This window comes from Rhamphochromis sp. 'chilingali' (genome assembly GCF_963969265.1).
Source record: "Rhamphochromis sp. 'chilingali' genome assembly, chromosome: 1".
NCBI classification, from domain to species: Eukaryota; Metazoa; Chordata; class Actinopteri; order Cichliformes; family Cichlidae; genus Rhamphochromis; species Rhamphochromis sp. 'chilingali'.
The window spans coordinates 52484629-52628807 of record NC_137929.1 but is presented as its reverse complement, the minus strand read 5'-3'; the positions used below and the strand labels follow the sequence as shown (position 1 = coordinate 52628807).

The following is a 144179-nucleotide window of genomic DNA, read 5'->3' as shown; positions in this document are numbered from 1 at the left end:
GAAAAACACACACTCACGAAACAAAATAAAAACAGACTGCTCAAAGTGAAAGCAGAGCTCTCACAGCTGGTAGTACAAAACACAGTGACAATGTGCGTATTAGATACCCTCAGTGCCAAAAGCATAAATATGAAAAATGTAATCTCCAAGAATATCCTAAACATGGCATAGAGGGAGGTGTTACAGTGAAAACAAAGCAGTGAAATTTTCATCTGAAAATGTTGAATTTTAGTAAAAACAATGCTTTGTAGTTTCATACTGTTGTTACAGACAAAGCAGATGTTTAAAGCCTTTGGACGCGCATTTGAAATGGCGTAAGTCTCCTTATCAGCTGGAAATATTAAAGCCATAAAATGACTTTTGAGAGTGGATAAAAACTATTGAACAACAGCAATGTTAGTCTGTTCCAAAATTTGAATGTACGTGTGTTGAAGGTGCGGCTCTCATTGAATTATTAAACATATTTCCCTTTAATTTCTGAGCCACAAAAACAACAACTTTTTATTTTCTTCTGCTTATGTATCGGCCTCGGGTAGCTCTACTTATCATTGCTGATTCAGTTGTCTGTTTGTGCTACTTTTTCAAGGAGCAGTCGATTATTGGTAAGGGTGACTTTATGTGTTTAGTTACTTAAGTGGAAGGACTGTGGAAAGTTTTACCTTACATACATACATCTGACAGTACAGCTTCTGAGGTAACTGTTTACAAGATGTTGTATCCTATTCAAAAGTTCTTTGCAATTTTACATTGATAAACATTATCCTTAACATATTTGACCCCCATAAAGTGCTATGGCCATCACACTGTCATTTAGAATTGTTTTAATAACTCGTGTCTTAAGTGAAAATAAAAAAGCTGTGTGGTTCGTTTTTACATCACAAAATGTTAGAAATAAAAGCCGTTCATAACAACCTGTAAGGCTGGAAGTTTAAAATGCAAACCAATGGAAGCAGAAGTGGAAGACTATAATGTCACAGAGCACACGGTGTCTATTATTGTGTAGACATTTATAAATAAGAGCTTAATAAAGGCGCTTCATTTCTTAAGAAATATGCAGGTGGAGTGGTCTTTATCAAAAGTAGAAGTTACCTCTGTTGCTAAACCACTGTGCACCACAACTTTAAAAATCTATAGTGTGTGAGGCTGTGCAAATAAAAAAGGACTTGCCCTTCTTGAACCTGCTGTTGTGCTGCTTTTTGAGTGTTTGAACCGAGCGTGTGACAAACCATCTGTTGGGGGTTGTGGATTTGACACCTTACCATTGTGAAAGTGGGGAAACATGCTTCTGGCTGAGCATAAGATTTCTGCTTACAGCTTAGAATCTCAGCTCTAAATGAAGTTCAGATGTTTTTTTAAGCATGGCTAATGTATACTTTGACTTCTAAGGCACACACACACACACACGCGTAGAGAGAGAGAGAGATCATTAATACAAAAGATTGCAGCAGGTTTTGGATTTTCACTCTTTGTTGGATTTAATATGAACAGTCACATAAAATTAATTCCAATTTTTTTGCCACCCATCTGCTCCTCATCTGGGCTCGTCGGGGGAATTATTTAGATGAGCGATGGAGCTTCCACCGACGCTGGATTATTGCGTTTGACTTCACGTCAGTCTTCTAGCACATTCATAAAGTGTGAGTGTATGCCTGCTGGGATAAAGTGTGTAATGGCTGCCTCTATTGTTTTCCCTCAGGAGGAATGTGGGACGAGAAGGAGCAGTGAGCACGGGGAGTGCAGGGACACTGGAAAAAAAAAAAAAAAAGTAAAATTAGGTTTGATTAAATTAAACTCTTTTGAGCAGCAATGAATTGCTGATGTGTTCCAAACAAAAAATGCTTTCTACATGGCCAAATTGTGTGCTAACTACCTCACACCGCCTTGTCTAGGGTCCGAAAAACGTTAAAACGATATGCCCTGCAGCAGTTGTGAAGTGACGAGGAAAATACTGTGTGTCTGATGGTGTGTTTTTATATAGGTGGACTTTGTTTCAGTTGACCTCTGACATGCAGAGATAAAGAGCAGGTTGTAAAGAAAAGTGGAAACTATGTGAACATTAGGGTGTGTGTCCTCGGATGCTCTTGTTAAGGAAACAACCTGTGTTGTTTTTTATGACTTGTTTTGCTGACTGTTGGGCGGCCACTTGTAACCCCCTATGTTTAATCATCAAGTCTTACTGTTGCAGTACGACTGCCACAGCTATATTACTACTACTGGAATATATACTTAGTTCTCCAAAGTTAAGGTTGTATGGCGTGTCTATGTAGCACGAGTTTGGGCTAGGAGGTTGAAGTTGGTGGGGATATACTGCGGTCACCTTAGTTCAGAAATGGGACCAAGTAGATGGGGTGGGTGGAAACTATGGCCCACAAATGTGGTTGTTACACCTTGTGTTATTGTTCCTGTGTTTGTTTGCTTTGCTTTTATGTGGGCTTTTGGGGGGCTTTTTGTTTTTTTCTCTTCTTCTTCTACTTCTTTTTTCTCTTTTTGTTGTTTTGTTTGCGTTTTTTTTCTCCCCTCCTAGTTACGGTCATCTTGTCATAGACCAGTTTTCATTAAAACATATATATGGCTGGTTATAGCACTAACAATAGTACTGTTAGATTTTTGTCTTGGAATGTGAAAGGCTTGAATGGTCCAGTAAAGAGATTTCGGGTTCTCAGTCACTTAAAACATCTCAACGCAGATGTAGCTTTTCTCCAGGAGACTGATACTAGAGCCAGATAAGTGGCAATCTTAATTAGCAATAAAATACATTTTTCTCTCTCTACATTGATTGCTGACCAAAATGGAGGATATGTAATTGTTGTAGGGACCCTCATGAATAACCCAGTTGTTTTAGTGAATGTCTATGCCCCAAATTTTCACAACGCTCTGTTTGCTAATAATCTTTTGAGGATGACTCCTGATCTTCGGAGGTGATTTAAACTGTGTTATTGACCCAGCTATTGAGAAATCTGTCACTGGCTCTAGAGCATCATCTGCTATGTCCAGGGCTTTCTCATACTTTGGCTACGTCCACACGTACCCGGGTATTTTTAAAAACGCAGATTTTTCTATGCGTTTGCACCTTTTGTCCACGCGTAAACGGTGTTTTTGGTCACTGAAAACGGAGATTTTTAAAAACTCCGGCCAGGGTGGATATTTTTGAAAACTCCGTTTTTGCATTTACGTGTGGACGAGAAAAACGGAGAAAACTCAGAAAACGCAGCATCAAAGGTGTGCGCCTTTTTTGACGTCACACTGTGTGCCACTGTTCGGTGAAATGAATTTCTACAATACTGTTACTGTTAATTGTACTCTCTGCAGTGTTTAAATGCTTACATATACACACACAGTTACTGTCCCTCCACACATATGACTCGGTTCTGCTTCTATGCCCCATCCTTGTTTACTATTTCCCACCGAGGCTTCTAGACTTCTGATTGGCCAACATTTCTACACAGTTAAGAATATATCGCCACCTGTTGCTTTGGCATGTTCATAGCAGCGTTTTCCTTCATTTCTGCGTTTACGTGTTGATTATTTTTTAAAACGAAAACGGAAATTCTCCGTTTTCAAAAATACCCGTGTACGTGTGGACGTAGCCTTTATGACCCGAAATGGATACATTGATCCTTGGGGGGGGGGAGTTTATCCCCAAGCCAGAAAATATTAATTTTTTTCAAATATTCATATATTCTTACATCCATTAGTTTTTTTTATAAATGGCTCCATGGCTTCTAAAGTTTGCAACTCTGAATATCTTCCAATTGTTATATCTGATCACGCTCCATTAGTCCTGGATATGGCTTTGTCCCCTGGCTATAAACCTCAGCATCCATAGATGTTGAATTCTCTACTCTTGTCTGATTCAGCTTTCTGTTACTATATCTCGTCTGCAATTGATAATTTTTTTTAACTACAAATGACCGGAGGATGTTTCAAATTCTCTACTTTGAGAGACACTTAAAGCTTACCTTAGAGGCCAAATTATTTCCTATTCATCTCACCTATCTAAATCAAAGAAAGCTAAGCAAAATGAACTCTGCCAAAATTCAAGTTTTTGCAGATTCATTGAAACAAGGCTCTCTCCCTCAGACACTAAAACACACTTCTATCTCATTACTGCATAAAGATCAAAAGGACCCCACCTGTTGTAGCTCCTATCGATCAATAAGTCTTCTTAATGTAGACTTTAAAATCTTATTCAAACTGCTAGCAACCCGTTTGGAAAGAGTTCTCCCATCTATTATATCAGACGAACAGACAGGCTTTATTAAAGTAAAACACTCCTTTTTTTATATATACGGTACCTTCTTAATATAATATATTCCAAAAATAATAGCACCCTTCCTGAGGTGGTAATCTCATTGGATGCCGATAAAGCATTTGATCGAGTGGAATGGGGGTATTTTTTTGCAGTCTTGAGGAAATTTGGTTTTGGTAACAATTTTACTCTATACACGTCAAGCTTTCCCACTCTCACCTTTACTTTTCACTTTAGCAATAGAACTTCTCTCTGTGACTCTCAGAACCTCACCTCTGTTTCAAGGGGTTATTTGTGGTGGTATAGAACATAGGTGTACTTCTATAATGAAAATACTTTAAAATATATTGGCTCTTTCTCTGGGTACAAGATTAATATAAAAAAAAAGTGGATTTTTTCCTATAAACCCAGCTGCACAGGAGCTTAGGCAAACCAATTTTGACTTTCACCTAGTTTCTTCAGGCTTTAGATATCTAGGAGTGCATCTTAGCAGTTCATTTAAAGCTTTGCAAACTAAATTTTAACCCTTTGCTGACCTATGTAAGGTTGGCTTTTCAAAGGTGGGCAAACCTTCCTGTATCACTTCTTGGCAAAATTAATATTAAAAAAATAAATATTATAAAAATGAATATTGTACTAATTTCACTATCCTTTTCAGTGTATGCCACTGTTTTTACCTATTTCACTGGTTTATATCTGACCCAGATTTCATCATTTATATGGTCAAATAAGACCCCCAGTATTAGTATGACCTCACTACAACAGGGTAAGCTCAATGGGGGTCTCGCTCTGCCCAACTTGATGTTTTACTATTGGGCAGCCAACATTCAAAAGAATACATATTGGCTGAATGATCCTCAAGCAACTTGGTGCCTTGGTTTCATCCCTTCCTGTTTCCCTGTTACAATTTACAGATAACATTGTTGTAATTGCCTCTCTAAAAATATGGTATCAATTCCAGTGTCACTTCAATTCAATCTCTGCTTCTGCTCTGACCCCAATCTGCAACAACCACCTCTTCCCCCCATCTCTGTTGGACTCCTCCTTCTGTATATGGGCAAGAAAAGGTATCAAATGTTTTTATGAGCTTTAGTGACCACATACAAGGACTTCAGTCTTTTCTTCATTAAGTTGGAGGAAGTTGTCAGCCATCCAACCTTTGATGGTTTCTAAGCACACATTTAGAATCTGCAGCTTAGAAACATCTTCAGGTTTAAAAGATATATATAGCTGGATGTCGTCTGCGTAGCAGTGGTAGCGAATGTCCTCAAAGGGGCTCAAAATATGCTGGAGAGGAAGTAGATATATTAAAAACAATAAGGGCCCCAATACAGAACCTTGTGGCACACCATAGGACAGGGACGTGGAAGATGACCTGTACTTAGAGACCGCCACAGAAAAGTATAGTTCATAGAGCTATGAGGAGAACCACTCTAAGGCAGACCCAGATACACCAACCCAGTATTTCAGCCTTTTAAGCAAAATGTAACGGTCAACGGTGTCAAAGGCTGACGTGAGGTCCAACATCAGGAGTACAGAACACTTTTCTGCATCATTTTGCATCAGAATGTCATTGGAAACTCTAAGATGGGCTGTTTCAGTAGAATGAGCTCTACAAAAGCCAGACTGAAAAAAACAAAGACATTATGTTTGTCTAAAACTGCTGTAAGCTGCTTAGCAACAACCTTCTCTAATATCTTAGCAATTAACGGTATTTTTGAGATTGGTCTGTAATTGCTAGTGAGAGATGGGTCCAGCATAGGCTTTTTTAACATGGGGTGTATAACAGCAGTTTTAAAATAAGCAGGGACTTTACCAGATGTTAACTATGGTGAGCACACAGGGACCAATAAAGTGGAAGACATTTTTGAATAACGATGTGGGTAAAATGTCAAGTGAACAGGAGGATGCTTTTGTTGCATTAACTATTTTTTCCATCTCTGATAGTGAGACGGGTAAAAAGCTTTCTAAAATGACAGGCCGAGCTGGCGCAGGAACTGACGATGCAGATGCTGGTGGGGACAATTTTTTCCTTACATTATTATTTTTTTCTAGAAAGAACGAAAGAAATGTTTCACAGTCTTCATTAGAAGAAATAATGGCAGCAGGTGGAGCAGAAGTAATAATATCAGTAATAGTGTCAAATAATACCTTAGGATTACCTCTGCACTTTGCAACCAGATGAGAAAAATAAGCAGCCTTCGCATCTCTAATTGCATTGTTAAAAGAGGCTAAAAGATCCTTTAATTAAAGGAGATAAATTCTTGGAACAGAGTTTAATACACTGAATCATATGAACAGCAGGAAAAATACATACAGACATTTAGCAAGATAGTTACATAGCAGAAAGCAAGAAAAGCAAAACCCCGGGGTGTACAGCCTTAAGCACAGAGAGTAGAGCAACACAGAGACGGACAGAGAGTAGCAGCAGAGGGGAAAAAGTGCTGGGGGTAACTTTCCCACACGCCCAAACAGAGCTGCAGGGGTCAGGTACAGGCCAGGGTACGGGCAGGGCTCTGGCTGAGGGCCCTGCCCAAAGGGACACCCTCAGGTTAGCCCTTTGCTTTGCCCTCTGACAATAGGTCACAACATGGTCAAAGGTCACACATTAATCCTAATTATTATAATCTTATAACTACATAGGTTCTTAAAACACTTCAGTGTAGTTCAAAGTATGCGCGCGGGTGTGTGTGTGTGATTATATCGTATCTCTGTTACAATGTTACTGCTTTAGTTGTGCTGCAAGACGTTGAGTGTGTATTAGGGAAGGTTAGTTACCGGAGCTGGAGAGTGACTTATTCAGGCAAACTCTCAACAGCTCAACAACTGCCCTGTTACTGTAAAACCTTAATAAACCATGGTGAAGCAAAATGTCTTGTGCTTAAGACGCTACATGAAAGTTAAAATATATATGTTCAGTGCACATAGATATATAGTGTATATAGTTACATAGTGATACATATCACACAAAAATCCACCACACTGTATGGGATTAGAACGATGCCACGTTATCCCATAGTCTAGCAAAAAATGCGATTCACATTCATGTATGCGCAGCTAATCAACGTCGTTGACCGGCTATGACAGCGTCTTTATGTGCTGATGTTTTAGCTAGCAAAGCAGCGTGGCCGATGTGGAGTGAAGCCACGTTAATGACAACGTGTACAACCGTTGGAGATGTGAGCAGGACAGACGAAACAATTGACGGAAAAAGTGTGGACTTTATACCAGTTTTTAAATTGTGTTGATAGGCCACGAAAAACCAAAACTTAAAAACAGCGTTTTGTAAGGAATGCGCTTGAAACTACTCTCCCCCTCTGAGCAACCCCCATTTCCTATTGGTGGAAAAATGTATAATTTCGACCAATCAAAAAATTATATGACAAAATGGCATTTAATTGTTTAGGAAGGGGGGACGTTTTGGGAGTGACGGCGGTGTTTTGAGATGTGAGAAATCTCTGACATTTAGCGCAAATCTTGTGTAGTTACTGTGTAGTCTAGTCAATAGTTTTTTGTGTGTCAGAACAATGAGGCGACTGCTGAATGTTACAGGAATGATTCATCTCCTGTTGTCAGGCCTGCTGTTGTTCTCCTTTATCCCATAGTGGACAGAAATTATTTTTTGGAGTGGCATCAAATTTGATGCAAACACCTGATTGTTCTGTAAATAGTTTGAAATGTGTATTTAAAAACCGCCTTGGCTGCATTTTCAGGTTAACAGCTGCAAAAAACTTTGTTGTTTGCCAAAACTCAGTAACTTTTTTGAATAATTAATTGCCCAACAATGGTCATTATATACTATATTTTGCAGACAGAGACACCAGGACTCTCTCCCAGACCACAGACTCAGACTCATAATACAAGTCAGAGCTTTATAAAAAAGAAAGTTGAGTTCAAATTATTTTTCCTTCCAATAGTGTTAACATACTACACAGGTCATGAACAAGATTTTTTTTGTTGTTGTAATTTTCATTGTAAGTGGGCTTAAGCACTTAATTAAAAGTAGTCTAACATAAACGTAAATGTTGTAATTTGATTATTTAATAAACCATGTAACTTGGATGGATTTGATGCTGGCGTGACCACAGTGCACACGTCTGATGTTGCTCACAGTGGTCCAAGGGATCGCTCAGGGAGTTTGTGTGTTCGCTCAGACACGTGAAAAATTAGAGGGAACATTGGTTGTGCATGTTTCTTCTTCTTCCTCCCAAATTGTTATTTGACTTATTTTGGAAAATTTGGTCAAGATCATTGAGCCTTTGCCTCAGATTTGATAACTGAAGACTCCACCCTTAAACTGATGTTGTTAGGTGACGGCTGTGTGCAAACAGGAATAGGACCCAAGATGCAGACTCCAGAGACAAACTTAAACCGAAACAGCTTTAATATTGAACTCAAACATAACATAACTGGAAAAAAGTCAAAATAAACTAACACCGGCGGACTGACAAAACACACAGCAAAATAAACGGTAGATCGCGACACGGACACAGAGAAACACAGGGCTTAAATACACAGAGGGAGCAATCAGGGAATGAGTAACAGGAGGGAAACACAGCTGGGACAAATCAGAACTGATGAGACCAAAGAAGCGTAAACTGAACACACTGAGATAAGACAGAGACCTTCAAAGTAAAACAGGAAACGCATAACACAGACTGAACAAAGACACAGACTCACATGCAGGCACTACAACAGAGGGAACGGAGACGTGGGACCAGGGCAGACACAGACACTGACTGGACACGGGGATATAGCAACTAAGGATACACAGAGACGCGAACTAGACAAGGGGATACAGCTGACAGGGGAGACAGAACAACTAGAGAAGACAGACATAAACCATAAGACAGAACTCAAAGAAACCAAAGACTAGAAAGTATAAATAATATAATAAACTCAAAACCCCTGGGTCAACGACCCAGGCATCCTAACAGATGTATTATTATTATTTATTTATTTATTTTTGGCCTGTCCCATTTGGATTTTTAGCCATCAGAATTGTTGTCTGAAGACCAACAAGGATACCCAATGGATTTATTTTGCCAAATGGATCATAATGGCCTTGCCGTATTGGTCCATTTGATCGACCTTTGTTGTTATTATTAATTTTATTTTAATTTCAGTTGTTACAGATGGGACAGACATGACTGGGGGATAGGAAAGGGAGAAAGAAAGAGAGGAAGGAAAAGAAAAACAGAAGGGAAGAGGGACAGTGAGAAAGGGCACTTAAAAAGAGAAAGAAAAAAATCTCCTGGATCACCTGTTGAGAGAAAAAGAAGAGAAAACAATGAAAAAAAAACAAAGCAATAAACTAAACACAACACCATCGCATTAATCTAGCTAAGTGTAAACAGCAGTAAATACTAAATACTGAATGTTGTTGTGCAGGACGCAGGACCGACAGCGCACAATGTGCTTTGAAGTAGCAGCCAATAAAGGTGTAGTTTATGTCTATGAACAGTGAACACCCGTGTGCACACCTGTGTGGATCAGCGCGCTTGTATTCAAAAGGTTTCCCCATGTAATGGTCTGCTAGAGGGTGTAGGGAGCCATAGCCCCGTCCCCCAGGGCATGAAGCAGGCATGGAGGAGATCCAGTCCCCAGACATCCAGAGGCCCCAGAGTGCGAGAGCCCAAGGAGGACCACTGGAGGGGCATCCGTGCCACCCTCCTGGGAAGGGCTGAGGAGATCCCCAGACGAGAGGTCACCCAGTAGCCACGGAGCAGAAGCCAGAGGGGGCTGCACCGGCGTGCCCGCCAGCTCTGCCGGCAGCCAGCTGTGCCAGAGTGAACCGAGCCGCAGGCCCAGAGGCCGGAGGGTCCCCCGCACCCCGGAAGAGGTCTGACAGAGCAATGGGCGCCAGACCCCGCCAAGTAGCCACCGGGAGTGAGCCGATACATACCTGAGTGCCCAGCCCCGGACACCAAGAACCACCAATGCACCGACCCCTGAGGGCATCAGTCACCAGCAGGGAGTGTGGTGAGGTGAGATAGGCCTTGGAGGGCCTGGGAGTTCCCAGAGAGGTGGAGTCTAAGACCCGACCTGACATATAAACACAGAAAACAGGCACACACAGACACAAACATGCATTCCCACCCTCATGCACACATATACAAACACTCAGCACTCACCCAACGTAAGGATAGACATAAATGGACATGTACACACAATCACACTCCCCAAATATACTCTATACCCTGGGTCCAGGTACCCTCGCCCCCAGAGGGGGAAACAGAACCCAGACCCTGATGTATTATATTAAAATCTGTGATTCTGAATTACACTTAGACACTGCAATAGGTCATTCAAATATTTAAGTTGCTTTTGAAGGTTACATAGTACATACCCAACTGAAATGAGGTTTACAAATAGGAAAAGAGTTCACTACAAGTAGCATATTTGTTTAATATCATTGGAGGGAACTGTATGCAAGACAGGTTTAAAACAAGCATAATACACGACACATATAAGTTATGCTATGTTTAAACAAACCTGTTAAGCCTGATTAATTACATAATGATGTGGAGGCAGGGAACTCACAGCACAAGCATACTCCTAACCTATTATAAGATTGTTTTGTATATTATTATATATAATGTATGTTGTTTTAATATCTAATGACAAAAAAATAAACAAAATAAGATCACAGCGAGGCACATGTGGCAATATTTATTCATCAAAATAATATTATTAATTAAATAAACACAACATGTATTTTTTCACCCCCCAAAAATACATGTTCAAAGCACCACAACAGCACCCTGATAGTTCACAGACATGTCACATGGTATCAAACAGAAGTTGATAACTCAGCTCTGTAGAGTGGGTAATCATAATGAAGCAGTTCATTTCAAGCTGTAGATGCAAGATGCTCTTCATATTTGTGGCCACCAGATATCACCAACAAGCTTTGAGTATGAATTGTTTTTCAAAACAACTTTCAGAAAGATTAATTTGGTCACTGATAACCCTGAGTCTCTTATCAGTGTGCATTCAGTCCTGAACTGCCACTGATATTTTAGGTAACACCTACCATGTGAATGCTTTTTGAACACTGCAAAGAGAGATATAGTTTCAGTTTGATTGTTTTATAACAGGCTCAGCAATGGTATTCTCTAGAAAAAGTCAGCATAACGAAAATAAACTCCACCTAAACTTGGTTTATATCTGACCCAGATAGACTGCAGGTCATAACTTCTTACATGAAGTTCAGTTCACCTGACACTCGGACCTGATGCAACATGCAATCAAGGTCAACCGACCCTGTGTTCGTTGTGCTCCGTGTTTATCTGATAAATACACCAAGGAATGTGCAGCAATGAACGTTAGAAACTGATCAGACAGGTTCGCAGTGACTCGTTAATCATTGTCTCAGTTTTTGTTTCCTGCTCAGCTCCAGTAAGCCACTTCACTTTAACAGCGGCAGTTTGGATCACTGTGTCGAAGTCTGGGGTCTTTATCTGTGGTAAGTCTTTGTGTTTATTTGTTTGGTTGGTTTTTGAGTCAGAGAACAAACAAACATGAATGTTATAACAAAACACAAAAATTTGTTGTGAAAAACAAAAGGATTTTATTTCTAGATGCTACTGAACAAACTCTGAATAAAGTCAGACTGTTTTTCTCTGTCAAACTGTGAGCACATACAAGATAACAAATGTCTGTCAGTTGTTAAAACCTTACACAAAGCTCCAAATGTAGCAGCAAAGTGTGTGAAAAGCTGTATTTATGTTTATAAAGAACTGTTCTTGGAGACTCCAAGAACAAGACTTTGTCCCATCGAGGTGACTTAAAAGAAACTCTGAGCTTTCAGTTGTAGGTACTTATGTGCCTATAAGTTACACTGCTATGGAGCAGGTCATAGTCTAAGCTGATCTGTGTTCCTGGTGAGTGTTTGATGGGTCACCTCCAGTCTTGGCTGAGCCTTTGTGCTTTTCTTTAATGTATTTGCCAAATAGAGATAAAACACAGAGCTGACCTCAGCAGCAGGTTTCTCAGATTGTCTTAAGATAGCTACATAACCACAGGCTGCTGGTTATTCGTCTGCTGTTTACAGAGTGGGTGGAGTCAACTCACATGAATTGTTTCAGTTTCTCCTTTGAAAATGACTGCTTGATACAAACTCAGGAGCCAGCTGTCTGAAATGACTGAAAATGAAGCACTTTTACTAAGGTTACGTAAAATAAACATATGTACCTGTCTTTGTTGAACTGTGACAATCATCAGTTAACACAACTTTGCAGCTGTTTGGGGCAGAGTCCGTTTCCTCCTCAGAAAAAAAAAGTGGGCGTTTGGTTGATTTTAAGCTTTAGAGTCATCAGGTTTGTTCTGCACTCTGTCAATCAAACCTAGAGAGCTCACTTTTCTACTTTTAAAGGAAAATACTATCACAGCTGAAAGAGAGGGTGCACTAGCCCAAAGACTCATGGTTCACCCTGAAAAAAAAAACAGCAACAACTACAAAAACGATTATCCTGATGATGACCATTGTGATGTATACATAATAATCAGTGAGTTATATCCTTAAGAATGCTTAAAACACAAGTGGACTTTTAATTTATGAACGTGACCCCTCTTATTTGACAAAAATAATATTGTGACAAATATTTTCTCACATTGTTTCAACAAATCATAAAGTACTGCACAAATTACATATTACACAAATTATAGCATCCAAAAACTGGTGATATAGAAACAGCTCTCATTATGAAAGAGATTAAACAACTATTTGCTTGCATTGTAAAACTGATTTCAGGGCTGACTTCAAAAAGTCTAAAAACACATTTTGAATAATAATTTACAATAATTACTGAAAAGGGGAGAATATCAGGTGGAGGCTGCAGGTGCCAAAAAGGTAACCAAAAAAAAAAATACTGACAAAATTATATTTACACGTTTTAAAACAAACATTTTTCTTGTTCTTTTTCAGATTTTCAGAACAGCTTTATATTGAGAATGCCTCACTTTTGCAGTCAGGTGTCACTGCTCTCTGTGGCCTGTAAGACAGAATAAAATATTCTAAAATAAACAGGCACATATTTTTCACATAGCTTAAAACCCAGGCTTTCGTTAGTAAGCAAGATTTAATCAAGAGTTAATAGACATGTACATAACTTCACTCGCACCCTTACAACAGTACTAGTTTTTATCCACTACAGACTAATACAATATCTGTTTTAGGCCTGAATGTACTATGCATGGCAGCCACTGCAAATTAAATGCATTTCTCAGAATGAAAGAGGCTAACTTTCAATATAAGGAGGATACATAATGTTTAAAAGTCTTAAGCCACAACTAATTTCTTTATATTTTACTTGGGAAATTAGAAATAAGTGCAGCAATTTCTTGAAATATGTAGTGTAGAACCACAAGAATTCCAAACCACTGACAAGCACCTGGGGGAACCACATCAGCAGTATTAGCAGTCCTTTCTTGAAGGAGTGGTTAATTTTCACTTTGTACTTCTAATTCAAATGAGTAATTATAAAGTTAAAGGTATTCAAGATGAATTTTTAGGTGTTTCATTAGTGATGACAACTAACCCCTGGGATTGATATACAGGGATGTTATACTATAACAATTGTTTACAGTAAGTAGGAAAGGCCAAAGACCAGTAGTCTTACAATGGATGGCGGAATAAATATCTTCCTTGACTGTGAAGCCTGGGCCTTCACCTCCTCTAGAATTTACTGCAAAGTCTGATTCTGCTAAAAAACAAGAAGATTACATGGTTTACTTTAGTGGAGAAATGATACAGCAATCTGAAAACATTCCTATAAAAATATTTCAATAACATAAAATGATTAGGACTGCATTAGGAACTTTTGATTTCACTGGCATTTCAGTTTAACATCTTTAGTGACAGGATAAAGTTAAAGTTATTATCTTACAGTGGCTCTAAAAAGCAGTCAGTGGGCTGGTATCACAATATTGTAATTACTGGAAAAAAATTCTATATGCATTCAAAATACTAACCCAGCTGGCAACTGTGTTGGGCCCCACGTATGGTTAAAGTGGAGTACACAAGTTCATCTGAATCATCTGAAGAAGAAAAAAAAAACAGCTGTATATAACATAACCAGTTATAAATACTGATATTACCGACTTAACTTGTGCTTTTTCTGTCTGTGGATTTATGCTGTGGTTTGACATAAGACATGTTCAGATTAGCACAAACACCAGATGGGTGGAAAACAAAACCCTGAATATAACACATCGAGAGGAGGTAAAAATATGTATGCAGCACATCTCAAACATTACATGATGACACTTCAGCTTCCAAATTTGACTCAAATGATTCTAGAAGGTTAACCTGTTATAAATATTTAAAATATTTTAGTCTCTCAAATGAAGTGGCGCTTGTTAAAAAAAAGTGTTAATTCAGACATTTTGTGATTATCACACTGAGCTAAAGAGCAATTTAAATAAAATATCAAGTAAACTTCAATCTATCAACTATCAAATACTCTGCTTTGTGGCAACATATATAACAGAATAAAAAGAACCATGTCTTTCTAGCAATTGAAAAAAAATATATATCAGTTGACACAATGACACTATTTTGCTGCAAATCACTCACCTGCTTGATTGGCTTCAGCAGAGTGTGATGTCCTTGTTAGTATCCTTTGGAAAGGCCATGAACAGAAAAGCAGAAATCCTGACATGAATAAAAGACAAAGGGAAAGAAGATGAATTCAAATTTAGCTTTCTTCTTTAATACAAAATTAGATAAAAAAAGAAAACTGGAAGCTATTTCCTGGTTAATGTTTTGGTCGATCATTAACATAATCATAAAGAACACGGTTTATCAGAAAAACTACAAAAGTTAAAAAAACCTTTTTAAGTGTTAAGCCAATAAAGCAGTGAATTAAAAATAAGTAATCTATTCCAGAATTTTAGAGTCAAATCCAGTACCTGACTGCTACACGTTTCATACGTTGTGTTTCTTTGAGAGTCTTTTGCCTACAGTTTATAAAAGTGGCAGTCATTTTTACCTCTGCCTTTCTCTGTATGAAGAAATCGACCCAGCGCAGTCACCAGTATCATGATAAAAATGATGATGGCAGTCCAAAGCAGGGCGATGACATATTTGTCGTCAGAACCAGGACGGTGAGTCTCTTCATGAGGCAACGCTACAAATAGAATGTTTTTGTAGTTGAAAATTATGCATATCATAATAAATGAATAAAAAAATATGCAACAGTTATTGTTTAATGAGCACTTTTAAATTAAATTTGTGCCAATTAATATAAAGCATTCTCTCAGTTTTCACACGCCTTCTTTTTTTTTTCCTTCTGTAGTGAAAAAAAGAAAGCTGAACTTTTCTTCCAAGTTTCAAATTACTGGATCTGATCATGTGTCCTATACATTTACATTACTTTGCTTAAACCTTAATAATGAGGTATTTTGATTGAAGGATGTGTTGATATTATGACTCACCTTTCATGGCCAGCCAGCTTCCCAGTGAATATCCAACATGAGGGATGCTGCACTTGTAAAGGCCTTCATTGAGCTTGGAAAAATTGTTAATTTTTATGTTTTCTACAGCTACTTGTTCTAACTTGATGTCATCTTTGTAGAAAAATGCAAAGTTAGTAGAAGATGTCTTATTTCTGCAGAGAAGAGTAACACTGCTGCCTTCAGGTATAGCAAGAGTCAGACTGTCCAGGATCACAGAACCACCTGAGCAACATGTTTAAAACAAAGAATCACTTGTTTAAAAAATTACAGAAACATGTTTGTTATGTGGATTCCTGGTGTTAATATGTTGATTGATTGATTGATTGATTGATTGATTGATAGATAATACTTTATTCATCCCACGGGAAATTGGGTTAAGGCTGCCAACCGTGCCAGTGCCATCTTACCCTTCCGACCAGACATACATTACACAAACATCACATGGCGTTGACAGGTCAGAGAGTTATAACAATGGAAAATGCACAACATGACGAAAGATGAGGAGAAAAAAAACTCCCCCCCAGACTGAGCTCCAACAGGGAGATCAGTTTGAGAACAGAAAAAAACACCTCAGCACATGAATCATCACATCTCACAACATAGAAGACATAAGCTTCGAAGGCATTTAGAGGGCATGGGGGGGGGGGGGGGGGGGGGGGGGGGTGAGTGCAGGTCTGTGTCAGTGTGCATGCGTATGACAACAATCCTGTTATCATGGAAGAATATTTGTTGTTCCAGTCAGCTTCGACCTTGGTAGGCCTTCAGCTGGTGCCAGTGGGATAGAGTGAAGATGGTGAATGTTTGGGTTTAGTGCAATTGGGCTAATGTCCATCACTGGTCACCAATTCTCTCAATTCCCATTGTTCTTCTCCAAGATCTTATCCATATTGCTGAGTAATATGAATACTCACAGCCCTGCCAATCGTCTATCATGTCGGCCAGCCTTGTGGGATTTTGAACAGCTGAAGCTGTACTTCGATAAACCAGAACTCTGTTATTGTGGTTCCGAATTGGTAGATGTCGTTCAATGTCCTCCATTGACAGTGTCGCCAGACACACAACGCAACTGACCATCGAGTATCTGGCAGCAACCGTCTCCACAGGACAGTTGGGCTCTCCCAAGCCCAGGAAGGTGTCAATTCCATTACGCGACCAGTTGATCAAATCCATAATTCTTTAGGTTTTAGAGAACAAGACTGAGAAACTCTTTGAGGGTTAGTGAATAAGCGAGACTATACAAAAGACATGAGAAGCCAAGCAGGAAAGATAAGGGGGAGAGAAGGAGAAAAGTGCGACCGCCTCCGTCAAGAGCCGATTACGGCTCTGGAAAGATTATGTAAAATTCTAGTTTGATAAAGAGAAAAATACACTTTACTAATATGCACAACAATACAGGGTTCAAAAACATCCAGATAATACTCTTAACTGGCAGAAGGCACACATGATGCAAGTAACTGCGTGCTCTTTTCATAAATAAACACACATATATAAATATATAAATACATGAATAAGTAAAAAGCAAATTGATTTGCAGTATAAATCAGATTTAATACACATACCGGTGACTGTGATGTTGATAGTATTACTTCTCTTTCCTCCTTTAGCCCCACACCAGTACTCTCCACTGTCTCCTTGATAGACTTTATCAAACACACAGGACGACCCTGATGATGTCTTCTTTGTTATACATGCTGGATTAAATGTTTCATTATTTCTAAACCCTCTCAGCTGAGTGGAGCCATCACAATGCAAAGACACAGATTCATACTCAAAGTGCTGCAGTCTGTTTGGTGTAACACGAGGGATAGCTGCATCTGAAATTAAGAATTTATTTGTTACCTATTGACTTGTTAAAACAGAAACTGTGTAAATGCTTTTTTCTTTCTTTTTTTAAAACTAAAATGCCTTCAAAGATAATTTAGTAATTCAACATTAAGAAATCACTTCACCTTAAAGTCAACAGTTAAATTTATCAATAAGAAATGCAAAATGGAAGAGCCTGATATTTTAGGCACATACAGAACACGTTTTAGCTAGTTTGTTGTTTATAAAACAAGAATGAATGAGTTCTAAATAAATTATTACACAAAAAATAAACTCACCCTCATCCCAAGTGCAGCTTTTCTGAACTTGTGTTTCCAGCAGAATAAATTCAACCATCACTTGAAAAACAAAGAAAAAATAAGTCCTTAATGTTTTTCCTTACAAATAATCTATAACTAATATATAAACTCATACAAAAAAATGAGACTTAGTACTTACTTATCCTGAAGCACAGACTTGTGACTGCCATGTTGCCTACTTGACTCAGTGTTAGGCTGAAATACATATGAAGTATTTGAGGCCTTCCTCTTCCTGTGCAGAGTTAGAGACACACTCATTGTGGCCTCAGTCTATAAACAACCACTGCTGGGGTTTATGCCGTCCTTTCCCTTTAAATACTTACTCTACTTAAGTAGTAGTAAGAGTTTATTCATAGTGCATATCACAGACATAACAATCACAATGTGCTGAACAACAATCACAACACAATATAAACAAAGAAACATATTAAAAACAAAATTTAAGGTGAATACAAATAACAAAAGAATGTTAGCAGAAGGCCTGATTAAACAAAAAAGTTTGTAACTGTTTATTGTTTTAGCAGTGTCAGCTAATCGGAGTTGGAGCGGTAAACTGTTCCAGAGCCTTGGTGCCACAGATTGAAAAGCTATGTCCCCCTTAGTCTTCAGTCTTGTACGAGGCTAATAGATTATGAGCTTGTAAGGGAAGACTGCAAGCAGCAGTGTGTTGGACAAGAAGTTGAGATAAATAATATGGAATTGTTCCTTTAGTGCTCTGTATGGAAGTGTGAAAATTTTATAACTATTTCTAAAATCAATTGGGAGCCAATTTAAAGAAAATAAAATACAGGCAATGTGAGCTTGCTTCCCAAAGTATGTCAGGAATCTGGCTGAAGCATTCTGTATTGCTTAGAGGCGTGACAGATTATTGTAATGTAGTGATGTGTCACAAACGAAATGGCTCTTAGAGCCGGATCTTTGACGTGAATGACGGGAGCCGGCTAATTATCATGAGCCGTGTTTTTTTTTTCTTCTTTCTCTCACCCTCTCTCTCGCACTTTTTCCGCTTCACTCCCCACGCGAGCCTTGTGCTTTGCGCAGGTCCATATGACAGAGAATGTGCATCTTCTTTATGTTTTCATATTTTAATTTATATTTAATTGTGTTGTGGTTTTGTAGTGTTTTGTGTTGTTTCATTTAAATTTCTTTTAGAGGAAAAAGCTGAAAATTTAAATAGTTAAAAGTTGAATTGTGAATAGTTGGTTTTTGTATTACAGTGGAACCCTGACTTACGAAATTAATCTGTTACCGAGGGTCTTTTGTAAGTCAAAAATTCTCATAAGTCGAAGCACCCATTGCGGGTTTTGAGTGAGGGGATGCTGAACAATAGGCTACTATTGGTAACTAGAACAACATTACGTCATTCAAGTGGAACAGCAAAGCGCAAGTACGGTATTTGTAAGTCGGGGTTCCACTGTATATGATTTATTTATTACATTTTATGCGGAGTGAATAAATAAAAGTATATTTACGGTGGCCCCTAGAGACAAAACACGTACAAACTCCAAAACATGTACAAACCCTGAAGCACGTATGAACTCTGAAGCACGTAAAAACTCCAAAACACCTACAAAACACAACAGAAGTGCTCCCGGATGCTAGGCACAGTGTTGAGCTCTTTTTACCTATAGTGCATAATTTTATATTATTGTAAACAGTGATGGGAATAACGGCATTACAAGGAACGGCGTTATTTTTTTCAGTAACGAGTAATCTAACTAATTTCCTATCGTTACAACGCTGTTACAGTTACTAACAAGAAAACGCGGTCCGTTACTATTTCTCAACAAACAGACGGTTGAAGCTGTGTTCAGTTTACCGCATCTTATATCAGTTGCACGGAAGTAGCTGATTACGTAAGTGGTCAGGACGCTACAGCTTTAAGCAGCTGCGCGCACTCCCGTGGACGGTAATCACGATCACTGTCCAGCACAACACCTGGAGCTGAGGGGGAAAAACAATCGCATGAGGGCTGCTGTTTGACTGAGGAAGAATGAAGTAGCCGTGATAAGCCAATCACGACCACTTAAAGACAAAGCAACAAGGTGATAGATACCAGTTTATAAATTGTGTTGATAGGCCATGTAAAACCAGAGTCATGATAAACAATATATGCGTGTGTTTTTCCTCAATAGTTTTGTCACGTTTACTGTCTAAGGACAGAGCTAGCAAGCACTCTCTGCTTATGACCCAAAACAAAACAAAACAAAACAAAAACAAGGGAAGTTTTAGGAGTGACAGCGAGAGAGAGCGAGTTTTGAGATGTGAGAGATTTGTGACGTTTAGCATGTTTGGGGTGTGTAGTTAATGTGTAGTGTTGTGGATAGTTTTGTGTTGTGTGTCAGAACAATGAGGCGACTGCTGTCTCCAGGTAGAAACAGACGTGATACACCTGCTGCTGTCAGACCTGCAGGTATCAGGCTGTGATGTTCTCCTTTATAGTGGACAGAAATTATGTTTTTGGAGTGGCACAAATAATTGGGGTGGCATCTTATTGAATGCAGTACACCTGATTGTTCTGTAAATAGTTTGAAATGGTTATTTAAAAAAGGTAAATGGATGCAAATAACTTTGTTGTTTGCAAAACTTGTGCATAGGATTTTAAAATTGACAATTTATATTTGCATTTAAAGTTATGAAATATTATTCATTAAACATGTTTGTGGTTGTTACAGTAAAAAATATAACTTTTTCTACTCGGATTTTATGGTTTTTGTCTGATTTTAGATCAATTGTGTTAATACAGTATGTCAGAATGAAAACATAAATTCAGACATGTGAGGTTGCATTTTGTCCAAAACTCAAACGGAGCAGTGGCGGAAGAACGCAGAGTGGCAGAGTTTGAAATATTACTATTTCTTGATCACAAAATACTTTTAAGATATTTTCAGGTGAGAACGTTGCTGTGCAAACTTCAAATATCTGCTTGATTTTTCAAGACATCACATATTTGCAAAAGTGCTCTAATGTTTCGGGAGATGCCTGTTACCCACCAGCTTAAACGTGCTGCTGTTGTTTAGCGCAACATCCACTGGGTTCCTCTTTCTAGCACAAAGTGGACAATAAACAAACAAGACAGAATAGCTTATCATTTGCTGATATACACTGTCTTGCACAGCCATCAGCTGTGCAGTCAGCTGTTGGTTAACAGGCATCTCCAAAAACATTAGAGCCCTTCTGCAAGTATGTGATGTCTTGATAAATTGAGCAGACATTTGAGCAATTGCAAATACCAACAACTGAGCGAGAGGGGCTGTTATTGTGTGTGAATATGGATAATCACAAATACTCAAATTCATTTCTGGCATGCAGAATTGAATTTTGTTCTCTCAAATTAAACTTTTTGCTCAAAATAATTTTTTGCTCAACATGCAACATTTGTGCTTTTAAATCATTTTTTTTTTACGTGCGCTCAGAATAGAGGCACTAAAATAATGCTATAATCTCTTAAGTGCAAATGCATGAATGTCTTCTACTTCAGAGGAGAAGACTAAAGAAATTTAGAAATGTTCCTTAAATGAAAGAGACAGGAAGATCGATTTTATATGTGAGTCCTAGGTCAAGGAGTAATCAGATGCTATACCAAGATTATTACCACTTGTCTTTGCAGATAAGCAAAAAGAAGCAATCACTTGACTGATCCTTGAGTGTAAATCGGGTAGAGCTATAATCATGGTTTCGGTGTTGTCAGAGTTTAAAACAAGGGAATTTTTTGGTAGCTGGTCACTAATCCAGCAACAACCCTAACCCTAATCCAAACAATGAAGTAGGTTGAACTGCCTATCCTAGCCTGTCCTAGCTGGACAACCCAACTGGTGAGGTTTAAAAGACATGTACAATTAAATGTCATTACCATAAAATGGTCAAACAGAGAAAAGAGAAGGATTAAATGATGCCGGCTTCATGAAGCATGTCAAATGAGAATAATAATGGACCTAGGATTGAACTCTGAGGGACCTCACAGGTCAAACAAGCAGGGTAGGAGGAGAACCTGTTCACCCTAATAGAGAATGTCCTTCCAGATAAATAGGAGAAACGCCATTCAAGGGCTGAACCAGAAACACCAGTCAAAACCTTAAGCCTATTAAGTAAAGTATTATAATTGACTGTATCAAAGGCACCCATGAGCAGTGTTGTTCAAGTTATTTGAAAATAGTAATTAGTTACTAATTATCAATTACTTCTTAAAGAAAGTAATCTGGTTACGTTACTGATTAATTATTTTCAAAAGTAATTAGTTACTTTATTACTATTGCTGTTGTGCACGGGAGGAACCGTCTCTGCTCAAGCCCGTAGACAGCATGCAGAGGGACCTGATTTGCCCGAGCTGGAGGGCAGCGTGCCAGAGGGGCTTGCCTAGCCCATGTTGAAGTCACCGTTCCATCCCATCCAACGGCGGGCTCACCAGAAGGGAGAACTGCTTCGTTTCTGCCAGGGGTGAGCACGTTGTGTGGTCCTGCATGCCGGCCACCTGCCAAGCCATCTGTGAGCCTTGGCTTACGTCCTCTTCTGCTGCAAAGCTAAACTTTCCTTTTCAACATTGTCAGTGGACACACAGTCGCCCCCCCCGTCGCTGGTCCATAGGCTGGGGACACCGATCTTCATGGCCAATTCATGGCCTCCCTAGTGGTCTGAGGGTATGCCAGAATCTCTTTTTCAAAAGTCTTTTTCAATGGCCTCTATGAACTCCTCCCACACCCGAGTTTTTGCTTCAGCCTGCCTATCAGCTGGCTCCGAAGTGCACAAGGTAACCAAGCCCAATAGGAATGCTAAGTGAATTAGGTTTTTTTAACATAAGAAGATAGGAATACTGCTCGTCTCCAATGTATAGTTATCCTAAAAATATAGCTGTCACTTTGTGATACATATATGGTATGCCAATCTGACAATGTATGATGAGTGGCACTTGCATTCGTGCTCTGCTTTCTCTGGCAAGATTTCAGAGATGTACCTGAATGGCAGCAACTGAGGTCGAGGTCGATCCTGTTCTCTGGTGGCGGGGGGAAAACAAACCCTTTTGCTGAGTCGGGAAACGATCCATGTCAAATTTGATCACCCATAGTGGATGACAATTATATGTCTGCAACGATGTGACACCGGACATAAATGTAAAAGCAATACTGATTAAACATTTTCAAATAAACAATAACATAGACAGAGCAAGAGACAGAACCAGGTCAAACATAGGTGCCATATATTCGTCTCAAGAACTGGCTTTGAGTCAAGATTTGAAAATGATGAGGTTAAAGTTTTATTCCAATAATTGATGTACCGAAAAAAAGACAAATTTAAGCTACTGTGACATGACCAATTAGTTTCTTTCATTTTGGGCCCCCCATGTTTAGCTTTTGAGTCGTGGATAAGAAGCTTAAATGGAAAGTTCAAAATGGTGACTTCTCTCTAATGCCACACTTTCTAATGCCAGGATTCTGTCATCTAATGCTAACAAAGCGTGTTTAGAAATTCATATCCGTGAATTGTTACCATACTATGCCAAAAAGAAAAAACATACTAACACTGAACTATAAAACTGATGCACAGACTTTGTGATTGTACTGTAACTTTAATGCAGCATTATCAGCAATATATTATTATTGCAAATAATTTAATGAAAAGTTAACCAAGATCAAAAACACTGTAGGCAAAACCAAGTAAGGTAAAGGCCAGCCGACAGCTTTTTGCTAAAAGTAGCGTAGTCAACTAAAGGTCACTTATTTAGCTCTGAATTCAAATAAAATTTAACTATGTACTCCACCTACATCATGTTGATGTTACCTTCCACCACTACAATAAAGACAAGAAATGAACAGCAACTGTACAACAGAGAGTTCTCTTATTTCAAATTTTCAATTTCAGCCCCTCAAGTTAATTCACCTGCCGTTTTGCCCCCTGCACTATTATAGCAGACTTAACAACAACTCCATGAGAGCTCATAAGGTGGAAAGACAGCAAAGAAACAGTCTTGTTGTTCATTTGAATTTTTGATGTAGTTCTATTTGTTTTATAACAGTAATCAGTTACCTCGCAACAGGCTCTAGGTTCTTGAGTAAGATTTTACAGACACATATATACCCTGGATGTTTCAGGGTGACTTAGCAATGATTTACTAAGTCAGATTGTGTGTTCTTTTAAAATGAGTGCCACTGCAGCAGGTATGTTGTATTTTTATTTAAAAAAATTTCATGTCTAATTTATATCTTACCAAATATCTTGTCTAAAGTACCATCTCATACAAAATACATCTAATACATCTTCTAGTACTGAGTACCAGGCATTCGAATTGAATGTGAAATTATGAAACTGACTTGGCCATATGTTATTGTTTTATTAGTGACTATTTCTTTGAATTATTCTTTTTTTTTTTTTCATTTCAGAGCTGAATAATTCATCAGATGGCTGGACTCTCCTTTTATTCTCTCAGTAACTGCATTCTGCATGTCCTTCTTGTACATTATTGTAGGTAACCTCTAATATAAGATCACAATTATTATTGTGTGTGCGTTTTTAATTAGTGGCTCAAATTGTCTTGTTTAAATGGCACATATACATTTTTCATTACTTTTTTTTTCTTAAGAGGTGTAATTTTGGTAACTATATTTAAATAATGTATCTACATTGTAACTAAATGTGACATCATTAAATTACATGTCATGATGAAAAATATGCAGAGGTTAATTTTTCCAAAGAATTAACATATTTGTTGTAAAGTATTAAAGTATTTTGAAAATTAAAATGTCAGCATAAATAAATTCATTATCTGATCTTTTCTTCTCAGGTCAGTCTCGGTTGATTGGTCCAAATCAGCCAATTACTGCAACAGCTGGAGAAGACATCACTTTGCCATGTCACCTGGTACCAGGAGAAAATGTTGCTGCGATGACTTTGGAGTGGACAAGACCCGACCTGGACCCCAGATTTGTGTTTCTGTGGCGTGCAGGTCAGGACCTCATAAATATGAAAAACCCCTCCTACATAGGTCGATCATCATTGTTCACTGATGAGCTGAAACATGGAAACATTTCACTGAAACTGTGCAAAGTAAAACCTGCAGATGAAGGCAGATACAGATGTCACATCCCAGACAAGAATGAAGAAGCTTTTATTGATCTTGTGGTCGGTAAGTGAACGAATTATATACATTGTGAGTACAAAGTGCAGTTAAATTAGGTTGAATCAACACAGTTTTGAGTTATTGATTGTTACTCAAGCTGGGAAATGAATTATAATTATTATATGAAAATATTTACTATATGATTATTGACCAAATAAAAAAAAATCTGAATTATCATTAAAAAATGAGGCAGCGCGAATGAAGTTTGTATCAGATATCCATTATTCAAATATTATCTTTACATTTGGGCAAATATATTTTTATTGATTTGTATTACTGATCAGTATTTTAAATTGTACATTTCATCCAGCATCGAGTGCTGTTTCCTCACCTGTCATCAGCTTAGAAGGGATTGACAGAGACAAGACAGGAGTGGTGTTAGAGTGTAAATCTGAAGGTTGGCACCCAAAGCCTGAGCTGCTGTGGTTGGACGGTGAGGGAAACCTCCTCTCTGCTGGACCTACAGAGACCCTCAGAGGTCCTGATGACCTCTATACTGTCAGCAGCAGAGTGACTGTGGAGAAGAGACACAGCAACAACATCACCTGCAGAGTCCAACTGAAGCAAATCAGCAAGAGCAGAGAGACACACAAACATGTTCCAGGTAAATATCGTTTAAAAAATGTATGATATGCTTAATTCAGCCTAAATCAAAATCTGTTGAAATAACATGTAATTCTGTGTTTATTGTTTCAGATGAATTCTTTGAGCTCACATCCTGTTCTGCTGCTCCCATTGTTATTGGTTTGGCTGTTAGTTTGGCTGTAAGCATCATCTTGATTTTGATTGGAGTCTTTTTCATCTGGAGACAAAACAAAACAAGTAAGACACAAATTGATTCACCATGCTGTCTAAATTAATATCTCAAGTTATTCTAACAGGTTTTGAAGCAAAGTGTAAATTACACTTATTTTTTATAAGCAGCTAAACATCATTGTGTGTTATGAGATAAGGCACAATATACAGTATGCACTTCATCATTTAGTTTAAAATGAGATGATTATATGCTGCGTTATCATTTTAGCTCAAGAGAACATCATATTGTAATCTTGTCTATGCTTTTAACAGATGTCAGGAGAGCTCACTGTGATGCATGTAAAGAACAAGAAACAGCAAACCGCCCTGAAAGTGACAAAACTGAAAGAGACCAAGAGCAAGATAAGCTCATGTTACAGGACATCGTTGCAGTGAGTGATATGAACGAAACACAAGAAAATGAACAGACAGAAAATTTTGAAAAATAAGCAGGATATTACATGTATATGGGGAAGAAAGAGTGTGAGTGGAAAGAAAAGAGAGAAAATGAAAATGGCACAAATAAAAAGAATATATGAATAGCATGTCCAGGGTTAGCTAACAGTGAAATAAATCTTTTAGAGCAATTATACATGACAGAGAAATAGTTACCATCTTCTGATATAAGAACAGATGATATTTTTCTGCCGTCCTGATATTCACATCTTTTGTTTTGTCATGTGTCATTGTGCAGTTTGTTATGCAGGATCTCACAACAGAACTTTTTCTATTTTCTCTAAGTCTGGAGCACTTCCCAAAACTCAGCAACTGATCACTCTTAATCTCCACATTTTCTCATGAAGAAGAGTCCAGAGTTCTTCTGTAACTAAAAAGCCATATTTCCACAAATCCACAAAAGATACAACTAAAATCACATGTATTCACTTTTAAATTAAAAACCTTAATGTTAACATGTTTAAGCTATAGAGGCAGGATGGTGGTTAGCATAGTTGCAACAACACAGTCCTGGGTTCATACTGTTAATTTCTTAAATGAAAACTGTTAAAGTTTGCATATTTTGTCATAAGCTAAAGAGAACATTTGATAAAAGCACTGACACTTTATAGATGAGAGATAATAAAATTAATTCAGTCAGTCTTCAGTTTGATTTTAATATTTTATTCTTGCTCTCATATACAGTTACCTTAGTTTAGGGTCAGTTAGAGGTCAGATTCTCTGTGCGAGCTCTTTTCAGAAAGAGAGATTTGAAACAAAACACAAGTGCCTCAATGGTTTTCAGACTGCTATGGTTTAACAGTCCTTAAAGATGTTATAAAAAAAATATGAGCATGAGTAAAACATTTAAAAAATGCAAAAAATGTTGGTGTGCTTTTCAGGCTGAACATTTGTGTTGATCTGTTTGTCTGTTAGTGTGAGAAAAACCATCATGCAGCTGAGGAGAAGCTGAAAGAGGCTCATCGGCAACTGGAGAAGAAAGATGCAGAGATCAGCAACATGAAGAAAGAAGTAAACACACAGATAAACATCCACATTTCCATTATGTTGACTCATATTCATTAACAGAAACCTTATCCTAACACTAACAAACAAATGCACAGATTTACATGTATGCATTAGTTTCTATTTTGTCCTCAAAAGAAAGTAATCCAAACTCCAGTCGGGCAAAAGCAGATTTATTATCCAATGAAATGAGTGATGAACAAACACACTGCCAAACAACAGACACAATGTGCTACAGCTGGAAACATTCATGTTCCTAATGACAGCAGCACTCACTGTTCGGCCACACCCATAGTAAAGTTAAGGCTAAACCGTTGTGTTGATCTGTTTGTCTGTTAGTGTGAGAAAAACCAACATGCAGCTGAGGAGAAGCTGAAGGAGGCAGATGAAAAACTGAAAGCGGCTCATCGACAACTGGAGAAGAAAGATGCAGAGATCAGCAACATGAAGAAAGAAGTAAACACACACAGACTGTTGTTTTGAACACTTCAGCACAAACACATTTATTTACTGGGACCTCGCTCTGTCCTCAACCATAAACAAACAAACATGCAGCACATTTACATGTATTTTACACTTTATTAATGCTTAAAAAGAAAACAAAAACCCAAACTCAGTGTGTAAAAACAGATTTATATTAAAAACACAGACAAAGACTCTACTGTCTGTTATCTAAAGAAAAAACAGGAAGACGACAAGAACCAATGTCGTGTCGTCTTCTTGAGAAACTGGACAGTGAATAAAAACTGGAGATCGAATCAAACACTGTTTCTCATAGGCTCAAATATCTTGTCCATCTCTCCCTCTCGCACACACTAATCTGCTTATGTTGTCTCTCTCTCAGCCAGACACAAGCAAACCACCTCCTGAGAAATCTCAGACCAGTTTTGAGGAACAGAATAAGAGCGACTCAGCCAATCACAGCTCAAAGACAGGTGACATCACGTTGGTCGAGGTCGAGAAAAATGGCAGCTATATCTTTCTGAAAAACACTTCCAGTGAGGTACTGCTGCTTGCATGCTGATGAACAATGAGTACTACCTAAACACAAACCACATGTTCCATGTATTCAGAAATATTTTAAAAAGGTCCTTTTCACTTATGTGGACGTAACACACTCATTTATAAACACTTTGGATTTAACACACACTGAACTTTATTATTGCCTCATTCATTTTCCCCCTTTTTTATTCTCTTGTTTTCCTTTTACAGAATAAACTTTTGTCAGGTTGGAAGTTAAAACTACAGATCAACAACAGAGAAAGTGCCACATACGAATTTAAAGAAAACTTTATACTGAAAGCTGGAGAGACACTCCTTGTGAGTCTCTGTGTTACTAGATTTTTCGTTCAGTCTCTCTTATTGTTACTTTTAGCTTGGACATCTGTGACCTTTTTATTGGTTACATTTACAGTTACGGCAAGATGCTGTCAAGAAGCCAATTAAAACTGATGCTGACCTGCTGTGGATGAACATGGTCAGCTGGAACATTGGAGACGACGTGAAGATCGACCTCATCAGCAACACTGGAGAAGAACAGATGCTGTTTAAAAACAAGATCATGTAAAATAATCAGAGTCACTTTTCTGAGGGATAAATTAAATAAGAGCATTATTACATTTTATATATTTCATATTATTTTATGTCAGTTAAACATTTTGTGTTTTTATTGAATTAAAAATATGTAAATAAAAATATCTTTAAAAAGGAGTCTTTATTATTTAGAGGTGCATCACAAATGTAGTTTAACTGCAATGATGTGGGCAATGGTGAGACTTTGCTGTGTGTTTTAAAGCTGAAGGTACATGAGTGAGAACTTCACAAAGAGAAAATCTTACAAGATCTCAAGATCTTTTTTTCTGTTTTACTTTGAAAGGTGATTATTATTTTTTTTTTTTTTAAATCATAAGTCACAGCGACTACTCCCTAGTTGACTATTTGCATTAATTTTTTTGTTTTCCATGTTTGTTTTTGCTCTTCTTTCTGGGCTACCAAAGAAAAGTTTTAGAGGTCTACAGATGGTGCAAAATGCAGCTGCTCACATTTTAACAAGAACTGGGAAATTTGAGCACATTAGCCCTGTTCTGAGATCTCTGCATTGGCTACCTTGTCAGGTTCGAGCAGATTTTAAGGTCCTGCTGCTCACCTACAAGGCTTTAAACGGACTGGAACCTTCATACCTCTCCGACCTTTTACATCTTTACGTTCCATCCCGTGCTCTCCGATCTCAGGACTCTGGCCTTCTAAAGGTTCCTAGAGCCAGAAAAAAGACAATTGGAGAGCGTGCTTTTCCTTTTCGTGCCCCGTTTCTGTGGAAGAAGATGTTAGGCAGGCATGCTCCGTGGAGGTTTTTAAAACTAAGCTGAAGACACATTTGTTCACCTTATCTTACAAGTCTTAATTCTATGGCTTTTAGTTTTTTAATTCTTACTGTTTTTAACTTGTATTGTGTCTTTTACGTGTATTGCTATGTATCGCTTTTTATTATTATTATTATTTTTTTTATCTCTTTTGTTTTAAACAGTTGTACAGCACTTTGTTTGAAAGCGCTTTATAAATAAAGTTATTATTATTATTATTTGTTGTATTCATCCACGACACCTTAAAGGCCGGTCCATGACAATATTGTCGGACATCAGAATCAGAATCGTTTTCATTGGCCATGTATATGTGCAGACACATACAAGGAATTTGGCTCTGGTAGATGGTGACTCTCAAACACAGCAATGTAAATCTCACACACACACACACACACACACACACACACACACACACACACACACACACACACACACACACACACACACATGTGTCTATATATACATTACACATGCATACATATACATACACAAACATACACAATGCTGTGTAAACCAAGTATAAATAACCAATCTAAACTTATATACATAGAATACAGGATGACAGAAATGAAATGAGGTGGAATGACAGACAGGTCAACTGTTTAGAAGGGAGATGGCGAGGCGAAAGAAACTGTTCCTATGTCAGGTGGTCCCGGTCTGCAGGCTTCTGTACCGTCTGCCAGAGGGCAGCAGGTCAAAAAGTCTGTGTCCACGGTGTGAGGGGTCTGTGATGATTTTCCCTGCCCGTTCCCTGGTTCTTGAGAGGTACAGGTCATGGATGGAGGGCAGGGGGTCGCCGATGATCCTTTCTGCTGCTCGTACAGTCCGCTGCAGTCTGCTCCTGTCCTGTTTAGTGGCTGCATGATACCAGACTGTGATGTGTAGAAAAAAAATCTAGGATATATTCATTTAAGAATATAAAAATTATTATAACTATATAATTATATAATTATTATATATTATTATAACTATTAGGAAACTATGAGGAAAAACTGTGCTGGATCTTTGGGTCTTATCGTCCACCACACTGACATTGTGTTGTGGAAAAATAAATCAAAATGATTTTCTGACATTTATTTACACAGAGTAATAACCTTGAACACAGTTTACAATTAGTGTGTTTTCAAATCGTCACTGATCATTAGTTCAAGAAAGTTACAGCCACATACAAAAACATAAATTTTCTATTACATTTCTACACTTTTGAGTATTATTAAGAATGTTTAATACACTGCAAACCCCAACAGTCTACCAGACTTATAAAGTTTGTGGATACAACAATTGAAATGCGTCACAAAGTTGAAACAACTTAAAACTTTTCTGTTCTCTTAATGATTCAAACAGTTATAATTGTACATGGCTTAGAAGTTAAGAGTAAATACTGCTTTTTTAATTATGATTTTTGAGTAAATGTTTTTTTTTTCGAGCTCCGCATTTGTACGTCAAGTACGTCATGACGTTTTCTCTCTAACCTGAACGAAGTTGACAGAAAATTCTGTTCAACATGGCTGCCCTTCTCGAGCGACTGGAGAGCACATTTGGAGAAACTTTTAAATCATGCTTTTTATTTGATTTTTGCTTCTAATGTCTCTGTAAAGTACTTTGAATCACCTTGTTGTTGAATTGTGCTATACAAATAAATTTGCCTTGCCTTGCCTTGTAAGTAAAACTGAACCTTCGTTATGTGTATTTTTTCCGTAAAAAAGCAAGTATATTAATATGTTGCAGCCATTAACTTGTTTTCGAATGCGCCGCTGTGTTAAACAGCACAGACCCAGGTAGTGAATTGTTGTTCGCTGTTGTTCGCGCTCTTTTTCAAACCGATGATGTCGTCAGTTTTACAGTTTTAACCGATTAAAACACAGTTTTAATAAGAATTGCACATAAAGAAAGTGTCTTAGTGATATTTTAACGACCCATTGCCAACGCAAGAATGTTGGCGTTTTTACAACAGCAGCCTCATTGTTCGGCCGGGTTTTTTTTCTCTTCTCATTAGCATCGTTCAAAAGTGACTTAGCTAGCAGTGGCAACTTCTATCTTAAACAATTAAAAGTAATACCCAGATTGAAATATAGCAAGGTGTTGTATATTTAGTGTGCTGATAAGGTTTTCAGTATTTTTATTTTTTATTCCAAGGCTGAAGACCGATGGCGTAATGACTGCACCAATGGCGTGCAGTCATTACGTGTTGGTTTCCAAACTATCTAGTTGAGCTCCAACTAGTGTGACTAAACGTTTGTAAAAGTCCGCGGATGATGACAACAAAGCACAACCAAGATGCTACCAAGTGCTTGGAATTCATAACAAAACAGTGGGAAAATAATGGCGTTTTGTGGCAGGTTATGCTTTATGTAAAAGCTGCAGTGTTTAGTGCCCCAACAACTTTCATTATATGGATATAGGCTGGTCAGGAATTGATCTAAATATTTCTCAAAGGACTCAAAATAGCACCTAAGTTGTGTGAGTGAGTAAATGAACATTTTGCATTCCATAAGGCTCACGTTGCAAAAAACGGTAGATCTCCTTGAATGTTTGTCAAGAAACTGGCAATTATATAAATATAGAACTAGAATTATTTGCATGGTAAAGTAATAGATCATCTAAGCAGGTGTGATTTGCACTTTAAAATTGTTCTTGAAAGGGGAAACACTAAGGATGTGCCCTCTAGTTACAAGTATTTGAAACTAAAAACTGAGCTCATTTTTTTTTCTACATTTATCTTTAGGATCCAATTGAGAATGTTGGACAACATTTCACCTTTTACAGTCACCATGCAGTGATTGAAAGTTTGAGCATTAATTGTAATTACTTTGAAATTGTGTAATCTGTTTTTTCCTTTAAGAACTGGAATACTGATGTTCACTGAAGTTGTGTGCAGTCACCTCAGACACCTGGGCACAGTTATTTAAGCATTACCATTTGAACCACAGCATTTATTCTAAGGTTAGTCCCTCGCCTTGTCTCTATGAGTCTTGCATTTGTACATTCAAATCATTTAATGCATGGAAAATCCATTTGTCACGGATTCACAATGAGCCATTGAAAACTGGTGCAAGTCAAGGTGCACAAGAAGCTCTTGTGTTTTTTACATGTCCCTTGTGCAAATTAAAGCAGCCTTTCTCAGAGACCGCATTATTCAGTCATTTACGAAAACACCTAAAAAAACATGAGAATGTTGCTTGCCCTTATAAAAACTGTAGTTACCTCACAAATGTGTATTCATCCTTTAATAGCAGAGAAGTACACACCCCCATCACCATCAACGGCGCTGCTGTGGAGAGAGTGAGCAGCTTCCGGTTCCTTGGTGTACATCTGGCTGAGGATCTTACGTGGTCAGTACACACAAACAAAACAGTGAAGAAGGCCCAGCAGCGCCTCTTCTTTCTCAGGAGACTGAAAAGATTCGGCATGAGCCCCCGCATCCTCAGGACCTTCTATCACTGTGCCATTGAGAGCATCCTCACTGGATGCATCACCACCTGGTATGGCAACAGCACCGCCCACAACTGCAAAGCTCTCCAGCGAGTAGTGCGGTGCTCTGAACGGATAATTGGAGGTGAGCTTCCCTCCCTCCAAGACATCTACAGGAAGCGGTGCCTGAGGAAAGCGGGGAGGATCATCAAGGACTCCAGTCACCCCAGCCATAAACTGTTCAGACTACTTCCATCAGGAAGGAGGTTCTGCAGCATCCGGTCCCGTACCAGCAGACTGAGAGACAGCTTTTTCCATCAGGCCATCAGACTGCTGAACACTTCATAGACACCTCAGCTTCACTACTGGAACTTCAACATTATGCACTACATACTGTACAGTAATGCCAGTTTTGCACATGTCTCAACTCTGTATATTTTTATATATTTATTATTGTTTACTCTATTTAATTTGTAAAAAATGTGTACACACACACACACGTAGGAAAATATTTAGTATGCGCATCCAGAAATGCATACACTATTATATATTGTACATATATTTATTAGTTTCAGATGTAGCCATTCTTGTATTTTGCTTGTGTACATTATTGTATTTTGCACAACTCTGTTGCTTGTGAAGCTCGCACACAAGAATTTCACTCACATGTGCTGTACCAATGTACCTGCACATGTGATGTGACAATAAAAGTGATTTGATTTGATTTGATTTGATTTAATACACACAAAAGTAGAGCACACACAGGTAGTCTGGACATTTGTGATGACCTTGTGTCAACAGAAAACAGCAGCCCTGTGGAAAGCACTGGTGAGCTTGCCCTTGAGGATGTTAATGATGAACATTTGGAAGCATTGGCTTTTCATTTCTTTTTCAAACGAAAGTGATTAGTATTTGACTTTTTATTTTGAATTTATGTATTTTGAGAAAGATGCAATTAGGACTGATGTTGTCCTTTGTGATTTTATAAAAAGATAGATGTTCTACATTGAATTTATAATGCTCACTTTATGGTGCCAGTGTCCATGTTAGTGGTTTTATAAAAACATTTGAGATGTTTTTACATTTCCATAAAAAAATTTAAATAAACAAAATGTAAAGTAAATGAATTTCTCTATTTTTTTTACTAGTCTACACTCAGACATTTAAAAATAAATATCTTTTAATTAATAATCATATAATTTGCGTTTAGTTTGTAATATAATTGCATTGTGTTGGATCAAAATAGTAAACTACAAAAAACACAAAAATATTAAAATTAAAGTATATAAAGCTCAATTAATAAAATAAAAATATAATTTAAAATTTTTAAGTTAACAATAAATACAAATTTTGAGTACCCCCATACTTAGAAAAGATGAGTTTGTGTGCTTAAAACTTTTGAGGTAATCAGTTTCCACAAATGTTTTAAGTTCAGTCAACTGATTCGGGTTTACAGTGTAGTATAAAATGTGTATGCAAAATAATATTATAATATTTTAAAATATTAAAAAAAAGAAAGTTCCAAAAGCATTAATGATAGGTTTGTAGCTTGAACCCATTCACTGGAACATTGAAGACAATATAATTACACAGCAAGCAAGACACGAAGTAGGCAAAGTTCTTCGTGTTACTCATGCATGAGGGAGACCTGCCTGGAGCCAAGTGTCGTCCCACCACTTGACCCCCATCAGACTCTCAGCCAGGTTCCCCATAGCACTCCTTTTATTGTGGTTACATGAATATGCATAGGGTCATTAACATATGACGTCTTACATACAAACAAAGAGTACCCTGTCTGTGTGTGTGTGTGTGTGTGTGTGGGGGGGGGGGGGGGGGGGGGGGGGGGTCAGAGTGTGACTCCATAAATGACTTCCCTAAACCTGCTGGTCTGGAAGTCCAACAGTTCATCTAAACAAAGGGCACTTAGCCTAAAACAGATATAGTCACGTTTATCCTACCATAAAACAATAAAACAAGGCACGACCTCTTCCCATGCTCCCAGGATGTAGGTGTGCATTCCAGTGTGGAATACACACCAAGCCTTTGCAGCCTGTTAAAGATCACACATCCTATCACTACACAATCGATTATACACCTCTAAGCATGGTTATGGTTAATGGTTAAATATTTCTAAGCATAAATGACAATCAACAATACAAAACCTAACAATGACAGATTACAGTTCTGCAGTTTAAGTGAACACATCATAAACTGGAATTATACATGACCATTAGTGGTTTAACTGTAAAGAAAGACTTAAAACTTGATTTAAATGAGTGATTGTTGTTCAAGTAAGGAAAACATTCGGTGTCAGACATCTGTAAATCCATCAGCTAATGTTTCTAATGTGGAAAACAATCATCAGCAGAAGCATTGTTAGGAATAAAGTTTCTATATCTATCACCACACATCACGCACAGACTTTGGAGCTGTTTGATCATCAGACCGGCTGCTAGAATTTGCTCTCATACAGCTTTAAGTGCATGTCTAGTGAAATTTTCTGCTTATAAAATCTGTAATTTGTTGCTTGTCTATCACAGAACAGAACAGCCATGATGTCAATTCTGAGGCAATTCAATTGTGTGCTTTATACTTATCAGTGACCCCTTGAGAAAGACCCATCGTGTGTATATACACTTTGGAGTCAGCTTCAAAGATGTCTTGGAACATTTAAACCTATCATGAGGGGATAGTGCCTGTGGTTTAACCTGTGAATAAATCCTGGTTTGTTACATTAACTGCCTTTAAGTACCTTTCCAGGTTTGTGGTAACACCAGAAGCAGCCAACCTACAAGGGACAACTTTTACCCACTCTGAGAACATGTCAATAACCTGGAGCAATACTTTTACCTCCATATGGTATTAGTTCAGTGAAATCCATTTATAGTTGATCACAAGGTTTATCTGATCATATCTGTGCTACCTGTAGAGTTTCAATACCTGTACCTGGATAGGTAGTTACACAGGCAATAGAAGAATTACAAAATGACATTTCAGAAAACACTTTAACAAGTCTGCAACAAATTAACAAGTGGCTCTTGGCGGAAAGGGATTGTCTGAAATACTGGAAGTGAATCAACGATTAGGCTTACTCCATATTTGTAGTACAGAAAAGTGATTTGTCACAGGGGTTTCCCTGTAGTCACATTTTCACAAGCAGAAGAAAAAGAGACTGAAGGAGCCTTAGAAAGAAGTCAAGGAACAGCCCCAAAATCAGTGCTGTCCTTTCTGATTTGATTTTTATTTTTAAAGAATTATTTTACATTTATGTTTACATCAACAGCTGGTGTGCTTAAGCCACCACACATTCCTTTATATTTTACTAAGGAAATTGGAAATAAGCAGAGCAATTTATTGAAATGTGTAGTGTAGAACCACCAGAATGCCAAACCTCTGAAAACCACCAAGGGGCGCCCTTTTGATCCCACCCTGCAACATCAGCAGTATTAGCAGTCCTTTCTTAAAGGACGGGTTAATTGTCACCTCATACTTCTAATTAAAATTACCAGTTACAATTTTAAAAGTATTCAAGATGAATTTTGAGGTGTTTGATTAGTCTGATTTTATCACATTTTTGACATGTATGAAAACTGGACTGAACGGCTAATTGTCTACATTTTAAAACTAACCTCACAGTTGGCTCCAACAAAGTAAGAAATGCATTGTAGTAAATTAATTACTGTAAAAGTATGACAAAGTCCATCACAAACTTCACAACTGCCTTCAATCACCAGACCTGCAGCCTCCCTCAGTCTCCAGCCCTTGACCTACAATTTTACCCTTCACTTCACCAACTGCTACTTGGTTTATGCAGATTTCACGTCCAGGAAAACAAGACAGTCAGCCACATCAGACCCTCATGCAAATGGAAATTACCAGTGTGGCAACTACACTAGGTGTCAAAATACAAGTAAAACTACACACTTTTCTCATCAGCAAACTGGAAAAATGTTTCAGATTAGAAGTCTGATTACTTGTGCATCTACCCATGTTATACATATGATAAGTTACCCGTGTGATCTTGCATATACCAGTAAAACTAACAGTGAACATAACCTTCCTGTCATGTTCGGGTCTCATCTAACTGATTTACAACTTAAAATACGTATAAATAGCACGGTGGCACGGTGGTTAGCATTGTTGCCGCACAGCAAGAAGGTCCCGAGTTCAATTCCACCATCAGGCCGGGGTCTTTCTGTGTGGAGTTTGCATGTTCTCCCTGTGTTTGCGTGGGTTCCCTCCGGGTACTCCGGCTTCCTCCAACCATCCAAAGACATGCAGCTTGTGGGGATAGGTTAATTGGATAATCCAAATTGCCACTAGGTGTGAATGTGAGTGCAAACGGTTGTCTGTCCCTGTGTGTTAGCCCTGCGACAGACTGGCAACCTGTCCAGGGTGTACCCCGCCTCTCGCCCTAGCACAGCTGGGATAGGCTCCAGCGCCCCCCGCGACCCTGAAAAGGATAAGCGGAAGCGAATGGATGGATGAACACTTATAAATATTGTGTTTTACATCTGATTGCCTCAAGGCCTAATGACATCCTCCACACTATGCACTTGAACATATTCTGATGAAGTTGTGATAAACATTTAATCTTATAATCACTGAACTATATATTTTGCTCTATAGAAACCAAACTAATATAACAGGGCTGTTGAGGGTGTTGAGACCAAAACTTGAAATCTGTCTTCCAGGTTTATTGACTGTAGATTTTATAGCTCTGATGAATTCTATTAAAGAAGAACACTAACTGATCTCTGCCAACAGATTTCCCACAGCAGCCGTGGATTTCTGTCATTTCTTATGAGATGATCTGACCAAAACCAACCCAGAAGTTGCTCAACATGTAACTGAAGAGTGCTTGAGCTCAAAGCACTTCATAATAGAGAGACTTGATGTCTGTTATGTCACTGATTCATGTTTAAATAATCAGTTGTTCAACTTGTAACACTTTATTCAATCAAGACTCAGTTAAGTGAAGCAAAAGCTCTTCTCATCCATCTAAATTTCCCAAATACTAAAATTGGTTTAGTCTTTGTTTAATTAAGTAGAAAATGCAAAAAATCTTATCAACTAAGAATATGTTGATAATTCACTGCTGTGTCTGATTTATTAAGTCAATTTTCTTTTTTGAAATATTTTCTCGAACTTAATTTAAGCTAGTTAAGCAACCAATCAATTATTTGATCAGGTAACAACTCATGAGCTAAAGCACTATTCTGGGAACGTTTGTGTGTCTGTGTGTTTAATAGGGTTAATATTGTGTTCATTTTTCTGTGTCAGACAAATAGAACTGTGATGTTGCTGTATCTGTGTTATGGTGTTTCAGAAACATTTATATATAATAAAAAAAATGAAGTTAAGTGAAGTAAGAAATGGAAAAAACAATCTTGATCTTTTAATATTAAATTTTTTAAGTTCCAAAACATGTTTCACATTTTTCTTTTTCTGTATGTAAACATATATTTTGTTTCTTTCTTTTCTCATAGATGATATCTTCACTGGGTGTCACATAAATGGACCCAAAAGCAGACACTATGCTCAACAGCCACAAGTTTGCAGTGAGTTTATTTGCGACAAAGTAGTGAAAGTTCACGGCGGGAGTTTCACGGGGCAAAGTGCCTGAAATGGGAGAGAGAGTGGAATTAGTGAATGGCGAGGTTTGTGACGACGAGAGATTAAACAGTGAGAATGGGGTTTGCCTTATTTGTAGCGCGGGGGGGCAGGAGAGCTGTGGATCGAGGGCAGGTAGTTAAGGGCAGTTTCCAGCAGGTGAAGAGCCGCAGATGTCCTTACAGGTGGGCGACAGCGTGGGAGAAAACCAGGTGAGGCTTGGATCGGCTGATCCGGATGACACTGGGATTGTCTTTATATATATATTTTTTGTCAATTATTTTAAAACAGTTAACAAATTTAAAGGTGAATGAATGAAATGAAAGTAGTAACTGACATCCACACCCCTCTGTTGGGTCATTTTATTTTAAAATATGTTAATATATATATAAGTTTTTGTTCTTGCCATGCTTATTATTTAGCTGCAGAAGATACACTGACATGTTTGCAGCTACAAGGCTTATGTAGAATTTTTAAGCCACAAGCTGGCACTGAAATGATCACGCTGACGTATTTTAACTCTATGAACAAACATTTTCTCATGTGGTTTGTATCTAAGAAGCTAAAATTACTGGAGCGTCTGCAGCATCTAAAATAATCACACGCTGAGTAAACTGAGATACTGAGAGGTCTTTAAACATGCTCAGCAGGCCTGTGGTTTTAAACTCTTCTGTGCATGACAAGTTTAACAGCAACCAACAAAGTCAAAGCAATAAAAAAGGAAAAAAGTATATAGTAAAAAAAAACTGAAGTCGAAGTATTTTTTACAATATTTGCAATCACCCGTCATAGTGTAACTCTTATAATTGTCCAGTTTACTGCACTGTTTTATTATCTAAATGTTAAAACTTCCAGAACATTCTCCATCAGTCATCTTTATATACAGATACCATTTATGTCTTTGTAACACTGAGTTTTCCAAAGTGAAGTAATCCCACTAACAACAGCAGCAGAATCACCATCACAATGGTGAAAATAGTCCTCAACATTAGGAACACCTGGACGACAGAACAAGAAGATGAGCAGGTCTCTCTGTGAAGTGCTGCAATGATAAAAATACATCTGCTGTAAAACAAATAAGGTTCACCTTTAAATGACAGAATGGGAAAACTGATTGTCTCCACTTAATTATATTTAGCTACAATCTAAAATTATCATTTATTCTAGCTCTTAATTTCTGATTTAAAATGACTGAATTTGTACCTGTGACAGTCAACAAGCTCTCTGGTGATTCTCCAGCATCAAACATCTTACACTTGTAGAGTCCTTCATCAGACCTGGAAACTTTGTGGATGCTCATCTCTCCTGTGTAGCTGTTCCCGATGAGGAAGCCGTCTTTATAGAAATCAGCTGTGAGGTTTGAAGTCTTTGTCTTGTTCCTGCAGCGCAGAGTCACATTGTTTCCCTCCTCGACAGGGACAACAGGACTCTCTAGGACAACAGAACCAGCTGAAAAACAAGACTTTTTATCTGATACAGAAATCTGTAACATTTCAAACCAAACAAGCAAAACACTGAAATAATAAGTGGAACAATTTTTTAGTTAACAGCTGCCATGGTAACGACGTTTTGGACTCATTGTTAGTCACTCATTTTAATGTTAATTTTTATTAATAGTACATAAGACTGAACAAATACTGTGGCTTGATTCATCAATATTGAGGCAACATTTGAATGGAATCATTATGATTCATTAAAATAATTAAGTTAAATGCTGTTTACAATAAATAATAATAATAATAGTTCAGAATACTACAGCTATAGATACAAATAGAACATTTTTATGTTAGAAAATGTTTCTGAATGACATAAATCCATCAGGTTATAAATGACGTCATCTTTTCATAATAAAATATTTCGGTCACTTGAGTGTTAAACATACGAGTTATTGTGATGTTGACACTGATGCTTTTCTCTCCTGCTCCAGTCTCACACCAGTATTCGCCGCTGTCTGTTGCATAGGCTCGATGAATCGCACACAGTAGTGTTGGTGAGCTCTCATCACACACTGAAATGAAGGCCTCAGTATTTCTGATCCCTTTTAACTGAGAAGCTCCATCAAGACCCTCACAGTGAAAGAAGACAGACTCCAGCTCAAAGAACTGCAGTCTTTTTGGGACGATGCGAAACACAGCATCTTAACCAGAAAGACATCAAATGAAGTTACTGTATAGAGTAAAGGAACAATCAATCATTTTTGTAGTAAACAAAGGTTTGTTGACAAAATCGTTTGATTTAAGAGAGAAACTTGCTCAGCTGCTTACCCCTGTTTTCAACATGTGCGGCCAGCAGAATAAATACAAGCAACACTGAAAAATTAAAGAAATTATCAGCCAAAGAGTTTGTTACTGCAAATATAAACTCAGTTACAAATGAACTTCTGCACACGACCTCCTGCTGAATATTTATAAATGATGACATTTTAATCTGTCAGACCTTCAGTGAGTTTTATTTAATGCAAACTGTGAACACACTGACAAACATGACAACGACCAGATTGACAGAAACACTGTAATTAAATAAGTTTCCAATGTTAATGCTGTTAAAACAATTTGTGGAAGTTTTATTCAAGTACACAGAAATATGTAAAACCAGAGAACTCACACATTGTGAAGCAGACAGCTGTAATCTTCATGTTGTCCTGCAGCTGAATGTCTGAGCCTGAAATACAGCTGCTCTGTACTGCAGATGAAAACTTCCTCTTCCTGCAGTTTGACTTTAATAACATGAAGCCTGACTCACAGTGGTTCTACCAGAGAGCAGGTAAAGGACAAAGAGAGCAGTTAGGAGTTTGATACTGACCACGAACTGCAAAAACAAGTCCAGCTGAAACTATTCTTTACATACAGATGAGTTACAATATATTTGTGTCTTTGTTTTAGGTTTTGAGTATTTATCGCTTCCTTTAAATTCAATCTGCAGATCAAACAGCAGTTTAAGATTAATATCGACCTCTACTCCAGTCTGCACGTCAAAGTGTCCTTAAGAAAGATATTAAACGCCATGTTGCCCAAATGCATCCACCAGAGTGTGAGTGAATATTAAACTGCTTAAACACCAAATGCTCTATGAACGTCTGTGTGATTGTATCAATGAGACTTGTAGTAAAAACAGCTATGAGCACTCAGTCAGAGTAAGAAAGACTGAGAATGCATCATCTATATTTATTCAAAGTATAAACTTTATTTATAAATGTCTCACATGTGAAGTCTCTTTAAACCACATACTCTATTGTTTTTATTACATGTGATTAGCTGTTTCCTATATGACAAATCAAACATAACCGTTTTTCAGCCTTGTTTGTATTCAAACACTGAGTGATGATGATTCTAAGGGCCTGTGACTGACTGGAATCTAGAACACAGGTGAACATTCAATTAGTCTTTTTTATTGTTGCTTCACGAGGTACTTAGAAAGAGTTTTGTTTCCTAGCATTAGTTTTGTTTTGGTTTTTTGCAGCAAACAATAAATCCAGTCACTCTGACCCCGCCTCCCCCTCCTTATTTCATGATTTGGTTTGGTCCAGGTGCTGCTAGCTGATGCTGAGCAGTAAGATGGTAGGATGCTTCTGTTAATAGTGATAATAGGAGCCTAAGTTTAAAAAGAAAGGGAGACGGGTGGAAATGAAACTCGTAGTGAGGTCCACATAAAAGAAACTGCTTGACTTTGCTAGTATTAGATAGTTCACTTCACTTCTAACAGAAAAGAATGTGTTTGTGTTATTTTAGCAAACATGTAATTGGTGCAGGCAGACCCTTTGTACGTATACTGCAAGTCTACGAAATCACTGATCTGCCGACCTGCTGCCAGGTCAAACAGATCAAACCTCTTCTTCAGGCTCAGCTGTTCAACTCCCATCTGCATACTCCGTACACTGAACCACTGATACCTGAAGAAGTTGATGAGTTGTTTTATGTCAACAAATGAATAAAAATAATTTTTAGATTTCTGTCTTTGAGCTCCACTAGGTCTCAGGACAGAGACATATTTTTGTTGCCTATACTTTGTTTGAAATCTGATATACAAACAATTGTTTTAGTTATAATTGCCAGTACGTAATATTATTTAAGCAGAGGGGAAGCTGTGAATCAGCTGAGACCGGAGCTGTCAGACTGTGGACTGTCACAACAAATGAAAACTAAAAATAAACGTGGCATCTGGCGATAAAGAAATCTGTGTGTGTGTGTGTGTGTACGTGAGTGAAGTGCATTTCACACAGATGATATAAAACAATCCTGAGAATCTTATCAGTGTGTACTTCAAAGATCAGTCCTGTGCTGCCACCTTCAGTATGATAGCTGAGATAACACATCACATGTGAATGTTTCCCCCTTTTTGAACACCATAAAGACAGATATGGTTTCAGCTCTATTATTTTATAACAGGCTCAAAGTTCAGCATTTGACACACTGTATACCTGATCTAACCAGATTCAACAATGAGTGTTAACCTGATAAATTAATATTTTTCCGGCATTATACTTTGATTAACAAGAACTTTGAATTTTTTTCCCATAAATCTGAGCATATATGATGGATCTGGAGTTGATAAGCCAACGTAAGTTAACGCCATCAGGTTAAGTATTTTCAGACACCTTGTAGTCTCACACAACTTTCCACAGTTTCATCTGTTTCAAATTGTTTATTTTTAGGTTCTTGTTACGGCCTGTGGCCATAGGAAATCTGTGTTAGCTGCTGTGCTGTGTTTCTTTACTGTGTTTTAAGAATCTCTGCAGGTCCTTCCTCCAATGAAGAGCAGTGGGCTGCTGATTGGACCACGGACCATGCGACTGGGTTCAAAAAGCCGCTCTGACAGCTGCTGGGAGAGAGAGAAGCGAGCGACAGTGAACCGGTTGACAGCAGACTCAGACCTGGCCCTGGTTTCCAAATTCTTTGTGTAATTTTGTATATGTGTAAGCATGCTCCCTGAGAGCCGCCAAATGTGTAGATATGAGTCCAGTGCTTATGTGTGCATAGGCTGAAGCGAAGCGGTGAGCCGCGTTTTTGTTTTGAACTGTTTTCTCCTGTTTCTGGTCTAGGAAGCGAGGGATAGTCATTGTCATTTGTTTGTTTTGTTTCTTTCTTAGGGTTTAGTGAGTGTTTCACTGGCGGGACTTAGTTGGTTTTGTTTATTATTTTGGCCTGGGTCCACCCAGGAGCTATGCTTCTTGACACTGAATAAAATCACCTTTTTTTAAAACTCATAACCACGTTTGGTTGTTTGGATTGGGAACCAGGGTGGGTACTTGCTTCTCCCCCCCAAATCTTATGTGCGTCTCTACATGCCTAGGCTAGGAGCGCAACAGTTCTACATGCTTTTCTGATGTCTGATTATAGTATAATTTATTTCACTGTCATAAATAAATCTTTTAAATGTAATTAAATGTTTTAGAAAAGAATCATCGAGATTTTAGATATTTGACTGCAGAGCAGAAAATAAAGTTTTTAAAGTTAGAGCATACTGTAGAGGTCTGGGCAGAGTTATTCTATTGTGGATCAAAACAGTATGTGTCTATGAAAAGTCATACAGAGGTCATTTCAAGAATAGAAATACCACTGATCAAAAGTTTGTTCTAGGCTGCAATTTGGAACTAATGTAAAGTAATAGGTTTGCTTCAATCGATAACTTTATACCTGTTGCTTTAACTCTGGAGTTATTGGAGAGCTTTTATTAGTTTCCTGCCTGCATGTGTTTATTTAATTCTTTACTGAAATTTACTGAAATTCTTTACGAATAAATTCTTTACAAATCCTACCATGTGAATTCATGGATTTTTTTTTCACATTCTGTCTCTCACAGTTGAAGTGTACCTCTGGTGCAAATTACTGACCTCTGTCATCATTTTAAGTGGGGGAACTTGCACAATCGGTGGCTGACTAAATACTTTTTTGCCCCACTGTAACTGCGCTAACACACTAGTTCCCACCCATGTAATTGAGCATTGCGTGGCACATCCAACATACTGTTTTACTTTAGTCCATGACGCGCTTACTTTCAGGGTCATACGTCACATGAAAACCAAAATAATTCCAAACGCCAGATCTGAATGAGGGTGGGGGAGGTTCAATTTGCCATGTCGCAAGGAGAGCTTAACTTCTGTCTCGCTAGCTTGCCCTGCGCTCTTCCTTCTGACGATGCTGTCTGTGTTGAGCGCTCAGTGGATCTGCGCTCGACAGTGCAGCCTAGGCGGAGTAGTCGAACGCAGATTCACTGAGCGCTCAACACAGACAGCATTGTCAGAAGGAAAGTTGATAAAATAAATTACAAATGTTGTATTGTTCGATACATATGCGTACCGAACCGAAAGCACTGTATCGAACGGTTCAATATCGATACGAATATCGTTGCACCCCTAGTAATTTTAGTTTTCCATGAATTCCTCGGTTACATTTTCCATTCTCATCCTTATAATTACCCCCATACTGTGCTGTGAGCATTAAAGTCTCCACACATACCACTTTATGGATGTATCCAACTTTAACACTTCCTTTCTTTGTCCATGTTTCAATCATAATATATTCCAACTGCATACCTTTTGCTAGAGTTCTATACTGAATACTTTATTTTACAAAAATTACACATCTTCCTCCTTTACCTTCGTTCCAAACTCTATGTATACTGCTATAAACTTTGAATACAAATTAAATCAAATTACAATCTAAATTTGATTTGTGCCATGTTTACTGGATACAAATTATATCAGGTGTCTTATTAGATTTTTTATGAATCCTTTAAACTCTTGTCCATTTGCTAATAAACTTCTGGAATTCTATTTCAAAATGATCACATTATTTTCTCTCCTGATGTTCCTGGCTTCCCATCTCCCCTGGTCTATTGTGTATATGTTCCTATGAAATTTCTCTCATACCAAAACACTTCTCTGCTCACACTCATTTTGATTTTTTCTGTCTTGTATTTTACTTGATCTGCACAACTGATACTTATGCATTGAATAACATTATCTTTTCCTCTGTGATTGCAATACCTGTTCTCTCTACCTGAGTCAAACCTGACGATGATACCTGTTGAACCCTTCCTATCTCAGTTTTTCCTTTCTGTACTTGCACCCTTTTAGAATAGATCTTTATTCTAACTGTTACAAGAACAATGAAACACAGTTTAACAGCTTCCGAATAGTCCATGTTATTACCTGCTTTAACCTGCTCAACCTCAATGGTCTTCTTCCTAGCGTCACATCCCACACATGTCACCCTGTGCTCTCCCCACAGTTACAACATTTATCTTGCGCATTGTCCCCATATTCCTCATACCTATGGTTATCCCCACACCTAGGACACCTTTGCTGTCCTCTGCATCTGCTGCTAGATGCCCATATTGCTGACATTTGTAGCATCTAAGAGGGGGACGGATATATGGTCTAACTATGAAACACATAGCATCCTATTTTGACTTTTTCTGGAGGGTAAGATCTTGAAACTTCAATATCATCAACTCTATCAACTCTTTCCCCACTGACTGATCTTAATAGTCTTTTAACTCGACTCACTTCCAAACCTTGAATGCTCCGTTTTAGTTTTTCAAGATCCTTATCCACTGGAATCCCTGTTACAAACTTTCATTCTCACCCCACTTCCTACCTTGTCCTTTTCTACCCGAGACCTCCGTCAAAGAATAAAAGTTCTTACTGTAAATGTCCTCCAGGCCTGCAGAGGGCGCCAAACAAACTGTTTGCAAAAGATGGATGAGTGAATTTTTAAGTGTTTTAAAACTAATCTTACATACGTGACATATTTTTGAGTATGATTATTTTCCACTTATGTGGATATAGTATATGTGAGGCACTGATTTGGTTTTTAGTGAAATTCATATAAAAAAAACAAAAAACAAACATCAAGTGAAAAAAAAGGTTTTGATAAAAAACAATTTATCTCAAAAAACGTTCAGGAACATTGTACATGTACTGTTTTTTATTTAAGTGTTGTAACCTGTTACTGCAATGCACAAAACAAAAGCACGAAACATTTCACCAATATAAAGGCAGCAGAATTTGAAGCATAGATGAAGTACATCTTATGAAAGTTTGACTTTATTTGACCCTAAAGAAGACATCAGAGGTCCAAAGTAACTTGATATTGACAATCCCCATGTATCATTCCCTACATGCTTTCAGTACCAATGGTAAATGGCCTGTATTTGTATACCAATGATGACATATAATCGGCTCTATATAGCATTATCGTTATTTTGACTTTCAGGTTGATCTGTTGGATTTAGGGAGAGGTCAAAGGTCAAATCTGATATGATTTTTTTTTAAAACGTTTATGTTTTGAAAATGTTGACATTACCCAGCACACTTTTAAGAACCATAGTTTCTAAGTTTTAAGGATTTTTGTCAGTTTTCCACAAACAAATCATAAAGTCTCCCTTGAAGACCTCGGTGAATTTAAGCCAGATTTTAATGGATTGTTATAACATGATCCTGCTCTACAAACTACAGAGTTTTATGAGAATACGAAAACTTTTAGAGCTGTTGTGTTTACAGACAGAATGAAATGCAAATCCTACCAAAAACATGAGCTCTTTGTTGAAGCTAATAAGAAACTGCTGAAACCATTTTGAGCTCCTCTTTACACATGATCTGTACTGATCTGATGCAGTATGTGTGTTAAGAAATATACTCTAAAACACTTCTTCAGTAAAGACTCAGAGAAGAGAAACACACAGAACTTCTTGCTAACAAGGGCAGCCTCCAGCACTGAGGCTCGCGCTAAGAAACTGCCCCGGTCTTTATTTATACTTCAGTGGGTGTGTGTGTGTGTGGTCCTGCTGATCAAAGGGTCATATAACATGAAAACACAAAAGGAAACATCCTTGGTCAGGAAGAGGGTAGTCTCCCCCTCACCCTAGATGTTTCACCCTCTATAACATGGTGAGGAATTCCAGCAGTTCATCTATATGTAAAGAAGCACTTAAACTAAAACAGACATAGCTACGTTAAAACAATAAAACAAAGTACGACCTCTCTCATGCTCCCAGGACGTGGGGGTGCATTCCTGGAGTGCACACCAAGCCTTTTGCAGCCTGCTAGAGATCACACATCCTGTCACTACACAATTGATTATATGCCTCTAAGCATACATGGTTAAATATTTCCTAATACAAATAACTACATGCAGTATTCTACCATATGCGAACTTATATCACTAAAAGATTATACTGACTACTAAGTACAATTTTCCATTGACAATGTGTTAAAGTGAAACCATCTCTGTGTTCGTCATGCTCAGTGTTTATCTGATATACCAAGGAATGTGCAGCAGTGAACGTTAGAAACCGATCCGACCGGATTGTCTGTTTTGCAGTGACTCATTAATACTGATTTTTTCTTTCCTGCTCGGCTCCAGTGACTCGTTTCACTTTGACAGTTTGGATTACTGTGTGATAGTCTGGGGTCTATCTGTGGTAAGTCTTCTTTTATTTGTTTGTTTTGGGGGTTGTTTTTCAGTCAGAGAACAAACAAAAAAGAAGCGTACACTACAATTTGTGGTAAAAAAAAACAACAAAGGGATTTCTTTCTACAAGTTACTGAATAAACTCTGAATAAAGTCAGAGTGTTGTTTCTCTGTGAAACTGTGAGCACATACAAGATGACAAATGTCTGTCAGTTGTTAAAAGCTCCCACAAAGCTCGAACTGTAGCAGCAAAGTATGAAAAAAGCTGTATTTATGTTTATAAAGAACTGTTCTTGGAATCAGAGACCTGCACTTAAAGCAGGACTTTTTCTCATCGAGGTGACTTAAAAGAAACTCTGAGCTTTCAGTTTTAGTTATGTGCTTGTTACGGCCGAGAGGGCCAGGCGGTGAGTGTGGACTCAAATGCAAACAAAGAGGGAAAGCTGGCGTGACGCTTAGTTTAATTACAGAGCAGGAAAAAATGTAGCCTATGAACTGTGAAGGCTATGAACATGAAGCTCAGACTGTGCGCTATGACTGGATGCTAGATTTCTTGACTGGATCCTGGGAAGGAAAAGGGGCAGCGGCCTGGGTGGAGGTACACAGAGTCACTATTACGAGAAGAGACTGGCAGTCAGTGGCAGTCTAGTGAATCTCTGTCGGTGGATTCGACTATGATGGATATGGCTTATGTGTAGCATATGAAAGTGGCATGCGATGAGGGTGTCCAAGGGGTCCGGATGAGGAGAGGTCCAAGAAGGGTCCGGAATATACTTGGAGCAACAGACACTACTTAAGTTACACTGCTATGGAGCAGGTTAATTTAACATAAGGACTAACAGTCCGAACGACATTCCAATGTCATTGCTGTATAGTCTGGTAGTGTATATATATATATATATATGACACACAGACAAGGTATTCTTTGTCCACATGTATACCAATGTGAAACGCAGAGGTGGGTAGTAACGAGCTCTCTGAATCCATTTGTCTCATATACAGAGAGTGCAGAATTATTAGGCAAATGAGTATTTTGTCCACATCATCCTCTTCATGCATGTTGTCTTACTCCAAGCTGTATAGGCTCGAAAGCCTACTACCAATTAAGCATATTAGGTGATGTGCATCTCTGTAATGCGAAGGGGTGTGGTCTAATGACATCAACGCCCTATATCAGGTGTGCACAATTATTAGGCAACTTCCTTTCCTTTGGCAAAATGGGTCAAAAGAAGGACTTGACAGGCTCAGAAAAGTCAAAAATAGTGAGATATCTTGCGGAGGGATGCAGCAGTCTCAAAATTGCAAAGCTTCTGAAGCGTGATCATCGAACAATCAAGCGTTTCATTCAAAATAGTCAACAGGGTTGCAAGAAGTGTGTGGAAAAACCAAGGCGCAAAATAACTGCCCATGAACTGAGAAAAGTCAAGCATGCAGCTGCCAAGATGCCACTTGCCACCAGTTTGGCCATATTTCAGATCTGCAACATCACTGGAGTGCCCAAAAGCACAAGTTGTGCAATACTCAGAGACATGGCCAAGGTAAGAAAGGCTGAAAGACGACCACCACTCAACAAGACACACAAGCTGAAACGTCAAGACTGGGCCAAGAAATATCTCAAGACTGATTTTTCTAAGGTTTTATGGACTGATGAAATGAGAGTGAGTCTTGATGGGCCAGATGGATGGGCCCGTGGCTGGATTGGTGAAGGGCAGAGAGCTCCAGTCCAACTCAGACGCCAGCAAGGTGGAGGTGGAGTACTGGTTTGGGCTGGTATCATCAAAGATGAGCTTGTGGGGCCTTTTCGGGTTGAGGATGGAGTCAAGCTCAACTCCCAGTCCTACTGCCAGTTTCTGGAAGACACCTTCTTCAAGCAGTGGTACAGGAAGAAGTCTGCATCCTTCAAGAAAAACATGATTTTCATGCAGGACAATGCTCCATCACACGCGTCCAAGTACTCCACAGCGTGGCTGGCAAGAAAGGGTATAAAAGAAGAAAAACTAATGACATGGCCTCCTTGTTCACCTGATCTGAACCCCATTGAGAACCTGTGGTCCATCATCAAATGTGAGATTTACAAGGAGGGAAAACAGTACACCTCTCTGAACAGTGTCTGGGAGGCTGTGGTTGCTGCTGCACGCAATGTTGATGGTGAACAGATCAAAACACTGACAGAATCCATGGATGGCAGGCTTTTGAGTGTCCTTGCAAAGAAAGGTGGCTATATTGGTCACTGATTTGTTTTTGTTTTGTTTTTGAATGTTAGAAATGTATATTTGTGAATGTGGAGATGTTATATTGGTTTCACTGGTAAAAATAAATAATTGAAATGGGTATATACCAACACGTACGTATCAACACGTACGCCCTGCCCGTGATCAGGTACCCTGCTGGGGTAATAGGCTGGCCAAAGGAGGAGATAGAAGCCACTGACATAAAGACAAGAAAGCTCCTTACCATGCATGGAGGGTTTCACCCCAAGTCCAGCACCCTGAGGCTGTACGCTAAGCGGAAGGAAGGGGGCCGGGGACTGGTGAGTGTCAGCACCACAGTCCAGGATGAGACAACGAACATCCAAGAATACATTGGGAAGATGGCCCCAACTGACCGAGTGCTCAGTGAATACCTCAGGCAGCAGAAACCGAAGAAAGAGGAGGGAGACGAGGAACCATCATGGAAGGACAGGCCCCTGCACGGTATGTACCACCGGCAGATAGAGGAGGTGGCTGATATCCAGAAATCCTACCAGTGGCTGGACAAAGCTGGACTGAAAGACAGCACAGAGGCACTAATCATGGCAGCACAAGAACAAGCTCTCAGTACAAGATCCATAGAGGCTGGGGTCTATCACACCAGGCAAGACCCCAGGTGCAGGCTGTGTAAAGATGCCCCAGAGACAATCCAGCACATAACAGCAGGGTGCAAGATGCTAGCAGGCAGGGCATACATGGAACGCCATAACCAAGTGGCCGGCATAGTGTACAGAAACATCTGTGCCGAGTATAACCTGGAAGTCCCGAGGTCAAAATGGGAGATGCCCCCAAGGGTGGTGGAGAATGACCGAGCTAAGATCCTGTGGGACTTCCAGATACAGACGGACAAAATGGTGGTGGCTAACCAACCGGACATAGTGGTGGTAGACAAACAGAAGAAGACGGCCGTAGTGATCGATGTAGCGGTTCCGAATGACAGCAATATCAGGAAGAAGGAACACGAGAAGCTGGATAAATACCAAGGGCTCAGAGAAGAGCTCGAGAGGATGTGGAGGGTGAAGGTAACGGTGGTCCCTGTGGTAATCAGAGCACTAGGTGCGGTGACTCCCAAGCTAGGCGAGTGGCTCCAGCAGATCCTGGAGACAACATCGGAGATCTCTGTCCAGAAGAGCGCAGTCCTGGGAACAGCTAAGATACTGCGCAGGACCCTCAAGCTCCCAGGCCTCTGGTAGAGGACCCGAGCTTGAAGGATAAACCGCCCGCAGGGGCATCCATGATAAACTTACCAGTTGTGATAATGTTGACACTGCTGCTTTTCTGACCCCCGTTAACCTCACACCAGTACTCTGCGCTGTCTGTTACATAAGTTTGAAAAATTGTGCATGAAGACAAAGTTCTTTTACTGTTACGTACTGTACTAATATGTTCTAACTTTTCCTCAGTGGTTCTGACTCCTCTCAGTTCAGTAGAACCACCAGAGCTCTCACAATCAAAAGATAAAGACTTAGATATTGAAAGTGTTGGAGTCTGTTAGGAGACACATGAAGAATAGCTGCACCTGAAAATTAGAAACAGCACAAGATGTTAACAGATTAATCAGAATCCTTGTAAAATGTTTTTTAACCTCTCTAACTTACTCTCCCCCTTTTCAGGTAAAGCTATTTTGAACATGTCACCAGCAGAATTATTTTAAGCATTACTAGATTAGCAGAGGAAAGCCATAAATTATTTTATTATGAACTGCAGCGTTTGGTAGGATTCATATCGCTCTGAACATGGCTTAAACATGATGGCTGCTTTTACTGTATGTTAATGTGAAAGACTACAAATCTATTTTCCACTCTTGGCTTTAGGATAAGTGATGATGCTCTGTGCTGAGTCTGCACGATAACGAAAGGGCTGGTAGAATAAAAAAAAATTTAATGTAAAAGGAGCTCTCTTACCAGTTTGCTTCTTGTGTGTGTCGTGACAGTGTGATTTTCCACTTTCTTTATTGAATAATGCTACTTTACTTTACGTGTTTGTTGATTTCTACTTCTTCTACTTTGTGCTTAAGAGACTGAAACAATGTTGTGCATGTTTCTTCTTCTTCCTCCCAAATTGTTAAACAACTTATTTTGAAAAATTTGGTCAAGATGATTAAGCCTTTACCTCAGATTTGATAACTCAAGACTCAACCCTTAAATTGGTGTATTATCATATTTTCCGCACTATAAGGCACACTATTAAAAAACTATTAAATCCTTTAATTTTCTCAAAAATCGACAGTGCGCTTTATAATCCGGTGCGCCTTGTACATGAATTCTGGTTGTGCTTACTGACCTTGAACTGATTTTATGTGGTACATGGCGCTCAAAAATCTGTCAAAAAATGTTTTAGTACGACTTTGGTAAGCTACATAGCCACACTGCTTGATGGATTGTCGGAGCATTACGGCTACCATAGTCAGGAGCCTGGCGGACTCTGAGTAATCTGGGTCCAAAACTCAGTCCGCTTCAGGTCCCAAAGTCAAACGAACACTGCAGCATCACTGAGAGTTAAAAAACTGTCCTAATTCTTTCATCTTCAATAAAATGATCAGCGTTGCTGCTTTTCCAGCTGTAACAATTCAGTTTAACATCCAGGCATCCATGAAAACAGAATTTATTAAATTTAGCAGAGTTAGAAGTTAGCAGGAGGTTAGCTTGCTAGTTTCCACCTAAACACAATATAGCATGTTCTGACTGAGATTTCTGAAGAAATTAAAACGTACAGTTCTACTATCACTTACAACATAAATGAAGACAGAAAACTAGACAGCAGTGACTTTTGTACGGTTACTGAAGTTGGACTAGCTGGTATATAATGATGTGCTATGTGATTGCTAGTAGGGCTGCTCGATTATGGCAAAAATGATAATCACGATTATTTTCACTGAAATTGAGATCTCGATTATTTGACGATATTTATTTAACCCTTTAAGACCTACTATAGAACCAAGTCCGCCAGAGCTTATATTTTTTTACATGTTGTAGTGCCGTTTGTTATGGAAGCCCGTTTCCGCCACTAAAAAAAAAAAAAAAGCTAGTATCCATAACTCGAAATTTCGAGTTATTTTCTCGAAATTTCGAGTTAGCTCTGCCAATCAAAAATATACGTGAATGAGGTCGCTTTCTTGTTACCCGGAAGCATATGGCGCAGGACCGCGCACTCAAAAACGGATCCCAACAAATTAAAGTATGTTTGCTGATAGTAACACCATGTGATTCAGCTAATAACACAGGGATTTCATCATTTGTGAAGCCAGGCTGAAAACACTCAGCAATCTGTGCATTCACGACTGGATGTAATACCGGTAGCTTAGCTGTAGCATTTGTAGCTGAGGGCTTCAGCTTCCGGGTAACATGGAAATGACGTCATTCACGTAGATTACTGATTGGCAGCGCTAACTCGAAATTTCGAGTTGCTTTTCTCAAAATTTTGAGTTAATATGTCGAAATTTCGAGATAATAACTCGAAATTTCGAGAAAAAAACTCAAAATTTCGAGATAATAACTCGAAATTTCGAGAAAATAACTCGAAATTTTGAGTTATGGATCCTTTTTTTTTTTTTTTTAGTGGCGGAAACGGGCTTCCATAGTTTGTGGGAGCATTTCAAGTTGCTATACATCAATACAACTGTTATAGCCCATATTTTAATAATATGTAGGCATTAAGTCCATAGTAACTACATTAATTGCAAAAAAGTGCAATAAATTACAAAACAATTGAAAATCGTTTTTGTTTTGTTTTGTTTACATATATTTCTACTTGGAGAAATTTAAGAGGTTTATCCCTCAAAACTTTAAATACCAAAAAGTTGCAAAAAATAGTTTACAACAACAGGAAATTTATTTTGAGTGTCTTCATAGTTTTATTTTGGAGATACACCAATTTTTATATACTGCAGGAAAAACGAAAAAACAATCCTATGATGCAAATTTGCAAAGAAAACAGCAGGTGCATCAAAATAAACTATTTCCAGGACTTCCGGTTTTGGGCAGGAAATGGCGGACATGCAATAGTTCATGCTGATGTCTGTTTCACTGTGGGAAGTGTTACAAACAGCTGATCAGATCGGCAAATATTATGTTTTTGTTGCTGCAAGCGCTTTTTATGCAATTTTTGCAAAGCTTTATGTGGAAGGAAACTGTGACCGAGGACAAGCTGATGGTATGAGATGTAAGTACAACTCCTCAGGTTTCATATGCAAAACAAATTATTGCACTAGCTTATGTGGTTCAGGTTCTACAGGGATTTAAAAACAGTTACACAAAACGGAGGGTGCTGCTCTGACCGGCTTTAAAGGGTTAACAATAGCAATGTATTGAATAATGACTTTAAAAAAATAATATAAAATAGTGTGCAACACCACTGAAGTTTTTTTTACCTCTCTTTTCTGTTCCGTTATTTGAGGTTATGGATGTTATTTGACTGGAGGCATAACTCACAGACACACGAGACGCGCCATTACTCCATGAGTGTCCTTTATTATTTTTCCATCCCCCCCTACAACAACAACCCAGCAGAAACGTTCCTACCACTTAACATTTACCTGATACTACATCCCCCCTACTAAATAGGATGTGATGCTGGAATATAACCAAGAAAACAGATTAGACCCGCACGCTTTAAAGTATACTATTACTATGTCCTTGTGCTTTATCTGGTAACAGCTTGTTTACTGAACTCGCTTGGTTTCAAACCAGACTACTCAGAATGTCCAAAAATAAACTCTCAAAGTATACAACTCTGAACACTAAGCATAAGTGCACATTTCTGAACTATTCAGTGCAGCTACAAACAACATGTTTAAACAGTGCAACCATTTGCTTTATTTCTCATTGTCTCTATGAGGGATGGGGTAGACTACCCAGCCCTCAGCCTGAGTGTGGGGATTATTCTGCCCCAGTGCTCACTCAGTTCCAAGCCCTATGAGCAAACATAGTCTTTTAGATATGCTGGAGGCCTCCTAGACCTGGGTTGGATTTGGCTCCCAGCTTCAGGAGTCTGCTGGCTGGCCTCCTGTGAGATAGTGTCTGGAACCGACACAATCTGTGCAGCTGGAACAGAGTTCTCAGGTGAAGCCTCTGGTGGATCGCCAGAAATCTCTGGTGCCCCAGGTGTCCATGTAAGATGGTAACGGTTTCTTCTCAGCGTGCCCTTTGCTGTCTCGATGATGTAGGACCTCGGTGAGCCTGCCATGGACACGACTGTCCCTCTAGTATCCATGTCTGAGACCCACACTTTGTCTCCAGGATTGAGCTGTAGCATATCATGTGCTCTGTGTCTGCGGTTGTAGTTTTGTCTTTGCTTTTGTCTGTACGATTGTTCTATAGCTTTGAGCTTGTCTGTGTCCGTACCTCTTGGATGTAGCTGTGATGGGATGACAGGAATAGTTGTCCTTATCCGTCTACCCATGAGAAGCTCCGTTGGGCTGTAGCCATTTGCCAATGGAGTGGCCCGGTATGCCATAAGGGCGAGATAGGGATCGCCAGACTTTTTAAGAAGACTTTTGATGGTCCTGACTGCCCTCTCGGCCTCCCCATTGCTCTGAGGGAAGTGGGGACTGGATGTCTCATGGCTAAAACCCCATTCTTGTGCAAATCTTTTGAAGGAATCAGACGAAAACTGAGGTCCATTATCAGAGCGAACCCGCTCTGGTATGCCATGACGTGCAAAGATTGATTTACAGTGCTCGATCACTGCCTCTGATGTTGTAGATGTCAGTTTGGCAACTTCGAAGAATCTGGAAAAGTAATCCACAATGACCAGGTACTGTTTATTCTCTATCTGGAACAGATCAGTTCCCACCATGGCCCACGGTCTTTGTGGGAACTCGGTAGGTAGCATGGTTTCTTTGTGGTTAGTCCGCTCACGGCAGCAAGTGTCACAGGTCCCAATCACTTTTATCAGCTCACTGCTCAGGCCTGGCCACCAAACAGATTGTTTAGCTCTCTCTCTGCATTTCGTTATTCCTAGGTGTCCCTCATGTAGTTTAGACAGAATGTCTGCTCTGAGCGATGTGGGAATCACTATTCTGCTCCCATAAAGAAGCAAACCATTGTGGACTGTGAGGTCACCTGAAAATGGCAGATAAGGCTGGAAAACCCTTTCGATGGAGTACTTATCTGGCCATCCTTCCACACAGAACTTCTTCAGCTGGCTTAGAATGCTGTCATTGTCCTGATGTGTCTGGATTTCTCTGAGTCGTGGCTCTGTGGCTGGCAGGCTTGCTATGACGGACTCCACATACAAGTTGATTTCTTCCTCCGGCAAACCCTCAGTTGTGTCACATACAGGAGCTCTGGACAGTACATCTGCTGTTGCAATGTCTCTACCAGGAACATGAGATATGGTATAAGAGAACCTCATCAATCGCATGCGTAGACGTTGTATACGAGGTGGAAGCTCGTCCAGGCCCTTGGAGCCAAGCAACGAGACCAGAGGTTTGTGGTCTGTTTCAATGTGGAATGTTTTCCCATTTAGGAACTCTGCAAACCTCTCACAGGCCCATGTTGAAGCGAGGGCCTCCTTCTCAATTTGAGCATATCGCTGCTCTGTCGCGCTGAGAGCTTTTGAAGCGTATGCTACTGGTTTCCACCCTAGATCGGCGTGCCGCTGGAGAAGCACTGCTCCCAAGCCATACGAAGATGAATCAGCTGATACGCACGTTTCAGCATTTGGATCATACAGAGCAAGCCCTGGGGGTGTTGTCAGTTCTTTTTTGATGCCGTCGAAAGCCTGCTGCTGCTGTGGCCCCCATGACCACAGGTTGGACTTCTTCAGTAGATCTCTTAGGGGGCGCGTTTTTTCCGCCAGGTGAGGAAGAAACTTTCCTAGGTGATTCACCATGCCCAGGAAGCGTCTCACCTCACTTATGTTGCTGGGCTCATCCATGGAACTCACGGCATGCGTCTTGTCAGGATCTGCGCTAACCCCCGATGCCTCAATGACCTGCCCCAGGAACTTTATCCTGTTCTTGGAGAACTCACACTTGTCGTTCAATGTTACTCCAGCCTCCTGCAGTCGAACCAGTGCTTTTCGAAGTCTCTCATCATGCTCTGCTTGTGACGTCCCCCAGATGAGCACATCATCCATCTGGCAGAGGACTCCTTCTAAACCCTCAAGAATGCGTGCCATCCGTTTCTGGAAGTGTTCTGGGGCTGATGAGATTCCAAAGCACAGACGATTGTAACAATACCGACCAAAAGGTGTAATAAAGGTCGTGAGCAAAGAAGAGTCCCTGGATAAGGGAATCTGCCAAAATCCTGCATTGGCATCCAGCTTTGAAAACACTTTTGCTCCTGCAAGCTGTCCTAGTGTGTGTTCTACTGAAGGGAGTGGATGCTTCTCTCTCATGACATATTTGTTTAGTTCAGTGAGATCGCTGCATATTCTCACTTTGCCTGTGCGCTTAGGAACCACCACCATAGGCGCGCACCAATCAGTGGGCTCCTCCACCTTGGAAATGACACCCTGCTGCTCCATCCTGTTCAGCTCTTCTTTAACCTTTGGTAAGAGTGGAAGAGAGATTCGCCTAGGGGTCGAGAGGGAAAACGGCTGTGCCTCTGGTTTCAGAACAATACTGTACTCCCCCTCCATTTTGCCTAAGCCGTTGAAAAGCTTGGGGAATTCTTGTTTGACAGCGTCAATAGAGTCTAAGCTAATATGATTAACTCTAGCAACCAGCTGTAGTGCCACTGCAGCATGCCCGCTCAGCAGCGGTGTGCATAAACCCTTTACGACATAAATGTCTTCTTTGGTTTTGTGGTTGTTCTTGCTGAGAGTGGCTGTGAACATGCCTTTTACCTTCAGACGTGTTCCTCCTGGGCCCTGCAGAACCCTTTTGGGCTTATCCAATCTCCCCAACTGATGCTGTGTGTAGAAAGTCTCTGGAACTGCTGTGACATCCGCTCCGGTGTCGATTTTAAAGAATGTGTTGCATTTGTCCACATGTATCTCTGTTACCCATGGACTCTCTTTGGTGTCCGCAGAGAGGGAACCCAAGAAAGCGACCTCATCATCTGTATCGCTGTTCTCTGAAACTGTTGCAGCATTGACTTCACACAGTTTTTTGTTTCTGCACATCCTGGCAAAATGTCCTTTTTTCTTACAGTAATTACATGCGGCTTCCCTCGCAGGGCATTGTTGAAGATTGTGACCTTTTATGTCTCCACATCTTCTGCATTGTGTCTTTTTTTCTTTCTGTGTTTTGGCGGTTTGTTTATGTAGCGGTGTCAGCTGCTTGGGACGTGCCCCTTCTTGCCGTTTAGCATGGACGCGGTTCAGTTGTGAGTTGGTAATATCCATTTTAAAGTTAGTGCTTAGCATCTCTTGTTGCTTCTTTACAAGCTCACTTTGTCGGGCTCTGTTAAGCGCTTTCTCTAGCGTTAGTTCTGGATCCATTTGTAGCTGTTCTGACAATCGTTTGTCTTTCAGACCCACGACAAATCTGTCTCGCACCATTTCGTCATGCAAAGTCCCGTATCCACAATGTTCTGCCAGACAATGCAGTGCAGTATGGAAGTTGTCAACTGACTCACCCGTCTCTTGTTGGCGCTGGTTAAACTTCGCTCGCTCAAATATGATGTTTCTTCGGGCTACGAAGTGAGCATCCAACCTCCTTTTAACGGTCTCATAATCGCTCGCCTCTTCGGGAGTCAGGTGCAGGGATACCAATATGTCCTCTGCCTCCTCGCCCATAGTGTAGATAAGGGCGTTCACTTGATTTTCGTCCGCTTGCGTCTCCAATCCAGACGCGATGCGAAATCTGTCAAAACGCTTTATCCATTTGGTCCAGTCGTCGGACCTAAAAGTGAACTTCTCCGGCGGGGTGACTTGAAACTGACTCATGACGCCACGTCTCTTTTCGCGCAGCTCCTCTATGGCCGACCTTTAACCTGGCACCGACGCCGAAACCTTTCACTTATGCCCAACTAACGTTTCCAATTGTCTTCTGACACCATGTTCCGTTATTTGAGGTTATGGATGTTATTTGACTGGAGGCATAACTCACAGACACACGAGACGCGCCATTACTCCATGAGTGTCCTTTATTATTTTTCCATCCCCCCCTACAACAACAACCCAGCAGAAACGTTCCTACCACTTAACATTTACCTGATACTACATTTTCAACCAATGGCAGTCACTCTCTCCTCTCCAAATAACTTCTGCTTAGCTTTCCGAGCTTCCTTCGATCCTCTTAATCAGCGGTCTCCAACCTTTTTTGCGCCACGGACCGGTTTATGCCCGACAATATTTTCACGGACCAGCCTTTAAGGTGTCGCGGATAAATGAGGGAGGGGCTAATAATCGGCTCAGTCATGTTTAATGATCGTTGAAAGCCATCCATCGACAGCGCGCCTCATAATCCTGTGCGCCTTATGGTCCAAACATACAGTATATTAAAATCTGTGATTCAGAATTACTCTTAGACACTGCAATAGGTCATCCAACTATTTAAGTTGCTGTTGAAGGTAACATAGTATGTACCCAACTGAAATGAGGTTTACAAATGTGAAGAGTTGATTACAAGTAGCATATCCCTTGAATATCATTGCAGGGCACTGTATGCAAGACAGGTCTAAAACAAACATAAAAATACACTACACATATGAGTTTTATTACTGTAGTTGTCGGACTATAAGCCGCTACTTTTTGCACAAGCTTTGAACCCTGCAGCTTTTAGTCAGGTGCGGCTTTTCTATGGATTGTTCATGATTTTTGTCATATCCTAAGACGATTTGTTTTGTTTGTTCCGCTGTTGTACGGCACTACGTTGCCTGGCGGAAGGGCATGTGATCAGACACACAGTATCGGGGTTCAAGAGTGGTATGTTGGTCACATGTCCATCCGCCAGGCAACATAGTGCTGTACAAGTAGCACGAAAAAAAACTTCAAAGTAGCACTACAAATATGCAAATATGTACCCATAACTTGTTTTTCAAAATATTAATAAAAGGGGTGTGTCTCCAAACAGCCATCTCTTTCCTGACAATTCCGTTTGTGCATATTCTCTTACATATGATAAGTCAACATTGAAACACCTGCGGCTTTTACTCAGGTGCGGCTAATGTATGTACAAAACAGGATTTTCCCCTGATTTTAGCTTGTGCGGCTAATATTCAGGTGCGCTTTGTATATATAAACAAACCTGTTAATTAGCATGGTTAATTACATGATCAGAGGCAAAGACCTCACAGCGCAAGCATACTCCCAACCTATTATAAGACTATATATAATAATATACAATACAATGTATTTTATTTTAATATCGATTAACAAAAAAGAAAAAAAAGTCACAAGCAAAGTGGGAACACAGCACGGCACATGTTTAAACATATTTATTTATCAAAATCATTTATTAATCAAATAAACACAGCATGTATTTTTTCACCCCTAAAAATACATGTTCAAAACACCACAACAGTACCCTGATAGTTCACAAAAATGTCACATGGAATTAAACAGAAGCTGGCAACTCAGCTCTGTAGAGTGGGCAATCACAAAGAAGCAGTTATTTCAAGTTGTAGACGCAAGCTGCTCTTCAAATTTTTGGTCAACAGATGTCACCAAAGAGGACTGTTTAGAAAAGCTTTCAGTAATGAACCGTTTTTCAATACAAGCTTCAGAAAGATTCATTTGGTCATTGGTAAACCTGAGTATCTGATCAGTGTGCATTTAGTCCTCTACTGCCACCTTCATTATGATAGCTGAGATAACACCTACCATGTGAATGCTTTCCCCTTTTTGAACACTGCAAAGACGGATATGGTTTCATCTTGATTATTTTATACAGGCTCAAAGTTCACCATTTGACACACTGTACAACTAACCAGGATCAACAATGGATGTTAAATGGATTTTTCGAGCATTACACTTTGATTAACACGGTTTATTTTTTGCATAACTCTGAGCATATATGAGGGATCTGGAGTTAATAAAGTTAAGGCCAGCAGGTTAATGATTTTCAAACGTCACCCTTGTAGGCTCACACAACTTTCCACGAGTAAGTCTCTTTCAAATTGTCTATTTTTAAGTTCTACGTGCTTTTCTGATGTCTAGTTATAAAGTCTGATTATAGTATAATTTATTTCACTGACATAAATAAATCCGTGTAAATGTAATTAAACATTTTACAAACGAATGACACAGGTTTAAAATATTTCATTTGAAAGCAGAAAAGAAAGTTTTGAAAGTGAAAGTATACTGTAGAGGTCTGTGCAGAGTCATTCTTCCAAGTATTTTTTCTTCTGTTTGTGTAAAGAAAACTGAAGGCATTAAAACATTGTAAATATTTTATATTTGACTGATTTACAGCAGCTGTGCACAGTCAAGCAGCTAAAAAGTCAATTTGCAGTCTACACTCACAGCAAACTGTCTCTGTTGGCTGAAGTTTACCAGCTGTGATTCCAACTTTTCATAAACGGCCATTTTATGGATTTTATGGTGAGGCCAGCTTTTGTCCATGTGCTGAAAATTATGAGATGGAAAACAATAAATAATAAAATTTAAAATACTTTTATTATGGATATCTTTTGAAATAAAGGAGAACATGTGCAAACATCAGATATGGTTATCCAACTCTGAACTTGTAATCTATAAACACAGATTTTGATCCGATCACTTTGTATTTATTTGTTGTTTATTGCAGATTGCACTATTTTTATTCTTTATCCTGCTGGTGTAACAAACCAATTTCCCTTGTGGATCAATACAGTACCTATTTATGAAACCTTATTATCTGATAGCTAAGCTTTCTTTGAGGCCCATTACACAATCAAAACAATCAGCAGCAGACAGAGTTCATCTCAAAGCTAAAGATGACACTGACCAAAAGTTATTCTCCAGGCTGCAATTTAGCACTAATGTGAAGTAATGTGAAGTAATGTGTTCACTTTAATCAGTAACAAAATGTCTGGTGCCTTAACTCTGGAGTTAATGGAAAGTTATAGTGCTAAGTGCATGTTGAAGGCCTCATGACAGTACTTGACATATTAAAACATGTAACATGTAAAATATGTTTTTAGTCTTGAATAAGTTATTTTAATGACCTCTTGTGGCCACACTTGTATTTATTTTGATGTATTTTCAGAGAAGGATGCTTCCACAGAAAGATGGACTCTCCCTTTCTCCAGCCAAAGTCTTCAGTATTTTCATTTTCCATCTTCTAATACACTTAAATCGAGGTAAGTTTGATGTTACATGCGTAATATTTTTTATTACAGTGCATATAAATAAAATAGTAAATATGTTACATTTGGTACAAACAGTAGTTAATAGTTTGATTTTTATGATTTGTTGCCTGCCCGCAAGTGTTTATTTAATTATTTAGTGAAACAGGTTTCTTCATCAAAGTTTTTAAAACGAGAAAGAAAAATAATGCTCTGAGTGTCATCTTTAACTATATATATATACATTCACACCTGCTGCAGAAATGAAAAAACACATCTATCTTTCTTTCTTTCTTTCGTTCTTTGTTTTTCCTCCTGTCTATAGTGGAGTCTCAGGTGGTTGGTCCACATCAACCAGTAGTTGCATTAGTTGATGATGATGTTATTTTACCGTGTCACGTGGAGCCTGCAGAGGATGTGACAGCTGAGATATTGGAGTGGACAAGATCTGACTTGAACCCAAGATTTGTCCATGTGTGGCGATCCGGTCAGGATCTGGTGAATACAAGAAATCCTTCATACAGGGGAAGAACATCACTGTTCATCAATGAACTGAAGCGTGGAAACATTTCACTGAAACTCTCCAGAGTAAAACTCTCTGATGAAGGAACATATGAATGCAGCATTCCTTTAATGGAGAAAAAATCTTTTGTTAAGCTTGTGGTTGGTAAGTAGACTTCAGAAAAGAGAACACGCTAAATGCATCAGAATTTTGTAATATTAATAATTTAATGATTGTGAATTACTGTCCATATTAGGAGTTTTTTCACCCACTAACATCTTTTGTAAACTCTTTGCTCAGCATCAGATGCTGCCACCTCACCTGTCATCAGTTTATCAGGGATTGACAAAAACAGAGGAGGAGTGGTGTTACAGTGTGAGTCTGCAGGATGGTATCCAGAGCCTGAGCTGCTGTGGTTGGACGGTGAGGGAAACCTCCTCTCTGCTGGACCTACAGAGACCCTCAGAGGTCCTGATGACCTCTATACTGTCAGCAGCAGAGTGACTGTGGAGAAGAGACACAGCAACAACATCACCTGCAGAGTCCAACAGAAGAAAATCAGCCAGAACAGAGAGACACACAGACATGTTCCAGGTTCAAATTATATTATTGCATTCATGATAGAAACACTTTTTGAACATATGAAGTCCAGATTTCTAGTTTGTTTGTTTTTTTTTTTGTTTTTTTTACCATTTCAGAGGATTTCTTTGAGGTCCCATCCAGTTCTCCCTCTGTCATCATCGGTTTGGCTGTTTGTTTGGCTCTTTGCATCATGCTGTTAATTTCATCAGCTGCTGTCCTTTTATGTAGAATGAAGAAACACAGTAAGTCACTGATAAATTTTTCCTACCTCTACTATAAATCAATGTTTTCATTTTCATTCCTTCTCATTTATTTTTAATTTCAAAAAGAGAACAACAGAAGCCCAGAGGATCAGACTGATGTGGGAGGTGCTGAAGTTCCTCTGAGAGGCTCTTCTCCCAAAACTAAGAATAAGACTTCATGCGTGAGTAGATAAACACAAACAAATTAAATATCAAGATGTTCATTGTTTTTCAGAAATGAAATGGAATATTAATCCTAATTTCAAAATAAAACTATCTGAAATAATGCTTAACAGAAAAAAGAAAAAAAAACTGCACACGGTTACCACACAGACATCATGTGCATTATGGGCATTTACTAAGGTTGAGTAGAAAGAACTCTCTATTGATGTTAAAGGAATGAAGCAGAAACAATGTGAAAACATCAGTGTGATTTCATTCATCATTATTAGATTACTACTTCAGTAATGTCACACCAGTCTCTGTTTTGGTAAAAATGTTGCTACTGATGAAATTATTTTATATAATCAAGCTTTTCCTGGACTTCACACATCACCAACAGAGACAGTAGGTGTGCTCATACATAAAAGAAACATATTGATTTAAAAATACAACCCAGCAATGAAAAACAAGTTTTTCTACCTCACAGGGGATTTCTTAAAGTCACCCCGCAGTTCTTCAGCTGAGACACTTGAGTTAGAAAACACAAACACTGCAGTTGTCTTTACTCGCGAGGACAAGTGACAGAGCGCTCCTACACGTAAGAGACACTCACAGACTTGCGCTCTGTCACCGTCTGCGTTCTTTATTTATACAAGCGAAATGAATACATTCGTTCAGTGACATGAGCATGTGTGTGTGTGTGTGCGAGGTCAGAACTGCTTGTTCAACTTCTTACTATCGCTGTGGAAAGATTCAGATACAAATATCAGAACACGTTTCATAAAGAACAATCAGTTCTGAGCAATCAAAAGAACAATCAGTTCTAAACAAGGAAAAGGCCATCATGCAGTATTCTATCATCAATAAACTTATATCACTAAAAGCTTATACTGACTACTCAGTACAATTTTCCATTGACACTACCTCATGATTGCGTTTTATCTCATATTTATTAACTGTAGCTTTAATCAGTGTTGCGCTCATTTTGTAATTCACATTACACTTTAAACTAATGTGTTACATTATTTATTACCCGCAGTAAGTAATCCATTACACTATGTGTTATATTAGTTTTGTATTACTCCATAACAAACCCCAAAATGCGGTGTCATGGTCCTGGGTCGAGCGACCCAGTATTTGAGTTTCATGTATCTTTTGTATTCATTTGCACCTAGCTTAGTTCACCTAGTTAATTTCCAGATTGCAGTTTAGTTTTGTTCCTTAGTTGTTTATGTCATCTCCCCCTGTACTAAGTCCGCCTGGTTCATGTGTCATGTCTGCGTGGTTATGTTTAGTTCTTGTCATGTCTAATCTCCATGTTTCCTGTTTTACTTTGTAAGTCTGTATTCATTGTCAGTGTATTCAGTTTCACTTCTCCTGTCCTGTCATTAGGTTCATGTGTGTCAGCTGTGCTCCCATGTGTGGCCACTTCCCCTGATCATCCCTCATGTGTATTTAGTCTCTGTGTTTCATACAGTCTGTGTCGCGTCGTCTGTGTTCCCACCCTCCATGTTGTCACAGCCAGTCCTTGTAGTCATAGTTATGGTTTCCTGTGTCTTCATAGTTTATCCTGGTATCACTTTCCCAGTTTAGTTATAGTTTAGTTTTGTCACTACGCTTTTGCCTTGTTTGCACTCCTTGTCCTCAGCCACAATAAAGGCTCGCTTTTCGTTCGAAATCCAGTTTTGTGTCCTCACCTCTGTCTGCTCTTGGGTCCTCTACTCACTCCACACGGTCTGCCCCGGCAGTCCGTGACATGCACTTACCCATAATCACCATTTAACAAGAAAAACCTTAGGAGGACAATCCCACACACTGACACAAATCTTCATCCTAATAATGGCACCAGAGGTGACAAAAGTAGAGATATTCTGTACACACACATGTGTCATGTGTGTCTGCAACAGAGAACATCTGATGTGTGTGTCTCTATGAGCATGTGATGTGATCAGTGGTGTGTGTGTGTCTGTGTAGGAAACAGAAGTCAGTATTCATCCTAAAGATGTAATCATCTTACACAATGACAATCATATTGATCCACAATTCTCTAACATTAGCTAACTAGTGAGAGAATCGAGAACTGAGAGGAAAATAACTACAGTAAAACTAAAAATCAGTTTATTTGACTACATTTGTGCTGTTTGTTTTTTGTCTAGCTGCACTCAAACGTTTGGGTTTTTAAAGCACTTTATAAATGAGCACTGTGTGGAGGAGAGCAACTCTGAGTCACGGGACCAACACAAACTGATTTTTCCTCCTCTGGCCGAGTGTACCAAGTTGTGCAACCAGCTGCTGCCATCAGCGCTGTTTTACAACATAACGGCCGCTACAAGCAAATCACAGCACAAATATAACTAAGTTTCTTACTGAATCCCATCAAAGTAGGTCAATGTGTGGCAAGGAAAAAGCAGATGCTCAGATGAAGAGATGCCACACTAGGGGTCCACTTTAACCTCTGACTTTGGCACATGTCATCTCTTTTTATGCGACATCTCCTGGCTCAAATCAGTTTGATATTTGAAGGCTCACAGTGATGTAAAATAATGACTCCTCAGCAGTGCGTAAAAAAAAAAAGTAACAAGCCTGTTCTGAAAATATAATTAGTCAAAAGTACAGATATTTATTTAAAAATGTGAGTACAACTAAAAGGATCTCAGAAAAATACTCAAGTAAAGATACTGAAAAATTATACTGAAGTACAGTAACAAAGTATTTGTACTTTGTTTGTCTGCCATCTCTTAGTGGCCAATAACTTGGCCGTCGAAACTTCAGGAGGAACAAAAGAGGAGGGAGGAAGCTGAAAAGAATCTGCAGGACATTAAAGAAGAGGTTTGTATTTGTTATTTGGTATATATTTGTCATGTGTGTGAGTGTGTCCCTATTAAATGTCTCTTTATCTCTGTATTGTAAAGTTATGAAGGAGATTATTTTGTTTATTTTGTAACAAATGTCTAAAAAAGTAACTGTTTCTACATATTAAACAAACTTATAATCCACGTTGAAATTCAAAGAAAGGACTGGCTTGCAGAAATGTGTCAGAATTAAATGAAATCGCCAGTTTATTGTCATTCGGAACAGTTAGTGCACATCAGAATGAAATTCTAGTGCATTTACTCATCATCAAATATAAAAATAAATAAATAAAATTAATGTCTAAAGGCATAAAATGCAAGAAAGATCCATGTGAGAATAAAAAATAAGAAATATTTTAGTTTATTAGTAAGGAAATTAATAAGGGAAAGCTGCGCAGGATCTTAAATATATTGAACAGCAACAAAAGCAGCAGAAAAGTGTACAATCATCGTTCAGCCATGAAATGACACTGCTGTAAATATAGAGTCATGGGGGACAGAGGGGATGGGGGAGGCATTCAGGGTGGGTGGTTGGTGTGCTGATGGTTGGAGAATGAAACTATTGTAACATCTGGCTGTCCTGGTCCTGATGCTGCTAAACCTCTTTCCAGAGGGCAGCAGGTAGCACAGTGCATGATGGGGGTGGGCGGAGTCTCTGATGATGTTATGGACTCTGCTGAGACAGCATCTGTGCTCGACATCCTGGATGGATGGAGGAGAAGTCCTGGTGATCTTCTCTGCAGTGATCTCCTCTCTGAGGCCCTGAAGCTGTAAAACCAGATGCAGACACAGCTGCTCAGCACACTTTGATGCTGCCTCAGTAGAAAGTGGAGATGGAGGAGAAAGTTGTGCTCTCCTCATCCATAATGCAAAGCGCCGACACTGCTGAGACTGTTCAACCAGTGCTGTTTAATGACTAGTCCAGACTGTCCGTTATCTAAGGCCTACACTGAAACATTGTACTGTGGCATGGTGGTTAACACCATTTCCAAGAAGCAAGCAGGTCTTGGGTTCAAATCCCCCATCTTGACTGGATTTGCGTGTTCTCCCCGTGTCTGCACGGGTTCTCTCCAGATTCCCACCACAGTCCAAAGACATGTTAGTGGTGTTAGGTTAGCAGATGATTCTAAATTGCTCATAGATGTGATGGTTGTCTGTCTCTGTCTTTATTGAGGAGTAATAGGTCAGGGCTAGTTATTTTAGGTTCAGCAGCTAACAAGAGGGTGTGTCGGTCAGAACACAGGAAAGAGGACACGAGGCTTCCACATTGCTGAACTGTCACAGTCAGCTGGTTTATTGTCACCTCAAAGCTCAGTGTAGCCAATAGTCTGTAGTAAATAATAAGTTATTGTTAGACCAAATATATTACAGCAACAGTGGTTCAACTAATATAAACTCAAACTATAAAGTTACACATCCATCTATGCATATAATGTCCCTGACATAATATATAAAAACTCAAATTATGTAAATATTACATTACTTGGTTCAAATATACAGAGAACTCAGATTAAACACAGTGGTGATGTCATACTACAAACATAGACATTCACCGGCTATAACCATCATTAATGGCGCCATCGTGTGGCTGAATGGAAGTACTACACTATGGCAGCAGTTGGCGGCACAAGCCTTTAATCACCACGTGAAATTGCGCCGCTATGACTCGGTAGAAAGTCAAAGCCGCGGCAAAACTTGAGTTTGCAACTCAACAAATTAAAGGTAACTTACGTTCAGACATTAACTTAACATTCGGAGCATCACCGTGAAGGATTGCAAACAGGAACACAGCTTACAGGATGAGGGAATAACAAAAAACTGACCTGGAAGTACTTTCTCTCCCTCTGGAGCAGCAGCGCAGCACATCAAACTCTGTCAATGCGCCCCAGGGTGGCTGTGGCTACAATGTAATAATAATAATACAATAATAATAATACAATAATAATAGTACAATAAAAAACACACCAATCAGACTGTGTAAGGGGACACAATTGTTGGAAACATGTTGCTCACAGTGTGAAGCTTCAGTAATTTTGGCACTTTTATCAACAAAGCGCTGCAGAAACATCAACATCTGTCTGTCTTTCTTTCTCACAGATGATCAACTCTAAGTTAGAGAAGGCTGAATTCATTCAGAAGCGGATGCAGACATTTCTTACACTGGACTCAGAGGTCAGTGAAAGCATCTCTCAGCACACAGAGGTAAACATGGACACCTGTGATGCTGTCATCCTCCCAATGATCACAGACCTGTGCACTTATATTCCTGCAGTTTTGTCCAGCAGCAGTTTCTGTGTCATTAACCAAACACAACTTTGAAATCCTACCACTGCAAGATTGTTGACATCATCCCACAACACTTAATGTTGTTAACATCAGCTCCCTTAAATTTACATCATACAGCTTTAATGTGACTCATTGTGTTGTGTTTCATTATTGTGTCTGAAGCATGAACGTTTTTTCCTTCAGTTCTTTCTTCATGTAACATTTCAGCTGCAGTTAGAGAAGAATACTGAAATCATCGATCAGCTCCAGCAGGTGAAAGAAGCATCAGAGAAACTGAAGAACCAGCTGGAGGACAAAAATCCAGAGGTTTGTCTTTCAGTTATAAACATTGTGATTTTGCTGATTCAACTCTCTTTGTGAAAAGTATAATTCATTCATTTCATTCATTCATTCATTTATTTGTTCATTTTCAGGCACAACAAATACATATTGAACATAATTGTAAACATCAGTATTTACTCACTATCACACTCAACTGTATAAATAAACTAATCTAAATCTAAATGTCTAAAATATGAGAAAAAGAATTTATGATATACAAACTGTGGATCTCAGTAAATGAACACAGTCATCTTCCTTTAACCGAGATTTTGTGGATATGGCAAAAACATGATGACACACTGTAAAAAATGCTCCACAGCAAAGAAGAAAAAAGTCTGTCCTAAAATCAATGTGTCATCAAATTTGATATGTAGCAGTCTGCCAGAGCTGAATATTTATATGTTCTTATGTTAATTTTATCTTCTAAACTGACAGCATTTTATGTTGTTGAAATTTGAGCTTCTATATTAAATATTGACGTTATCACACACCTGATCAAATAGCAGTAAGTGAAGTGAGATTTAAAACTTCTGTTTATTGTTGCATTTGATGTGATTAACTGTGTGTGAAGAGACAAAGACAAGAGTGAGAATATTGCTCAGGTTCATTTCATTAAAGATACTGTATCCTTGTTAAAGCTGTGATTTTGTTTAAGTTCATTATTATTCTACAAACCTTAAACAGACAGTAACAAAAATAAATGTGCTTTCAGACTTTAGAGTATACGAGACTTGTGTGGTTGAAGGTCATAAGCTGGAACAGAGGAGCCGCAAAGAGCAGTAGTCGTATTTAAATAAAATGTCTAAGAAATGAAGTTATTTTAGTTTTTGTGTGTTTAAACATGTTGCTCACAGTGTGAAGCTTCATCAATTTTGTCACTTTATCAACAAAGTGCTGAAACATCAACATCTGTCTGTCTTTCTTTCTGACAGATGTCCAAATCTGAGACGGAGCTGGATGAAATCATTCAGAGGCTGATGCAAACATTTCCTACACTGGAATCAAAGGTCAGTGAAAGCATCGCTCAGAAGAATGGTGGTGGTGGTGGGGGGGATAAAGTGGAGATGATGGAGGAAGGTTTCGAGAGGGTTTTCAAAATGCTGCGTTTTTCCTGAGACAACGCCGTCTCAGTGTGGATGGGAGGCCGAAACGGAGAGAAAAAGATGCTTTTTCAAACAAAAAAGCATTAGTGTGGACGTAGCCTGAGTGAGTTCTGTCAGTGAGGAAGACCAGCAGCCCGATACACATGAGGGTGTTGATACTTGTGGTGGGAGGGGTCAGTTTTCTCAACAGCTTCTGGGGGATGATCAACCAACAAACAGCATTCATACGTGACTGTTCTCGTAAAGCTCAGGTGAAGAGCAGAGGACATCGCTCTGTGGAGCCGTTTGGCCAGTACGAAGACTGACGTGGAAGGGACTCTACAAGGACTTCATTATTAAGGGAGTTAATGCAGAGGGCAGGTGTCAACAAAACATGTGATGGGGACAGATTTGAAACATGATGGAACAACATTCTGCTGCAGCGAGGTGTTAAAGATGTCTGTAAGGACGTGTGCTAGCTGCTCAGCACACTGCCTTTCATACATTCACTCTCCTCAGAGTTTTACAGACATTAGTGATACTGAGATTCAGTGTTTTCTCATCAGGGTGAAGACTGTCTTTTATTGCAGGGTGTTGTTGTTTATCGAAAATGTACAGAGACAGTGTGTGTTGTTGTCACACATACTTGCTTCATTTATTTATTTATCTAACTTAAAAACTTAAGTTGCGTGCTACCAGGTCAGGAGGAGTAAATCTGGGGTCCTTTAACAGAATGATGTGGTTTCCTCATCCTCACTCTCTCTCCTGGTAGAAAAGCAGGCTTCCATTCATGACGCTTAGCATCAGTGTAATGTTGCCTCTTCAGCTGATATTTCTTACAGTAGAAGGCAAAGGGAGTATGTCCAGTTTATTACCCATCTTTCTGCCATGAAGGTGTTCATAGGGAGAGGGAAGTGGTCGCATGCAGTGTTATACAGTAAACTTGAAGCCAGTCCAGCACAGTCTCCTTCCATGGCTGTGACGGCTGGATTGCTGTCTGGATGCAGGTGCAGAGGTCACGAAGAAACCGTTCAATTGCTCCATTTTGCAGCTGGGTAGTAGACAGATGTTCTGCTGTGAGAGTTGCCTGTATTATGGAGGAATGGGTCAAATGCTTCAGAGGTAAACTGTGTACTTTTGTCTGTTACATTAATGTTCTCTGAGTTGCCGTGACAACTAAAGACAGACGAGAGGAGTTGAATAAGCTCAGGCATACAGTCTGTTTTCCAAGAGGCGTTGAAGGACAGCTCGGACATGCGAACGATGCTCAGCCAGAGTCTTAGAAAAAATAAGAATGTCATCTAAATAGACGAACACAAACCGGTCGAGGAAATCCCGTAGGACATCGTTAATAAGGGCCTGAAACACCGCTGGAGCATTCGTTAAACCGAAAGGCATGACGAGATACTCAAAATGGCCTAGGGGGTGTTAAACGCGGTCTTCCACTCGTCTCCCTGACGGATTCGCACCAAATGATAAGCATTGCGAAGATCTAACTTAGTGAACACCGTGGCACCCTGCAGGGATTCAACAGCGGAGCTAATGAGTGGCAAGGGATACTTCTTTTTAATAGTGACGTCATTCAAGCCCCTGAAATCAATACACTGTTGAAGAGACCCATCCTTTTTGTCCACAAAAAAAAACAAAACAAAACAAAAAAAAAAAAACAGCTGCCACGGGGGATGAAGACGGACGGATTATCCCAGCCGCTAGTGAATCCCTAAATATACTCCTCCATCGCAGCGCGTTCTGGCATAGAGATACTATACAATCGGCTCACGGGCAAGGGCGCCCCGGGGAGCAAATCAATCGCACAGTCATAAGGACGATGGGGCGGTAGGGATTGCGCTTTGATCTTACTGAATACTTCCCGCAAATCATGATACTCCGGTGGCACCCCGGAGAGATCGGGGACATATGCATCAGTCCCCGAAGCCTCCCCCGGGCCGGGAAAACGGGCGGAAGTCAGACAATTGGAGTGGCAAAAAGGGCTCCAGCTGATAACCCTTTGCCCCTCCCAATCCAAGTGCGGATTGTGCAAACACAGCCAAAGTGAGAGGAGTATCAGGTGAATCGAGGACAAAAAAGGTGAGTCTCTCCCTATGATTTCCCGAAGTGCACAGTGACACTGGACCAGTGTGAAAAGAAATCTTAGTGAAAACCTGGTTATTAATCGCTCTAACTGGAATGGGCGGCTCAAGGTGCACGAGCGGAACGCCTAATCGTTCAGCGAGAGCGAGACTGATTAAATTCTGTTCTGAACCGGAATCTAACAAGGCTGTGCACGAATGAGTGATCTGTAGCATCTCCAAGGTGACAGGGAGTTGAAAACGGGGTTTCTGACCAGAGTTCGAACCGCCCACCCGTATCCCCGACTCTACCGGCGGGCGACGCCTTTTCCCTCCTTCGGGCATGCAGCAATCAAGTGATCCAACGAGCCACAGTAAAAACAGGCATGTGCCCGACGCCGCCGCTCCCTCTCCTCCGGTGTCAACCGTGACCGGCCAATCTGCATCGGCTCCGGATCAGTGACGTCAGCCGAGGCGACAAACTCATGCGAGTCCGCAGTCAGAGGCGGCGACGATGACGTACCCGGAAACGAGCGCGGTAAACGGCGCTGGGATTTGTAGTTCCTGTCCCTCTCCCTGTCACGCAACCTGTTGTCAATGCGAAGGGAGAGGGACGCCAGCTCCTCAAAAGATTTAGGCTCATCACGGGAGGCAAGCTGGTCTTTCATACCCTCATTCAATGCCCGAAAAAAAATACCCCACGCAGAGCGTCGTCAGGCCAACCGGTTTCGGCGGCGGCAGTACGAAAATCAATCAAAAAAAATCGGCAACCCTCTGACGGCCCTGACGAAGATCCAGCAGCCTCTGCGCAGAACTACCCTCAGAAATGGGATGCGCAAACGTTTTCTGGAATTCCCCCAAAAACACCTCATAAGAACAGGTTAACAAAGGATTCTTCGATAGATACGCCTCCGCCCACTTAAGCGCACGGTTACGCAGTTTACCCACCAAATAAGATATCTTATCAGAATCCGCAACAAATGAGCGCGGAGAACGACCGAAAACAAGGTCGACCTGAAGCAGAAAACCGCCACAACTCCCTGGATCCCCTGAAAAGGGTTCGGGCTCCGGGGACGTGGCATCACGAAAAACCGATGTAGGTGGAGATGCAAAGGCAACAGACTGTGGCAGAGGAGCTGGTGTACCGAAGTCTTGGCCCGCGGAGCCCGAGGCGGAACCAGCAGCAGTAGAAATACCCGCTTGTAGAGCCTGGAGAGACTCCAGTATTTTACTTTGACCATCCCTAAGAGTCTGCTGCTGGGCTAACAGGAACTGTATAGATTGTTCATGACTTCCTAATATCGCCTCCTGCCTCTGAATGGCTGCGTCCGCTGAGTCCATAACTGCTGGCCAGATTCTACTGTTACGGCCGAGACCGTTTTAGACGAGTGACAGGACTCAAATGCAGGACGCCGAACAGCACGTAAGTAGATTTTGAGAAATGATATTTAATGACTCCACAAATATTCATGAACAAAGGTGAGTTTAGACAAGTACGACATTCCACCACTGAATCTAAGTCACAATCTGGTCCGGGTCAGAGAGGACAGCTATTCCGGGGATTGGACTGGAAAGCGAGTCTCATTAGATCCAGGAAAAGGTCGGGGTCACTGTAACAGAGTGCAGATGTTCAGATACGGATAAGGAGACATATGAATATGTTGTTGGTTCAGAATCCTCCTTCGTACTGCGTACTTGCCACAGGTGGTCGGAGATGACGTAGAGGGGTGAGTAGTCCGGGTGTGTAATCCAAAAAAAACTCCTGGCAGGGAGGCAGGTAGGTGTAGCTAAGAGAGAGGCGCACAAAAAACAAACATACAGTGAGGCAAGGTGATTCACAAAAATACATAGGGAATCATGGTGGTGGCCTGCACTGACTGATGTTAGCAGAGAATCTGGCGAAGAGAGATTGAGTACGCTGGCCTTATAAGTCCCCGGCTAAATTACCCACAGGTGTGAGCGATCAGCAAAAACACTGAGGCCCCTCCCAGGGGTGGAGACGCCGGCTCGGAGGGAGACACACTGGCACACACCCGGACCATGACAAATATAAAAATGAGTCTTGGATAAACGTGTAACAATATAGGAAAATAAATGTTATCAGGATTATGAAATATTTTTATTGGCAAAGAAAAGCTGTGCAGGACCTTTAATATATTGAACAGCGGAAAAGTGTACAATCATCATTTCAGCCATGAAATGACACTGCTGTAAATATAGAGTCATGGGGGACAGAGGGGAGGGGGGAGGCAGTCAGGGTGGGTGGTTGGTGTGCTGATGGCTGGAGAATGAAACTATTGTAACATCTGGCTGTCCTGGTCCTGATGCTGCTAAACCTCTTTCCAGAGGGCAGCAGGTAGAACAGTGCATGGTGGGGGTGGGCGGAGTCTCTGATGATGTTATGGACTCTGCTGAGACAGCATCTGTGCTCGACTTCCTGGATGGATGGAAGAGAAGTCCTGGAAGGAAGCAGGAAGCTCAGACACTGCTGAGACTGTTTAACCATTGCTGATGTGTTTGGTGACCAGTCTCACTTCTTAGTTATCTGTACCCCCAGAAAGTTGACCCTGCTGACTACCTCCACAGCTCTGTTGTCAGTGATTAGTGGTGAATGACTGGACTGTTTTGTCCTGAAGTTGATGATCAAGTTCTTGGTCTTCTTGACATTCAGGATTGTTGCACCGGTCCTCTATAGGACAGATCTATGTTGTCCATAATGAGACCCACCACTGTTGTGTCATTTGTGTTCCTAATCATGTGATTAGAGGAAGATGCAGCGCTGCAGTCATGTGTCATCAGCGTGAAAAGCATTGGGCTCAGTAAACAATGGAGAGACAGGTGGAGCTGAAGATGCTGTTTCCCACTCTCACAGAGTGAGTTCTGTCATTGAGGAAGACCAGCAGCCAGATACAAATGGGGGTGCTGATACCTGTGGGAGGGGTCAGTTTTTTCACCACCTCCTGGGGGATGATCAACCAACAAACAGCATTCATACGTGACTGTTCTCGTAAAGCTCAGGTAACGAGCAGAGGACATCGCTCTGTGGAGCAGTTTGGCCAAAGACTGATGTGGAAGGGACTCTACAAGGACTTCATTATTAAGGGAGTTGTTAAAGATGTCTGTAAGGACGTGTGCTAGCTGCTCAGCACACTCTCTGAGTACTCGTCCATGAATGTTGTCCGGCTCAAAGTTTTACAGACATCAGTCACTCTGAGATTCAGTGTTTTCTCATCAGGGTGAAGACTGTCTTTTATTTCAGGGTGTTGTTGTTGGTTGAAAATGTACAGAGAAATTTGTTGACCTCATTGAGACAGTGTGTGTTGTTGTCACACATACTCTCTTCTTATATGAAAACTCTTAATTTAAGACAAAGCTTAATTAATTTACTTATAATGAAATTCAAATACAGTTTTTTCTTTAGCTTCTCCATTCTTCTGATTCCATATAGAAATTAATTTGTTGCCTCTGTGTAATCACCCACATGCTATAACAAAAAACATAAAAATGTACTTTTGTCTTCTCTGTCTTTGTTTCTTTTTAATTGCAGCTTTATGGAAACATCAGTCAAGCCCAGAAAGAGAAACAGGAGATGGAGAGACTGAGAAATGAGCTCGATTCCACAAAACAACAGGTTCATTTTTTATACACTAACTTCCTGCATTTACATGACTGCCATGTTTAATCAGATCTCTTTCTCTGGTGATTGAAACACTCTGAAGAAAAATTCAGAAATTCTGATTTTATATAATTCATTGAAAATAAGCAGAGCTGTACTGATTATATTTTTTTAGGCTGATTTATCTGCTGTTTGCAGTGATGCTGTGATTAACTGTCATTTATTGACAGCAATCTTTATTCTGTTGTATTCTCATACAATCTAGTAAGAGTGGTTAGTTGCCTGGATCCAGCCACTCTTACTAGATTGTATGATGTCATCTCAACAAGAAAAAATTAAGTTGCTGAATTTCATGCAGATGCTACATGATTTAATTACGTTCACCATAGAAACATGGAATTATTTAGTTCAAATTGCAAGTTTGGCTCTTATGCATGTAACAACCACCCAATTTCATTTTTTTGAGTGTGAGCAGACGTGTTCCTTAAACATGATGATGTTGAGCAAGGATCTGACCTCACATCCCATTGTTCCTTCAGTGGTGCTCGTATTAGTCATTATGCAAATGTACTGTTTATAAGATTTGGGGAAACCTGCAGTCAGCTGAGACTGAAGAGTCTCCCACTGAAAACTTACCTGGATGATTGAGCATGCGTAGGGACGATGAAACAAAGGCAAAAGACAAAAAATGCTTTTATGTTTTTACATTTAATTCTGACACTGATGCTTTATCGACCAACACAAGACACTAAACACCCTTTAGTGACACTGACATCCAGCTGCACTCAAGTAAAAGCTTAAAAATCTCAATATTTTAATCTTTTCTTTATTTTATAAATCAGACTTGATAAATGTTATATTTTGTGCATTTATTTATTTAACCAATAATCCCTTTTATTTTGGGAGACACGACATTAAAACTCAAATATTTCCTTAGAGTCTTCATTTATTTGCTTTTTTGTATCAGCCAACTTATATTTACATAATACAGCTTTAATTCAGAGCTTTAATGTGACTCTGGTTGTGTTTCCATTATTGTGTCTGAAACATGAACATTTCTTCCTTCTGCTCTTTCTTCCTGTAACATTTCACATGAATACTGAAATCATCAATCAGCTCCAGCAGGAGAAAACAGCAGCAGAGGACCTGGAGGAGAAAAATCGTGAGGTTTGTGTTTCCATTATAAACATTCAGAATTTACTGACTCAACTCTCTTTATCTCTGTATTGTAAAGATTTATGAAGAAAACTTTAAATATTAGTTTGTTTATTTGACACCAACAGTCTATAAAAGTAACTGTTTCTATATATTGAACAAGAATATAATTCATTTTTACATCCAAAGAAAGTGCTGACATGCAGAAACTCATCATCTTCCTTTTTTCATTTATATCAACACTGTTAATTTAAAATACTCAATTAATTATGAACTAATAACAAAATGCAAATGAATGTGTTTCTTTGGGATCATCCTTTTGTAATTTATATCATAGCAGGCTCTTAACCCTCTGGGGTCCAGGGTATAATTGGCCGTTTTTGACTACTTTTGATTTGACCTCTATATTTCACCTTTAAAATATGTTTTTCTTGCCTTATTTGGTATAATTATTTTCAGCACAACCTCAAATATCTGAAATTTGAGTTATTTTTTCATTTTGGTATACTATATTAGCACAGCTGATCTAAATTCAGACAAAAAATTCAAAATCCGAGTAGAAAAAAGTTCTATTTTTTACTGTAAAACCCACAAACATGTTTAACGAATCATTTTCATAACTTGAAATGCAAATAGAAATTGTACATTTCTAAAAATTACGCACAAGTTTTGCAAACAACAAAGTTATATGATACTATTTACCTAAAAATGCAGCCAAGGCCTCAGGGGTTTTTTATATAACCATTTAAGTCTATTTACAGAACAATCAGGTGTTCTGCATCAAATAAGAAGCCACACAAATTATTTGTGCCAGTCCAAAAATGTAGTTTGTGTTCAGTATAAGACAGAGGAGAACAGCACAGGCCTAAACCCTGCAGGTCTGACAGCAGGAGGTGCATCAGTCCAGTTTTCCATGTGGGAACAGCGTTTACACTGGAATCTGCCTTTGATGGCTTTTTTAGAGCAAATGTGAAATTCAGCAGTATAACTGACACACAATACAAGACAATAACTACACAACAAACTTATTATAGCGTCCAAACACGCTAAACGTCACTAATGTCTCACATATGAAAACTCTCTCTCTGTGTCTTTCACTCGCCTGCTTTCCGTCGCGGGTGTCACTCCTAAAAACTTCCCCTTCTCCCTAAACAACTAAATATCACATGTTGCCATATCATTTTTTTGATTGGCTGACATGGTAAACTCTAACACCAATAGGGAAGGGGTGTTTTTCTTTTTCTTTTTTCACTCACAAGCGGAGAGTGTTTGCCAGCGCTGTCTGTAGAAAATGCCGTTTTTACCGTTCTTCCCGCTGTAAACACCAGTTTTGTTCAGAAAAAAACATCGTGTGTATTTTTTATCATAACTCTGGTTTTACGTGGCCCATCGACACAATTCAAAAACTGGTATATAGTTTGAAGTCCGCACTTTCGACCCAAGGTGAAATGGAGACTCTGACTTACTGCATCTTGTAGCTGTGTCGTCTTAAATTGGTCATGTGATTTTTTATTTTATTTTTTTTTATTTTTGTCCCGTTTGGATCTATAGCCATCAGAATTGTTGTCTTAAGGCCAAGAAAGATGCCAAGCGGATTTATTTTATTAAGTGGATCATCATGGCCTTGCCATATTGGTCCATTTGATTGACCTTTATTATAATTATGAGTTTATTTTATTTTCAGTTGTTACAAACGGGACAGACATGACTGTGGGATAGGACAGGGGGAAAGAATGAAAGAGAGGGAGAGAAAGAAAACCAAAGGGGAGAAGAGACAGTGAGAAGGGGGGGAAGAGAGAAAAACAAACAAACAAACAAACAAAAAAAACAAAACACCTGGATCACCTGTATGGAGAGAAAAAAAAAACAGAAGAGAAAGCAAACAACAAAGAGCAACATAATAAGAAAAAAAAAAGCACCATCACAATAAACTAGCTAGCAATAGATATCAATAATTACTAAATAATAAACGATATTGTGCAGCACGCAAGATAGACAGCGCACAATGTGCTTTGAGGCAGCAGCCAAGAAAGCTGTAGTCCACGTCTGTGAATACCCGTGTGTACACCTGTGTGCATACCTGTGTGGATCAGCATGCTTGCATTCCAAAGGTTTCTCCATGTAATGATCTACTAGGGAGTGTGGCGAGCCACAGCCCTGTCCTCTATGGTATGAAGCAGGTATGGAGGAGATCAAAACTCCAGACATCCAGAGGCCCCCAGAGCACAAGAGACCAAGGAAGACTAACAGAGGGGCAGCCGCGCCACTGTTCTAGTAAGAGCTGAGGAGAGTCCCAGATGAGGGCTCATTCAGCAGCCGCGGAGCAGAAGCCAGGGGGAGTTGCAGTGACGCGCCCGTGAGCTCCGCCGGCAGCCAGCTGTGCCTGAGTGACCGAGCCCCAGGCCGAGAGGCCGGGGGCACCCCACCTCCGAAATGGCCCGAGCGAGCCCCAATGGTCATGTGATTTTGACACGCCGGCGCGTCCGGCGACCCCAGAGGGTTAATTCTATATAGAACTTAATATTTTTTATGTATGAATGTGTGATTGTATTGTGCAATCACACACATGTGTGTTTCCTTCCATTGTTGCAGTTTCTGTATCATTGACCACAAAAGCACTTATAAATCCACCTTATACACATTTTTCAGCACGCAGGCTTTCAATTGAACTCAGTTACACAGCGATAAAAAGTAACCCAAAAAATGGCAAGAAGCTCTTGTATTATTAACTGCAATAGCCGGTCGCATGACAGCCACGGGAAGCCGACGGGTAAAGAGATCGTTTTTTTTTATCGGATTACGTCGTTGAAGAGAATTTTTTTTAAGCCATGTTTCCAAAGTAAGAGCCGACGGATGGTCTGGATATACCAAATATAACGTCTCAGAACACTCCAGCTCACATGTTAGTCTGCTCCAAGCATTCCCACAAAGGTCAGTGTTTTTTAGTAGTTAATACGTCATTTTTCTTAACATAACTGGTGATATAGGTTACAAGCAAGTCTGGCGCTGAACAGAAATTGTCGCGCTATGCTCCTTTGTTTATTGTGCATAAATAGTGAATTGTCCTGACACAATATTGCGTTTCGCTTCTGTTATTATGGTACACTGACAAAAACATATACTTTTATTCACAGGATAAAACAGTTGTTTTGTATCACTAATTGTCCAGTACGATTACAACATACAATATTATTGTCACTGCTACATTTCTGTAATGCTGCCAGAAATTATTTCCATTACTAATTAATTACCGTTGAGCTCAAAGGTTATATATTAATAAACGGTTAACGAATGTGTATTTATGACGACGATTTGTGAGACTGGTAAACTTACCTTTGTTTTGCGGTGCTACAAATGCTTGCATTCGATGCGGTACTTGGATTGTTTTGCCACGAGTTCCCGGCATGCAATGCGCGAAAATCACGTGATTGCTAAACAAGGGAGAGGGTGCATCCGGCCTCCTTGGCTGTAATTGGTCCAGCCCAGAGTCGATCATGACCAATTGGGCAATCCAACACCTTTCATTATATATACCCTTCCTAAAAAAAAAAAAAAAAAAAAAATCGCCGGTATGCCCGATGGCCGGTCCAGCTATGCACACACACACACTTTAACCCCTGACTTTGGCACATGACATCTATATTTATGCGACATCCTCATCCTGGCTCAAATTGGTTTGATGTTTGGAGGCTCAAAGTGATGAATATCCAATAACTAAAGTAAACTTAAAAAGTTCTCAGAAAAATAAATACTCAAGTAAAGTACAGATACCTGAAAATTCTACTGAAGTACAGTAACAAGTATTTGTACTTTGTTTGTTTGCCATCTCTCAGTTGCCAATAACTTCAAGGAGGAAAATCCTGGAGGAACATGTGTCATGTGTGTCTGCAACAGAGAACATCTGATGTGTGTGTCTCTATGAGCATGTGATGTGATCAGTGGTGTGTGTGTGTCTGTGTAGGAAACAGAAGTCAGTATTCATCCTAAAGATGTAATCATCTTACACAATGACAATCATATGATCCACAATTCTCTAACATTAGCTAACTAGTGAGAGAATCGAGAACTGAGAGGAAAATAACTACAGTAAAACTAAAAATCAGTTTATTTGACTACATTTGTGCTGTTTGTTTTTTGTCTAGCTGCACTCAAACGTTTGGGTTTTTAAAGCACTTTATAAATGAGCACTGTGTGGAGGAGAGCAACTCTGAGTCACGGGACCAACACAAACTGATTTTTCCTCCTCTGGCCGAGTGTACCAAGTTGTGCAACCAGCTGCTGCCATCAGCGCTGTTTTACAACATAACGGCCGCTACAAGCAAATCACAGCACAAATATAACTACGTTTCTTACTGAATCCCATCAAAGTAGGTCAATGTGTGGCAAGGAAAAAGCAGATGCTCAGATGAAGAGATGCCACACTAGGGGTCCACTTTAACCTCTGACTTTGGCACATGTCATCTCTTTTTATGCGACATCTCCTGGCTCAAATCAGTTTGATATTTGAAGGCTCACAGTGATGTAAAATAATGACTCCTCAGCAGTGCGTAAAAAAAAAAAGTAACAAGCCTGTTCTGAAAATATAATTAGTCAAAAGTACAGATATTTGTTTAAAAATGTGAGTACAACTAAAAGGATCTCAGAAAAATACTCAAGTAAAGATACTGAAAAATTATACTGAAGTACAGTAACAAAGTATTTGTACTTGGCTTGTCTGCCATCTCTTAGTGGCCAATAACTTGGACGTCGAAACTTCCGGAGGAACAAAAGAGGAGGGAGGAAGCTGAAAAGAATCTGCAGGACATTAAAGAAAAGGTTTGGATTTGTTATTTGGTATATATTTGTCATATGTGTGTTTGTGTTTATTTTGAATAAATAAATAATAAAATAAATAATAGTATTAATAATTAATTATATTATTATTATATTATTTAAATAAATAAATAATTACTGGGTTCAAACATACAGAGAACTCAGATTAAACACGGTGGTAACGTCATACTACAAGCAGAGACATTCACTGTCTCTAACCATCATTAAATGCGCCATCGTGTGGCTGAATAAAATTACTACACTATGGCGACACATGCCTTACTCAACACATGAAAACGCGCTATAACCAATGTTCCCTCTAAGCTGCGCGCATGTGCAATCACACACTGCTGGCACGATCTCTGCGCACAAAAAAAATCTAACCTGAATTGAAATTAAAATAAATACTTTAATAATTCATTCTGTTTTCCAATGTGAGTCAGTAAGTGACCAGTGACTGGCTGCTCCAGCAGCAGCAATACAAAGACTGATGTGGAAGGGACTCTACAAGGACTTCATTATTAAGGGAGTTGTTAAAGATTTCTGTAAGGACGTGTGCTAGCTGCTCAGCACACTCTCTGAGTACTCGTCCTTGAATGTTGTCCTGCTGCCTTTCATACACTCACTCTCCTCAGAGTTTTACAGACATCAGTCACTCTGAGATTCAGTGTTTTCTCATCTGGGTGAAGACTGTCTTTTATTTCAGCGTGTTGTTGTTGGTTGAAAATGTACAGAGAAATTCAATTGCTCCATTCAATTGCTCCATTTGCAGCTGGGCAGTAGACAGATGTTCTGCTGTGAGAGTTGCCTGTATTATGGAGGAATGAGTCAAATGCTTCAGAGGTAAACTGTGTACTTTTGTCTGTTACATTAATGTTCTCTGGGTTGCTGTGACGACTAAAGACAGACGAGAGGAGCTGAACAACATCATTAGTAGTAGCAGAAGGTGAAAAGGCAAGCTGAGGCCATTTGGAGTAGTAGTCAGTCAATGCACCAGCAGAGAGCTCTTAATCTTTGTTTTGTGTTCACAATCCTTTGGTGACTTTCATGTGCTACTGCAATCAATGTAGGTCTCACTGTACATGGTGCAATGAGCCTCTGAGAACATAATTACTTAGAGTTGAGAGTTCATTATAGATGTTGTAATAAGGTGCAAGTGATTTGATTGAGGCAGACAAAACACTTTGTATTTATGAGAGCAAAGCAAGCAGTTCAGGTCAAGTTGAACAGGCAGAATGAAAATCAGCAACTGGAAGTGACGACATGGCAGCAGAAATTTGAGCTACCATTTCAAGATCTGCATCCGAAGTGAGATGTGAAGAAACAGGCAGAAGCAGACGAGATAGACAGTCAGCTGTATAACTCAGAGAACCTGGGCAGTAAATAACAGCAGACCAGCGGGTGATATTCATTCTCGCCCTATGAATTCCTTTGGTGCTCAGCAGCATTGTCAGAGCTTGGTGGTCTGTCCTCGTGAAACATCAGCCTCACAAATATGTTCTCCTTTTCTCTGCAGTCCACACACAAGAAAGAGCTTCTTTTTCAACAGTAGAACATGTTTGTTCGGTTGCAGACAGTTTGCAGGAAGTAAACGCCGCAGGTTTCTCTGTGCCATGTGGTGGAAATTTCTTTATTCTATGTATTGATCACATTTTTTAACCATATCACTTTAGTAACAGTTGTATCATTTTGTCACTTAGGTTAGCTTCACAAACGTGTCTTATGTTCTATCACATGTGTTCTACACAGACACACACAGCGGCCGCGGCAGTAAGTCAGAGACGTTCAGGTTTGTGGGGGGTTAGATGATAGATAGATAGATAGATAGATAGATGGATAGATAGATAGATAGATCATCTGTGGAAGAAGGGAGGCAACAGCTCAGTGAAAAACAGTCGTAAATGTCTCTCCTTGAAGGGAAGGTGAGATGAGGCAACATGTAAGAGTTGTGGAACATCTTTGTGTCTGTGTGTATATAAGATGTGAGGGCGGCGGCCATCATCAGAGAGGACCCTGGTGTTTGTCTACAGCAGTGGTTCCCAAACTTGTTTTTGGTAGGCCCCCCTTTGTTTTACAAGAAAATTCTGCCTCGTTCGGAGGCATGAGAGTTGTTTTTCAGAGTTGTTTCACTTTATGCACACAGTCAATATCTGGGCAGCAGGGATGCAGGAAGCAGGTGATGTGTTTGTAGAGATCACAGAAGCAGTAGGAGCAACAGGTAGAACAGTGTTGCCTAAAAGGGTGATGTTCAGCCTAACACAGGAATTATTTTCTTTGTGTATGTAACCAGTTGAAGATCAGGTGGTTGTAGTGGTGTATCGCTGAAGTGCTCTTTCCATGGACTTAGTTTGTTGAACTGCAAATTCCGTTTGTGTTGCCAGTGTAGCAGCTTTATCCAGAGTCAATCAGGTCTTTCTCCTAAATAAATAAATCAATCCTGTCATTTGTGCATAAGCGAAAAGCATAAAGTACTAAAACAACATTGTTTCTCTGTTAAAAACGGTGATGTTTCTTCGTCCTGTCTGCAGCTGGAAAATAAACTCAAGGATGAGGAAAAGAGGAATGAAGAAACAAAGGAAAAAGTCAAAAAGATACTTTTATGTTTTTACATTTAATTCTGACATTGATGCTGTTAATTTTTACCAACAAACACAAAACAGTTGTTTCGTTTTATAAATCAGATTTTATAAATGTTATATTTTGTGTGTGAGTGTGTTTAAGTAAAATCTGCTTTTATTTTTGGAGACACTACATTCAAAATCAAATATATCCTTTGGGCCTTCATTTATTTAAATTATTTAGATAATTCAAATAAAACATTTAAATAAATAAATCGTTACTTATTTATATGAACCAACTTATATTTTCATAATTCAGCTCTTATTTAAAGCTTTAATGACTCTGGTTGTGTTTGTATTGTGTCTTAAACATGAACATTTCTTCCTTCTGCTCTTTCTTCATGTAACATTTCAGCTGCAGTGGAAGAAGAATGCTGAAACCATCAATCAGCTCCTGCAGGAGAAACAAGCAGCAGAGAAACTGAAGAATCAGTTCAAGTCCAAATGTCACGAGGTTTGTTCTTCCACTGTAAACATTTTTAATATGCTGACAAAATCCTCTTTATCTCTGTATTGTAAAGAGTTATGAAGGAAACTTTAGATATAATTTTGTTTATTTGACACCAAATTTCTAATTCATTCAAATTCTCTTATTTCTATATAAAACTTAATTTATTAACTTTTTGTGAATGAATGTGTGATTGCATTGTGTAATCACACACATGTGCCTTCCATTGTTGCAGTTGCAGAGTAAGGAAGGACAATTATTTTGTTTATTTGTTGTCTGTTAAAGTATTTCTATACATAAACATGTTGCTCACAATGTGAAACCTCAATAATTTTGTCCCTTTTATCAACAAAGTGCTGCAGAAACAACATCTGTGTGTCTTTCTTTCTGACAGATGATCAACTCTGAGAAGGAGGAAATCATTCAGAAGCTGATGGAAACATTTCCTACACTGGACTCAAAGGTCAGTGAAAGCATCTCTCAGCACACAGAGGTAAACATGGACACATGTGATGCTGTCATCCTCCCAATGATCACAGACCTGTGCACTTATATTCCTGCAGTTTTGTCCAGCAGCAGTTTGTGTGTCATTAACCAAACACAACTTTGAAATCCCACCACTGCAAGATTGTTGACATCATCCCACAACACTTAATGTTGTTAGCATCATGCTAAATCAGCTCCCTTATATTTACATCATACAGCTTTAATGTGACTGTTTGTGTTTCATTATTGTGTCTTAAACATGAACATTTTTTCCTTGTGCTCTTTCTTCATGTAACATTTCAGCTGCAGTCAGAGAAGATTACTGGAATCATCAAACAGCAGCTCCAGCAGGTGAAAGACAGAGTAGAGAAACTGAAGAATCAGTTGGAGAAGAATTCTCCTGAGGTTTGTCTTTCAGTTGTAAACATTCAAAATGTGCTGACTCAACTCTCTTCATGAATATAATGCACATCAATATTTACTCACCAAATCTGAAGGTCTGAAATATAAAAAAGAATCCAGGATGTATCCAAGTAAGAATATGTGCTGGATCTCAGGGTCTCATTGTCCTAACCCTCCCCACTCAGTTTAAGATCTGCATGTTGAGGCAGTCTACAGCCAAACATCAGTCACAGCAGAAATTTCTCTGCACAGAGATTTTTTGTATGTTGTGGAAAAAATAAATCAAAGTGATTTTCTGAGATTTTTTAAAAGAAAGTTAAAACCTTTGCAAAGGGATCAATACAGCATGAACAAGGTTCTTACAAGCAGTGACAAAGAAGCAAAATAATAACATCTCCTTTGAGACCGCTCTCTTTCCCAACGTGTAACATGCCAGCGTTTTGTCACGTCCTGAGGCAAAAGGTTCTACAACAAACCTTCAGTGTCCCTATGATACGCTCCTGGTGGTAAGACACGATCCAGCTGTTTATTCCAGGCCTAACTCGAACCACAGCCTTAATCGTGTCAGACAGTGTTTTTCAAAGCGATGAAAAAGTAAAATAAATGTACATGTGTAGATTCATTCCACACGGTTCTCATGTTTCCAAACGTGTAACACACCGACATGTTGGGTGGGCGAAAGCGCAACATACCGACGATTTGTCACAGTGTCGATATGTTACGCTTTGGGATAAGAACATGTTGCTCCTTTATGGCCATCGTGTGGATACAGTCTTTATCTGTTCAGTTGTAGGAAGCAGGATGTAGAACCTTCACTCATTCTTTGTTTAACAAACTTTAGCCACATACCAAAAGCACAATGAAGGTAAAAGAGGATGAAACACTGTAAAACCTGCTTCACAGTAAAGTAGAAAGTTGGATTTTTTTTATTTTTTTAAAACTGACAGCATTTTGTGCTGTTGAAATTTGAATTTATTCCTTATTAAATATTGACCTTATCACACACCTGATCAAATAGCATTAAGTGGAAGTGAGATTTAAAGTTTCTGTTTATTGTTACGTTTGATGTGATTAACTGTGTGTGAAGAGACAAAGACAGGAGTGAGAATCCTGCACATGTTCATTATATTAAAGATGCAGCTGGAACCAGATATTTACAGACACATCAGAAAAAAAACATTTTTCTTTACTGTCAAACATCAAATCAGAGTAACATTTTTTGTTAACATATGTTTTGTATTTGTGAAATGTCCGAATAGAGAAAGATATTTGTTGTGGGTTTTTTATTACTTTCATCAGAGTCAGAAGCATACATGCACTTCTTAGTATTTAGTAGAATTACTGTCAAACTGTTTCACTTCAGCCAAACGTTTCAGATTTCCTTCCACAAACTTTCTCAATAGTTTTCTGGAATCTGGGCTCACTGAGAGACAGAACTGGTGTAACTGGGCCGGGTTTGTAGGCCTTCTTGCTGTCACTCACCTTTTCAGTGCTGCCCACAAATCTTCTGTGGGACTGAGATCAGGGCTTTGTGATGGCCACTCCGACACCCTGACTTTGTTGTCTTTAAAACACTTTGTAACTAATTTGGAGGTTTGTTTGGGGTCATTGTCCATTCGGAAGACCAGTTTACATCCAAGGTTCAACGTTGTGGCTGATGTCTTCAGATGTTGCCTAAGCGTGTACTGTTTACGTTCCATCTGTTTTGTGAAGTGCATCAGTCCCTTCTGCAGCAAAACAGCTCCACAACATGATGCTGTCGCCTCCACACTTCACAGTTGGGATGTTGTTCTGAGGCTTCAAAGCTTCCTCCTTTTTCCTCAAATATAAAGTTTATCATTACAGTTCAGTTTTTGTTTGGTCAGACCTCAGGACATGTCCCCAAAGATTAAGATTTTTGTCCCCATGTTGCAAACTGTAGTCTGACTTTTTTATGATGGTTTTCAAGTATGGCTTTTTCCTCCAAGAGTGACCTTTCAGCTCGTGGTACAGGACTCACTCAGTGACACTGTTTTTCTAGTGTCAGTCAGCATCTTCACAAGGTCTTTTCCTGATGTCCTGGGTTTGTTTTGCACATTTCACACAAAAAAATTCGTCTTTTGGACTCAGAATCTGTCTCCTACACGAGCAGTATGACAGTTGTACGTTCCCATGTTTTTATACTTGTGTATTATTGTCTGAACTGATGAACGTGGGACCTTCAGTTATCTGGAAATTGCACCAATCAAATTGAGTAAGAGGACACAATAGTTAAAACATGTTGCTCACAGTGTGAAGCTTCAATAATTTTGTCACTTTTATCAACAAAGTGCTGCAGAAACACCAACATCTGTTTTTCTTTATTTCTGACAGACGATCATATCTGAGATGGAGCTGGATAAATTCATTCAGAAGGTGCTGCAGATATTTCCTACACTGGACTCAAAGGTCAGTGAAAGCATCTCTCAGCACACAGAGGTAAACATGGACACATGTGATGCTGTCATCCTCACAATGATCACAGACCTGTGCACTTATATTCCTGCAGTTTTGTCCAGCAGCAGCTTCTGTATCATTAACCAAACACAACTTTGAAATCCTACCACTGCAAGATTGTTGACATTATCCCACAACACTTAATGTTGTTAACATCATGCTACATCAGCTTCCTTATATTTACATCATACAGCTTTAATGTGACTCTGGTTGTTTCATTATTGTGTAAAAAAAGCTCCAGGTTGTGAAACACGCAGCAGAGAACCTGAAGACTGAGCTGGAGTTCAGAAGTCGTGAGGTTTGTGTTTCCATAAACATTATGAATTTGTTGACTGAATTTGTAGAATCAAAGTGCACACCAGTATTTTTCTACAATATGTGTAGAAAAAAATTCTAGGCTATATTTATTTAAGAACATTAAAAAGTCTCTCTGCATATTATTAGTGAGTTATTATTAGCATATGACAAAGATTCTATGATATGCATATTATCACAGAATCTTTGGATCTTTGAGTTTAAACGTGTTGGGACAGTTTACAACCAGAAAACTGTTTCTGATAGAATGAAGAGTAGACTGATATATGAAATATTCCTTTATTGGGGGAGAAAATCAGACCGTGTCATAACTGCTTTAAGTCATACAGAATAGATATCAGAGCCTTACACACAGTCGTAAATTCCCACAGTGTGCACTATGTGCTTCGAATATTGTGTGTAGGTTTTGTTTCATACAGATCACCACAAAACATGTTGCTCACAGTGTGAAGCTTCAATAATTTTGTCACTTTTATAAACTAAGCACTGCAGAAACATCAACATCTGTCTTTCTTTCTGACAGATGATCAAATCTGAGAGGGAGAAGGATGAAATCATTCAGAAGCTGATGGAAACATTTCCTACACTGGAAACAAAGGTCAGTGAAAGCATCGCTCAGTAAGTAAAAATAACACGATTCTAGTTCATCTAAACCTAAATCTATGTTAACTGGAAGTAGAGTTTAGTCAACAGTCCACAACTGATTCTCTTCATAGCTGGATCACCCAGATTAAACTACTTGGTGTTACTATAAATCACCACCTCATGGTCTCAGCATAGAGACTCTGTCATTAAGAAAATGAGACAGGCCATAGCTGTGGTTAGGAAATGCTCCGTCTAAATAAGATGTTATTAATGCACGATCGAATAGATAATAAACGTTTTTAGCTTCCAGTACAAACTAAATTACACTTTGGCTTCTTTTTATTTATAAAGAAAGCAACACTGTTAAACACAACACATGTTTTCTCTGCTCAGCTGCAGTATTGTATGAAATACACAATCATGCTACACGGTGTGTAACAAACTGCAATTTAGAAATTCCTTGATCCAAAAGCAATTTTTTTTTTAAAAAAATCGTTATATTGAGAGCATATTTTAAGAGGAATAAACTGCCTTAGAGAACTAGCTACTATTCCTAATTTAAAAAAAATAAAAATCTATTTACACAGTTTTTGATTATTGTAAATATTGTAAGAGGGTTTTTGATTTTTATGCATTGTGCATGAAGACCAGCAATCACTGTTGTGGAAGCTAATGGGGTTCCTTATATATAAGTAATAAATAAATAAAAAACACTTAATGTTGTTAACATCATGCTACATTTCAGCTGCAGTGGAAGAAGAACACTGATATCATCGAACAGCTCGTGCAGGTGAAACAAAAAGCAGAAGACCTGAAGAAACAGCTGCAGCTCCAAACTCATGAGGTTTGTCTTTCCATTTCTCTATAACTGAATAGAATAAAAGTGCACATCAGTACTTACTCACCAGCAGACTTTACAGTATAAACGAAAAATAAACAAATCTAAATCTAAGGGTCTAAATATATCATCCATACATGATATTGAGGCAGTCTACAACCAAACCTCAGTCAGTGTCATGGTAAATTTTCTGTAGGAGGCAGAGTTGTGGACTCTCAGGCAAAACTGTGCTGGAAATAGTTTTATTGCTAAATTCTCAGAAAACCGGTGACGTGAACATGAACTGGGAACTAACTCTTTGAAATACTACTACTGAAACTTTCTAAACAGACAAGACACACAGCTAGACCGAGCTGACAACACCAAATAGATGAGACACATACATCATATACACAAGAGGACATCAGGGCAGAGAGGAGACACTCTGGGGAACACAGCTGGACATGATGCACACAGGACAGGAGACTGAAATAAAATGGGAAACATGAGAAACACACACTGAGACACACTGAGTGCAAATGAGACGGAGAGACATGACTGGGGACCAGAAAGGCAAATAAGCATGGAGACAAGACTGAGACACAAATAACAAACAGAACTAGACACGAGAGGACGGGGAACACAGAGGGAGGGCTTATTCTAACCTAAACACCTTATAGCATAATATAAATGAAACCAACATAAAATATTCAAACATTATAAAGTCCAGAGACCTGGAACCACTGTGTCACTGACTCAGGACCATGACAGTCAAAGCAGAAACTTCACTTCTGGTGTTTGTGATCATGCAGAGGATCAGCTGTGTTTCAGCTTCTCATTAAACTAAAGCTGCTGCTTCACTTTACATACATGATTTGTTGGCTTTGTGTGATGGTGCTGCTGTCATAGGCTGATGGAGAGGAGCAGACTCACTGCTGTGTAAAAGGATCGTTCCTGATCTGATTGTCATTCACATGTTAGAAGCAACAAGTTTCAGTTTTCCAGTTTAGATTTCAATCTGAAAAGTCTCCTGTTGATCTCAGTAGAGAACATTTCTTCCTTCTGCTCTTTCTTCATGTAACATTTCACCTGCAGTCGGAGGAGAAAACTGAAACCATCCGTCAGCTCCAGCAGTTGGAACAAGCAGCAAAGATCCTGAAGATTCAGCTGGAGTCCAAAAATCAGCAGGTTTGTCTTTTCATTATATATATTATGAATTTGCTGACTCAGCTCTGATGAATTATTATGAATAAAATAATAGTCCAAATCAGTATTTACACACTAACAGACTATTTAGATAAATAAATAAATGAATAAATAAATACAACTAAATTTAAAGGTGTAAAATATATTTTAAATACGAATTTAGAAGCTACACATGCTGCTGTTGATCTCAGTAAATAAACAGTCACCTTCCTCCCTGTACAGGGATTTTTAGATGTTTATGAAAGAGGATGAAACAATCAACTCTTCAGTAAAGTAGAAAATGTTTTTCCCATCAAATCAGAGTGTTTTCTAACTTTTCTAACTGATTACAGTTCATGAGCTGAAGCACCAACCCTCAGCAGTTTTGGTTGAGTTTAGTTTTTATGAGTTTGTGACTTTACATAATTTAGATTCTTTACATTTTATCATTTATCTATTTCTATAGCACATTTCATTACAACAGTAATGTTGATCAAAGTGCTTTACAAAAATACAAAATAACTAGTAAAATAACTTGTAATATTAGTACCAAACATCAAATACCAAAAAACTCTCATACTCTATTAAAAGCCAGTGAATACAAATGTATTTTAAGATAAGATTTAAAAGATTGACAGTAGGAGTCTGTCTGATGTGTAGGCGTCGATTATTCCACAGTTTAGGAGCTACGACCCCAAACGCTCAATCACCTCTGTGAACCAGCTTTGACCTTTGTATGGCTAAAAGCAAAAGATCATTTGATCTTAGAGACCTAGAAGGTGGTCAGATAAATACCTGAGAGCCTGTCCCTTCAGGGCTTTGTAAGTTAACAATCAAATTTTAAAATGAATTCTGAAGTGAAGGCAAGCACCGGGGAAATATGGGAAGTCGTTTAGTTCGTGTTAGAAGACGAGCTGCAGCATCTGGACCAACTGCAGCTGGTCTCCAGCTAGGATGTAATAAAAGCATGGATCATCCTTTCAAAGTTTTTAAAAGATAAAAATGATTTCACCTCAGTTTAAAAAAAAGTTAACTTTGTAAGTTAACAATAAAATGTTCAAATAAATTCTGAAGTGAACAGTGTGCCAGTGAAGAGAGGCAAGCACCGAGGAAATGTGTAGTTCGTGTCAGAAGATGAGCTGCGGCATTTTGGACCAACTGCAGTCTTACAAAGCAGCTCTGGTCAACTCCAACATATAAGGAGTTACAATAGTAAAGCTGGGATGTAATAAAAGCATGGATCGCCTGTTCAAAGTTTGTAAAAGATAAAAATTATTTCAGAGACAGATATAAGGTTGGAAAAAGACCGCTGGGCTAATCTGTTTTTTCAAATGCAAACTTTCTGTCAATTATAACCCCCACATTTTTGGCATGCAATTTAATAAAAGGTTCAATACTGTGCAGGTTAACAAGAGAGGTGCTGGGATTGCAACTTGGTCCAAAAGTTATCACTTTGGTTTTGTTCTTATTAAAGTTAGAAGACATCCAGGCTTTAACTTCACCAAGACACTGAAGTAAGGGTTCAGGTAGGGCAGAACAGTTTCTGTTCAGTTGAGGACAGATCTGAGTGTCATTGGCATATGAATGGAAACATGTTATATTTTCCAAAAAATTTGACCTGAAATCAGCATAAAAATAGATAATAAAATTGGCCACCACAAGTAAGGGGAGCTGAGGAAGAGATAAAATCTCCAAAGCTCACACAGAAAGTCCTGTCAGACAGGTAAGACCTGAACCACTCTGATGGAATGACCTTGATGCTGCAATGCTCCAATCATGAGATGGAGATGCTGTGGTCAACAGTATCAAAGGCAGCAGTCAGATCCAAAAGCAAAATCAGAGCTGAGTCTCCTGAGTCAGTGGCTAATAAAAGATCATTAATAAGAACTTTTAAAATTGTAGTTTCAGTGCTGTGAAGAGGATTTAAACCAGACTGAAACCTCTCAAGAACATAGTGTCCATTTACAAAAGATTGCTGCTGAACAAATACAATCTTTCCCAAAATTTTTGATAGAAAAGGAAGCTTTGAAATAGGCCTGAAATTTGGGAGAAACGAGGACTCGAGATTAGGTTTTTTAAATACAGGCTGTACAACAGCATGTTTAAAACAGGCTGGCACAACAACTGTTAAAAATCCTTAAAAAAAAGAAAAAAAGAAAAGACATTAAAATTAAGATATTCAGTCTGAAGGTAAAGGTTCCATAAAACAGATGGACTCACCTGCCAGGCTTCGGTCAAAAAGATTAGATGCAGTTCCTGATTAGTGAAGAAGTCCTTAAGAATGAAAGTTTTATTTGTTAGCGATCGAGCACTAACAAGACTTATCCTTCAATTCAATTCAATTTTATTTATATAGCGCCAAATCACAACAAAAGTCGTCTCAAGGCGCTTTTCAAAGCTTCTTCAAGCTGCTGCCGTCGGGGAGGAGACTGCGGAGTCTCCAGGCCACACTGTAATCCCTAACAGTTGTTCTAGCTCATAACTAATAAGCTCATAACACTCAAATGTCGTTTTGTAGTTGAGCAAACTATAAAGTATTGAGCTCTGTTGGCTTTTATGCAGCTTTAATTGAACAGGGCTCAATATTTTTTAGCTAAATTTTTTGGAACGCTCAAAAAGTTTAAGAAGCATATATTAGTGACGTTCTGGTGGGTGGAGTCTTGTCGCTCCCTCAGGAAAGCTTAGTCAGCCATCTTGAATTTACCTTGATACGGGGAAGTTTTGGCCAGCCCGTGTGGATTAAGAGTCCCCAACTTCAACCCACCACGACCACCACCTTATTTTTTTTCATCAACTGCCCTAAATTTGGTAAGTCTAACGTGTTTTTGTTTTGTTTAAATTTAATTTCGATAAACATTCTTTTTTATTTTTTACTGGAAATATATTCGTACTTTGTGCACAGTGAATGTTTGTTATAAATGAATTCGAATCCAAGTAATTGTAATTTTAGAAGTTTTCTAATGTGACAAATACGTAATGTTATTTCAAATTAGAATGATGTAACGTTTTGGCGGTTTTCCGTGGGGGACAACATTTCCCATAATGCATTGTATTCTTGCCCGGGAAGTTGACGGTGGCAGTTCTAGCTCCATGCATTTGAACTTTCTACTAAAACTTTCCACTGGTTGTCGTATTCGCCGGTAATGTACGTGCGTATTGTGAGTATACTTATTTCAATAAGTGTCCGTGTTACACAGTCAGTAGTTTACGCTGTTGAGCTGTGTGTGTGTGCTAGCATGAAGCGAACAATAATAAACAACATGAGTGTGTTATCATGATGGTAATTAGACACGTTTGTATTTTTTCGTAGTCTCAAATGTGTGGTTGTGAGATAATCTCGAAATCCTTTTAACAGTTTAGAGGGGTATTCCACTAAGCGAGCTCTACAAGTCAAGGCTTGCGGAAAAATGCATCGCCTGATTCAGCCTAACATTATACACTGGTCGAACTCGGTGCTACGAACGAAGTTCAGCTAAATTGTTCGCGCTAATTCGACAAGGCTCAACCAGCCAGACTGAGGCGCCTCCTTGACACCTTTAAGCCAGACCCTATCGATCTTTGCTAGATAAATTGAAATGAAATGAAAATAAAGAGCCGCGTTCTGCTCCCAGGCTAAGAAAGAATCATTGATGCAGACTGTGCGGATCACAAATACTCCCTAACCTGTAAGGCTGGGGTGTCCAAACTTTTTTCACTGAGGGCTACTTACTAGAAATTAGGTAAATAACCTTAACTTTAGTGTATTAAAGTGTATTAAAGATCACAAAATCACTTAAAAGTGGTCGAATATGTTATATTGTTGAATATAATTAAAGACAAAACTGCTTTCATCACAGCTTTCCATAAATGGATCTTTATTGATTCATTCAGAAAAAGCTTTGGTAGCTTATTTTCAGAACAGCAGCCTCAGATTTCTTCTTAGACAGAAGATTTACAGCACAGAGAAAAAACAATAAAAGGGAAAATAGGACGGGTAAATTTCAAGTTTGTTATTTAAGTTATTAAGCTTAGCAACACACCTATCAACATTAGTTTGAAACGGTTAACATTAACAGACTGAACTGGACTTAATAACAGGAGTGCATATAATCTTAGTAAATTATTGTAGTGAGTATCAGCTGCGCTGGGTATGTAAATCGGGCCATCCAGCTGCGGTGCTGATTCGACGTCACTCGTGCCAAAAATCCGGACAAATGTCACTTGATCAAGGAGCAGATCTGCATCAGATGAGATCAGCTGACTACTTGTGTGTGTGTGCTGTGCAAAAAATGTTTTTGAACATTAATAAGTCGTCTTTGTGCACATATTGTTTACAGATATCAGACTGCAAAGAGCGCTACAGAGAGTCAACATTTCACCAGTTGTCAGTGGGTGAGTTTTATAATTTGTGTCCCAATTTAAATAAAAAATAAATACAAAGAAACTAGAGAATTTTGCCTTGAATTATTCAAAATTTTTAGATTTTTTTTGGGTTACCCTTCTAGATTGACAGGTTTAGCCCGTTACACAAAAAGTTTGGACACCCCTGATCTATAACAATGACAATCAGAACATGGCTATCCAACACTTTGTTTTTACTCTGCATTTGTGTAAATACTATTCTAATAGATATTGTGTGTTCATCTAGGAACAGCATGATGTAAATACAAGACGGGCCCTCGTCCTTCGTGCACTTCCTGTGTACCTGCGTGAAGATGCCTCCACGTTATTCAGGACTTGTGATGTAAGTGTACTGGCCTCAGCATCAACCATATGACATCGCTCAGAACTCAAGGAGAACCAGGGTGTATATCAGGAAGGATGTTCAACACAGTCCTCATCTGACTTGTTTTCTCCCATATATCAACTATTGTTGAATAAGATTGCAAGAAGATTGTTACGCATAAACCAGAAAACATGAAAATAGTTGAAAGATTATTATACAAAAAAAATCTGCAGATAAAAACTATCTCCCTTTTTAAAATTCAAGTGTTCTATTTTTTTGGAGGTGCCATGTTGTGGTCAGAGAAATGTTTGGTAAATAACAAAAACAAATATCTTGGCATATATTTATTATTGAAAACATTTATTTACACATATGTTTTGAAACCAAACCCAAATTAAGATTATTGTAATGCATCATGATGTATCGCAATATCAAATTAAATCGTTGACATTATAATCCTAAAAGAAACGTGCGACTTATGAAGATTCACACCTCTAATCAATAGCATGATTTGTGTCCTTGTGGGGCTGAACTCATTCTTGTATTATTTTTGTTTTGCAGTCAGCAGATGGTCCAGACCTCACTGACACTCCTGTGGCTCTGCTGACAGTTGTCACGGATGACACTACTGATTCGGCCCTCTTCAGTCCCGAAAGCATCTGCATTGTCGTTGAGGATGAAATACTTGTGAATGGTCCCACAAATCTGGTTGAGTCATTTCTCCTGCTCTTTGGGTACATCTATGCATTAGACCTACAATACCCAAAGAAACTTGAGCTTACATTCACATTTATCCAGAAGGTTGTGATGTGCCTTGAGGACAACAAACCACTGAAAGGGCGTCTACTGATGCTGAAGAATGATTTGTTCAATGAGTGAATCACTCAGAATGGACTACTTGTTAAGCTGAGTATTGAGGAAGCTTTTTTGTTTGTTTTTTTCCTAATCATTTGCCTCTTCTACCTCACATTTAAGATGAATGACTGTTCAGTTCACTATTCATGTTTAATGTTCTGTTGCCTAATACGTAAATGCACTGCCTTGATGTTTGTTCCCTATAAGTACAGCAGTGGAAACCAGTACTGTTTTTTTTATGTATTTTTAAAAAAGAAAGTGAGCTGCAGCTGTCAAGGTACAGTAAGTGTTAAATGCATCAATGTTCTAATAGCTGCAATTGCTGTTAATACTGAAAATGTTATTGAATTTTAGAATTGAGATGGAGACCCTTGGAGTCTTTTTCTCTTGTTTTATTTATGAAGCACTTTTTTATGAGTGAGCTCTGTTGTTTGTGCCTTTTTAAAAGCACATTGTGTTTAATAAAAAGTTGTTAAATTGTTAGTGTTGTTACTTTCATGTTTTCTAACACTTTTAGCTGATTATAATTTACTGGGTAAACAGTTTAGAATTATTTGTAAGTGTATTTCCCACAGTATTTTAAAAAATATTGAAGATTTTAAGTGTTATTTCCCATATTATAAGTTAGAAAATATGAAAAAGTTTGAGTTTATTTCCCACATCGTATGAGTTGCAATATGTAAAATATTTTGAGTGTATTTCCCACCTTAATTAAGTTGAAAAAATTGAACATTTTGAGTTTATTACTCCCTAATTATAAGTTGAGGAATATCAACATTTATGAGTTAACATTGAGGTAATTTAAGGCAACTGCAACTATAATTTTTATTTTAGTTAAACTTAAAACTTTTAAAAACATCACTAAAAAATTGTTGTGTAATCTGTTACACAACAATTTTTGAGTTCTGTGAACTTATTAGGTTTTACAGTGCAGGGCCAGCAGGCTGAAGGACAGCTTCATCCATCAGGCTGTCAGGAAGCTTAACTCCCTCCCGATTCTGCCCCCTCTCCCCTCTCTCCTCCACGGTCTCACTGAACTCTGTCACACACACACAAACACACACACTCTCTGACTCACTCACTGGCCTGCACCAGTTACCAGTCACTTTGTGGAGCATTGGACTGCCATTACCTCATAAGACTTTGTTGTTACACTTTCTCTTACCGTACACTACTAAATCTCCATTTGCACTATTTGCCTATTTGCACTACTCTGCCTGGTTTACACTCAATGTCACTTACCCATTATATTGTATATTGTATAGCTTTCTTGTTATATGTAAAATTGTATTTATTTAAATTTTTACTTTTTAATTATTTTACTTGCATTTTTTAAATCACTTTTATATTTAAATATATTTAAATGTTCATTTGCTATTTATCTAGGGATTGAAGAGTAACGCAATTTCTATTCTCCGTATGTCCTGTACATGTGGAAGAATCGACAAATAAAGTTGACTTTGACTTTGACTTTGACTTTATATTGTACAGTAGATACAGAGAAAAACCCAACAATCATATGATCCCTATGAGCAAGCACTTTGGCAACAGTGGGAAGGAAAAACTCCCTTTTAACAGGAAGAAACCTCCGGCAGAGGCTGTACACACTGACGCAATCTTGGTTTCTCTTAGACAAAGTAGAGAAATTTTATTCTATACAGTGTGTATCATTAAAAAAATAGAAAACCACCAATCAGACTGAGTACGGTTCACAGTGTGAAGCTTCAATAATTTTGTTGCTTTTATAAACAAAGTGCTGCAGAAACATACATACATATGTCTGTCTTTTTTTGTGACAGATGATCAAATCTGAGAGGGAGAAGGATGAAATCATTCAGAAGCTGATGGCAATATTTCCTACACTGGACTCAAAGGTCAGTGAAAGCATCTCTCAGCACACAGAGGTAAACATGGACATATGTGATGCTGTCATCCTCCCAATGATCACAGACCTGTGCACTTATATTCCTGCAGTTTTGTTCAGCAGCAACTTCTGTATCATTAACCAAACACAACTTTGAAATCCTACCACTGCAAGATTGTTGACGTCATCCCACAACACTTAATGTTGTTAACATCATGCTACATCAGCTCTCTTATATTTACATCATACAGCTTTAATGTGACTCTGGTTGTGTTATCATGATTGTGTTTTAAACATGAACATTTCTTCCTTCTGCTCTTTCTTCATGTAACATTTCACCTGCAGTGGAAGGAGAATACTGAAATCATCAATCAGCTCCAGGAGGTGAAAGAAACAGCAGAGAAACTGAAGCAGCTGGAGAAAAAAAATCTGGAGGTTTGTGTTTCCATTATAAACATTTTGAATTTACTGAGCCAACTCTCTGTATGAATAGAGTAATTGCACACATCAATATTTACTCACCATCAGACTGTACATTATAAATGAATCAATAAATCAAAATCTTAGCATCTAAATTATTTAAAAAAATCCCAGATATAATTAATTTAGCTTAAAAAATAAAAATTAAGCTTTTTAATTTAGCTTTTACTTAACGTTTATTTATTTTATGCTTATTTATCCTGTTATTCTATTTATATTATTAATTTAGGTTTTACTAATATTTATTGATTTTATTCTTATTCATTTTTTATCTTCTTACTCTTCTTATATTTATATTGTATCCCATTCTTAATTATTTTATCTTTTTATAAAAGATGTATGTATCCATGATCGTTTATGTTAATGAGAGTGTGGGGAGTGAGTTGGAGGGCGAGGTGGGGTGGGCTGCCTTTAACCATGTAAAGCACTTTGTGCTACATCTTGTATGAAAAGTGCTTTATAAATAAAGATTGACTGATTGATACATGTAAGAATGTAAGAAAAAACAGTGTGCATTCATATTCCCAAAAGGTTGATTCTGTTCATCTGGACGTAGCGTTTTCAGTGGGAGAAACGTTTGTCACTCATCCAAGTAACTTCTTCGTCAGCTTCAGCTGACTGCAGGTTTCCCCAACCTTATGAACAGTAGATTTATATAATCAATTAAAAAAATCAGCAGAACTGATGTGTTGTGGGAATTATATAATTTTTATATCATGTTTATTCTTCGATATCCTTTTTATTTAAGCATTTATTCAATTTATTAAACACACGTGTGGGAAGATACGCAGCACTACATTGTCAACACAGATCTCCGCTCAAAGCATACTTTTAAAATAGTTTTATTATGTCAGGGTTCACGCCCCTTTTCGCGTCAATAAAGAATATAACAGGCATAAGTTATAATTAATGACAGTTAAACACGTTTCCGTGTTCAACAACATTTTACCCTATATGGCTGTCTCACCCTCCAGATGCTTCCTGTCGACTTATTCATGGCATGCTTATCTTTAACACCTTCTGCATCAATAGTTGCTAAGCAAGCATAAAGCAAAATATGTTTCACCTTTGTGCATATTATTAGTAAGGAAAAAGTAAAAGCTGGTTTTAGTTTTAGAAACTAAATTGAACAAAAGATATTTATTTACAAATATTAATTTATATTATCCAGCTTATATTTACATAATACAGATTTTATTTCTAGCTTTATTTAAATCCTATTGTGTTATTAATATTGTGTCTTAAAGGTGAACATTTCTTCCGTCTGCTCTTTCTTCATATAACATTTCAGGGTAAGATAGATAGTGAAATCATCAATCAGCTCCAGCAGGACAAAGAAACAGCAAAGAAGCTGGAGCAGCTTCAGGTTTGTCTTTCTGTTATAAACATTCTGAATTTACTGACCCAACTCTATTTATGAATAGAGTAATTGCACACATCAATATTTACTCACTGTCAGACTCTTTAATATAAATGAATAAATTTATATTAAATTTAAATCTACGTGTCTCAGTTAAATAAAAAAAAAATCCAGGACACATATATGTAAGTATATAGGAAAAAATTGTCCATGCGTATTCCCAGAAAGTTGATTCTGTTCATCTGGACGCAGCATTTTACACAATTCATTAAATCAGCAGCACTAATGAACATTGGGCTGTGCGTGCAAAGTATTAGTAAGTAAAAAGTAAAACCTGGTTTTAGTTTCAGAGACACTACATTGAAACTAAGATATTTCCTTACCATCTTCAGTTATTTACAAATATTTATTTATATTTTCCAACTTATATTTTCATAATACAGCTTTTATTTACAGATTTTATTTAACTCTGGTTGTGTTATCATGATTGTGTCTTAAACATGAACATTTCTTCCTTCTGCGCTTTCCTCATGTAATATTTCAGCTCCAGGGTAAGACAGACAGTGAAATCATCAAACAGCTCCAGCAGGACGAAGAAACGGCTAAGAAGCTGAAGCAGCTTCAGGTTTGTCTTTCTGTTATAAAGATTCTGAATTTACTGACTTTACTGAACTGAATAATTACATACATCAATATTTACTCACCGTCAGACTCTTCAATATAAATGAATAAATTAATATTAAATTTAAATCATCTGGACGCAGCGTTTTACATAATTCATTAAATCAGCAGCACTGATGAACACTATTTACATAATACAGCTTTTATTTGACTCTGGTTGTGTTATCATTATTGTCTTAAACATGATTGTTTCTTTCTTCTGCTCTTTCCTCATGTAACATTTCAGCTCCAGGCTGAGACAGAGAGTAAAATCATCGATCAGCTCCAGGAGGTGAAAGACACAGCAGAGAATCTGAAGAAGCAGATGGAGTCCCAAAATTGGGAGGTTTGTGTTTCCTTTATACTCAATGAGAATTTGCTGACTCGGCTCTCTTTGGTAATACAGAATAGAACAGAATAGCCATATTATTGTCATTCAGAACATATACAGTTAGTGTCAGTATTTACATCAAACTGTACAATATTAATAAACATTACCCCTCCACACACTGATTTATTATTATTATTATTATTAAACTGAAATTTAGAGAGTCCAGTTAGAGAAAACTTCTTGATGCGAAGATCCAGATGATCATAATGTCTCATTATTTTTGTTAACACTTAAGCACATCAACACTTAATTGAGCTTCATTTGCAAATATACTTCAAGACACCTCGGATAGTCTTTGATGAGTGTCTGGATCTTAGATGAAGCCATGTTTGATCCTTCTTCCATACAAAAAAGCAGAAAAGCATCAACAGCCTGCTTCAAATTATCCCACAAATTTTCAATGACATCCAATTCAGGGGAATGTGGTGTTATTCTTCCACAGCACAGTTTCAATCTGTCTCATCTAAATGAGCTTTTATACAACCAGCGATTCTGTTTGTGGTGTGAGTGCAGAAAGGCCTTCTTTTCATTACCCTCCCATACATATGTACAAATACAACACCAAGATGCTCTGCAGGGTTTTGGAGGTGATTCATTCTGACAGTCCGCTGCATGTGCAGCTCCTGTAATGTTCTTGGCCTGACCTGAGTTCAACCACAGCTTTGCCTGTGCTCTTCTATTTCCTGATTACTGTCCTTACAGTTGAAACTGAGTTTAAACCTCTGAGAGATGTTTTTGCAGCCTTCCCCTGAACCACAGTACTGACAATCTTTGTTTTCAGATCTTTTGAGAATTACTTTGAGAATCCAGTTCTGTCAGTGTTCAGTGTCAAAGAGAAGCACAACTTGAAAGTTTCCACCTTAAATACATTTTCTTATGATTGGACCTGCTTGCCTATGAAGTTCAAGGCTTAACAAGCTAATCCAACTGATTTAGTGTTGCAAGTAATCAGTATTCAGTCAGTAAAATTACGATACCCAAATTGTTGCACAGCCAGCTTTTACAACTAACTCCATTCTGTACGATGCTGATATGATTTGTTTGATGTGACCAACCTGCTAATTTTTGACTTTTTATTGAGAAACAAGAAACACAAGTTCAAAAATACCCCATAACACAGTAGTGTTAGCCCCAATACTTTTAGTTATTGATTGATGAATTGATTTATGTAAATTGGATTAGTGTAAGGAAATTGATAGATGGGAGGTTTTTAATTAAATAACTTTTTATTAAAATTCAAATACATGAATTGTTTTAGTCATATTTTTCTATAAGCAGGCCTGAAAAATGACAGAAAGCACTCACAAAATGTCAACGCATGAGACTTTTTTCATGTCTTTTAATGTGCAGTCGGAGAAAAATGATTCTATAATTAGCATCAGCTTCATCAGGACAAAGAGAAGACGAGATGCTGAGAGGAAAATGTAGGATTTGAGGGATGAGGTTCATCTTTCCTTTATCAGCTTCCTGAATGTGTTTATTCAACTTTGTTTACTACTGTTATGTAAAGAAAATTTTAGATTTTAATCTTTTTTGGATTATTATTTTTGTAAATAAGGAATTTGTATTTACCGAAGCAGATGATTTTACATTCCAGCATAAACCAACCAACAAACCCATAAATATCCATCCATCAAAAACTAACTAACTAACTAACTAACTAAATAAATAAATAAATAAATAAGAGAAAAAAGAGCATGTGTTAATAAAAATCAAGGAGCTCATTAAATGTCAGTTAAACACTTAAAAATAACATGTTTTCTAAAACCTTTGACTGGTGATCTACATAAGAATGACAGCTGTTTTACTACATTAAGAAATAAACTAATCTAAATAAATTAGGATATTGCAAAAGTAATTAGAAGAATATTTCCATTAAAAATATACTGATGTTTTCATTTCTCTCTGCTATTTGGAAAAGATGCTTCAGGCTGAGAAGACGAGGAATGATGAAAGTGACAGAAAACTCAAAGAGGTAAATCTTTTCACCCAAAGCAGTTCACTGCTGTCATCTCTCTTTTATCTCTTTGTATTCAATCCAAATTTGGAATTTCTTCACAAACATTAATTTTCCAGCACAAAAACATATTTCTGTTCATAGCTGTGATCTTTTTCTTCATCTCTCTTCTGTCCTTTAGTTGGTAAAGCAGCTCGAGAAGGAGAAGACAAAAACTGAGAAAAATCTCAATGAGGTAAATCTTTGTCACCCAAATCAATCACCTGCTATTATCTCTGTTTTCTACGTGTTCAGGTTACAATCACACATGAGAACAAACCTCAGACACCAAATAACTGTTAGTGAAGCTCAAGTTTGTTCTCACTGCTTTCAAACTTGAAACTTAAAAACATCATCAAACACTTTATATTTACATAACACGTTTTACTTTACATTTAAACAGATTTTTTTTTTCTTTAGTGAAGTTTGTGAATGTATTGTTATATCATGTCTTATAAAAGAGCACGTCTCCAGTCACGTGTCCTCTCAACTGATGTCAAAGGAAAAGTATTAAAACTCAGGGATTTTATCTCTCTGTTATAATCCTCCTGAATTTTCTTCTGAACATAAAAAACATAAAATCCAAATGCAAAAGTGTTTCAAACACAAATACAAAAAACTATTAACTTGGATATTTACCACACAAACCAGTCAAAGAAACGTTTTAATTCCAGTTCATTATTTTATCTCTAAGCACTCTCTGTGTTTCTGTCTAAGGTGACGACTGCACATTAGATTTGTACTGGATCCATTTAAACAATAAAGGTCACTGTCCACTGTCCGATAAAAGAGAAATTGCTCACACAAGTGAATTTAATTAGACTGAACAAATATTCTCGCTGTGTGACTTGTGTTCTAATAGCTGCAGTGTAAAAGAGACTCAGCAGTATTTATATGTTTTTGCATCACACAATTAATGGATGCACACTGACCATTCAGTGGTTTTAGTAAGGTACGATTACCAGGTAAAAAGAGAGACACATTTGTGACACAGAAAACTCTGACTTTAATGTAAACATGAAATATTAAACCATGGAGCCATCTTCTCAAAAACTGCAGACAGTGTTAAAGCAGATTTAACTCTGTCTGTAAGGCTGGATTTAAGGAATAAGTGTTCTCTGTTATAGTTTGTTAGAATCTGTGTAGATCCATCTGGATGAGTACAATACGTGACATCACTGGTTTGGTTGGTTTGTGCTAATAGACTGACATTAGTGGTTGTTAGCAAAATATAGCTGCAACAATGCGTTTCATGCTGAAAAGAAAAACAAGCATATACTTCCCAGTTTCACTGTCTGTCTCTGAAGCAGTCAGTGGTTCTTCACTGATGAAAAACGAAACTCCACCTGTTAGCTTTAAGGTCTGCAGAACACTTTATGGAGTGTGGAGAAGAAGCTGTTAGGTGCACTGGTGGTTCACCTGACTAACAGCTAAAGTCTGACACTGTAACCTGTTTGATTTAGATTTTTCTTGGTGGGCTCAGGTTTACAGACTGAGAGGTGCTATGAGGTGGCAGAGCAGATGTTCACAAGCTGTGAGCAGCAATATTTTAGGCAATATTCAGGTCATAAGAAACTAAAACATATTACAACTCCACTGTAATAAAACAGAGAAATTATAAACAGACAAGACTTTAAACTGTTGTTGGGAGGAGTTACATTCAAATGATTCTCTGGAGTTTTTGTTTATTTACATTAAGCCAGTTGTATTTAAATAAATTGGAGCTGTAACTGGAGCTTTAGTGAAGTGTGGAAAATATAGTGCAAATCTGGAAGTTCGTCACAAAAATTATTTTTTCCTCCAAAAAATATCTTTCACTTCCTTTTCATAGCTGTGATCTTTGTTTTTATCTCTCTTCTGTCTTCCAGTTGGTAAAGCAGCTCGAGGAGGAGAAAACTAAGGTAAATCTTTGTCAAATGAAACACCTGCTATCATCTCTCTTTTCTACATATTTTATGTAACAGGTTCCTACATGTGCATCATGGGTACATTTCTTACTGAAGCATGATTGGGAATACTTACATTCATCATCTTACACTCACCTTAGACGTTCTTTGGTTTGTTTGCTAAAGATTAATTTTCTTTCCAACATCCATTAATTTCTTTTCTTTAGCCATAGCATCTTAGCCATCTACTTAGATTTTTAAACCATTGTTTATCCCGGATAAGCAGAAGAAGGATGGTTGGACATTATTTTAAGAATTCTGGTCGGGTTTGTTTCTTATCTCCATACTTATTGTTGTTACTTCCTCATACTCTGGGGGGGATCTAACAATTTGTTATTTTAAAAACTGACTTGGAGTTCATACAGACTTGGTTCTTTTTGCTTTCAGAATAAACATCTGAGCAGCCTGTGTTAATTTATTTCTTTTATTTTCTCATCATTCTAAAAGCAGGAATCTGATGAAGTACTATGATAAACCTTTAATCTTAGAATCACTGAACTTTATATGTTGCTCTATAGAAACCAAACTAATATTACAGGGCAGCTGAGGGTGTTGGGACAAACACTTTAAATCTGTCTTCCAAGTTTAGAGACTGTAGTTTTTACTGATGTGATGAATTGTATTTACAAACAAAGAACACTAACTGGTCTCTGCCAACAGGAATCCCTTGGATCTCGGTTCATGTCCAAATTTTGGAAATGATCCGATCAAAACTAATCCAGAAGTTGCTCAACATGTAACTGAGGAGATCATGAGATCAAAGTGCTTCATCATGGAGAAACTTGATGTCTGTTATGTCAGTGATTCGTGTTTAAATAGTCAGTGGTTCAACTTGAAAAACTTTATTCAGTCAAAACTCGGTTAAGTGAAGTAAGCAAAAGCTCTTATCATCCATCTAAAATTCCCAAATACTAAAGTTTTTCAGTCCTTGTTCAGTTATACAGAAAAACTAATAAACCTTATCAACTAAAAATATGCTGAAAATGCACTGCTGATTTATTAACTTAATTTTGTTTTTTGAAAGATTTTAAACTTGTTTTAAGTTAGTAAACCAACCGATCAATAAAAATTTGATCAGGTAACAACTCCTGAGCCAAAGCACTATTCTGGGAACATTTTTGTGTCTATGTGTTTAATAGGGTTAATATTTTGTTCATTTTTCTGTGTCAGACAAATAGAATTGTAATGTTGCTGTACCTGTGTTATTGTGTTTCAAAACCATGTTTATATACGTCTGAGTTCAAATGTAAAATATATATATGTATATATATGTATATATATATATATATATATATATATATATATATATATATATATATATATATATAGTAGGGGTGCAACGATATTCGTATCGATATTGAACCGTTCGATACAGTGCTTTCGGTTCGGTACGCATATGTATCGAACAATACAATTTTTTTCAATTTTTTTTTTTTTTTTTTGTGTGTCCCGTTTGGATCTATAGCCATCAGAATTGTTGTCTTGAGGCCAAGAAAGATGCCAAGAGGATCTATTTTAAGTGGATCATCATATTGGTCCATTTGATTGACCTTTATTATAATTATGAATTTATTTTATTTTCAGTTGCAAACGGGACAGACATGACTGTGGGATAGGACAGGGGGAAAGAATGAAAGAAAGAGGGGGAGAGAAAGAAAGAAAACCAAAGGGGAGAAAAAAAAAGAACAATACAAAATTTGTAATTTATTTTATCAACTTTCCTTCTGACGATGCTGTCTGTGTTGAGCGCTCAGTGAATCTGCATTTGACTACTCCGCCTAGGCTCGAGAGTGCAGCCTAGGCGGAGTAGTCGAACGCAGATTCACTGAGCACTCAACACAGACAGCATGGTCAGAAGGAAGAGCGCAGGGCAAGCTAGCGAGACAGAAGTGGACCTCCCCACCCTCATTCAGATCTGGCGTTTGGAATTATTTTGGTTTTCATGTGACGTATGACCCTGAAGGTAAGCGAGTCATGGACTAAAGTAAAACAGTATGTTGGATGTGCCATGCAATGCTCAATTACATGGGTGGGAGCTAGTGTGTTAGCGCAGTTAGCTCGTTAACGTGTTGGCCGTCTAGCCCCTCTGTATAGGGTAGCTCGTTAACGGAGATTTGCCGTGTTGTGGCGTTAAGGTTATTTCAACGAGATTAACCTGAAAGCACTAGTGGGAACACAACGAATATGACTGCACATTTACACCGACATCATCCTAGTGCAAAGACAAAAACAACAAGCATGCATGCTACAAACTTTAGCCGAGTCATTTAGACAGCTGTTAGCACAGGATTCTCCTTATGGAGACCTGATATGTTTAATATGCTGCTGAGAATATAGCCCAGAAGAAGCGTATAGTATAGCTTTTATTTTGGAAAGAGACATTTCTCTGTAATAAACTCTCTTTTCCAAAGATGAGTGATTCCTCAATCAGATACAGGGCTCGCAATATCGCTAGCCCGATGTCCCGGGGCTATCTCTGCCCTGCCTGTCGGGCTATTGTAGGAAGGAAAAATATATGTCAATGCTTTTGCATTCTTTCAGAAATGTAGCTGGGTAATTATGTCATTGGGTGAGCCACTGTCAATATGTGACATATTGAAATCGTGTTTGAATTTGCGCTTGTTTTTTTGCTTTCACTTTGCAATCGCGCGAACTGTGTATAGAGAGCGACAGCACTGATCTGTGAGTGATGATAATTTGTGCACCAATTCCTCTGACATCGTCTTATTAATTGTTAGCTTACTATGCAAACATGACAAGTGAAATCTCCCGCAGCTTAAACATGTGAGAGGTTGATCGCGCAGAGAATCGCTGAGCTTATGTGAGTGCGGCAGGATATATATTTCACTACGATGACCTGGATGACTGAGAACCTTCACAGACAGATATATATTTTAGTTCTGCTGAGCCAAATAAGACAGGTCAGGGTGAAGAAGTGACAGCCAAAGAAAAGCTTACCACAAAACGGAGAAGTTATGACAAATCAGACTATAAGGCAAAAAGAAAGTGCAGCTTTATGGTTTCATGGACAAAAGAATTTCTGTGGCTGCAATATGACGAGCTAAAAAACAACACGCACAAGGGTTAGGGTTAAATTTAAAAACTGTACTTTTGTGTTAAAATATATATTTATAATTTTAATAAATGACAAATTAAAAAGGCATGAACATTTTTTTTTTGTATCGAAAAAATATCGAACCGTGACACCAAAGTATCGAACCAAACCGAACCGTGAATTTTGTGTATCGTTGCACCCCTAGTATATAGATATAGATATATATCTATATCTATCTATCTATCTATCTATCTATCTATCTATCTATCTATATATGTATCTATCTATATATATATATCTATATATGTATCTATATATATATATATATCTATATATGTATCTATATATATATCTATATCTATATATGTATATATATATATATCTATATCTATATATGTATATATATATCTATATATCTATATATGTATCTATATATCTATATATCTATAGATAGATAGATAGATAGTAGGGGTGCAACGATATTCGTATCGATATTGAACCGTTCGATACAGTGCTTTCGGTTCGGTACGCATATGTATCGAACAATACAACATTTGTAATTTATTTTATCAACTTTCCTTCTGACGATGCTGTCTGTGTTGAGCGCTCAGTGAATCTGCGTTCGACTACTCCGCCTAGGCTGCACTGTCGAGCGCAGATCCACTGAGTGCTCAACACAGACAGCATAGTCAGAAGGAAGAGCGCAGGGCAAGCTAGCGAGACAGAAGTTAAGCTCTCCAGATCTGGCGTTTGGAATTATTTTGGTTTTCATGTGACGTATGACCCTGAAGGTAAGCGAGTCATGGACTAAAGTAAAACAGTATGTTGGATGTGCCGTGCAATGCTCAATTACATGGGTGGGAGCTAGTGTGTTAGCGCAGTTAGCTCGTTAACGTGTTGGCCGTCTAGCCCCATGCACGGGGCGATCGGCGGTAGCTCGTTAACGGAGATTTGCCGTGTTGTGGCGTCAAGGTCATTTCAACGAGATTAACCTGAAATCACTAGTGGGAACACAACGAATATGACTGCACATTTACGCCGACATCATCCTAGTGCAAAGACAAAAACAACAAGCATGCTACTAACTTTAGCCGAGTCATTTAGACAGCTGTTAGCACATGATTCTCCTTATGCTGCTGAGAATATAGCCCAGAAGAAGCGGATAGTATAGCTTTTATTTTGGAAAGAGACATTTCTCTGTAATAAACTCTCTTTTCCAAAGATGAGTGATTCCTCAATCAGATACAGGGCTTGCAATATCGCTAGCCCGACGTCCTGGGGCTAGCGATTTTTTTCAGTCGGGCTACCAAAATCTATCTCTTCCCTGCCCGTCGGGCTATTGTAGGAAGAAAAATATATGTCAATGCTTTTGCATTCTTTCAGAAATGTAGCTGGGTAATTATGTCAGTGGCATCGCTGAGCCACTGTCAATATGTGACATATTGAAATCGCGTTTGAATTTGCGCTTGTTTTTTTGCTTTCACTTTGCAATCGCGCGAACTGTGTATAGAGAGCGACAGCACTGATCTGTGAGTGATGAAAATTTGTGCACCAATTCCTCTGACATCGTCTTATTAATCGTTAGCTCACTATGCAAACATGACAAGTGAAATCTCCCGCAGCAAGCTTAAACATGTGAGAGGTTGATCGCGCAGAGAATCGCTGAGCTTATGTGAGTGCGTGTGTAAAAGCAGGAGGATATATATTTCATTTCTTCTGAGCCAAATAAGACAGGTCAGGGTGAAGAAGTGACAGCCAAAGAAAAGCTTACCACAAAATGGAGAAGTTATGACAAATCAGACTATAAGGCAAAAAGAAAGTGCAGCTTCATGGTTTCATGGACAAAAGAATTTCTGTGGCTGCAATATGACGAGCTAAATAACCAGGGCTGCACATAAGTGGTCCGCAGGTGCGCATTCGCTGTCAAAATAAAAAACGCGCACAAGGGTTAGGGTTAAATTTAAAAACTGTACTTTTGAGTTAAAATATATATTTATAATTTTAATAAATGACAAATTAAAAAGGCATGAACATTTTTTTTGTATCGAAAAAATATCGAACCGTGACACCAAAGTATCGAACCGAACCGAACCGTGAATTTTGTGTATCGTTGCACCCCTAATAGATAGATAGATAGATAGATATCTATCTATAGATCCCTCCTGAGGGAAAACAATAGAGGCAGCCGTTACACACGTATCCCAGCAGGCATACACTCACACTTTCTGACTGTGCTTGAAGACTGACGTGAAGTCAACTGCAATAATCCCGCACTGGTGGAAGCTCCATCGCTCTTCTAAATAGCTCCCCAGACGAGCCCAGATGAGGAGCAGGTGTGTGGCAAGGACTTAAGGTGTGGCCAGTCCTCAAGCTAGACCACGCCCCTCAGGCCTGAAGGTGCCTGTAACATGGCCACAGAAAACAGCAACACACACACAACTGCCTACATACGGATGTGGACAGAGATAAGAGGCAGTGCAGACAACACATCAAATGATAATAATAATGACAATAATAATAATAACAACAGTCATAGTCCCCACTGCCCACAGACCCCGAGTCCCCAGAACCGGGTCCGTGACAATATATATACATACGTGTATTATTCACATCTTAAACCACAAGCTGAGACTGAAATGATCACACTGAAGTATTTTAACTCTACTGTGAATAAACGTTTTCTCGTGCGGTTTATCTCTAAGAAGCTAAAATTACTCGAGTGTCTGCAGCATCTAAAATCACTACACGCTGAGTAAACTGAGATACTGAGAGGTCTTTAAACATGCTCAGCAGGCCTGTGGTTTTAAACTCTTCTGTGCATGACAAGTTTAACAGCAACCAACAAAGTCAACAGAATACTGCAGGAAAAAAAGTATATAGTAAAAAAAAACTGAAGTCGAAGTATTTTTTACAATATTTGCAATCACCCGTCATAGTGTAGCTCTTATAATTGTCCAGTTTACTGCACTGTTTTATTATCTAAATGTTAAAACTTCCAGAACATTCTCCATCAGTCATCTTTATATACAGATACCATTTATGTCTTTGTAACACTGAGTTTTCCAAAGTGAAGTAATCCCACTAACAACAGCAGCAGAATCACCATCACAATGGTGAAAATAGTCCTCAACATTAGGAACACCTGGAGGGCAGAACAAGAAGATGAGCAGGTCTCTCTGTGAAGTGCTGCAATGATAAAAATACATCTGCTGTAAAACAAATAAGGTTCACCTTTAAATGACAGAATGGGAAAACTGATTGTCTCCACTTAATTATATTTAGCTACACTCTAAAATTATCATTTATTCTAGCTCTTAATTTCTGATTTAAAATGACTGAATTTGTACCTGTGACAGTCAACAAGCTCTCTGGTGATTCTCCAGCATCAAACATCTTACACTTGTAGAGTCCTTCATCAGACCTGGAAACTTTGTGGATGCTCATCTCTCCTGTGTAGCTGTTCCCGATGAGGAAGCCATCTTTATAGAAATCAGCTGTGAGGTTTGAAGTCTTTGTCTTGTTCCTGCAGCGCAGAGTCACATTGTTTCCCTCCTCGATGGGGACAGCAGGACTCTCTAGGACGACAGAACCAGCTGAAAAACAAGACTTTTTATCTGATACAGAAATATGTAACATTTCAAACCAAGCAAGCAAAACACTGAAATAATAAGTGGAACAATTTTTTAGTTAACAGCTGCCATGGTAACGAAATGTTGGACTCATTGTTAGTCACTCATTTTAATGTTAATTTTTATTAATAGTACATAAGACTGAACAAATACTGTGGCTTGACTCATCAATATTGTGGCAACATTTGAATGGAATCATTATGATTCATTAAAATAATTAAGTTAAATGCTGTTTACAATAAATAATACTAATAATAGTTCCAAATACTATAGTTATAGATAACAATAGAACATTTTTATGTTAGAAAATGTTTCTGAATGACATAAATCCATCAGGTCATAAATGACGTCATCTTTTCATAATAAAATATTTTGGTCACTCGAGTGTTAAACATACGAGTTATGGTGATGTTGACACTGATGCTTTTCTCTCCTGCTCCAGTCTCACACCAGTATTCACCGCTGTCTGTTGCATAGGCTCGATGAATCGCACACAGTAGTGTTGGTGAGCTCTCATCACACACTGAAATGAAGGCCTCAGTATTTCTGATCCCTTTTAACTGAGAAGCTCCATCAAGACCCTCACAGTGAAAGAAGACAGACTCCAGTTCAAAGAACTGCAGTCTTTTTGGGACGATGCGAAACACAGCATCTTAACCAGAAAGAGATCAAATGAAGTTACTGTATAGAGTAAAGGAACAATCAATCATTTTTGTAGTAAACAAAGGTTTGTTGACAAAATCGTTTGATTTAACCCTTTAAGACCTACCATAGAACCAAGTCCGCCAGAGCTTATATTATATTTTTACATGCTGTGGAGCCATTTTTGGGAGCATTTCAAGTTGCTATACATCAATACAACCATTATAGCCCAGATTTTAATAATATGTATTCATTAAGTGCATAGTAATTACATAAATTGCAAAAAAGTGCAATAAACTACAAAAAAATTGAAAATCGTTTTTGATTTTTTAACATATATTTGTAGTTAGAGAAATTTAAGAGGCTTATCCCTCAAAACTGTAAATACAAAAAAGTTGCACAAAATAGTTTCCCACCACAGGAAATTTATTTTGAGTGTCTTCATAGTTTTATTTTTGAAATGCACCAATTTTTATACACTGCAGGAAAAACGAAAAATAAATATTATACTGCAAATTTGCAAAAAAGCAGCATATGCATCAAAATAAACTATTTCCAGCAGTGCAATATGAGTCCTAAGCATCCCAGAAACGACACAGAAAGTCATAAAGTCAAAGATAACTTTTAAAAAGAGCAGTATAGGCCCTGAGGCCCTGATCGCAAAAAAGACTACATTTCCGTGAAAATGACGTCACTTCCGGTTTCGGGCAGGTAATGGCGGAAATGCAAAAGTTCGCGCTGACGTCTATTCCAACGTAGGAAGTGTTATGGACAGCTGATTGGATCGGCAAAGCGTGTTTCTGGAATATTATGTTTTTGTTCCTGCAAGCGCTTTTTATGCAGTTTTTGCAAAGCTTTATGTGGAAGGAAACCGTGACCTAGGACAAGCCGATGGCATAAGATGTAAGTACAACTCCTCCGGTTTCATATGCAAAAAAAATTTTTGCGCTAGCTTACGTGGTTGCAGTGCTACTGGGATTTAAAAATAGTTACGCATAACAGAGCGTTCCCGCTCCGATCGGCTCTAAAGGGTTAAAGAAGTTAGCACTACAGGGCAGGTGGTGTCAACTAATGTAGAAGAAACACCCACAACATCTGAAATGTTGAAAAGTTCAAATAAGAGCACTTTGGATATGTGTGCCTCTACTGTTGCACAGCTCAGGGCAGCTGGATTAAGCCAATCTACTGTGAATAGTTTTGTCTCCTCAATGGAGGAAGTGTTTTTTGAGATTCATACTCAGGCTAAAGATGCAGCTTTACAGAGCTTACCTTCACAGGACACTTCAAGTAAAAAGAAATTAGAGCAGTCATTCAAAAACTTTGAAAACCCATTCACACTGTTAAATTCAGAAGCTAAACGAAATAGGCACTTTAAACAAAAATGGGCAACTGTTGAACCTGTTGAAATGGTGCTTGGCACAAGATTTGACAGTAGAAGAAACAAGATCACAGGGACTTTTGATCAAGTCATTGTAACCGATAGGTTTGCATATGTTCCTATTTTGGAAACACTGAAAACTATCTTTCAAAACCACCATGTTGTCGACATGTTCAAGTCGAGGAATATGTCCAGAGAAGGTGTGTATGCAGACTTAATCGATGCTGCCTATGTTAAAAGATGTCCCCTATGTTCTGCAGAAAAAGATCTTACAAATTCAACTGTTTTATGATGACTTTGAAACTGCAAATCCCCTGGGCTCTAAAAAGGGTGTACATAAATTAGGTGCAATATACTTTACACTAAGGAATTTTCCTCCAATCTTTAATTCGTTGTTGGTCAATATTAATTTGTGTGCTCTTTTTCATGCACAAGACTCAAAGCGTTATGGCTTTAATTCAATCCTTGAGCCACTTGTCAATGATCTGAAAGTTCTTGAGACAGAGGGACTGAAACTTCCCATGTTTAAACACTTGGTTCATGGCACTGTAATCCAGGTCACTGGGGACAATCTTGGCTTGCATAGTCTGTTTGGGTTCGTGGAGTCATTTGCAGCTCGATATTGTTGTCGTTTTTGTCTGCTTGAGAAGGATTGTTTTCAAAGTGTGTTCTGTGAAGATGATTCTGGTGTTGCACTAAGAACTCTTGATATGCATAAGCAGCACTGTGAAAGTGTACAAAGAGATCCTACGCTACCTCATGTATGTGGTGTGAAACGCACTTGTCTCTTGAATTCACTTAAATATTTCAACACAGCCAACAATTTTTCTGTAGATATCATGCATGACATTTTGGAGGGAGTTGCTCAGTTAGAGGTGAAACTTGTGCTGCAGTACATTCAGGAGAACTTCCTAAGTGCTGAACAACTTGCTGGTAGAATACATGCCTTTGACTATGGCTTCAAACAGCAGCGAAATCGCCCACCAGGGGAAAAGTTGTTTGATGGCAGTAATGATTTAGGACTAAATGCAATTCATTCTTGGTGCTTATTGCGTAATGTACCTTTGATGTTTGGCGATTTGGTACAGGTGGGTGATAGCTACTGGCATCTTCTGCTTCTACAAATTGTCAATATTGTGTTTTCACCAGTGCTGTCAGAAGGTATGACCATCTACCTCAAACATTTAATTATTGATCATCATCAGCTCTTTAAGCAGTTATTTCCTACACTCAGTCTCCTACCAAAGCATCACTTCATGATACATTACCCTCGCAGTATACGAAATATTGGCCCAATTCTGCACATGTGGTGCATGCGTTACGAAGCCAAACATAACTTCTTTAAGAAGCAATTAAAAAGCTTTAAAAACATTACAATGACATTGGCCAAGAAACACCAAAGTTGTATGGCCATGTATTGGGAGTCTTTTAGCCTCGAAAGATTAGCTTTAGGACCAGGAAAGATGGTGACACTTGGAGAGCTGAAAGAAGGTCCAGAAATTGCTTTAAAATTTGGAGCTGCGTTGTCTACCAGTGTTTTTTCAGCTAAGTGGATAAAACATCATGGTACAGAGTACCGCCCTGACTTTATCATCTGTACAGAGGTAGTGTCTGAGATTCCAGTGTTTTATAAGATCAAAAGTATTGTTGTGAAAGATGACATTGCATTGCTCTGTGGAAAACTGATTGATTGATTGGTAATTTATTTCAACATGTGAACAATATACAAGTACATTTAGAAAAGAAATAAGAGAGAAAGAAAAATACTATACAAATTACATACAAAAAAACATTCTGATTAATTTACATGTTGAAAGGGAGTGGGAAGAAGTATACACTTATTTAATCCCACCCCTGTCCCAAAAATTATCAGTGAATATTTAGTCAGCTTCCTTACTGATATAATTTGTAATAAAAATAGTGAACAGATTTCTGATATACTATATACTATAATATCACATCATGAATTTTTTGTTTGTTTGTTTTTAAATAGAGACACTCACTTAATTTAAATATTTTCCTTTTCTTTATAGATCGAGAAGATCATATTTTTATAACTCTTTTTGAACAGTTTTATGTTTGGACATTGCTTTAATTCCATATTCAGTTTGTTCCATAGTTTCACTCCTTGAACAGAAACACAAAAGCTTTTTCTTGTAGTACGTACCTTCATTGTTTTGAAGTTACAAAAACCCCTTAAATTATAACTTCCTTCTTTCAAAAAAAAAACATACTCTGAATATTACCTGGCAGTTCTTTATTTTTTGCTTTGAATAGAATTTGTGCTGTTTGGAATTTCACTATATCGTCAATTTTCAATATTTCAGACTGCAAAAATAGTGAGTTTGTATGTTCCCTATAACCTGCATTGTGGATGATTCGAATTGCTTTCTTTTGAAGAGTAAAAAGTGAATGTAATGTGGTTTTATAGTTATTGCCCCAGACCTCTGCACAATAGCTTAAGTATGGTGAAACCAGTGAACAGTAGAGAATATGAAGTGATGTTCTGTCGAATACCTGTTTTGCCTTGTTTAGTACTGCAATGCTTCGTGATACTTTGGAATGAATATATCTTACGTGGGCTCTCCAGTTAAGTTTTTCATCTATTATTACCCCCAGAAATTTATTTTCACTGACTCTTTCAATATCAACACCATTTATTTGAATCTTTGCATTTGTATTTAAACTACTATTTCCAAATAACATCAGTTTAGATTTATTCAAATTTAATGATAATTTGTTTTTATCAAGCCAGAACTTCACTTTACTTATTTCATTAGTCATATCCTCCAATAAATTCTGCAGATCATCACCAGAGCAAAAAATGTTTGTATCGTCAGCAAAGAGAACCATTTTTAATACTTTGGACACTTTACAGATGTCGTTAATGTACAAGTTGAAGAATTTTGGACCCAAAACTGACCCTTGGGGTACACCACAAGCAATGTCCATACATAAGGAGCAACCACCATTTATTTTCACAAACTGCTTTCTGTCACTTAAATAACTCCGGACCCAATTTAAAACTACCCCTCTGACACCATAACGTTCCAGTTTTCTTATTAATATATCATGATCTATAGTGTCAAATGCCTTTGTCAAGTCTATGAATAACCCAGCCATATATTGCTTTTTGTCTATGGAATTTGTGATGTATTCTATTGAATCTAATAGTGCCGATGATGTTGATCTGCTTGATCTGAATCCGTACTGACTCTCAGTGAGTAGTTTATGTTTATCTATAAATTTTTCCAGTCTGTTTTTAAACAGTTTTTCAAGAACTTTTGAGAATTGGGGTAGTAAAGAGACAGGCCTGTAGTTTGTGAAATGGTGTTTGTTTCCAGATTTGTATAGAGGTATAACTTTTGCTATTTTCATTCTGTCTGGAAATCGACCAGTTTGAAATGATAAATTACAGATGTATGTAAATGGTTTTATAATAGCCTCAATGACTCTTTTAACCACTATTATATCAATATCATTACAATCCAAAGATTTGTGATTTTTACATTTTTTGACAATTTCAAGAACTTCATTTTCATCAACGGCTGTGAGAAACATAGAATATGGATTTCTGTCAATCAGTGTATCGGGTTTTTCCTGTGCTTTCCCAGGATGAGTGATTGTTCTTGCTAAATTTGGTCCAGCAGTTACAAAGAATTCATTGAGAGTTTCAAACTGATGGAAACCCTGTGTTTTGATGACCATTATCATGCATTTAAGGTCAGAATGCACCCCAATATGGTGCTGAAGGTGTTGAACATAAAAGAGCTGTGTTACTTCAAACCATTTGATCTTCAAATGAAGTATGGCACTTCTGATTCCTCCCTGTATGTGGTTCCATATTGTCATTTTATGCCGAACTAAATTCATTGTTTTAAAGTGTTTTATGACTGTTTTTGTGTGTGTAGTGTTTTATGTACACTACATGAGATGTTTTAATATTTTGAGCCTGACATCAAAATAAAGCCGTTAAACGTATTATCTAGTTGTGGTTTTTGCTTACTTGTTTTATATTTTAAAGCATTATTAGAAACCAGGTTTTCATGCTGGAAGAGGAAGAGTTTTAGTAACACTACTTGGTGTAAAATTAATTTAAAATTTTACTCTATTAGAGCTAATTTTGCACAAAGAAAAAGTGTATGAATAACACAGTATAGAGTAACATCAACTCTCATCAGAGTTATTTGAACCCCCAGTGTTAACTTGAAATAACTCAATTCAGTGTTAAAAATCAGTGGAATTTTACTCAAATAGAGTTAATTTATCACTATGTTAGAGTAAATAATATGACACTACTAGTAGTGTTAGGTTCATTTAACACTCTGCAGTGTTACTCAGTGTTAAATTTTTACTCTATTTAGAGTTAATTTTACTCTAAAATTTTAACACTATAGAAAGAGTTGATTTAACACCAATTCCGAATGGGACCAAATAGACTCGGGACCAGTGTTAAATTTAACTCTTTAAGTGTTATTTTAACACTCCGAATTTTACTGTGTAGGATTTCTGGATATCAGCCACCTCCTCTATCTGCCGGTGGTACATACCGTGCAGGGCCCTGTCCTTCCATGATGGTTCCTCATCTCCCTCCTCTTTCTTGGGTTTCTGCTGCCTGAGGTATTCACTGAGCACTCGGTCAGTTGGGGCCATCTTCCCAATGTATTCTTGGATGTTCGTTGTCTCATCCTGGACTGTGGTGCTGACACTCACCAGTCCCTGGCCCCCTTCCTTCCGCTTAGCGTACAGCCTCAGGGTGCTGGACTTGGGGTGAAACCCTCCATGCATGGTACGGAGCTTTCTTGTCTTTATGTCAGTGGCTTCTATCTCCTCCTTTGGCCAGCCTATTACCCCAGCAGGGTACCTGATCACGGGCAGGGCGTAGGTGTTGATGGCCCGGATCTTATTCTTACCGTTCAGCTGACTCCTCAGGACTTGCCTGACCCTCTGCAGGTACTTGGTGGTTGCAGCCTTTCTAGCGGCCTCTTCATGGTTCCCATTCGCCTGCGGGATCCCCAGGTACTTGTAACTGTCCTCTATGTCTGCAATGTTGCCTTCTGGTAGTTCAATCCCCTCAGTTCTGACTACCTTCCCTCTCTTTGTTACCATTCGACTACACTTCTCCAGTCCGAACGACATTCCAATGTCATTGCTGTATAGCCTGGTAGTGTGGATCAGTGAATCGATGTCTCGTTCACTCTTGGCATACAGCTTGATGTCATCCATGTACAGGAGGTGGCTGACAACTGCTCCGTTCCGTAGTCGGTATCCATAGCCAGTCTTGTTAATGATCTCACTGAGGGGGTTCAGGCCTATGCAGAACAGCAGTGGGGACAGAGCATCTCCTTGGTAGATCCCGCACTTGATGGTGACTTGTGCTATGGGCTTGGAGTTGGCCTCTAGTGTTGTACGCCACATCCCCATTGAGTTCCTGATGAAGGCTCTTAGGGTCCGATTGATCTTGTACAATTCTAAGCATTCCAGTATCCAGCTGTGGGGCATTGAGTCATAGGCCTTCTTGTAATCAATCCAGGCAGTGCACAATATATATATATATATATATATATATATATATATACACATATATGTAGTCCTATTCTTAGTTAGTGTATTGTCTGTCTTGTCAATACTGTCTTTTTCCCTAGGGGAAAAAATAATTTCCCCTAGGGATCAATAAAGTATTCTGATTCACATTCTGATTCTAAACAATTGTTGTGGAAATTTTCCATTTAAATAAAGCCTGCAGACGAGCAGTGAGCGGTAGCTAACATTCTTTAATCCAAACACACAAAGAACAGAAAAACAATCTTGTGGAGAGCCTACATGACCGCGGGGCAGACGGTCAGCAGAGTCTCACTGAGTCTAACATGGCTCTCAGTTAAATACCTTCTCTAGGAACAAAAGACAGTACAGCTGTTTCACACCTTAAGGTTCACACTCCCTTGCTACCTCCCAGAGTCCTCGAAGAGACAAAAGATTCTTCCTGTGGAGCTGTCTGCTTCCCCCAACTTCCTTACTGGAACCCCACCGTTTGTCTTACTGTATGAGTGTCAGACATGTTTAAATCCAGTGGCACCAAGGCATTATACAATAAAATAATGTGATTAATACATAATTAAAATAAATTCCTATACACAATATTCCTTTTTTTCTGCAGTGCATCAAACATATTCTGGTATAGATTACTTTTTTGTTACTTCTCTGTGTCAACTCTATAGCCAGGAAGATTTCATTTTCAGATTTTCAATTTAAAGTTAAATCAGGGTATGTGACCTATCTGGGGGTTAAGGTTACCCACTCATACAAAGGTCTTTATGAAAAAAAACTTTGTCCCGCTGCTTAAGAATACTGAGACAGAAAATAAAAAAAAGAGAAAATAAAAAAATAAAAGAAACAGTTATCGATCTACAAGCTCGTAGCATGCGTGATAATCTGGTATTTTCTGGTATTCCAGAAGCCGCTGGAGAGGACGCGGAGACCACGGTAAAAAGCTTCATCAAAACCCACCTGAAGCTGCCGGAGGACACTGTGAAGAACATCGTCTTCGATCGGGTACATCGCCTCGGCCCCATTCGGGCTACGGCCGGGAGACCACGTCCTATCGTGGCCAAATTCGGCCACTTCAAACAAAAGCAACATGTGAAAAGCCGCGGCAGGGAATTAAAAGGAACGGACTTCAGCGTGAACGACCAGTTCCCCAAAGAGATCTTGGAACGACGCAGGGTCCTCTTCCCAATCCGACGCGGCTTCATCCAGAAGGGCTCCCGCGCTGTCATCGCTGTGGACCGGCTGTACGTGGACGGACAGCTCCACCGCGACCCCAACATCACTCCGTGGCTGTATTAACCTCACACCAGATAAGAATCAGCTACACCATTTCCCTATCCACTCACACTAACTTGCATTAACATCTGTTTAACTTACCAGTATCAAATCGCATCTTAAAGTGTGATTTCATAGCAGAATTAACACCGTCACTCTCCGTCAGTGATTTAATTGGAATGTTTACGTTTTGTTTCTGTTTTTTTTTTCTTCTCGTTTTTTTTTTTTTTTTTTTTTGTTTTTCCTCCTCTCTTTTCCCCCTCTTGGTTTTATGCTGTTCACCCCTGTCCTTGGTTTCTTTCTTTATTCCTTTCACTGCCTCGATCACCTGCTTCGACACTCATCCACAAACATCCTTTATTTCGACACATACGCACCATGCGCTCAACAGCAGCACATTTACATCAGTCAGACAGCGCACACAGTCATATAAGATACACACACACTTAAGCCAAGCCTACTCATATTAGTAACTATGCATACACAAAGTCAGACTCAGGGAGCATCTCGCCACACATTTTTTCTCTCTCTCCTTCTCTTTATTTATGAACAAGTGACGTATTCTCTCCACCTGTCTAAGCGACGCACACAGCATACATCCCTAGTTATACACAAACATCTATGGGTACACTGAGGTTCATTACATGGAATATAAATGGAGCTGGCTCCAGAGAAAAGAGGTTAAAAATATTTAACCAACTCAAAAAACTACAGGCAGATGTTGTCCTATTACAAGAGACCCACAGACCTCTTAGAGGTTCGAATGAACTTAAAACACCTGAGTTTCCCAATGTGTTCTCAGCTTGTTATAATTCTAGACAAAGGGGAGCAGCAATTTTAATACATAAAAATATTAATTTCACAGTACTCGATACAGTTATAGATCCAGAGGGCAGATTCTTAATCATTAAACTATCTATACGTGATAAAAAGCTATGTATTGCAAGTGTATATGGTCCAAATGTTGATGATCCCTCATTCTTTCACGGTTTTTTCAGTGCACTCTCTGAACACTTAGATGGCACACTTGTTCTTGGAGGTGACCTCAACCTTGGACTAAATGAAGACATGGATAGGCTCAATACAGCGGGAACTCAGCGTAATTGGCAGTCCACAAATATAATCAAACAGTATATGAGCGACTTTGGTCTTTGCGATGCATGGCGCTCCATTCACCCCACCAGTAAGGAATATACTTTTTTCTCACATGTCCATCACTCCTACTCTCGTCTGGATTATTTTTTGGTCAGCAGCTCACTGCTGAACGACATTTCAGACACTGAGATTCACCCTATAGGTGTTAGCGATCATGGTCCTGTATCTTTAACACTAATGCACAAGAATAATACTACGCCAAGAAAAAACTGGAGATTTAATATATCACTACTTAAAGATGAAGACTTTATTAAATATTTTAAAAAAGAGTGGACTTCATATTTGGACTATAATGACACTCCCGAAACATCAGCTTCTGTTCTATGGGAAGCAGGGAAAGCTGTGATGAGAGGTAAAATAATTTCTTTCTCATCACATAAAAAGAAAAAAGAAAACAAAAATATTCAGGAATTAGAAAAAAACATCAAATCACTAGAAGAAGAAGTCCCACCAAGATCAGGAAACATTGAACAAAATACGCAAAACAAAACTAGAATTAAATGAGATAATTGATAAAAAAACAAAATTCTTAGTACAAAGACTACGCCTACAAAATTATGAACATGGTAATAAATCCGGTCAATTTCTAGCAAACCAGCTAAAAATAAATAAAGAAAAAACAACTATATGTGCTGTTCAAGATTCATCTGGGAACACATTATATGAACCGATACAAATAAACAACATTTTCAGGGATTTCTATAAAACGTTGTATTCACCACAAATAAACCCATCTAAAAAAGAAATTGATCAGTTTTTGGACAACATAACTCTTCCAAAATTATTGGACACTCAAGCAATGGCACTGGATTCACCACTGACACCAGGTGAACTCCAGGAAGCCCTGATAAGTATGCACAATAATAAGGCTCCAGGTCCAGATGGCTTTCCTGCAGAATTCTACAAAGAATTCTGGTCGATTCTAGCACCAGTTTTCTACAGAACGTTGTTGGAAATTAAAGAAAAGGGCAGACTTCCATCAAATATGAATTCTGCAAACATTAATCTCCTGCTAAAACCAGGCAAAGACCCTGTATATCCCTCAAGCTATCGTCCAATATCCCTTATAAATGTAGACCTTAAAATAATCTGCAAAGCTCTCTCAAAGAGACTGGAGAAAATAACCCCCCTCTTAATTCATCCTGACCAAACTGGTTTCATAAAAGGTAGGCACTCATCAACAAATACACGTAGATTACTTAATTTGATAGACTACTCATACAGTAAAAACCTAGAAACTACAATATTCTCTTTAGACGCAGAAAAAGCATTTGACAGAGTTAACTGGAAATTTCTATTTGCAACTTTACACAAATTTGGTTTTGGATCCTCTTTCATAAACTGGTTAAAAATATTATATAATTCCCCAACAGCTTGTGTTAGAACAAATGACCAGACATCCTCCAGCTTCTGTCTCTTGAGGGGCACCAGGCAGGGATGCCCACTCTCCCCTTCACTATTTGCAATTTTTATTGAACCACTAGCAGCAGCAATTAGACAGAATTCAGTAATTAAGGGCATAAAATGCAAGAACGTGGAACATAAAATCAGCCTTTATGCGGATGATGTGTTACTCTTTCTCCAAAATTCACAAACCAATATCTCTGGGGTGATTGAATTGATAAACTCTTTTGCAAGAATATCAGATTACTCAATTAACTGGTCAAAATCTACAGTCCTACCGATTAATTGCTCCTTCCATAATTCCTCTTCTACACCACTGCAATCGGGAAATATAAAATATTTAGGTATTAATGTTTCTCCCAAGCTTGCAGATCTAACTAAATTAAACCATATCCCACTTTTAAAGAAGGTAGAAGATGATCTGGCTAGATGGAAATGTCTACCCATATCACTCATGGGAAGGGTTGCCGCTATAAAAATGATGGTCTTACCAAAAATAAATTATTTATTCTCAATGATCCCAACTAAACCGCCACAAGATTGGTTCAGATCTCTAGATTCATGTATGTCCAAATTCCTTTGGAAAAATAAACCCCCACGTATAAGCTTAAAAACACTACAAAAGACCAAGGATAAAGGAGGACTAGAACTGCCTAACTTTCAGCACTACTTCTTAGCCAACAGGCTTCAGTTTATCTCAGGATGGCTAAAACACACCCTCTTAGATGAACCTTGGCTAGATGTAGAACAAGCACTCTGCAATAATCTAGAGATCTCAGACCTACCATTTATCAGCTCAAACATCCAACGACATGAATGCTTTAAAAGCATCAACATCAGCTCTTCTCTGACAGCATGGTGGGAGTTTCTAAAATTGACGGCGTCTTCATTAATCCCATGCAAACGTACACCTATCTGGAACAACCCTGACATATTACAAAACAATAATATGATAAACTTTTCAGATTGGAGTGATAAAGGAATCAAATATTTAGAACATATACTAGAAGGAACAGAATTTATTTCATTTGACGGACTAGTTACACAATATGGGATCAACAAGAAAAGATTTTTAGAATATCAACAAATTAAATCCATAGTAAAAAAGAAATTTAAACCGGGTCAAGTTGAACTACAAACATTACCAAGTGTGGTTCAATTTCTTACTCTTAAACCCCCCAAATTACTATCCAAAATATACAGAATGCTTTCTAAAACAGATGAATCAATATCACTTCCTATTGCAAAATGGGAAGCGGATTTATCAGTTAACTTAGACCTAAACTTCTGGTCTCAGATTTGCTTAAAAACCTTTCATCTAATTAGAAATCCCAGTCTTCAATTAATTCAATACAAAATATTACATAGAGTGCACTATACAGGTCATCGGATGTTCAAGATGGGCTTTACGTCTACCAACAACTGCTCACACTGCCAAACCAATTCACCGGACAATTATATCCACGCTCTTTGGTTCTGTCCACCAGTTCAGAAGTTTTGGCGCGAGATATGTGAAGACCTATCGAAGTGTCTGAAATGTAACATTCCAACTTCCCCCTTAGTGTGTTTGTTGGGCAGCTTAGATAATGTCACTTCAGAAAAGAATATCGCCCATATGGTTTTCACTGCCCTATGCATAGCCAAGAAAACAGTCCTCATGAACTGGAAAAATAAAAATAATCTTAATTCTAACCAATATAGAAATTATCTATTAGATTACATTAGTCTTGATACAGCCTCTGCCACCACATCAGATCAATTGCTCTGGGCTCCTTTGATCAGCTCCATCACCTAGTGGGGGTGGGGGGTCATAGTTTGGTCCCGCCTTCACTGTTGTGATTGGTGTGGGGGTAGGGACAGGCTTAGGGCGTCGGGGGGTTCCCCGGAGGCATCTTCCTTGGGGGGCTCAACCCGGGGTAGCGGTCATGTCCGGTTAGGGGCTCTGTTGGCTCTCAGGTGACTGTTTCCTCGCGGCTGCGTGCAGCGGGGCTAGGGGAGGTTCTGTGCTGACGGACGTGGGTTACTGACCTGGTAGTCTGGCTGCCCCTGGGTGGGTTCGGGATGGGCGTGAGGTTCTGGGGGCGCTCCGTCTCTGGGCTGGGACCCGGACCGGGCCTCGGGGGCTTGGGTCCTGGTTGGTGTGTTGCCGGGGTTGTGGGCGGGTGGGTGCATGGGGGCCAGCCCTGGAGCAGGGTGCCGCCGGTGCGTCGAGCCACCTGGGGGGCTCTTCAACTGGTGGGGGAGATTGTCACATCTTGCAGGAGCTTTCCTCTCCTCAGGAGCTCCCTCTGCAGGAGGGGGAGATACAGGAGAGGTGGAGGAAGATCTCAGCCTGGGTGTTTATTGTCTTATGTAGTCTGGAAGATGAGTGGATGGTGGGGTGGGTGCAGTTTTCTCTGTGGTGGGGTTGGGTGGACTGTCCCGGGCTCTGTGGGGCCGGGCGGCGCTGCTGCACTGGGCCCGGTCTGGATGGGCCTGGGCCCCCTTTCCCTGGCGGGTCGCGGAGTATGGGGGTGCCTACTGGGGTCAGCGGGGGAGCTGGCCCCAGGGAGGGGTCACTTGCCCCTCCCTTCCTTCCCTCCCCATCTCCAGCTGCCTCCCTCTTCCCGCTCCACCACAACCACCCACACATGCAGGGCCTTGGAGTAGGGGTGTGTCACCAGGGTGCACCCCCCCCCCTCTGTCCCCTTCTGGCTGCCTCTGCCTCAATTTTATCCCACAACTTAGACATTCACATTACTCACACTCTCATTACACATACATATAGGATCTTGGGGGTGGGCACGATACACGGAGTCCAAAGTACCATCAGGGTGTACACCCCACCCCTGGCATCGTTGCCCACCTCTCAATTTTAAATACACGTAGACATTGAGGGCTAGCAGGAGGGACCATGCGCTTACCTGCTGCTCTCTGGCAGGTAGCTCCATGCCCTCCTGGGTTTTAAATGCACCTTAGAACACACATGCATCAACATTACAATGAGCGGGTGGAGGGAGGTTTGGAGTCTTCTCTCACCCCCATTCTCTGCGACCTGCTGGAGCAGGGGGGCTAGGACTAGGAGGAGGAGTTGGCCGTCCGACTGCGGTCTGGAGTGTGGAGCCTTCCTGCTGCTGCGGAGTCGGGGCGGTCTGCCTCCCCCCACCGCAGGGAAAAGGGAAACACCACCTGGGTCTGGGTGCAGTTCCCCCCTCCAGGGGCGGGGGCACCTAGACCCGGTTTGTAGAGTACGCTTGGGGAGTGTGATCGTGTGTACAACGTCTCTTTATGTCTGTCTCCACGTTGGTTGAGTGTGGAGTAAGTGCATATGAGAGCATGAGGGTGGGAATGGATGTTTGTATCTGTGTGTGCCTGTATGTCTGTGTCTATATGTCAGGTTGGGTGTCAGGCGCCACCTCTCTGGGGACATCTCAGGCCCTCCAAGGTCTGGAGGCCTATCTCCCCCTACCACCACTTCCCCTGCCAGTGGCGGACCCCCTCAGACATCGGTGCGTTGGTGGTTCTTTGTGTCCGGGGATGGGCGTCCAGGTACACACCGGCTCACTCCTTGGCGGCCGCTTATCGGGGCCTGGAGCCTGGGGCTCGCTTGGGCCACTTCGGAGGTGGGGTGCCCCCGGCCTCTCGGCCTGGGGCTCGGTCACTCAGGCGCAGCTGGCTGCCGGCGGAGCTCACGGGCGCGTCACTGCAACTCCCCCTGGCTTCTGCTCCGCGGCTGCTGAGTGAGCCCTCATCTGGGACTCTCCTCAGCTCTTTCCGGGACAGTGGCGCAGCTGCCCCTCTGTTGGTCTTCCTTGGTCTCTTGTGTTCTGGGGGCCTCTGGATGTCTGGAGTTTTGATCTCCTCCACACCTGCTTCACGCCCTGGAGGACGGGGCTGTGGCCCCCCCACACTCCCTAGCAGATTATTACATGAAGGAACCTTTTAAAAAACAAAAAACAAGCGCGTCCATGCTCACAGGTGTACACACGGGTGATCACACCCACAAACTACACCCTTTTTGGCTCCTACCTCAAAGCACACTGTGTTCTGTTGATCTTATGTGCTGCACAATAATGTTTAACATTTAGTATTTACTGTCATATTCCATATATCATTGTGATGTTGTTTATTCTATTACTCTTGTTCTCTTCTGCTTGCTTTCTTTTTTCTTTCTCAGCAGGTGATCCAGGTGATTGATATATGCATTTTTTTTTTTCTCTGCCCGTTCTGTTGGTTTTTGTCTTTTGCCCTTCTCCCCCGTCCCTCTTCTCAGCTGTTTCTCTTCCCCTCTTTCTTTCTCCCCTTCTTTCCCCCAGTCAGGTCTGTCCCGTATTCAGTAAGTGAAAATAAAATAAACAATAAAAGGTGAATCAAATGGACCATTACGGCAAGGCTGGGATGGTCAGTTTGGTAAAGTAAATCCGTTGGGCATCTTTCTTTGCCTTTAGACAACAATTCTGATGGCAAAAGAGCCAAACGGGACAGGCCCAAAAAAAGAAAAAAAAAAAAAAAACTGAGACAGATCTTCAAAGATGGAACACTTTACCACTGTCATTAATTGGCTGCATCAATTCTATCAAAATGAACATACTACCCAAGTTCCTTTATTTATTTCAGTGTATCCCATGCTACTTACCCAATAAGTATTTTATAACACTGAATAAGCATATCTCTGCGTTTATTCGGAATGGCAAAAGTCCACGAATTCGTAAAGATTTCATGCAGAGAACTAGGCCAATGGGTGGATTAGCCTTTCCAAACTTTCAGTCTTATTATTGGGCAGCAGATATTCAAAATACGCTGTACTGGATGAGTAATGTTACTACAGACACTCCAGCTTGGCTCCAAATTGAGTCATCCAATTGTGGCAAAACGTGCCTATCAGCTTTGTTGAGTTCAGCTCTCCCATTAGAACTATACACCTATAAACGTAGTTGTATGACTCGCTCAGAATCTGGGTGCAATGTAGGAAAAGGTTTGGGTTACACTTAATGTCAATTAAAGCACCTATCTGCTCAAATCATATGTTCCCACCCTCCATGATGGACTCTGCCTTTAAAATATGGGAAAGTAATGGCCTTAGAAATATCAAAGACCTTTTTGTAGATGCCTCATTCACACAGCTCCTGAAGCAGTTTAATGTTCCTCGGCAACATTTTTTCCACTATTTAAAAATTCGCCACTTTGTAAAGAGTCGATTTCCTTCATTTCCGGAACTACCTGAGGAAACTTCTTTGGATAAAATATAATATAGATTAATATAAACAGTCATAAGAGAGGGGCGATTAAAGAAATCTATGCTATATTATTAGATCTTCAATCTCCTTCTCTCTCCATCCTTAAAGCACAGTGGGAGAAAGACCTTGGGATGACTATAACAGATAAACTCTGGCAATCTTTTCTCCATAGGGTACACTCTTCCTCGATATGTGCCAGGCATGGGCTCCTCCAATTCAAGGTCCTACACCGATTACATATCTCCAAGGAAAAGTTAGCCAAGTTCTATCAAGGAGCTGACCCTCTGTGTAACAGATGTAAAGCAGAAACAGGTTCGCTCCTTTTGGACATGCCCCAATCTTCATAACTATTGGGTGTCTATATTTAACACCCTTTCAGTGATGTATAACGTTAAATATGATCCTCTAACGGCTTTGGGGTGATACCTCAAAACATCACTTTGGCAAAATACTATTTGAATCCTATTGCCTTTGCTTCACTTATTGCAAGGCGCCTTATACTTTTAAGATGGAAGCAGGAAGCTCCTCCCACACATGAGCAGTAGCTTGCAGAGCTCATGAGGTTTTTGCATTTAGAAAAGATGAGATATACACTGGCAGGTTCAACCACCAAATTTCTTAAGGCATGACAGCCATTCCTGATGTACATGGAAACATTTAAAATGACCACCTTATCATGACCGGATACCATATCTCTATATCACTATCATAGTTAACTGTACACTGAATGTCCCTTATACATTTTATTTTTATATTTGTGTTTGTTGTTGTTTGTTTGTTTTGGGGTTTTTTTGTTTTGTAGGGGTTTCTTTGGTTTGTTTGTTTGTTTTCCTTCTCTCTTTCTGTTATCTTTTGGGGTATTGTAAATACTGAACAGCAAACTAATGTATGTTCAAAGTTTTGTTATTAACATGCTGCTGTGACTAAAAATAAAATAAAAAAAAGAAAAGAAATGTGCAACACCTGATACCAGGAGAAGCTTTGAGAAGCTTCTCCAAGATCTTATCCATATTGAGTTAAATAAGCACAGTCTGAGTACTCACGGCCCTGCCTATCGCATCGCCGGCCAGGCCTTTTGGGATTTTGAGCAGCTATACCGCTTTTTTTATTCTTCGATAAGCCAGGGCTGAGCCAACTCTGATCAGCCAGAACCCCATGGTTCTGAATAAATAGATGTCTTTCAAACATCCTCAATTGAGAGTGTTGACAGGCACACGGCAGTCCACTCCTGCCATACAGCAGCAGACCTCCTTGTAGGACAATTGGGCTCCCCCGAGCCCGGCTTCTCATCGGACAGAAGGTGTCAATTTTTTTTGGTGTCAATTTTTGATCAAATCCTTACAGTTTACTGTCTGTCTACTGTTTACTATGATAGCCAAGCGGCTAATAAATGTAAACAGTTTTCACTATCGCTACTAATGAATGTTATCTTGTTTCAGGATACATGTCATAGACAATACCTGCCATTATTCAATGACGCATCTGCTTACACTCATCTTTTCCTCGTTTCTCCTCTTCTTTTCTCATTTTTTCTAAAGTGAGCACCTGATGGCTTTGACCTTTTCTTGTCCATCTTGAATAAAATACTTAACCTCTGCCCAACTGTAGTGAGATAAGATGTGTCCACTTTATCGGTCCATATCTAGCCACTTCCTTAACACCCACACGCAGTTAAGGTTCAGTTAGCTGTTCAATAGTTCAATAGACCACCACATCTTGATGACAAATGCACATTATTTACCTTACACAATGCCCCACCGATAGATAGGTAATGACTTGAGACAATGGTGGCTTAGTCCTTTGTCAAATATACAAATGACATCCAAAAAAAGAGAGAAAGGAAAAAAAAATGATTGGATTTATATTGCATGAGCAATTGTTGTTCTGTGTGTGTTTTCTAAGCCATGTCTTTTTAAAATGACCAAGTGTTTCATTACAATGCAGCTCTTAAATATGTGATAGAGAAGGCTGTTTCTTCAATCAAGTCAGAAAGAACTAAGGAAGAGGTACAGGAGGCTGGCCCTGTGACCCACATTTCTTATTAAATTCTAAACAAAAAATAAAGAATATGGTGATGGACTGATAATATAGCTGACTTACTTACAGTAGAGGGTAGTGTAGCTTTTAATTGACCAGTGCTTTGGGCTCATGTCTCACTCACACTGTCACGATGGTCTTGAAACCAAGATGGCGCCACGTATGGATGCCCTGGTACTTCAGTGCGTTATTTCTGTTTTGTTTTTGTGCATAACTTGTGTGTCTGGGCACTCCTCTGGATATTCTTACACCAGAGAAGAGCTTCTTAACTACAGGACTACACCACCTGTGGATTTACTTCCATTATTTGTCGCATCTACGGCAGATTTACTACAGACCTTGATCAGGAAAGAGAGACGCCGAAGGAGAGGAAAGCGAGCCGGCGCACTCGTGCGTCTGAGGAGATGCGCGCTGCGAACTGCTCTTCCTGGGATCTTCCTTTCCAACGTACGCTCACTCCGGAATAAGATGGACGAGCTGGCCCTGATGAGAAGCATGAACAGAGACTTTGCCTCCTCTTGTGTCTTGTGTTTTACGGAGTCATGGCTCTGTGAGGACATCCCGGACTGCGCGCTCAAGCTGGAGAGTTTTCATCTGCTGCGCATGGACCGGCAGGCCTCTCTCTCTGGTAAGACCACAGGTGGAGACGTCTGCTTCTACATTAATAGTGGCTGGTGCACAGATGTAACAGTGATTGCTCAGCACTGCTCTTCCTCTCTGGAATACCTTTTTATTCACTGCAAATTGTTTTATTCTCTGCGGGAGTTTGCTTCATTCATCTTGGCCGCTGTTTACATCCCGCCAGATGCGGATGTGCAGGCAGCTCAGTGTGCCTTCGCGGAGCAGATACTGCACATGGAGCGGACATTCCCGGACTCTCTCATTATTGCTCTTGGGGACTTTAACAAAGCCAATCTGAGCCAAGAGCTTACCAAATACAAGCAGTATGGATCGGTATCATTTAGGTTTTATCCGATACCAGTACCAAACCGGTACTTTTGAAACTGTGCCGGTGCTTAAACGGTGCTTAAAGAATGGAGAACACAAACTTGGTCCAAAAACCTCTCATGTTCAGCTGTTTTTCTGTAAAAACCCTTTTCTGCAGCTATAGGGGATTTATGGTATCACTCTTGGCTGGAAGCAGTGCTTAATCAATGGAAAAAACACAAACTTTATCCAAAAACCTCTCATGTTTAGCTGTTTTCCACTTTTTCTTTGGTCATTTTAACCTTTTTTGGCCAGGGTGAAGGGAGTATCTGCCATCAAACAAGAAGACAGCCGCATGTAACTACGACGGTGTTTGCTAGTTCACTTTACATGCATTAATGTAATAACGTGGTTAGCCTACCCAACGTAAATTACACATGAACAACATTAAGCTACTCACACAGAGAAGAACGGCTGCTGCTGCTATCATCATCCGTCATCATTTCTGCTACACTGGCAGGGCTAGGGGCCAGGACTCTTCGGGTTTTTGGGGGATGTTGCTAACTCCGGGTCAGATAACAGACACCACACCCGCAGTAGATGTGCACGGTGTGAGGTCTCGCACCAAGCTATCAAATACGGCGCATTTCTCGGCTTTTAACAAAACGCTATGCGTCGCCAGGTGTTTCATCAGATTTGAGGTGTTACCTCCTTTGCACAGTATCACCTTAAAGCACTTGTTGCAGGCTGCTGAGTTTGCATCTTTTGCTGTGGAGTACAGCCAGACTTTGACCGCTTCGCCTTGGGCATTTTTAATTTGTAGCTCTGCTCTAAAAGAACGTACGTACCTGGACCCGCCTACTATCCTCGGAAAGGTAAAATGATTGGCTAGAATCCAAAGTGTATGACATCTCAGGGGAAAAAAAAGCACCGAAATACACCACCGAAATATGCGCTGCTTTTCGGTCTGGTTACTACCGTTTATGTCAGAACTGGCGACATAATGGCACCGGATACCGGTACCCATCCCTAACAAGCAGTATATTAATTGCCCGACCAGAGAGGAGAGGATATTGGACCACTGTTACAGCACGATCAGCGGGGTCTATCGCGCGGTGCCCCACGATTCACTCGGACTTTCTGACCACGTCATGATCCACCTGATCCCCGCGTACAGACAGAGGCTGAAGCTCCCCAAACCTGTCGTGAGGACTAAAAAACTGTGGAGCAACGAGGCTGTGGAGGAGCTTCGCACGTGTTTGGAGTCTACAGGCTGGGACACAATGAAGGCTGCTTCTAACAGCTTGGATGAGTTTACGGACACTGTCACCTCCTATATCCACTTCTGTGAGGACAGCATTGTGCCATCACGCACCAGAGTGAGTTATAACAATGACAAACCCTGGTTTACTCCTAAACTCAAAAAGTTGTGGCTGGAAAAGAGAAAGGTGTTCAGAAGCGGAGACAGGGACTGCTACAGAGAGGCCAAGTACAGGTTTACTAAAGAAGTGGACATTGCTAAACATCAGCACTCTGAGAAGATGCAGCAGCAGATCTCAGACAATGACTCAGCCTCTGTGTGGAAACGTTTTAGGAATATCACCAACTACAAGCCTAAAACCCCCCACTCCACTGATGACTTGCCCTTAGCCAACACCCTTAATGACTTTTACTGCTGTTTTGATGAGCCATCAAGCAGCCTTCACACCTCCAACGGCCCCAACAACAGAGACACTTTGGACACTCATTCCCCCACCTCTTCCCCCTCCACAGAGCCATCACCACCATCATACACTTCACCTACAACCCTTCATATTCATGAAGCAGATGTGAGGAAGCAGTTTAAGAGTCTGAATGCTCGAAAAGCTCCTGCCACCCTCAGACACTGTGCAAACGAGCTGGCCCCAGTGTTTTCTGGCATTTTCAACTCCTCACTGCCTTCAACACCATCCTTCCAGACCATCTCCAAGGTAAGCTTTCCCAGATGAATGTGCCTGATCCCATCTGCCGGTGGATCACTGACTTCCTGACGGACAGGAAGCAGCATGTGAGGCTGGGAAAGAATGTCTCGGACTCCCGGACCATCAGCACCAGCTCCCCTCAGGGCTGTGTTCTCTCTCCTCTGCTCTTCTTCCTGTACACTAACTGCTGCACCTCCACCCACCAGTCTGTCAAGCTAATCAAGTTTGCAGATGACACCACCGTTATTGGACTCGTCTAGGACGGGGATGAGTCTGCCTACAGGAGGGAGGTTGAACGTCTGGTGTCCTGGTGCAGCCACAGCAACCTGGTGCTGAATGCCCAGAAGACAATGGAGATTATTGTGGACTTCAGGAAGCACACAGCCCCACTCCCCCCCATCATCCTGACTGACACCCCCATCACCTCTGTGGACTCATTCCGCTTCCTGGGTACCACCATCACCCAGGACCTGAAGTGGGAGCCCACCATCACCTCCGTCATCAAGAAAGCCCAGCAGAGGATGTACTTCCTGAGGCAGCTGAAGAAATTCAACCTGCCAACACGGACGATGATGCAATTCTACACTGCAATCATCGAGTCCATCCTCACCTCCTCCATCACCGTGTGGTACGCTGGAGCCACTATCAGGGACAAACAGAGACTGCAGCGTGTTGTGCGCTCTGCTGAGAAGGTGATTAGCTGCAGACTCCCATCTCTGCAGGACCTGTACACCTTCAGGACACTAGGGCGTGCAGCTCGGATCACAGCTGACCCTTCTCACCCTGGACACAGTCTGTTCGACCTGCTCCCCTCAGGCAGGAGGCTCCGGTCCATTCGCACCAGAACCTCTCGCCATAAGAACAGTTTCTTCCCCTCTGCTGTTGGACTCATGAACAATAACCATATGACGGTTCCCACCACTAACACATGACCCTACACTGTATTCACTGCATCATTCCATGTTTGGCACTGATCAACACCTGCACTCATGTATATATCTATCTACTTAGCACTTTTAATTTTTATTTTTATGTTTATTTAAGCGTTATCTGACAGTATGTTTTGCACTAAGTACCGCAGCAATTTCCTAATGTTTTAAACCTGCTCAACATTTGGCAATAAAACCCTTTCTGATTCTGATTCAGATTCCGATGAACTGAGTTAACACACATGCATACATAGCAGGGGGAGGAAATAATGTCAATAGAATGCCATTATCACATATTTCAAGTCTTTTTTCCTAAGTTTTCCTGCGTACCAAATTCTTTGCAGCATACATAAAAGTGATCGAATTTAGAGTGGTTAAAAGTGCTTACCCCTTCCTGATTTCCTATTTTTTTTGTATGTTTGTCCTGCTTGTTTCAGATCATCAAACAAATTTATATATTAGACAAAGATTGCAAAAGTAAATACAGTATGTAGTTTCTAAATGTATGTGTTTATCATTAAGGGGAGAAAATCCAAACCTGCATGACCCTGTGTGAAAAAGTGAGTGCCCCTAAACCGGTTGGGTAACCATTAGCAGCAACACTGCAATCAAGTGTTTGCAATCCCTGGCAATGAGTCTTTTACAGTGCTGAAACACTCATCTTTGCAGAATTGCTTTAAATCAGCCACATTGGATTGCTTTTGAGCATGAACTGCGTTTTTCATGCCATGGCATTTCAGTCATGACTTTCAAAGTCAAAAGTCAAAGTCAGCTTTATTGTCAAAAAACATATGTACAGATCATACACAGGCATTTAAAATTACAATACTCCAACAGCCCTCAGTGTACACTAAACAACTTAAAGAAAAAAAGATACAAATAAAAATATATAATGACTTTGACTAGGATACTCCAAAGTCTTCAGCTTGTTTTTTTCTTAAGCCATTCAGAAGTGGATTTGCTAGTGTGATTTGGTCCTGTCCCAGAACCCAAGTGTGCTTCAGCTTGAGGTCACGAACAGATGGCCGGACATTCTCCTTCAGGATGTTTTGGTAGACCACAGAATTCATGGCTCCATTTTTCACAGCAAGTCTTCCAGGTCCTGAGACAGCAAAACAGCCCCAGACCATCACACTACAACCACCATATTTTACTGTTGGTATGATGTTCAATTTCTGAACTGCTGTTGGTTTTATGCCAGACGTAATGAGACTCAAACCTTCAAAAAAAAAAATCAACTTTTGTCTTGTCAGCCAATAGAGGATTTTCACAAAAGTCTTGGCGGTCATCAAAATGTTTTCTGGCAGATGTGAGACAAACCTTTGTGTTATTTTTGGTCAGCAGTGGTTTTCACCGTGAACTCTCCCACGGATGCCATTTTTGCCCGGCTTCTTTCTTACTGTTTAATCATGAACACTGACTGTAACTGAGACATGTGAGGCCTGCAATTCTTTAATGCTGTCCTGTTCAAGTTGTCGATGTGCTCTTGGAGTAATTTTGGTTGGCCGGTCACTCCTGGGAAGCTCCACCACTGTTCCAGGTTTTCTCCACTTGTATATAATGGTTCTCACTGTGGTTCACTCAAACCCCAAAGCCTTAGAAATGGCTTTGTAACCCTTTTCAGACTAATAGATATTAGTGACTTTGTTTCTCAGGTGTTTCTTTAGGTCCTGGGATGATGTGTTGCTTTTTTATATCTTGCCTTTGATCTAGCCTGCTTCACTTTGTCAGACAGGTTGTATTTAAGTGATTTCTTTATTCAACAGGGCAGCCAGTAATCAGCCCTCAGTGTGTTCAGCGAAACTGAACTCTAAACTGAGCTTTCCAAACAATGTGGTTAATCACAGTTAATTCATGATTTCACAAGAGGGTCAATGATTTTTCACATGGCATCAGGTAGGTTATATAACTTTTCTCCCTTAATCAATGAAATGATTATTTAAAAACTGAATTTTGCATTTACCCAGGTTATCTTTGTCTAATATTAAAATTAGTTTGATGATCTGAAAAATTTTAGTCTGACAAATATGCATTGAATATTTACATGACAATCTTGTTCTGTATTTTAACATACTTGTACTTTACATAGAAAGTGTTTTATCAGCTTTGCCAATCTTTTATACATTATTATTTTTGATATTTTACCTAATATTGGAATACACACACACACAGTGCACTATTCCTTTAGGACTTAATGTTGTAGTTTTTCAGTTACAGAAATTCAGAACAAAAAATGTTCAAAGGCACCCAAACAAAGTGACAGCCTACAGTCTTAAAATGGTCAACCTGTCGTGAACTCCACCAAAATTGCACTTTTTAAATCGTCCCTTTGGGTTGCAGTGTTAATATTTGTCTTTTAATCAGTGGTATTGCATTACGTTTTAGACTTAAATGTACTCTCTTTCACAACCTGGCTCAAACTTTTGTGACGCAGAAAGATATAGTCTTAAATTGAGAGTAAGAATTTTAATTAAAGTAACAAACAATCACGTGTGAATCTCAAAATGACATTAAATGTAATGTAAATGTGTGAACATTTGCATGTGAAACAAACAAAACAAAACAAAACACACACACACACCCATCCATTCTCTTCCACTTATCCAATTCGGGGTTGTGGGGGGTGGACTGGAGCCTATCCTAGTTGCCAAAGGTATGCTGAGCTATGGACAGGCTGCAGAGTGAGCTGTGCCATTCCAGGGCTTGGTTTTAGCATGGGGGTGTAGCCAGGACCCTTACTGGATACCGGGTGACATTAAACCTTCGACTCCCACTCTAAAGGTGTGCAGTCTTACCACTACACTATCCAGTTGCCTGCATAGTTCACATATTTCCTCATGTTTGTGTGGGTTCTATCCAAGTACTACAGCTTCCTCCCACAGTTCACAGACATGCAGTTAGTGGGGTTTGGTTAATTGGTAATTCTAAATTGCCCATAGGTGTGAAGGGTTGTCTGTCTCTCTGTGTTAGCCCCATGACAGACTGGTGCGCTGTACCCTGCATCTCACTCTATAGTAGCTTTTGTTAAAACTGTATGCTTCAAAATATGACTGAATTCCATTGTGTATATGTTACATTAAAACAATTTTGTTTTAACTTGGTAACTCATTAAGGATCAAATTCTGATGTTTGGTTTTGTAAGAAAACTAAAGACATGAAGTCGTCAAATATGTACTCACTGAGATTATTTAAGATACAAACATGTTTGTAACTGGGTTTGAAACCCTTGATGGGTATCTCGATCATTGGTTAATCATGTTAAATACATGCATAATTCTAATCAATAACATATACCCCACATTGGGCTAATACACTGAGATAATGGTTTGTTCATTTGCCAGGAACCTAAAAGAAATTTCCCAAGATATTCAAAAAATAGCAGATATAATCAAAGTTGTCCAGTGATGCACAAGGAATACTTAAAGAGGACACTTGTCCAGTATAATGGTACATTTCCTTATTTTTTATCATTGAGGTCCAAGCAAAACCCCCTGTGTTTAAAAATAAAGCCAAGACTGAAGTACCGCAGTTGATTAAGGCTAGCTCCAAAAACAAGATAAACCTCACAGAAAAATTAAATCATATATACAGTCATATATAAAACAAAAAAAAACAAAAAAAAATGGTGTATCATTTCCTTGTTTCCAAAGTAAGATATGTGACCTTTAATTGACAGGTGTCCCAGCACAGGTACTTTTAGCAAAACGCTGTCTGATTCCTTCACCCTAACTTATTAAGATCTGCAGTGTTTCTGATCTTGGTTAACTTATATGGAATTTTCATTTAATTATCTGCAATAATAATATATGGTTAAAAATGCAGCATAGTTAATTATATCAGGCCAATCACAAAGTCTCTGCACTGGTTTTATAGCTCAGTGTTAGTATGTTTTATGGCCCTACTATGGTTAAATTCACAGATACACTTTCTAAGCAAGCTTGTTAGTATTAGCTTAAATTCATGGCATTAGAAAGTCAGAGAAGTCATCATTTTGAACTCTCCATTTATGCTACATGTCCATGGCTCAAAAGCTAAAAATAGACTCTCAAAATTAAAGAACTAATTATCATAGTGGCCTAAATCAGTTTTCCATGCCATGTATTCTTTAGAGTGAAACTGTAAGTTCATCATCTTAGAAAATATGACCTTCACTTAAAGCCTGTTCTTGAGATGAGTAAATACAGTAAGTGATGACATGTAAAGGACGATATAAACTCCAGCTGTGGTTGTTTATAGACTGAGGTTACAGTGAGCGTGACTCTAACTCTGCACAGGAAGAGGAAACTCTCAAATACTTCAGCTGTATTTCAGCCTGATGCTCAGTCAACTGAACAACATGGCAGTTACAACTCTGTGCTTCAGAATGAGTAAGTGTCTAGTCTCAGGTTTCTGTATGAGTTTATATGACCAGTAGATAATTTTTGAGGAAAAACATCAAGAGGTTTTTTTTTGTTTATCTAGTGATGGTTGAATTTATTCTGCTGGGAACACAAGTTCAGAAAAGCTGTACGTGGGATCAGGGTGAGTTTGTTTATTCTTTTTAATTTATTAATTTATTTAGAACTCATTCATTCTTTTTGTATAAACAATGTTAAAAGCCAAAACATGTTCTGTATGTGCTTACAATATCATTTAGGATCCTCCATTTTTACTTTTTCATTAAAACATCTCATTATTATTTTTAGGTAAAGTGATTTGTTAATTTTGGTTTACTAAATAATACCAGAAGGCATTTTAGTTTAAAAAAAGCATTTACACAGTTTCAGTTTTATCAGTCGGCTGTGTATGTCATGATCCTGGGTCCTTTTGACCCAGCGTTTTGTGTTTTCTCTTCGTGATTGTGGTTCTGTTAATTCTCTGGTTAGTGTTTACTCTGTTCTGCCCGTGTGTTCCTGTATCTAGTCTGCGTTTCTTAGTTTGTGTCTTTTCTTGTGTAAGTTCCTGTTTTATTGTGAAGGTCTGTGTCTTATGTGAGTGTTTTCAGTTTGCCTCCCTAGTCTCGTCACGTTAATCACTCCCACCTGTGTGTAATCTCCCTGTGTTCTCTGAGTGTATTTAAGTTGTGTCTTCTGTCATAGTAATTGCTGGTTCGTCTGTGTTATTTCCCTTCCACCCTTCTGTGTTGATTCTCTGGTTATTCTCCCTGCAAGTCACGTTCGTATTCCGGTTAGTGTTTTATTTAGTTTTCCCAGTTTAGAGTTTTCACCGTTCTGTTCCTCGCCACCCTGTCTGTTGTACCTTTTGGTTGCAAATAAACTCACCCTCCACTTCAGCAGCCTGCAGTTTGGATCCATTATTATTCACATGGCTTGCCCCGGCAAACCGTGACAGTGTAACTAATAATATTCTTAATTTCAGATGTCGCTGTCCCTCGTGTTACTCCAAACAGACTGCAGCACTTTGAATATGAATCTGTGTCTTTGCATTGTGATGGCTCCACTCAGCTGAGAGGGTTTAGGAATAATGAAGCATTTAGTCCAGCATGTGTAACAAAGAAGACATCATCAGGGTCCTCCTGTGTGTTTGATAAAGTCTATCAAGGAGACAGTGGAGAGTACTGGTGTGAGGCTAAAGGAGGAGAGTCAAGTAATACTATCAACATCACAGTCGCAGGTATGTGTATCACAGCTTGTTTATACTGCAAATCAATTTGTTTTTCATTCATTCATTGATTTGTATATTTATAACTTATTTATTTGTGAAAAAATATAGATTTGCAATCGCTTTCATCCCATTGGTAGTTACGAATACCTTCTTAAGGGTTTTAATACGATTATCTGTATGTTCTTGTACCTTGTAATGTTGTGTATAGTAGTAGTAGTTTATTGTATCTCTTTATCGCACTTAAAATTTCAATAATCTTTTCAGATTATCACAAGGAGTGCACATAAGAAAAAAAAATATTATCATGTTTTATAAATATTTAGGTGGTTCTGTGATCCTGGACAGTCCGGCTCTTGCTGTGCTTGAAGGCAGCAGTGTCACTCTTCTCTGCAGAAAAAAGACAGCTTCTATCAACTTTGCATTTTTCTACAAAGATGATGTCATCTTGGAAAAAAGAGCTGTAGAAAAGATAAATATTGACAATTTTTCCAAGCTGAATGAAGGTCTCTACAAGTGCAGCATCCCTGATGTTGGAGAGTCACCGGAAAGCTGGCTGGCTATGAAAGGTGAGTCATAATAACATAACATTTCAGTTAGAACAGATACACCTCGTTATTAGGCATTAAGAAAAATAATGTAAATGAATAGACACATAATCAGATCTAGTAATTTGACACTGGGAAGAAAAGTTCAGTTTGTTTGTTTTTTCACTACAAAAAATAAATAAATAAGGAATTATAAGAAGATTGAGCGAATGCTTTATATTCATTGGAACAAATGTTCTCTAAAAATGCTTGTTTCTTTCTGTTAATTTATTACAATATGTATAATTTATAAATACAAAAACATTCTGTGTTTAGCGTTATCTGCATCGCCTCATGAAGACACTCGCCCTCATGGTTCTGACTACAAATATGTCATCGCCCTGCTTTGGACTGCCATCATCATTTTGATCATGATACTGGTGACTGTGCTGGTTCGATTTCTTCATACGGGAAAAGGCAGAGGTAAAAGTGACTGCTACCTCTAATAAACTGTAGGCAAAAGACTCTCAAATAAACACAAAGTAATGTAGTACAATCCGGATTTGACTCTAGATAATCAAAGGGTGTTGTAAGTAAATTTTTTCTGTAAATTAGTGTTTTGTTTTGTTTTTACTTTTTAATAAAATCTTACATGTCCATATGTTTAACCGCCTAAAACCTGAACTCTTTCATGGCATGCATTTTCAATTTCTCTTTGCTATTTGGGCTGATTGGGACCTAATGAATGTAAAAACCTGATATTTGTTTCTGAGAAAAATGAAATCCACATGTTAGTACATTTGTTTTAAATTTCTATAGAACAGTGGCAGTATAATATCCTCGTAAGTGGATATCAGGCCCTTGTAGAGCAAAATTTAGTATTGTGGTCTAGACAACCCAAAATGTGATGTCCACATAGGAGGTTGAGGAAATTATATACTACAGTATTGATGAGGAATGAGCGACCAACCACTAAACAGAAAATGGTTGTATGAATGACTGTTAGTCTTCTTTTTTTCTGACTTTTTGTCATGATAAAAAGCTAAACTTTAATTTGGTACAGGACCTTGAAATGCACCGTGTAGAACGAAAGACCATCGTACCTATCATAAGTTTACCAGTCTCACAAATCATCTTCATAAATACACATTCGTTAACCGTTTATTAATAGGACCTTTGAGCTCAACGGTAATTAATTAGTAGTGGAAATAATTTCTGGTAGCATCACAGAAATGTAGCAGTGACAATAATATTGTATGCTGTAATCGCACTGGGCAATTAGTGATACAAAACAACTGTTTTATCCTGTGAATAAAAGTATATGTTTTTGTCAGTGTACCATGGTAATAACAGAAGCGAAACGCAATATTGTGTCAGGACAATTCACTGTTTATGCACAATAAACAAAGGAGCATAGCGCGACAATTTCTGTTCAGTGCCAGACTTGCTTGTAACCTATATCACCAATTATGTTAAGAAAAATGACGCATTAACTACTACAGCAGACTGACCTTTGTGGAAATGCTTGGAGCAGACTAACCTGTGAGCTGGAGTGTTCTGGGACGTTATATTTGATCTTTGAATGGCTGCAATCCAGGCCATCCGTCGCCTCTTTGTTACTTCGGAAACATGGCTCGAACAATTTCTCTTCAACGACGTAATCCGATAACAACCAATCTCTTTACCCATCGGCTTCCTGTGGCTGTCATGCGACCGGCTATTGCAGTTAATAATACAACAGCTTCTTGCCATTTTTTGTGTTTCTTTTTATTGCTGTGTGACTGAGTTCAATTGAAAGCCTGCGTGCGCTAGTACCTCTTGCCATGAGTTCCCAGAATTCTTTGCGGTTTTACCCCTGAGTGACGTCACATTTTCAATCTCTATACAGCTGACCTTAGTTTTACTAGAGTCTTGTCTTTGCTGGCTCACCTTAGTTAACCCTTAGTTTTTATTCTTGCCTATTCTTTTTATTGTGTGTTAATTATTTGCCCGGTGGTCTGTTGAACAGCCCCGTTGGTTTTCAGTTTAACATTTGCAATAAAACCCCCTCATTTACTCTGATTTCGTGAGATGTTTCCCCCCACCTGTCGCCTAGCAGAGGGGGTCGTAACAATACTGCAATATGACTTACTTGCATTGGGTTCTAATTGTGATGATTAATAATAGATGGCTGTATGTAATTTTAGATAAAATTGGAGACATTCATAACTATATTAAAGTCATATTGTAATTGATATGTTGTCTTTAGATAAAATCTCAGTCTTTTTTTCTTCAACAGCAAAGAATGACCTTAAGACTGTAGCTGTTTACTCAGCCATGAGCACTGGTAAGACTTGACAATAAGCCTTTAAACATTTCAATATTTAAAATGTTATTTCTTCATAACTTGTGTAATTTTCTGACTTGTTTCTCAGATCAGAACCTGACTCATATCAAAGGCAGTTTCAGACCTCCAGTGTTTCAGTCCTTTAAAACCAAGTGGAATTAATTTTGTCAAAGAGAGAGACTACGAATGTCAAAGGACCAAGTGAAGCCAACTGAAAATCAAGTAACCTGTGTGTTTTTAATCACTGAGTGTATAAACACCCATCCACAGAATAAAGCTGGAATCCAAACAGAACTGGTTGTATCATATCTTAAGGAATCAAATCTCCATATATTTGAATATTTACACGACAGTCTTGTTCTGTATTTTAACATACTTGTACTTTACATAGAAAGTGTTTTATCAGCTTTGCCAATCTTTTATACATTATTATTTTTGATATTTTTCCTAATATTGGAATACACACACACACACAGTGCACTATTCCTTTTAGGACTTAATGTTGTAGTTACAGAAATTCAGAACAAAAAATGTTCAAAGGCACCCAAACAAAGTGACAGCCTACAGTCTTAAAATGGTCAACCTGTCGTGAACTCCACCAAAATTGCACTTTTTAAATCGTCCCTTTGGGTTGCAGTGTTAATATTTGTCTTTTAATCAGTGGTATTGCATTACGTTTTAGACTTAAATGTACTCTCTTTCACAACCTGGCTCAAACTTTTGTGACGCAGAAAGATATAGTCTTAAATTGAGAGTAAGAATTTTAATTAAAGTAACAAACAATCACGTGTGAATCTCAAAATGACATTAAATGTAATGTAAATGTGTGAACATTTGCATGTGAAACAAACAAAAAAAAAAAACAAAACAAAACACACACACACACATCCATTCTCTT

General features: G+C 39.1%; 4 protein-coding genes and 3 long non-coding RNA genes across 14 annotated transcripts; all 7 read left to right on the top strand.

Annotated features, from left to right (window-relative positions):
* Nucleotides 1–11634: 11634 nt before the first annotated feature.
* Nucleotides 11635–29558, top strand: LOC308386088 (butyrophilin subfamily 3 member A2-like). 3 transcript variants are annotated; one of them, XM_080865395.1, is made up of 12 exons: nt 11678–11717; nt 15266–15358; nt 24207–24288; nt 24608–24949; nt 25254–25547; nt 25640–25765; nt 26012–26130; nt 27110–27205; nt 27539–27655; nt 28044–28202; nt 28412–28519; nt 28614–29558. In XM_080865395.1, the coding sequence occupies exons 3-12, from the start codon at nt 24225–24227 to the stop codon at nt 28764–28766; spliced, it is 1578 nt and encodes a 525-aa protein (XP_080721521.1). In that variant the 5' UTR covers nt 11678–11717; nt 15266–15358; nt 24207–24224; the 3' UTR covers nt 28767–29558. The 3 variants fall into 3 exon arrangements, with proteins under 3 accessions (XP_080721520.1, XP_080721522.1, XP_080721521.1); XM_080865394.1 differs by lacking the exon at nt 15266–15358 and having other exon boundaries at nt 11635–11717; nt 28614–29557; XM_080865396.1 differs by lacking the exons at nt 15266–15358; nt 27110–27205 and having other exon boundaries at nt 11635–11717.
* An 18324-nt stretch (nt 29559–47882) lies between these two features.
* LOC308400246 (CD276 antigen homolog) lies at nt 47883–76183 on the top strand (the record flags this gene model as incomplete). Its single annotated transcript, XM_080887821.1, has 11 exons — nt 47883–48006; nt 62325–62418; nt 62729–63070; nt 63206–63499; nt 63604–63729; nt 63817–63911; nt 66634–66720; nt 68841–68915; nt 69237–69335; nt 70283–70357; nt 76049–76183. Exons 2-11 carry the CDS (start codon nt 62331–62333, stop codon nt 76181–76183), a joined length of 1416 nt encoding a protein of 471 aa, XP_080743947.1. The 5' UTR covers nt 47883–48006; nt 62325–62330.
* On the top strand, nt 76088–84675 carry LOC308386755. The gene is made up of 3 exons (XR_013969849.1): nt 76088–76132; nt 77234–77284; nt 84613–84675. It is a non-coding gene; the product is annotated as an uncharacterized lncRNA (long non-coding RNA).
* Nucleotides 84676–85065: 390 nt separating this feature from the next.
* LOC308386705 lies at nt 85066–86036 on the top strand. The gene is made up of 3 exons (XR_013969845.1): nt 85066–85156; nt 85545–85613; nt 85940–86036. It is a non-coding gene; the product is annotated as an uncharacterized lncRNA (long non-coding RNA).
* Nucleotides 86037–88394: 2358 nt separating this feature from the next.
* LOC308400239 (uncharacterized protein) lies at nt 88395–103158 on the top strand (the record flags this gene model as incomplete). Its single annotated transcript, XM_080887808.1, has 11 exons — nt 88395–88495; nt 88749–88811; nt 89352–89426; nt 90165–90257; nt 91326–91418; nt 98775–98849; nt 99185–99274; nt 100611–100685; nt 101224–101304; nt 101593–101685; nt 103081–103158. Exons 1-11 carry the CDS (start codon nt 88406–88408, stop codon nt 103156–103158), a joined length of 906 nt encoding a protein of 301 aa, XP_080743934.1. The 5' UTR covers nt 88395–88405.
* LOC308386466 (uncharacterized protein) lies at nt 93982–97458 on the top strand. Of its 6 annotated transcripts, none has more exons than XR_013969803.1 (4): nt 93982–94223; nt 95732–95782; nt 96043–96138; nt 96682–97458. XR_013969803.1 is itself a non-coding variant. In XM_080866026.1 (4 exons), exons 1-4 carry the CDS (start codon nt 94559–94561, stop codon nt 96997–96999), a joined length of 480 nt encoding a protein of 159 aa, XP_080722152.1. In that variant the 5' UTR covers nt 94238–94558; the 3' UTR covers nt 97000–97458. The 6 variants fall into 6 exon arrangements, 1 of the variants encoding a protein (XP_080722152.1); XR_013969804.1 differs by having other exon boundaries at nt 94009–94223; nt 95732–95786; XR_013969805.1 differs by lacking the exon at nt 93982–94223 and adding an exon at nt 94237–94560.
* A 491-nt stretch (nt 103159–103649) lies between the features above and the next one.
* Nucleotides 103650–106920, top strand: LOC308386655. The gene is made up of 4 exons (XR_013969833.1): nt 103650–103705; nt 103869–103922; nt 105595–105627; nt 106333–106920. It is a non-coding gene; the product is annotated as an uncharacterized lncRNA (long non-coding RNA).
* The last annotated feature ends 37259 nt before the right edge of the window (nt 106921–144179 follow it).

Coding starts and splice junctions, on each gene's coding strand:
- LOC308386088 (XM_080865395.1), top strand. CDS start 24,225: ATGGCTGGACTCTCCTTTTATTCTCTCAGTAACTGCATTCTGCATGTC. Junction 24,950..25,253: donor TTTTATTGATCTTGTGGTCG/GTAAGTGAACGA, acceptor CATTTCATCCAG/CATCGAGTGCTGTTTCCTCA. Junction 25,548..25,639: donor GACACACAAACATGTTCCAG/GTAAATATCGTT, acceptor TTATTGTTTCAG/ATGAATTCTTTGAGCTCACA.
- LOC308386466 (XM_080866026.1), top strand. Junction 95,783..96,042: donor CAACATTTCACCAGTTGTCA/GTGGGTGAGTTT, acceptor GTGTTCATCTAG/GAACAGCATGATGTAAATAC. Junction 96,139..96,681: donor CGTTATTCAGGACTTGTGAT/GTAAGTGTACTG, acceptor TTTGTTTTGCAG/TCAGCAGATGGTCCAGACCT.